The following is a 121,896-nucleotide window of genomic DNA, read 5'->3' as shown; positions in this document are numbered from 1 at the left end:
AATCTGTTTCTTGTTCTTTTGTCATTGATCTGCTATTTCTGTCTGGGAGCTTTCAGAATATTTCATTTTCTTAGATGCTCTTAATTCTCTTACTACAATGTTTATGGGATATTTTTCTTAATCATCCATAAGTTCCTTTATCTTTAATTCTCATCAACCTATTATTATTTCTCCAAATATTTCCTTGTCTTCTCAGACTCCCCTTTATTCAGAGATCAGCCCTTCTACTCTGCCATTGTACTGCTGTGTGTGTGTATCTATCTCCTCTAACCCCTTCCTGCTTCCATTTGGTAAAGGCCCTGAGATGACACTCCAGCTAATGGGTTTTGACCTGTATGTGTCTATCACATTCATTATATTTTCCATATTTAATATTTCCACTTGGTTCTTGTTCCTGCTTCATATTGCTAATATTTCCCTGTATATTTACTTTGCTTTATTTTCAATTCTTGGTTAATCAGTTTATGTAGTTTGCTGTCTATGCGGGCCAGGGTTGGTTATTTTTGGCCTGTGAGCTCATGTCCCTTCACAGCACTAGCTCTTCTGCCTGGTAGTATTTACTGGGGGACGGACAAGGCCAATTCTGTCCCTTCCAATTTTGAAGGGAAGGTAATGGCCTCTGGGTACCTCACGGTCACTGTCAACCACTCCACCAGCAACTGTTCTAAGATTCCTTTCAGAGCCTTGGGAAGAAGCAGCAATTCCTAATTGTCATTTCCCAATACTGAGGCTTTGGAGGGAAAAAAAGTTTTAATCCCAAGAGCAGCTGCCTAGACCACTCTCTTCACCCCAGCAGAGCTTTTGTGCTGACTCAACAGTGCGCCTCTTACACCAGTGACTTGGCTGCGTCTTGGGTTCACCAAGAGTAGACATCTCACTGATGTCCCACATCCTTTTACAGTTTCTGATGACCTTCGGTGTCCTGGGGGTTCTTACGGGATTTGGGGAGATTTCTTGGTTTGGTTTTTGGTGGTGGTCCCTCAGATTTATGCTCCTTTCTAATGTGTACTGTTTTTACCTCATTGTCTTCATACCAACCAAAGCCCCCAGTATTATTTTTGCTTTTATTTTCAATCTTTGTGTGACTCCACCTGCAATGTGGGAGACCTGGGTTTGATACCTTGGTTGGGAAGACCCCTAGAGAAGAGAAAGGCTCCCACCCCAGTCTTCTGGCCTGGAGAACTCCACAGACTGTATAGTCCATGGGGTCCCAAAGAGCTGGACACGACTGAGAGACTTTCACTTTCAAGCTATGTTTTAGGTGTGTTTTGTGACTATAGTTTTACAGTTATATCCAATCCGTTAACTTTTGTTTGGAGGTGGTAGTGGTGGTTCTTTTGACATCCAATCTGACTTCTGCGTATTAAATGATCAGACCTTTAATGCGCAGTTTTGCCTCTATTCTTGCTTTCTGCTTGGCTGACTGAAGTGTGGCTTTTTTTTTTCCTTTCCTCTTGTTTAGATGTTACATATTCTAGTTTTGAATTCTTAGTGGCTTTCTCAGTATTTTTAACATGAACAGATGACTTAAACTCTAAAGTTAATTGGCATTTTTACTGTCCTTCTATGAGAGGACCTTAGATTACTTTCAATTACCACCCTACCCCTATCTTAAATGTCATTCATTGTTCAGTAATTCCATATTTTTATTCTTCCCCCAAGTAATACTACCTAAGAGCTTATGAGGCCAGATTCCCCTGGAGTGTCAGCTCACCTCAGCAGTCACTAGATCCTCCTCCCCTCTTCAGCTGGAATTTTCTTTGAGAACCCACCCCTTCCACATCCCTGGCTTGGTTAGCCTGTGCTAATCTCTGTGTTCATCACAGGTACACTTTCAAGGGCACACCAGCCACTGTGCTAGGAACTAGAGATACGAGTGAGCAAGATGACACGGGTGCTTCTGGAGTGCTGAAGTGCACACTACTTTTTCAAATAAGAATATGGCATGTAATAGTTCCAAAGAGAACCATGTTTAAAAGTGATTCCTGCTTTTGGTAGAGACAGCTTGGGATTCTGGAGCTGTGGTAGGGACAGAGCGGGGGTGTGATTTCTCCACGGCTGCCCGTCGTTGGTGTTAGTCACTGATGAGCCCATGAAGGTCATGGGACTCTCTGAGGCACAGGTGATGGGAGACTTGTGTTCTCTCTCCATGTAACAGAATCAGCACGCGAAGAGTGTTATAAAACCTAAGGTGGCCCCGCAGCCTCACGAACTTCTGAGTGAGTGGGAGACAAATGCCTGAATGCTGTACCGTGTAAGCGGCACGTGGGTCCCTGCAGGCCCAGATGTAACCCCAGGTTTTAGAGGGAGAGAGATGTTAGGCTGCTTGGAGGCTGGAGGGCATTGCCTGGGGAAAAGCTTAAACTGCTCTAATGGGATGGCACTTTAAATCTGCTTTCATGCTTTAATTTCTGTAGCCAATGAATAAATGCCAAGAAAATCATGAGACTCAGGTATTCCCATGATTTGATTCCCCATTTTGGGCCCTACAGTTCAAACTGGAAGCCCAGGTCTGATTCCAAGTATATACTGACATTGTTTTTCCTACAGGTATTGGACTCCTTCAGAGATTCAGGGTGTGAGTGGTTACCTGCAGATTACAAAGATAACAACTTTCCTCCATATGGCCGTATTTCCAGTTGAATAGTAAAATGCTGTAGTCATTTCCAGCACAAAGTTTGAGTTAAATACTTTTTGCACTGGATTTGTCCTGGCTTTTCAAGTTTTTTTGATCACAGAAATAAGTGTTTGAAAATCTCTTCCATTTTCTGGGCTACAAGATATGGTTAACAACTGAGATACCTCTTGTCAACAGTCAGGTTGAAGTTCCCCCACATACAGATCTGGCATGCCCCCCAATTCCCAGACTACACACTACGGGAAATCGTACCTCTGACTCCAGATTGCGAAGCATGTTGCCCTTATCCTAGGGGAGGATCTGAGGTATTAGTGTCTGCTCGTCAGAAAACAACCAAACAAAAACCAGAGCATGTGACCTAGAACTGTATGGCCAAGACTGCGGCAGGCCTTAGCTCTCTCCAGCTGCCCCTCCTGCAGCCCACACAGCTGCCGCAGAGCCCCGGGCTGAGGCACCTCTGTCAACCCTAGTGGCTTACTCAGGCCCAGGGAGGCTTGTCACAGAGGAGAGCCCAGGCCCACAATCTTAACACCAGCCATCACTTAAAAAAAAAAAAAAAAAAAAATGCTTTGCCTAGCACAATACAGTTCATTTCTCTCAACACCATCCAATGTCCACTCTGGCAGAGCAGCTATCTGCTAGACAATGGTTCAGGAACCGGCTGCCTCCACCTTGGATGTCTCTACATGGCTGCAGAGTCCCCCGAGGGATCCTCTGCGTCCGGCCGGCAGGTGGCGGAAGGGAGTGAGAGTCACAGAGAAGTTTCTAATGGGTCAGGGTGGAAGACGGAACCTCTCTTCCGCCCATGCTGTGCAGAAGGCCGGAGATGGAGTGAGCTAATGTGCCACAGAAACGGAGTCTGGTGTGGCAAGCTGCTGACCTCTGCCACACACCACTTCAAGGGCTTCTCCCTGAGGTGATGAAGAGGAACTGGGTGTCTGGGTATTTTCCTTCTTTGTCACCAAATCCAACTGGTTTGCAAAGCTTTTAGAGCTCCACTGCTAAGGGCTGTTTGCCCCCTTGTCAAGGGTATGGTATGGATGCACAAATTATCTGAGGAATTAATAGAAGATCAATTAAGTCACAGTAGCTTGTGAAGTGTGGGTTCTAGGCATCGGTATGTTTGAGAAGTTGCCCAGGTTATTCTAATGTGCAGCCAGTGAGAACCACTTGTGTCGATACACAGGAATGTGATTGTTAGACGTGTGGGGATAAGGGGGACCTAGAGTGTAGCTCGGAAGGTTAGACTAGGGCACAGCTGTAACTTGCCAGCCAGAGTTTCGTATCTGTGCTGACAAATGGATAGAAGGCTGGCCTCCCCAGGAAAGGTAACTTTAGTTTTGTTCCTTGTGACCAAAAAGGCCTGATCAATTACCCTCCAGTGTCAAACCCGACAACTCAGAGAGGTCCCCAGGATGGAGTGGCGGGGGGTTTTACCTGTTTGGCAGCAGTTGGACACGGAGGCTCACACCCCACCTGGGCCTTTGTGGGAGGCCTGAGCGTGGACAGCCCCAGCTCTGGTACTGGAGATACTGGGTATTAAGTAGCCACCATCAGCAACAACCACAGTCTGTGGGGTGACGTAGGTGAAAGGGGTTACAGTGGTGGCATGGGTTTGACCAGAGGCTAAACAGGGACCCCTGAACCTCAACACAAATTCTGCAAAGGAGTCACGGGCCTGAGCCAGGCTCCCCAAATCCTCCTTCCCAAGGACTCATGGCTTTTGACGGCATACAACTTCTTTCCAGACCTATTTGTCTTCAGAGAGCAACTCTCGGTGTGTGTGACCACCTGTTCTGGCTCCTTTCACTGAGCAGATGGGCTGAAGGGAAGCTGGAAGAACCAGAGTTTCCCCACTTTCCTCCCTTAGAAGGCAGGCCAGCGCCACAGCCTTCCAGCCTGGCGGGGTTTTCTTGAGTGTTGCTTCCTGGTGACTAAGGATCCTTTCCACACACAGCACCTGTGGGCTTTGAGAAACACGAGGATGCCCTCTACTGGCCTCCCTTTGGCCATTCTAAATAGAAAATGTAAGATGAAGGTCTTTGAGGGTGGAGGAGTATTTAGTTTGGTCAAGGCCGGGGCTACCAGGCTCCTGAAATTCAGTTATTTCAGAAGGGTTTCTTTGGGGTGACAGGTTATGTGGAAGTAGCCTCGCTCTCCCTAAGCCAGCCCGAGGATCTCTTCCTCTTTCTTGAGTCAGGCAAGAATAGGGGAATGGCAATCTTCTCAACGCAAGACCCCAAGCCAGGAAAGCAGCGCTGGCTTCTCAGTTTTGTTCCCTTTTTTGGTGGGAGTAGGGAATGAAAAATTATTATATTCATCTCTGGAACAGAGATAAAAATATATCCTTCAATGAGCCATGGGTGAAATAAATAAGATGTAGCAAAGGAGGCCCAAACAAAACCAGAAAAAGCCAGTAAGTCATCAAGTCCTGTAGCTCTTTTGTGAATCCCTCAAAGCTCTTCTAATACAACATCCTCAGCAAGTCTTGACCGCCCGCCCACCAGCAGCTCCTGTGCAGTCGGCTCTGCACATCCCAGCCCCAGCACCCCCTGCAGATTCGAGGGCCCACTCCTCCGAGCTTCCTTCGCCCTCGCTCAGGACAGGTCAGCTACCGCCCCCTCTTCCAGCCCCAGAGTGTGCGATTCTAGACCAACGGTTCTCAAAGTGTGGTCCCCAGACGAGCAGCGGAGCACTCTGGGATCACATTAGAAAGGCAGATTCTCGTTTCCCCTCAGGCCCACTCAGTCAGAAATGCAGTGGTGGGGCCCAACAACCCGTGTTTTAAAGGTGATTCTGCTCTAGACCAAGCACAGCCTCTGCTGGGGCTCAGCTCCAATTCATTCACGGACAGTGTGTGGACTGAGTTACTTCTCAGATGCCTTGTCTCTGCTTCTGTAAAAACAGAACCAGTATCCTCAGCTGGCGTCACCAATACCCTCACCTGTGCACAGGGCCTCGGGGAGATAAAGAGCTCCCTGGTCCTTCTCTCCCCTCCCTTTCCTGGGACTCTCAGACTGGACAGCAGCCTCTGTCCTCCTGCCGAGCTCACCAAGCTGTCCCTCCAGCTCGGCACTGTCCTGGGGGCAGGGGCCGAGCCCTACTGCTTTGGAGACCCAAGCGGAAAACCAGAGCCCCTGAAGGCCCACCTGGGTGTCGGGACCCTGTGTGTCCCCAGCTGGTCCACGGGGTAGAGACAGGCAGGAGGTGGGGGGGTGTTTGTGTGTGTATATATATCAATTCTGTGTTCGCAAAAGGCTGAAGGAATGGCAGAAAACTCCCGTCCTGAAAGACAAAAGCAGCAGCTGGCCTGAGGGGCCAGGCTGCCACTGAGAAGCCCAGCACTGTGGCCACGGGCAGATGCCAGACCCCAACTGGCCCGGCAAGGGCATCAGGGACGCACGGTGGCTGGGCCCCGAGCACAAAGCGGCACCCCAGCAGGCAAGCACGCAATTGAACAGCAGGTTTAATCATCTCACAACAGACTGTAGCGCAGTAGTATAAACCGAAGTTTCTTTTTAAAAATCATGTCCCCAAAGCTCCCACATCTCAACACCCAGACGTCACAGTGGAGGGACCGGTTCCCCATGGTTTTGAGGAACAGGGCCAGAGGGATTCAGAGTCTCTGTTCCACCAAGCTCAAAGTCTTTCCAGGTCAAGGTTGCCTTGTGAGTAGCCAAAAGCCCTAGGAGGAGTTGATGCACACACACTCTCTCTAACACACACACACCCACACATGCAGGGACAGAGAGAAGACACTCGGACAGACGGACACGGAGCAGGCCGTGCTCGGGCAGCCACACGCGTGCGCTCTCTGGCTGCAGAGTCCAGTCTGTCTGTGGCTGCCTCCTTGGCACAGGGAGTGCGGGCCTGATTCTGGAAGCAGCCAAGGTGGCCAGGAGGAGGAAGGGCGGCAGCCTGTGTCCAGTCTGGCTACTGTGACCCAACAGCCCCGCGGCCTGGGCGCCTCTCCTTTCCGGAAGCAGCCAGCCCTCCCCTACTCGGCAGACTATTTCTGCACTACCAGCTCACCATCGGGGCTGAGGAGTGGGCGCCACTTCCTCCGGGCTGAGAGAGAGGGCGCACTCCATCCCAAAGCAGAGAACAAGGAACTTGCCCGCAGGCAGGCTTCTGCGGCCAGGAGCTGGCGGGGCTTGGTTCTGTCCCCAGGGGTAGGGAGCGCAGTCAGGCCTCGCTGTGCAGGTGCTCTGGTGGCAGCAGTCCTGCCAACAAGGAGCTGGAGAGGAAGCCAGGAGCTGCGGTGTCCACCCTGGGAACAGGAGAGGGGTGCAAAACAAAGGAGGCCCTGAGGTGAGGACGTTTTGAGGGACCTACCAGACGGGTTTAAAGAGGAAACCTCTTCGTTCACAGCTTCATTCAGGGGTTCCTGGAGAATGTCTCTGGATTCAAGTACCAGCGGCTCTGGTTGAGGGTTTTGGGATGGAGTGGCCAGCAGAGGTTGGGAGAACAGCTGCCCTCCGATGTGGGAGGTAGGAGAACCAGCCTGGCGATGCTCTGGACCCTGGCACTGCCAATCCCCACCCTGAGGAGACAGACCAGGCGGCTACAAGATCTCCTCGCGGGGGCTCCGGGCCTTCAGCGGAGTCTGCCCGTTGGGCACAGAGCCGTTCTGACCATGCAAGAGCTTGCCCTTCTCTCGGTCTGGCCACGTGAAGATGGCGTCGTCACTGTCCAGCTCGGACTCCGAGCGCATCAGGCTGCTGCTCAGCGCCGGGCCTTTCTGTTTGATGCCTGCGAGGGAGTTAAGGAGCCGGGTGTCAGGAGCCAGGAACCTCCCCCCACGTCCCCCACCCCAGCCCGAAGAGGAGCAGAGCAATGGGATGGTCCTCTCCTGTGGGCAGGAAGCTATCCGAGTCCTCCCAGGCCTGGCTAGACAGAGCAGGGAAGCCTCAGGGAATAGACTGCAGACCCACAGATCAGCGTCCACTGCAGATTCTCTGCCTCCAGCACCTATTAGCTTCGGTCAGTCCACCCAACAACATGCTCTTTTCTCTCTCCTAAATGTGGGGTGTTTTATCATGTCCCTTCATGCACAGGGCAGAGTTGTGTGGGAGGCAGGCAAACAAGGAACAAGCACTGATGCTCTAGAGACTGAGCTTCTTTGCGGACCCTGGTTCAGCGTGGATGGAAAGCGCCTGCAGAGCTGCTGGCGCCGAGGACACCACCATGCTCCGTGCAGACGTTTACTCTGGCTTCGTTGAGTGGCAACAAGCAGTGGGAGAGCAGGGGTGTGGCTTGGAGAGGCCTCTCCAAGCAGGGACAGGAGGACCAACTGTCCCAGGGCATCAGGTGGTCAGAGCACACAAATAAGGACCCGTAAGAAACACCTGAGGTCAGAAAAGATGCCTGAGGTTCTTTAAGTCACCATAGTTATCTTCTGTGCTCGTCCTTAAGGCTGCAGAGGCCAGACCATACCACGAGGTTGGGTAATAACTTCAGGGCGGACCCCACCCAGCAGCAAGATGGGTGCCCTCAGGCTGGTGCAAATACCACTCCAAGCAAACATGGGCTGAGATGGCAGAACTAGAGTACAAGTCACCAGCATCGAGAATGCAGCTTGGCAGTGCTCTGGGCCTGGCACAGTCCACCCCCAGGACCTAACCTACCTCCTTTCTTAAAAAGGTGACCAGTCAGGTGAGCCACGTTTGAACCTTCACTCCCCAGCAACCATGCTCCCTCCCCCAGTCCCACCCCCAGTAAACACTGAAAGAGGTTCCTGAGATGACCGTCAGCCACTCTGCCCCTTCCTGGTCAGATGGGCCGTAAGGCTGTGAATGATGAGGGCATGGAGACTCTGACCACGCCCGGCACTCAGGAACCTCATGCCTGCAGACCCTGCCCGCGTGCTGTCTGCCTGTGCAGTGTGCTCTGGGGCGCAGGCAAGCTTATGCAGCTTGTCCATCTTGGGGTACAGTTCTGACACATGACTGCAGACAGTCACGCCTTCTGCTGACTCTCAGGACGGCAGAGAAGCAGGGTCGGCTTTGTAGGCTTTTCCAGTGTGGTGGGGACAGTGCTGACCTAAGAACCAAGACCAGAGAGGGTCAAGGGTCTCACCACTTCTGCTTTGCCCTAAAGATGAAGTATCCCTTTGGGGGCTTTCTCCCCCCAGCACCCAAGCACTCGAAGCTTTTCTTCTTCCCCAAAGCCCTTCTGGGCCATAGGTGTGGAGGACAGGAGCCTGAGGTGGAGATGGGTTTCTGGGTCCGCAGTACACAGCACTCACCCCAGGCCCTCTCATGACGAGTGAGCTCTGCTCTGCTTGGGGAACTAAGTGGAATTCATCCACTAAGCAATACAAGCGAGAACACCGGTACTATCGACGGGTGCTGACCACTCACATCTCTGACTCTGCAATTCCATCCCCAGGTCTACACCTAACAGAAATACATGCATCTGTCCACCGAAGGACATGGGCCAGAAGGTTTACGGCAGCAGCCCCCAGGGCAGCCAAAAGGCCCAACCGCATGCCTGACAACTGTATTCCTACAAAGGAAATTATACAGCAACGGGAATGAGCGCGCTGTGGCTCTGCCTAAGGACACGGGTGAGTGTCCTAAACGCAGTGCTGAGTGAGAGGAGGCGCACACCAAGGTTCTGTTCGTATCAGCTACTCCAAGACACCAGATGTCAACCGCGGGGAGGCAGTGGCTGCAGAGAAGCACACAGTGGGTGCTGCTGGGGGGCTGATCACACGGGCACATTCACTTACACATCAGGCTGAGTCACCGGAAACTGCTGTCTTCTAGGTCAAAAGTCAAATTATCAGTAATTTTATATGGTTCGACCAAAAGCAATACAAAGTTGTGAAAAAACTCAACAGGAGAACAAAACCAAATCACACGCCACCCCACCGGTGCTGACCGTAGAGCACGCCCCGCGGCTGGGCTCCGAGCCTGGGCCCCGCACAGGCAGGGGCCCCTCCCGTCCTGCCACTCCTCCTCCGGCCTCACCGCGCCCTGGCATGGTGTCCACTTCAGCTCACTTCCACACACGCCAGGCTCCACAGACTGAGTCTTCCTCAAGCTGAACTTTAGGCCCTGAAGCCACTCGCCACGTCCCACTGGCGGCTCTGATCTGGCCTGCGACCACCCCCACGCCGCAGAGCCCAGAACAAGAGCCAGGCCTGCTGGCCTGGTCAGACCCACGCCAGACCCAAGGGCCTCTCACCTCAAGCCGCCTCCCTGGCTAGACACCGCCCCCGGGAGAAGGGCCTGCGACCCTCGTCTGTCCTCGCCTCTGGGTTACCCGGGAGTGGCTGGCCACCTGCATCCCCCCACCTCTCCCCACAAGTCTGCCTTTCCAAACTGCCTCTTCCTCCCGGTTGTCCCCGCCTCCTGCTCAGGAGAGGGATCTCAAGTCCTCTATGCCCACCGTCCCCCTCTGAAACCTCACCTCCATCTTCTGCTTCTCTGCCTGAAAACCTGCTCCCAAACCCCATCCACACAGTTCTGAATCTCCACTCACTATTACCCAGCTTCTGGAAGGACTTTCAACTCTTCAGGGCCTCCGTTTCCTCACCACCTACCTACTTCCTAAACAGACCGCGCTTCCACTTCAGCCATCTGTCCACTCACCGTCTACTCCAGCTCTTCAGGTGCCCAGAAACCTCTCCAGCACTGTCACCGCCATCACCGTCACCGAGTCTCACCTGGCCACTCTCTGGGGACACCGCTCCTCTCCTCAGCTCCTCCGCTCCTCAGCCTGGCGCTCTCCTTAGGCCCCTCACCGCTCTCCCCACTGCTCCTGGCCACTCTCTGGGGACACCACTCCTCCTTCTCCTCAGCCCCTTGCCTGGCGCTCTTCTATGGACCCTCACCCCTCTCCCCGCTGCTCCTGACTGCTCTCTGGGGACACCGCTCCTCTCCTCAGCCCCTCGCCTGGCGCTCTCCTCAGGCCCCTCACGGCTCTCCCCACTGCTCCTGGCCGCTCTCTGGGGACGCCTCTCCTTCTCCTCAGCCCCTCGCCTGGTGCTCTTCTATGGACCCTCCCCTCTCTCCCCACTGAGGGATGTGGCCCTCCTTAGCGGTGCCGGCCTCCAGTATATAGCAGATTCCTGCCCAATCCTGCGCTGCTGTGCTCCATCTTCCTCTTCTCTTACTGAAACTGCGCCAAATGTCCTAATTCTGTCCTCAGCGCTATCAGTCCGTCTCCTGGGTTGGAAGTCGGCCTGGACCTTTCCTGTCCCTCCAGTTCACTGACACCACGCTGTTCAAGCCATCATCATCCCCTCCTCAAAAACCTCCTTGCCGGCCTCCACCTGTAATCTCCTCAGTGAATGAAACGCCACAAAACTAATTTTCCTAAGCCAGCACTTTCGTCACCACCAGAAAAAATGCCTAAATCCTTAAGCTGACATTCAAAACTTCCCATAAACTCATCCCTACCCACCTTCTAGCCTCACTTCTCAACCCCATTCACAACCGTTCTAAACCAAACAACCTTCCCCTGCATTTCTTCTCCAGTCTTTCTCATTCAAAGAAGATGCTTGGGGACCATCCTTTGCGTCTTCTTTTCTCTCACACCCCTCTGAAAACATATCATGAACCTCAGCAAGTCTTCCCCTCAAGTGTATCTGGACTCCGCCTCTCTATCTCATCCTCTCTCCACCACAAGGGTGTTCTATCCAGTTTCCTCTCCAATTCCTTCACATGGCAGCCAGTTGTCTTTTTATAACGTAAATAAATCTAACTGCACCATTCACACCTCCTTAACTCTCCCGACTACTCCTAGAAGGAGCCCACAGCAGCGTCCCTGCTCACCTGTCCAGCCCTGTTCCACTCACCTCACACTCATAGTACCTTCCACAAATGCCCCGGGCTCCCTCCGGCAGCTGGGCCTTCAATCAACTGGCTTGGCCTGCAATCCTATTTCTCAGAGCCTCTATGTGCCTCACTCTCCTTCTCGTTGACACTGGGGTCTCAGTTTTAATGTTATTCTTTATAAATACCTTCCACTATCACATTTTGTATATTTGTGAATTTGTTTAATGTCTGCGTGATATAAGCTACACAAAAGCATCATCTATTGAGCACCGTAATATAACCAGTGTCTGGCTTATGCCTGGTACACAGTGGTATTGATTCATACGCACAGATGAATAAGATACAGTCCCTACCTTCTTCAAGGGTATTATTGACTAGTAAAGGGACAAACAATAAGATAACTGACATAATACAGAGAGAGAAATGCCAAAACAAACATGCGGGAGAAAGAAGAGCATGACTTTTAACTGGCAGGTTAAGGGCTGGATGAGAAAGTACTTTCTGGACAGAAACACGAACCAACGAATTTGGTTTAGAAAAGAGAGACTTCAGCAGGGAGGAGGATCTCAGAAACACACACTGACGCAGGCTCACCAAGGCCACCATCTAACAAACCTAAAGCCCCCGAAGGACTTCATGGCGGAGAGCAACCTTGCCACAGCGACAGACACCCTGGCGACCTCGTGGAGGGCGCTGTGCGGCGTTTTCCCCTCTGGCTACCGCCCTCAGGATCTCTGGGGCGCCCTGGCGGTACTTCTGCGGTTCGCCAGCCCCACCTCCGGACACTGTCCCACCGTGCTCCGGAACCGAGCTGCCCGGCTGCCCAGCCCGGACTGCCTACGCTCCTCTATTTTCATCTCGTGTCTCTCCTCCCTCACCACAGTGAGATTCCGAGGGCAGAGCCTGCGTCCAAGAACGCTACACAGTCCCTTACAGCCTTCCTAATATCAAGCATTAAGTATGAGAGATGTTAAACAAACATGTTGTAAAAAAAACCAGGTCTACGTTCAGAGTGTTTGGGAATTGCTCTACACAGAGTCCAGCTCCCATAAGGGGATGGCCTGTCCTGGGGCCACTATGGTAAAAGGGAACCTCACCAGTGACCGAGCTCAGACAGGAAGGAGAGCCCTGCGCCTGCCCTGGCCCTCCTAACCCCATCACCGAACGCTGTCTCCGTGCTTGTGCAGCTGGAAATGCTCTGACGGATGAGCCGAGTGCACCTGGAGCCAGCAGGGGAGCAGCCCTCCACGGGCTCTGAGACAGTCGCAGAGCCTGCGGATCGACCTGACAGACACGGGAGAGGAGAACGCAGGAGGGGAAGGCTGGCTGGAGAGGAGGGCCAGCAGGCAGACACTAGCTTTGACCTCTTCACAGCCTCACCCTGTCTGCTCAGAAAGGACAGACTGACCAGGAAAAAGAGACCAAGGTCCTTGAGCTCAACCTCAAGGGGCAGCTTGAAAAGCTGAACTCCAGGCAGAAACCCCAAGGGGAATGACCAGGCAAAGGAGAGCAAGAGGGTGAGCCCCCTCAGCACAGGGAAAGGGCGGCTGAGAAGTGAGCGCTGGAGCCCGAGCTTGTCCAACAGGCAGGTTCTGCCCCCACAGGGCAAAGCGGACCCTGGTCCTCATCAGGGAGGGGACAAGATGCTTTTCCAGCACAAAGAGCTGTTGGGAGGGAAGGGTGATGGTGGCGGCCCTTCATCTACTACAGGGTGGCCCCGGCACCCAATTCCCAAGGTTCCCGACATACCTGCTCGGGACGTTGGCTTCAGTTCCAGGCTTTCCTGATCCGTGGCATCCAGGATCTTGTACTTGCTTTTCCTCTTCGGTTTTCCTTTTTGCCTGAAAAACACAAGCCCTGTCTCTGCTCAGGAAAGAGGGTCTGTGTGAGGCTCAGGTTGCCACCCACAGGTGATAGCCAGACTCTGCACGTGGAGCCCGGATCCAGGGATGCTGCTTAAGGGAAGAGCTGCTTCTCCTTACTTCTCAGCTGGGAAAGGCAGCAACTGTGATTTGTTATTCAAATATTCCTCACCAACTTGGGAAAAGGTAAAGGAAACATTATCTTGGACAGATTGATTAAAAATGTAAATAAAACTAAACCCCTATCCTTGAAGGGTGGAAGGTAGAGGAAAGCTTAAACCAGCAATGTTGTTAACGGTGGTTGTCCTGGACTGGTGGGAATTTTTAAAAATTCTTTTATTTTGCTAAGTTTTATTGTAAGGTTATATCGCAGGTTGCATTTCAGCCCTGCAACTTACTAACTGTGTATCCTTGGATGGATGACATTATTTTCCTGAGAAAATGCTCTTTATGCCTATGAAAAAAGATATTACCTATAAAATGTCATCATGATACTTGGCACAGAGTAAACACAGAAGTGATACCTATTACTAATAATAAGAAACATAATAAATATTACTCTCAAATATTATAAGACTAGATAGGAAAACTAAATGAAAAAAACTCGAAAGACTTAATCATGGCTCACCTAAGTCTATAAGAACAAGAAAACACACGCACAAGAATCTCAAATCGAAGGGGAGGCAGAGAAATTAACAATCCACGGGAACAGTGGTGAGGCTGAGGTGTGGAGTAGCACTGCAGCTCACCCCCTAGAGAAAGATGCAAGCCAGGTCTATGTCCCAGGCCCTCCCAATGCCCACTCAGCCACAGCCACAGTTTCCAGGTTGCGAATCCCTGCAGTGACAGCCACTCACTCCTTCAGGAGCGTCAGAAGGTAAGGAGACCTTTTTTGGGCATGCTGTGGGTGGGCCATGTAACAGTGATGGTAAGGGGAAAATCCCAGGGCTCAGTGCCCCCACGTGGAAGGTGCCAGATACCTCTCTAATGAACAAATACGTAATTAGAAGCCTGAACAAATTTACAGGGCAAGTGCATCTTACCTCTTACAACAACAGATTACAGTCCAGGACAGGATCCCCAAGGCAACAACAATGAGAAAGGAAGCAATGATAACATATAACACGCTCCACTCTGCCAAGAAAAACAGAATAGTAAGGGCGGTGGAGAGAGAGGCTGAACAGAGGGCTGGGCTGCCCAGCTGGGGCAGGAAACACTCTGTGAACAAAGTGGTCCCCAGGGCTCCCCAGGGAAGGTGAGACCTTAGAGATAAAAGCAGCTGAAATCTGAGCTTGGCTCTGAGACCCTGCGGCAGTGGGGCAGGCTGTCATGAGCTTCAACAGAGGAAAAGAGGGGAATGGAAATCTACGGGCTTCCATGGGGCGAGAGCACACAGGCACTCCGAAAGGACAGGAGGCCATACAGCTGGTCTGATTTATGCTGCATTTTGTGGTTGGTCTGATTTAAGCCTGTTTCATTTTAAACAACTGCTTCAGGGGAATTCCCTGGCGGTCTGGCGGTTAGGACTTGCCACTTTCACTGCTGGGGCCTGGGTTCAATCCCTGGTCAGGGGACTAAGAAACAAAGATCTAACAAGCCACAAGGCATGGCCAAAAAACAACAGAAAAAGAAAACCACAAAAAACTGCCTCAGAGCTTCCCTCTAACCTTGAGCAAGTGCGGAGGAAGGAAGTATTAAGTCCTCGGCAAACAGCAAATACACAAAGTTCTTCTCCTTGCTTGCTCATCTGCCTTGGAAATACCAACACCCACCCACTCAACTCAGAGCCACAGTCAATGCCAAACCAGCTGGCACAGTCAAAGCAGGAAACTCACCACAGTTGCTGTCTCCATCCCTCAGCTGCACCTTGATGAAATTCTCCATCCAAAAAGGGTCACAGACACAGCGTTTGGTGAATGAATCACAGTGGCCGTGGTCAGAGCAGTTCAACTGGCACGCTGCAAGCAGCAGGAGAGGGACGCAGGTCCACAGGAGTCAGCACCGGAGGAGGACCACCTTCCGGGGTCCACGAGGACGGGATGGAACCCCCAGACCCACGCCTACGGGGACGTGTCCTCCAGACCTGCCCCCAAGGGCCTTTACAGCTGGCACCACTCCCGTTATCCCCAACATGGCTGGATACAACTGGAGCAGTCAGAGAGGCTCCAGACTGTTTTCCCTTGCTGTTTTCCGTATCAGCAGTTCTTAACCTTTCATGTCCCACAGACCTTCTTCTCAGAATAACTTAATTGCCAAGATAAACGATATAGTATTATAGAGGAAGGCAATTATACTAAACATGTTTTTGAAGAATTTAAGAATACAAAACTCTACAGATAACAGTATATGTCTTTATTAAAATATTAAGTCATAAGATTATAACAGTGTCTGACAACTGTTATAATTTTGAAGTAGTGATGAATAAAAATGCTATTTCATCAAGTGGTATGATACAAAACTATCTGAATTTCTATTGCTTTAAAGTCACATGTTCTGTTAAAACTACAGTACTTTGTGACTGAGGAAAAGAGCAAATTTCAGTCAGAGGCTCATGAAAACAAAGATGTGATTAATTTTTTTTTCCCATTTGAACTCACAGCTCCTCTGAACGCTGTCTCAGGGGCCCGGGGACCCAGGTGAAGAAGCTCTGCAGTGAGCTGGGACTCTTTCATGATAATGGTGGTGGAAGAAACCAGAAATGTAGCCCAAGGACAGCAGGGATGACAGGTGAGCTGTGGGCAAGGGGCAGGCTTTCATTCCCAACTCCCCACAATTACTCACTGACAGTATTGATTTCCAGGGCTCTGAATATCAGAAAGTCTGCCTTTTGCTTCTGCAGCTCACTCTTGAGCATCGCTGCCACTTCATGGCCTTTGAAGATCTGGTGAGGAGGCTCATTCTGAACAAAAAATACCATCTTGGTGCTGCGGAGACATGCAACAGTGTGGATAAGCTGACGCTGTCAACTGGATGGCAGGAGCTGCCATTGCTAGATGCCTTCTGTATGTGCCAGACACTGTGCTAAGTACTACCCACCTTCTCTCACAGCAAGTCAGTGAGAGAGGGGCTGCCCAGCACCATCTCCATTTTCCAGAGGACAACACTGGGGCTCAGAGGGGTTGAGTAGCTTGCCCAAGGTCACACAGGTAATTATGGCAGAGCCAGATCCCAACCCTGATATGCCTGACTCCAAAGCCTAGGCTTTTAGAAAAGCCCTAAGCTGCCCTAATTAACAAGAAGACCTATTCCAAAAGATAACCAGAGGTCAGAAACACAGGGATTTAGTTTTGGATACATTCTGCTCTCAGCCTTTTAACAGGTAAGAGTGTAGTGATGTTGGGTTTGTGCCTAGATTTTCTGTAAGACAAAGCACAGCGTTTTCTAAAATGTAAACTGTTGCACGGCATCAGAGCATCCGCAGGCCAAAACATGGCCAAAATGATAACTACCGTGGCAGCAACAAGAAAAGTCTGACACGATGGTACAAGATTATGGTATTCTCTGTCCAGATCCGTTTACTTTCTGACTGCCAACTTCTGTCCAAGGTTTGAGCTTACCTCTGGGTGGCATGGAATCTATTCACTAGCCCTTGGCCTCCATTTCTGGCAACCTGCTTTGTGATTCCATGTTAGTCTCAAAACTGAGCTCTCCCAACCAGTGGGTCACACTGGGTTCATAGGTACGCCCCCAGTAAGGATCCCCACTGCACACAGGGGCTGGCTGGGACCCAGGTATCCCAGAGGGCCTGGACCAGCTTCATTTAGTATAACTGTCTGTTTATCCCAACTGTGTGTGTATCTCAAAGTGTCATAGAAACAGTATCATCTTCTATGTGTGGACTGACATGAAAGTTTGGGAAGTGCTTTCCTAAAAGACTTTTAAAAGTTCACTGTGTAGTGAGGCTAAAAATGGGGTATTATAAACTCCAGAATCAAGAAACAAATCTTTTCCATAAGATTTGTGGTCATTTATCATACTACATGTAAAATAGATAACTAACGAGAACCTACTGTATAGCAAGGGAACTCCACTCCGTGCTCTCTGGTGACCTAAACAGGAAGGAAATCTAAACAGAGTTGACTGTGAGTGCCTAGAGGGGTGGGATGAGGTGGGAGGTGGGAGGGAGGGAACATCTGTATGCCTGTGGCTGATTCATGTTGATGTATGGCAGAAACCAAGACAATACTGTAAAACAATTATCCTCAAATTAAAAATGAATTCATTAAAAAAGAGAAAGAAGAGTGGATACAGGTTTATGCATAATTGATTCAATTTGCTGCATAGCAGAAACTTACACAACACTGCATGGCAACTATACTCCATAAAGATTAATTTAAAAAGATGTGGTCATTTCTCATATTTTCTCCTAGTTACCTAATAATTCACACTTATAGTTTCCATTTTCGTCTATACACAAATAACCCTCTAAGCTTTATCTCCTCTCCCCATGTCCCTCTTGAGTGACCAAATCTAGACCTACAAATGCTTGCTAGAGTATCTACACCAGACCTACCACAGACATCTCAAACCCAGCATGGTTCAAAACAGACTGATAATCATTAATTAACTCATTGTGTGTTAGGGACTACATAAACATTATCTTATGTAATCTTCACCAAGCCTTCAAAACGGCTGCCAGAATTTTTACAGGTGAAGAATGAGTTTGGAGAGATACAGTCACCTGCCCACTGTCACAAAGCTGTCACTGACAGAGGCCGGGCTGCCTGGTGAGAGGCCCATGCTCTTTCCCATCATAATAACACTCTCTCTCCCCCTCCAATCATATCCTCCTCCTGAATTCCTCAGCAAAGCCCATCAAGGCCAAACCAGAAACCCAGATGCTTCTCTCTCCCTTGTGCCTCAGATGCAGTGATGCAAGACTGCAAGCAACCCCTTCCACAACGCTCTCACCCGCACTCTCACTGGAGTCTTGCCACTGCTGCGTCCCAGCCAATCCCCACCAGCTTGATCGATCCAGCAGCCACCTTCCTATTCCTAGTCCCAGGCTGCTAAGCAGAGCTTAAAAAGAAAGTCCTAATCATCATGCCGTCTCCAATCCAGTGAACCCTGACTGTGTATTAGATTCATCTGGGGGGTTTGTAAATTTAGGTGCCCAGACCTTACTCCAGACCAACGGAACCATCATCTGTGGGGGTGAGGCTTGGGTAATGGTATGTTCATAAAAGCTCTAAGTGACACTACTGTGCAGCTGGAATCGCTGCTCTCACTTCCTGTCTCTAACCTTGGGTGAGACCCCCATACTGCTCAAAGCCAGCATCCTTTCCTGGAGTGGGTGTTCTCAACCTTCACCACTTTCCTCAGACTGTCCACCTCACGCTTACCTCCTCCAAGCAGACAGCCTTACCTCCAGCTTCAGAGAAACTGGACGTTGGTACTAGAGAAACTGGGTGCTTGTACTAACCCTTTCCAATGTCGTCCTTCTCTGCTTCTAAACTCACCTGTAAGAGCACATCTTCCCTCCTCTCCTTCCATCTCCAGAGGAAGTGGTGCTCCTGCTCTGTCCACAGCCGGTCCCCAAGAACTACCTCCCCTGCCAACCTCCACCATCTACTTCTCTTCTATATCTTTCCCTCAGTCTATAAAAATGTTCAAGTATTTCCTATCTTTAGAAGGCGTTTTTGTTTTCAATACCAGCCTCTTCAAAGAGGCATTATACCATCTCTGTATTCTCAAACCATGAAAAAGCTTTGCTCCCAGCATCTAAGAGAAATGATCTCACTAGAGTTCTGATGAGCTACTGATCACAAACTCAAAAGCCTGTTCTGCGTGCTCACCACACCTGTCTCTGCAGCACCTGAATCCTTTGGCAGCCCACCCCCTCACTGCCAGCCTGTCTCTTAACTTCCAGCAGGCGGCTCCCATCCGGCTCTCCTCCCACTTCTCTGACTGCTGTTTCTTAGTTTCCTTTGCTGGCCCTTCTTTCCTTGCCTTCCTCTTGAATACCGATGTTCTCCAGAGCTCTGTCCTCAGCCCTCTTGACACTCTCGCAGTGGGACTCGTCAATCCTCAGGGCTTTCACGCTGCCTGTCCAGTGACTCCTGATCTCTGGCCTTCCCTTCCACCTCAGGTTCCCACCTCTGCATTCTACTACTTGATGAAGCATCTCCCTATGTAACCCACGTGAAAGTGTTTTTCAGTCGCTCAATCATGTCCAACTCTTGGCAACACCGTGGACTGTAGCCCACTAGGCTCCTCTGTCCATGGGATTTCCCAAGCAAGAGTACTAGAGTGGGTAACCATTCCCTTCTCCAGGGGATCTTCCCAACCCAGGGATTGAACCCAGGTCTCCTGCATTGCAGGCAAGATTCTTTACCATCTGAGCCACCAGGGAAGCCCAAGACACCCCAAATTCAACAGTCAAAACTGAACTCATTATCTTTTCTTTGAAACTGGTTCTTTCTGTATCCCTAATCTCAGCACCCACCATCTATCCAGGCACGCAAACGAAAATTCTCATATTTGATGGTTCACTCAGTTTCATTCCAAAAGGGTCACCAAGCCCTACTGATTTACTCTGACGTTCTTTCAGTTTCCTCCTATCTTCTGCCATTTCCACAGCCACTACCTCATTCCGTGTTAGCACCCTTTTCCTAGACTAGTCCAAAAGCTTCCTGATTTGTCTACAAGTCTTTGGTCTCTTCCTATTTTAGTTTTAGCCTCCACACTACTAACTTCCCTTAAAAAAAAAAAAAAAAGAATATCCTTGTTTCAAAAATAAACAAGAACTTCACATACAAAACTAATTTCTGAGTCCTCCCACCCAAACTATTCAAACTGACCTGCCTGGCCTGCTTATGACTGTCCTAAGTCTACAGAGCCAGCCTACCATCCACCGTATCCTAGGGCCAGGTAAGTGCTCTGAACCCATGGGCTTCTTCCAGAGCAAACTCTACATTCATATCACAGGAATACTGTTTATGCTGTTCCCCTATACTGAATTTCCTCCTTGTCCTTCTATGCTTGATCAGTGTAAGTTTTACTTCTGGAAAATCTTTGAACTACCTCAATCCCAATTTTCCTGAAAAAATAATCACCCTCTTGCCTGTGTCTCCATGATAGTGTTACCCCAAAACTGGGTTCTCCTCTAGGTGGTATTGAGCCAAAAGACACAACCAAGCCAAAGGTGAGAAGAAGGAAGAATTTATCACTTGGGGCAAGTGAGGAGAACACCGGGGATCTTTCCCAAAGCAGTGTCTCCCTAGATGGCGAAAGTGGGGAAGTTTTAAGCTACGGGGACATGCACATTCATGGAGGGGCTTGAGCAGAGAACTCAGCACAGAACTGGGACATAGGTCAACAGAGTCCAAGCTTTAGCTGACTGAAATCATGAGGCTCAGAAAAGGTCCCTATCTCTTCTTAGGTTCCAGCTGATCTGGTGGATAAGGGCTTCAGGCTATCTTTACCACTGGAACAGAACTGGGAGTCTTTACAACTGATTTATTATTTTTGCTATTGTTACTTCTCTTACCTGAGAAAAATCACTGGGTCCTGAATTCTTTCTCCGCTTTGGTCACACTGCATGACTCGTGGGATCTGTTCCCCAACCAGGGACTGAACCTGGGCCACGGCGGAGAAAGCCTAGAATCCTAACCACTAGACCAGCAGGGAACTCCCCGTTCCTGCATTCTTTCTGCCCTTAAGGTCATTAATTAGTGAGACCTCAAGGGCAAGCATGGTAGCCAGGTTTAGATCACAAAATGGCTTAAGCCAAAAATGACTTAAGAAAAGCCTGATTCTTTTTTTTCTGGGGACCCCCTACCCTATCTGCTTCCAACTGGCCTTCTGTCAAAGCCACTGTGTATTGATGTTATATATTTACTTGATCATCTCCCCTCCTAGAACGTGGTCGTCAAACATCATGGCCCTCTTCTGACCTTGTAACCTGATGCAGTGTCTAGCACCGAGCACATGACCTGTCCTAAAAGAGTACATTTCTTCTTCGTTAAAGAAATGAACACCATGAGTGATTCCTGGTCAGAGGGCCCACTCTTCTCTATCTACCCACGCTACTTTATCAGCTCAGTCAAGAAGCCCGGGGACCCCTGGTCTTTCCTCGTCTCCCCCCATTCATGCCCAGCTACCTCTGCTCCGTGTACGGCTGAATCTTTTGCACAATGATGTCGGAGTCCAGCACCCCCAGGAGGACCCCAATCTGGCGGATGAACATCCCCTTCAGCCTCTCAGTTAGCTGACTGACGTTGACATCCAAGATGATCTCCACCAGGCTGTTTTTCCTGGGATCTGGAAAGCACGTGGATCAGTCATGGCTTCAGAAGCAGGAGAGTTAACAGACCTGCCACTGTGCCTGCGCTCTGGCCCAGGAGAGAACATGGTGAGAGCATTCGAAACGCAAGTGACCTCCTTCAAAATGGAAAGGCCCCGTGGTGAACTCCCCATTGCTTTGTCCTGAGCCCAGCAATCTGTGGCTGGCTTGGAGAGCTTCTGAAGCATTCCTGGTCTCTCCACTAACCTGAGAAATACCACACATGTGCTGGGACCCAGTCCAAATCAATGGGGTTTAGTGAAGGAAGTGGGGAAAAGAGAAACGCTTCAACGTTTGTTCTAAAAGTCTCTGCCCAACTGGCTTTCCTGAACTCTCCAGACCAAGTGGTGGGTGTCCAGCAATCTCTCCTGATCCAATCTGACTTTCAGTGACTGCTGTACTTTGTATGCAACAATGGGAAGGAAATTTTCCATGCCAACAATCTTACCAATGGGAATGCACTTGCCCTACAGGTTTGAAAACCATAAACACGAAGGAAATCCAGGCAGCCAAGAAACAAGGATTTCCTTAAAACAACATCACAGCAGGACAATGTTTTCACAGCTCTAGAACTGTGAGACCATTATGTCTTACTTTTGATTATGTCCTAAAGACTGTTCCATATGTGGAAGTTAAAAGTGACTATTCAGAATACCTTCTCCACACACTTGATGCGTCATTTGTCTGTCCTGATGTATCATTCACATAATCAGAGACTATCTGTGATGTGATTTTTAACACAGAGGAGACTTCACAGTGTCTTGGCTATTGTCCTTCAGAGAGGTAGGGCAAGGACTGAAAGACCTGCCAAGATCCCTTCCCTTCTAAGACATCTGTACATAAGCTCGGCCTTAATCCTAATAAAGAGTAGGTTCAAAGTTTATACCTTCTCACCAGATGCTCCGGAACTTATAACACTCTATCCCACCCTGTACTCATTTCCTCCCTAATACCAAATTAGCCTCAAAACAAAACAAAAGCATGGTTCTATTTAAGAAAGAAATTTTGTTTCTGCAAATCTGAAAAATGTAAAGGACAACAGTTACTTTACCTTCCCTGGGGGCTGTCAGATAAAGCCTGAGGCTCAACTTACAAAAATAAATTGTTTTCTGCAGCTGGGTGCTGATGAGACATCATGACTCAAGTTATTCCTGTGCTCAGATTCCCAAAGCACCCTGAGCCCTCTGTCGTCATTCACACAGAGAGGAGAAAGTGCTGGCACAGGGGCCCAAAGGCCTGGCTCTGACACAATGGCTGTGTGAAGCTGAGCAAGCCCTGCCCTCTCTGAGTTTCTGTTTCTCCATCTGAGTTAAGTAGGGGGAGGTCCATATTTCTGTGTGCGTAGGAGAGGTCTTGCTGGAACAGAGAGTCTCTACAGAGTTCTTAGCTTGGGGATTCTAGATTGTTTTAAAGCTGGATATGCCATCTGGCTCTGTCCATGCTGGGGGAAGGGTCTCAGGATCCAGGCCCTGCTGGGCTGATCCAGCAATTCCACTCTGGCTCCTCACTAAATGAACTCACCAGGTTTCACCTCCACCGTGGTCCGGTCTACGTCACTCTCACCCTTCGCGTCAGTCACCTTCAGGTGAAACGTGTAGGTTCCCTCGACCAGGTTGGAAAGAAAGAGGACAGGGTGGTGATCAGAGCGATTTAACACCTCCTGTGGGGTGGAACGACACGGCAGTGTTGCAGAGCAAAGCCACGCTGCTTTCACGGGAGCCAGCTGCCTCTGTCACAGCTCAGCCCCCTCCGGGTAGACGGCTTTGAGTTCTTGCTCTGTGACGGCATCACGACCCACAGTGATGAGGATCAGAGAACACAAGCTTGAGGGGAGCCCTAGGCAAGCCATTTAATCTCCCTGGATTTCAGAGCAATTCAGGTGCGACACAAGAGACTACCTGGTTAGAACAGGTCCTGGAGTGCTTGACTCAGACTCCTCTCCCCATCTCCCCGCCTGACCCGTGTAGCTCTCCACCTCCTGGCACACTTACCCCTGCTGCTGGGCTCCCCTCATCTCGAGTCCAGAGGTAGCTGACTATTCCCTTGTCATCTGAGGACTTGGAGCCGTCCAGCTCTGCTGTGTCCGTGGGCAAGGTAATCACCACGTTCCCAACTATCTTGGCTACAGGTGCTTTGTTCATTTCTAAACAAAGAGAAACCATTGAAAAAAATGTATGATTCAGAAAAAAAGAAATGTTTCTTCATGGTGCTTGTGAGGAAATTAAACATCAAACACATCCTAACTGAAGAAGCGTTGTAAGTGCTTCTCCACACCAGCAACTAACCGAGCAGAGTTACCACCACCAGTGCTACAGGGGCTGTCGCTCCAGTCCCGCCCAGAGAAATGCTCCCCGACACTGCACAGCAGCGGGGACAAGCGCAGTTTCCTCCCAAATTCTCACAGCAGCCTCCCTGGAAGGGATCCATTTCTCTGCTTTGGTGACATAAGATGATTGGAAACAAAGGCCTAAAGTGGTTAAAGCCCTGAAGTTCAGGTTTCATCAGCTGATACTACATATTATCTTCAAAATACGGCTTAAAATGTTATTCTCTGAACATCTTTTTTTGATTCCTTCCTTAGCACTTTAATAGAGGAAAAGGAGAGAGACACTTTTCTTACCCGGAGCCCTACCTGCAGCTTTGTGTACTCAGTGTGTGCTCTCTATTCACTGAGTTCAGGATGCTGTATTAGGGGGTCATCTGCATATCTGATAGTTTTTCCTACAATCAGCTTATGGGCCTCTCCCAAGACCATCACTGATCACCGTGCCTGCAAACCAGAGCAAGGCTAAGCCACTCCTGTTAAGCTGGCCTCAGTGTGCAGGCTCCCAGGAGGAGCATAGGAAGCGATAGCGCAGGGCAGTCATTCTAAGGTTGGACAGCAGGTGTCACTGTAGCTAGCAGGAGAGTTACAGAGACCCGGGGACTTAGCAGCAGAGATAAAATGAAAATGCAAAGGGAAAAGTCCTTAATTCTCTTCCTATTCAACTGAGGAGGGAAGAAGGGAGGGAGGGAAAACAATGAGCTAAAATTTACCTTAAAAGCCACTCAATCAAAGACTGTTTTAGAAAAGCAAATACCAGCTGCCCTTAACCCTAACTTTCTTCTCTAGCCTCTGTCTCTAATCAATTCTTCAAACAAACAAGAGATGATGGATTCTTTATCTGACCCAGAGGCAGCTGTACCAACCCAAGGCGGCAAGATATACCTTCTTTGACAATGACATTCACAGAGCTCTGGCTTTGCAGGTTCCTCTCATCTCTGACGGTCAAGGTGAACACGTAGGTCCCCACTTGCAGCCCAGTCACAGTGGCGACACTGCTGTTAGCATTCGCGAGCTGTACCCCGTCAGGTCCCCTAGACAAAGAGAAACCCGAGGGAGGAGTTGCACCTATCTACTGTTCTCCTGTCCCCAACTCAGCAGGAGCAGAGAATTACTGCCTCAGCTAAGACATGAACTATTGTTTCCTTCACCTCAAGAGGGCATGTTTAAAAATATTCCATTTGGACAGAGTGTCATCTGGCCCCCAAAATACAAGCTACCTGCTGATCAGAAAATTCCATTCACCCGCTTTCAGACACATTTAGCCTTATCCTTTATGAGAGCTTCTAGAACATCCAAACTTTGTGCTGTTCCAGTTTGCAAAAGGAAGAAAGTGCTCTGAGCAGGTCTCTGATCAAAAGAATGATTTAAGAGTCATCTTTCTGAAAAGCATCTCTGGCCCAGTAGTTGGTTCAGCTCGTGCCAGCAAAGAAGCAAAATGCATTTCTTAATCACATGCCAAGTTCCCTCCTGCTGAAAAGTCAGGGAGAGGAAATAGGCCAAGGCTGCAGAGAGTACTCAGGGAAAAACCATCCTCTTCTTAGCATAGCAGCTGCATAAGCAAAACTCCCTCCCGCTCCTAAACAAGGGCCACAGAGGACCCAGAAGCCCATATCGTCCTTGTCCCCATTGGCCTCACAAGGAGCCTGCAGCAGGGGAGTGAGCTCTGCACCAACATGCAGGCGCAACACGCACTGCACACAGCAGAGAGCCCTTCTGCTCCGGCGCCAAAAGCCTCAGCGCTCCCTGACACCGCGGGCAGCCAGGGAAAGCCGCACACTCGCAGGGTTTTGCTCTTTTAAATGTATAACCCTGACCCCCGCCACCCCTCTTAAAACAGATTCTCCTCCAAGAAGCCATGCTAAGCATTACTTCTGCTGTAAACACCAATAAAACTCAAATAAATGGTTTATCTGCTGTGTCTTCAACAGACAGTTATAATTAAAACATTCTAGGTTGAGGAAAATTAGGTTCTCTAAAATAAAGAAACAAAAGCTAAGCAAAATAATTTCTACACAACAAAAGCTAAGCAAAATAATTTCTAGACTCCAACTCACCAATCGTAAGTCAAGTGCTTTGCAAGTCAAATTACAGCCCTTACCCAACCATCTCTAACATCCCAGTCAAAACCAAAACCAAAAAACCCAGTCTCTCCTTTGGCTGCTATCTTTGGAAACGGAGAATGCTTTTAACTCTTTCTTGGAATTCTTTTGCTTCCTGTGGGATCTTGCATATAATCTCAGTTCCATTTGTTATGGCTTAAAGGAAATGAAAGAAACTGAGAACCAGGAATGGTTCGATTAGGAAATTCCAATTTAATTAGTAGTATTTTAGTTACTGCCTTTGGCCTCTGGCTAACTTAAGTGGTAACCGGTGTCTTCAAGGAAACAATAACAGAGTAATGCTTTCATTTTGTAGATGAATTTTCAGTTCTCCTTAATAGCTGCTCTGCCCCATCCCCCCTGCCAGCCTTACTCAGTTAATTTTGAGCAACAGTACTTTTCTGCTCCATTACCCCTTCCATCCTGCCTCTCAAGTGTAATTAAACTATGCATTTCAGCAGACGGATTGCACCTGTAAAAGCACCAGAACCACAAAGTACTACCTGGGGACAGTTGATGGTAAGCATTCTCTTTCTTTCTTATAAAAATTATATCATTTTCTTACAGTTGAAGTTTGGGACTGCAAACATTTCTTTCTCAGTAATCCCCCTTGGATAAGCTAATAAGAAAGTAAACTCTTAAAGGGAAGTAAAACCTAGCTCTTCTAAGGTATGGTGCCTTTGCAAACACAAGGGTTTCGTGTCAGTACTCACTGTGTTTTCTCCCAAAGATATGAGATAATTTTCTGGTCATCAGAGCTTTTGCTGCCATCCAGGGTTGTGCTATCTACAGGAAGAGTCAGCTCTTTATCTGGGCCTGCATCTGCCTGTGGAGGCTTGTTGTTTTCTAGAAGACACAGACTTGGAGGTCAAAAGCAGGCAGTCCAGCTGGGAAAACAGAGGAACCAACTGGGACATATGTTCTGGAAGCCTCAAGGACTCTGCCTCTCCAGCCACAGAACTTTCAGATACTGTAGGAGGTAAGGGTATGGTCAGGGAGCTCACGATGAAGAATAGAAGACCAAAACATATAAAACAATTCTGAAAGAACATGGCAGAACATAATGAAGTTCCGGTGCCATGCTAAATGTGAAGTATAATGCTACAGGAGTTTTAGGAAAGAGCCTGAGGGATAAGGCAGGGCTTGTTTGAGGAAGTGGGCTTTAAGCTGGCCCTTAACGGATATGGTAGGAGGAGTTCCTTAGTGGTCTAGGTCTGTTACGATTTCACTGCTGTGGCCTGGGTTCTATCCCTGGTCGAGGAACTGAGATCCTGCAAATTGTTAAGGTGGGTCAAAAAAAAAAAAGGATATGGTAGGACTGCGGATGGCAGAGACCATCTGCTAGCTCCCCATGAAGGAACAGTAACCAGCCAAGAGCAAGGGCACAAATGAGGCTGTGAAATGCTCTTTCTCTGTACCTGTGAAGAAGGCACCAGGGGAATGGACAGTCAAAGTTGCCAGGGGGATGGTAGATTGGTAACTCCCATTTCTACCCTCATATAGCTCAGAACCCAAGCCCTCTTCTCACCCAAGGGTCAAAGGACCAGCCAACAAAAGAGCCTGACGCAAGGTCAGAACTTACCAGGCTGCACAATAACGGTCACCTGAGCAGTGGCCTGCTGCCCTATTGTATCAGTCACCGTGAGCTGGTAAGTATAGTCTCCCTCTTGCATGGCAGAGAGCTGCAGGGTCGGTGTCCTAACCCCCTGAATGAATAAATATAGAGAAGTGGACTCTCAAAATCACATCATACAGTAAGTCCTTCTCTGGTCTACATCATCTACCCAGTTTTCTAAACCTAGGTTGGTACTGGGCCACCACCTCCCAATTAGTGAATACTCAACCAGACACTGTGAAAGTGCTGCACTCAATATGCCAGCAAATTTGGAAAACTCAGCACTGGCCACAGGACTGGAAAAGGTCAGTATTCATTCCAATCCCAAAGAAAGGCAATGCCAAAGAATGCTCAAACTACCGCACAATTGCACTCATCTCACATGCTAGTAAAGTAATGCTCAAAATTCTCCAAGCCAGGCTTCAGCAATATGTGAACCATAAACTTCCAGATGTTCAAGCTGGTTTTAGAAAAGGCAGAGGAACCAGAGATCAAATTGCCAACATCCGCTGGATCATCAAAAAAGAGAGTTCGAGAAAAACATCTATTTCTGTTTTATTGACTATGCCAAAGCCTTTGTGTGCATCACAATAAACTGTGGAAAATTCTAAAAGAGATGGGAATACCAGACCATCTGACCTGCCTCTTGAGAAATCTGTATACAGGTCAGGAAGCAACAGTTAGAACTGGACATGGAACAACAGGCTGGTTCCAAATAGGAAAAGGAGTGTGTCAAGGCTGTATATTGTCGCCCTACTTATTTAACTTCTATGCAGAGTACATCGTGAAAAACGCTGGACTGGAAGAAACACAAGCTGGAATCAAGACTGCCAGGAGAAATATCAATAACCTCAGATATGCAGATGATACCACCCTTATGGCAGAAAGTGAAGAGGAGCTAAAAAGCCTCTTGATGAAATGAAAGAGGAGAGTGAAAAAGTTGGCTTAAAGCTCAACATTCAGAAAACGAAGATCATGGCATCCGGTCCCATCACTTCCTGGGAAATAGATGGGGAAACAGTGGAAACAGTGTCAGACTTTATCTTTTTGGGCTCCAAAATCACTGCAGATGGTGACTGCAGCCATGAAATTAAAAGACATTTACTCCTTGGGAGAAAAGTTATGACCAACCTAGATAGTATATTCAAAAGCAGAGATATTACTTTGCCGACTAAGGTCCGTCTAGTCAAGGCTATGGTTTTTCCAGTGGTCATGTATGGATGTGAGAGTTGGACTGTGAAGAAGGCTGAGTGCCAAAGAATTGATGCTTTTGAACTGTGTTGTTGGAGAAGACTCTTGAGAGTCCCTTGGACTGCAAGGAGATCCAACCAGTCCATTCTGAAGGAGATCAACCCTGGGATTTCTTTGGAAGGAATGATGCTGAAGCTGAAGCTCCAGTACTTTGGCCTCCTCATGCAAAGAGTTGACTCACTGGAAAAGTCTCTGATGCTGGGAGGGATTGGGGGCAGGAGGAGAAAGGGACGACCGAAGATGAGATGGCTGGATGGCATCACGGACTCGATGGACGTGAGTCTGAGTGAACTCCGGGAGATGGTGATGAACAGGGAGGCCTGGCATGCTGCGATTCATGGGGTCACAAAGAGTTGGACACGACTGAGCGACTGAACTGAACTGAACCAGACACTTTGGAACATCTTGTTAAAAAGGCTTGACCCTTCAAGGGAATAAACCTCTGACACAGCAACAGTTTCAAATAAAGTCAGAGCGCTCACGAGGGAAGGGAGTACAGGAAAATGTGCAGAGATAACCAAGATCCGTTTCCATGACTCAAGCCAAAAAGAAGACCATGAACATGTAACAAAACAACACAATTTAGAAAACAATGTTCTAACAAAGTGTGATGCTTAACAAAGCTGCCTCAATAAAACATGGCAGCAACAACTCAAGATACTTTGTAATGCTGTGCTGTCCCCTTACAGGTCTGAACAGATTCTGCGACAGCAGAGAAACCTCATATAATACTTAAACTAAAGCTAGATGAAACATGAGCTTTAAGTCATGCCTCAAACATGAAAACGTAAGACTCCTGAGTGTCAGAAGGGATATTATAGATGATTTAGAGCCAACTGCCAATGCAGGAACTTCTAAAACAGTTGGCAAAACCTAGCAGCCTCTGGGCTGAATCCAGCTTGCAGGCATTTTATTTGGTCTTAGGGTCTTAAAAGTTGGAAAATTTCATGTAAAAGTCTAGACTTGTCTTCTCTTGAAAAGCTGGAGGATCTGACAACCCTGGGACCGTACCCCAAAGTGGCAGCAACCAGTCCAACGTGAGGGGCTGCTGAGCCCTTTAGTTGGGGCTCATGTTGTCCAGTTTGCCACATCCGCTTTTCTTCACTTAGTCACCTGCCTGTCGACTGACCTAGCCTCTTCTTCAGTATCTTCAGAGAGAAGATGCTCACAATCCAGTCAGGCAATCTACTCCAGTTTCTAACAGAGCTCACTAAGATGTGCTGTGCCATGCTTAGTCGCTCAGCCGTGTCTGACTCTTTGCGACCCCACGGGCTGTAGGCCACCAGGCTGTTCATGGGAATTGTCCAGGCAAGAATACGGGAATGGGTTGCCATGCCCTCCTCCAGGGGAACTTACCAATCCAGAGATCAAACCCAGGTCTCCCACAATGCAGGCATGCAGTGTGACCTGCAGGCAGACCTGGGTTCGACCCCTGGGTTGGGAAGATCCCCTGGAGAAAGGGCAAGGCTAACCACTCCAGCATTCTGGCCTGGAGAATTCTGTAGACTGTATAGTCCATGGGGTCGCAAAGAGTTGGACACGACTGAGCAACTTTTACTTTCGCTTTCAAAATGTGCACTCTTCAGCAGAAACTAACCCAACATTGTTAAGCAACTATACGCCAAAAAAAATTTGATTAAAAAAAAAAAAGGTTTGTACCCTTGTAGCTTCTAAAGAATTTGACTCCCTGAAATTATCCAAGAACAGCTATCAGTCTTTTCCTCTAATACTAAATATTTAAGATAAAAGTTTTTGCTAATGGGTTAACTGAAGGCCCTGTAACCTTTCTTAAAAAAAAAAAAAACAATGTTCTATGTACTAATCTGACTTTCGTTATTAAGACAGAGAAAAATAAGCCTTGGATGGGTGACCCAGTCCAGCAGCTCTAATTTCCCTGGGCAAGAAAAGACAGGTGCTCTTCCTTCCTACCTGCATCTCCATCACCTTCCCCTTGCTGTTTGGGCTGAGCGACCACTCATAACTGGTGATGCCATGATCATCAGTGCTCTGGTTCCCCAAGAGGGTGATGGAGTTCTGGGGGAGAGTGATCACTTGGTTGGGGCCTGCATTGGCCACAGGGGGGTAGTCCACAGCTTTGTTCACAGTCAGGCTTGCAGTGGTAGAGTTGGTAGCTCCATCAGAGTCTACTACAGTCAAGCTGTCAGGACAGAGAGAGAAGTACCGTCAGGGATGGGCTTAAAGAGAGGAATAAACATGGAAGAACTACAACTCAAGGCTAAAAAACTGCAATGTGGCAGGGTTACCAGGTGGCAATCAATTCTAACCCACTCTTTTTGGAGAGTTAAGAAAATGCTAGAAGCTAAGACTGACTGAGAGTTTACTGTGTGGCAGGCACTGTTCTAAGCACTTTGTATCTCACTTAATCCTCACAACAGCTCTATAAAGTACTGTCCTTATTTCACCCCTATACACATGAGGAGACCAAGGCAGAAAGAGGTAAAGTAACTTGCCCAAGCTTGAAAGCTTGATAGTAGTGGAGTCAGGATCTAAATCTAGACAATATATCTCTATACCGTTTCACTCTGCTGCCTACCTGTGTCCATGGCTGGGACCTTTCCAAGCACTGTCTGATCTGGCTCTCCCAACAACCATACAGAAAGAGGTATCATCAATCTCACAATTATACAAGTCTTTAAGAGGTTAAGAAACCTGCCCAGAGCTAAATAGTGAGTCAAGGTGCAAGCCCAGTGCTCTGACTCCAAAGCCCAGAACCAAGTCTTAAGAAACAGTAATTCCCAGCCCCTATCCCTATGAGGTTCAAAGACGCTACACCAAATAAAGCAAGATCTGACTGCAGCAGGCTCTCCTCCCATCATCCTGTTCTGGCTGTGTACACAGCGCGAGAATGGACTTCCTGGGCAGACAGCCTCTAGGATGGACCGGGAAGGCTGGCTCCAGTAAGACGGGAGCCTGAGATGGAAATGAATCTCCTACGCAACAGTCCCACAGTTTGTGCCAGTGTGAAAGAGAATTTGCAAGAGAAAAAAAAAATGTTCATTTATAAGAGAAGGCTTTTACCTAAATGATGCCTTCCAGCTGAACAGCCTAAAGCTTCTCTTGCCACCTCAAAATGTGAGCATAAGCAAGCAAGGAGGTTTGGGCTCCTTCCATTTTGCTGACAGAAAGAGGAAAAGCATATAAAAGACATGTCGTTTGTTTAAATCTCACCACCAGCCACAGAAAGAGCCAGACATCTGTGGGTTTTTAATCCCACAGTCTCACTTTTTACCTATGGTCTTAAGGGGATTTCTGATATTACAGCCTTGAGAAAAAGAGCACAAAAACATCACACACAAATAAGCAAATACTCGGAAAAGAAAAATCCACGTAAGCTATCCTCTTTTTCCAGTTTCCCTGTTTTCAGTTTTTTATTTTTTTTAAACATATCTTATTTGTCTTCTCTTTCAGAACAAAAGCAAGTTATAGACAGATGCAAAATGGCAAATGCCCATTACTCTGACTTTCACCTTAGACAGTCCCTGGCTTGTGTGTAAAAATCCTGGAATCAAACAGCAGCTGACCACAGGGCTGGGGAAAGAGGCCACCACCACATAAAAGCAGGGGACAAGAAAAGGCAAGTGGAATCAAACAAATTGGACCTTAATGCTAGTCAAACCCAATCCCATCATTTTACGGACTGAGGCTTGGAAAAACAGAATTGCACCCAGTAACCCGTTCTCCTGAAATGCTCCAGGTACACAGTGTTAAAACGCTGTGTAGCTTAGACTTGAGTCAGCAGCCTATGTGTCCTTGGGCAAGTTACTTAACCTCTTTGTGACTCTATTTCCTAATCTGTAAAATGAGAATAATTATATCAGTTACAAGGATTAAATGAGCTACTGCGTGCAAAGAGCTCCAAACAGTACTAAAGGCACAGTAAGTGTGCGAGAAGCAGTAGCTGTCTTTGTTACTATTTCAAAAAGGGTCACATGGCCCAGGCTAAACTCCATAAACATTAAAGTTTCTATATTAGAAATTCAAGGCAAAAACCAACTTATATTTCCATTTTAAGCCAATGAGAAGGTTCCTGTGTTGCTGTAATGGCAGCTACCCTTCATTCACTTGAAGTCTGGAGTCAGTGAGAGTGCTGCTAAGTCAGACTCGTTTAGTTATTTACATGGCAGGTGCTGTGCTAGGTCCTTGCTGCATCTCTGGTAGTGTCTCAAATGTGACTAATCTCAGGTCCAGCGGGGAGGACAGACACCTGTGAACAAGCTGCTGCACCATGGCAAGCACCACACCGAGACACTGAGTGTAACAGGGAATAGAGACTACTCCTCTCTGAAGGGATCTCTAAGAGCCTCGTTGAAAATGGAGGAGGTCCTTGAAGAGAGGCAGAACCCTGAAAGACTGAGAAGAGCACTCAAGGAAGCAGAGACAAAAAACATACAGGTCAAGCCAAGGAGCAGAGAGAACGAGCCCTGACCCTGGGGGTTAGAAAATCTGCATCTCAGCTCTAGCTGTGTGACCTCAGAGAAGTCAGTAGTTAGCCTCATTTTTCTCAGCGGTAAAATAAGGATAGTATAGTGTACATATGGTGTTTGTGCAACACTCAAGTACAAGTGCTTTGCAGAATACAAGGAATAATGTAAATACAAGGAAGATTACTCTAGAATCAGCCTCATACTCACTAACCACAATCTAGTATGTCAATGCTAGTTCCCAAAAGAACTGACTTTGAATCATATTCTCTGTAAAGTCCCCAATAGGGAAAGATCCTACAAATTATATTCAAATAAATAATTAGTCAAAAGTAAGGATTTTGAGATATCAGAAGCTGAGGAAGCATTTCCCAAAGGGAAGAGATGAGAGTAGATTCCTTATAGAATTTTCCTGAGAAAAGGCCATGGGTCCTTCTAGTTTATAACAGAAATTCCATAAAAAGGTTTGGATATATGCCAAGTATGACTCTGAGAAGGATTAGCTCTGTGGATCCTGATCTATTATGCAAGGACCATTGCCCTAAAAAGATCACTGTTTTGACCACAATTACCACATGGCTTAAAGAACGAATGGAACCAAAGGCTATATTATCAATCAACTCTATAGGGAATTTTGATATCTGTCAGAGTTACTCTTTTAATAATGTAAAACTCACAAGGGGGGAAAAACGGCCTATGGTAAGCTTGAAGGATCCAAATTTACCTGAAAGTGTAGTTCCCAGGAACAAGCTTACTTAATTTTAATATGGCGGTATCTTCAGAAATCTTCTTTTCTCTCAGAGGTCCCTTAAGTTCTTCCCAGTGGTACTGGACGATTTTATCATCATCAGTGCTTTCTTGGTCATAAAGAAATATCAGTTACATGAGAGCACTGGGTCTCAGCACTTATCCAGCTTACACAAACCAGGCCAACTATGAGGAAAACTTCATGAAATTACAGACTATCTCTCCAGAGTGTTTCTTTCCTAGGATTATTGGGTCATTCTCCCTCTCTATGAATATTCCACTGTGTAGTTTTCCAACGACTCCAACATAGGCAACCTCTGGTTAAAATGCTACTGTATAAAAAAGTAAAATCAAAAGTGATACTCAACCTACTTAAAATAAAAGAAAAGGAAATTTACACTTAGCACAGCACTTTTTAACCTATCTAATTGGTAACCACCAAAATTTCCTAACAGATTATATGGATAAAGGTGTGGGGGAAGAGGACTCCTCATAACGTTATGGTGGAAGTCATAAATTGAAACCTCTATAAACAGCAATTTGGGAAAATTTATCTTTGTCCCTGCAATACCTCTTCGAGGAACTTAATCCTGCACTTGTGTTATATATCTGTAGAACATTTAATATTTGTGTTAACTATCATGCTTATAAGATTATTCATGGTAATATTATTTTAAAAGCAAATCAAAAATAATTTAAATGGTCATCAATAAAGATTGACTGAAAACAAGTATATATTTATACAATGAAATTATACATTCATATAACGGAAGGTTACATAATCATTAAAAGAAAAAAAAGAATGAAGAAGTATTGCATGTATTAATTCAGAAAAATTCTCCAACATATAGAAACAAGCATTGTACATAACTGTGTGTGTAATGTGTTGTCACAGACCATATATTTTCTTATAAACACATAAAATATCTCTGGAAAGATGCATAAAATAATACCACTGGTTGTCTGAAGGAAAATGGACAGTTGGGAGAAAGGGATGATAATGATTCTTTTCACTGTGTACCTTTACATATTATTTAACTTTGACCTATTGAAAAATATAAAATAAATGGTACTCCGTGAACTCTTTCTACCACTCACACAAGTGTTTCACTCTGGTCTGTCTCTTCCTCTTGGCCTGCTACTCTTCCATCCTCCTCTGCTTGCCAGAAGCATCTACATGAAATGTTTAACCTTGCTAGAGACTCCTCTGCTAAGCAGGGACTGCCTCCACCAGAGACCACTGGTGATGCCAACACAGTCAGGATAACTGGGCCTTGATGGGTCTCAAAGAGCCAGGCGAAGACAGGCGAGATAACAGGCCTGAACCTCTTGTGTGCACACACAGCCAACCCAGAAATTCTCTCATGTCACCCATTAGGTGACACTACTCTGAAGGGTAAAATGTTAATAATGAGCCCAGGCAGAGGTTGGGGGAACAGTCTGAGTCCCTCCAGAAGGCTGACAAGGATCTTGTTAGGCAGTGATGGCTAAGTGAGAGCTCTTTGTCGAGACTCTCAGGTACTTATCTTGCCATGACGGATAGGAAGGAGCTTTGTTTTCATAACTAAGAATGGCAACTCCAGGCAAGCAAATTTGAAAATCAGCAAGCTTCAATGCTAAGTGCATGAATAACACTACTTTTTTACCATCTCAGAGAAGAACTATAACTTTAGTCGGGCCACATGGGGATTTTAAAAAGGGCCTGTCTAGTTTTTACTTCCTAATAGATTGCTTCAGATAGTTGGTCTTCCCTAGCATGGCCAAGAAGACTGGTCTGAACAGTATTCAGACACAGCTGGCTGCAAGAGTACACAGTGAATGCTCTTCCAAAACATCATGCTGAGACATGTACTCACGGCTGCCGTCAATGACTGTAGAAGTGGTCGGCAGAGAGATCTCCTGGTACTGTGGTGACACAATGGCAACAGGAGGCCGATTCTTACGGGGCTCTGCAAAAACATGACCCACAAGAAACTGGAAGAAGGGCTTCCTTAAGTTATATCATAGGAGAAGCAAGTCATATGAGTGCACTATATGTCAGTTTCCATTACATAACTGGATAGCTGAGCGTCGCCGAATGGGAAAGTCACACGATCAAGCTGACATTCTAACCTAAGACACCTGGGATTGTTAAAATCTCTTGGAAACCTGATGATGGCTAAGGCCACGCCCTGTGCATACTTTCAATGCTCATGCACTATCTAGTATATTGTAAGGACTATAGCAGCAACTGACTGCTTTCAGGCAAGCTGAATAGAGGCGGACAACAAACAAGCTTTGTGCAATAAAGGACTTGGCAAGCAAACCATCTCCTGGCACAGACTGTGTGAAAAAATAATGAGTGATTTCTTCACCATCCCTGAGCTGGCTGTGTGTGAGATTATTAGGCCTGAGTGCTGGGAAGGAACAAAACACTTCAGTCCACTCTCATGAATGTGAGCTACAAACCCAGCAGCCTCCTCTTTGAGAAATGACCAAACGGTCTTTATGCTTAACACATTTTTACGAAGGTGAAGGGATTACTTTGGCTACAAAGTTCAAGGAAGGAAAAGACACCCTTTACCTACAAAGATAGAAAACAGTATTAAGAATTTGTGCCCATGTATGTGTCACTTTCCAACTATCCCCAAATTTTTCTGAAAATGCGAAACAAGATACCTTGATAATGCACTGTAATCTACCAATGAAAGTAAAAGTCTCTCAGTCGTGTCCGACTCTTTGTAACCCCATGGACTATACAGTCCGTGGAATTCTCTAGGCCAGAATACTGGAGTGGGTAGCCTTTCCCTTTTCCAGGGGATCTTCCCAACGCAAGGATGGAACCCAGGTCTCCCGCACTGCAGGCGGATTCTTCACCTGCTGAGCCACGAGAGAAGCCCTAGTGGATCTCCTGAACAGAATGATGAGATCTGGCTTCCAAGATAAAAGAGGACTGGCAGGGTTTAAACGAGGAATTCTGTGTGCAAAGGCCCACATTTTTGGAAAGAGATCAGACAGAGCCTGCCACCTTATGCTTGCTTCTCCCAGGCCCCTGCCTTTCCTGTGTCTCTTAATTACCACACATGGTCCTCTCTCAGCATGACCTACTTGGAGAAATAATTCTCAAGTAGACAGGCCACACAACACTGTGGGCCACGTGACCAACTTTATCCTGCCCAGCGAGGTATGCCAATTAGAATCAAACTACATACACTTTGCCAGAACTAGCAATTGCCCAATACGTAAACATATTACCAAAAAGGAATGAGAATTTAAGACCCTTAAAGTTAAATCTCCATCTCCTTGAGAATCCTGCAGAGGGAGCAATGGAGACAGGGCTGGGGCTGGGAAACATACCTGGTTTCACTGTCACATTCACGTAGCCTTCCCCGTGAGCATTCTGACCATCTACAATCACTTTGAATTCATACAGGCCTGGAGTGAGCTGCAGAAGTGAGAGAAGATCTTTTAGAAAACCACAAACAGCAGCAATTATATTTAAAATAACACATATTTCTAAATTTTTCAATGCTGATTCTTGCATATTCCTGTTCTTGCACCATTTCCAAAATGGAGAAAGTAAACTAGCTAAAGAGATGAAACAATGAATTAGAAACTGAAAACCCATAGCTTTTAATGCGAATCTTATTACTAGCTGACTCTGAACAACAGAAGGGATTTCAGTATCTCTGTACTCCCATTTTCTTTTCAGAAGAACATTAAGAGCCCAACCATCCTATTTCAGTTATGAAATTAAAACAATCAACTCTGCAAAGAAAAACATTTTGTAAAAACACCAAATAGCTCTCAAATATCTGAATATTTTCCCCTCCTGATTTCTACTAACTGTATGAACATAACAGCAACAACAACAAAATCCCACAATCCCATTGTCCTAATACCCCAATTAATCATATTTTTCTTATATCCTTCTTTTACCACACACACACGAAAAAAGAGCTACAAACAGTTCACTTGTTCAGCAAACACTTATTGAGAACCATTGTATATGGTCACTGTTCTAGGCTTGGGGTTTGGAGATGAATAAGGCAAGGCCCCCACCTTCAAGGAGCTCACTATTCCAGCAGTATGTATCACACTTTTCGTTGTTCTTTCTCCAATTCATTTAGCATGAACACTATTCCCATTAGAACAGTCTCTTTAATAGTCATTTTAATGGCTGCAGAACAGTACATGACTAAATGTGCCATAATTCACATAAGCATTTCACATTGTTGGATAGTTGTTTCACAAATTTCACTATTATAACTAATGCTGTGATGAACATCTTTCAGGCAAAAGGATTTTTTTCTTTTGAATTGTCTCCTTTGGGCCCATGCTGATCGAGCGCACGTGGCCTTTCTGACCACCACCTTCTTCCTGTGAGGCTCCCCCTCCTTGACTTTCCCTACTATGCCTGCTCCTCATTTTCTCCCATTTCTCTTCCTTCTAGACCCTTAATGACTGTGTTCCCCAGGATCCCAACTGCAAGCCATTTACTTCTTTACTCTCTATAATCTCTGGATGATTATATCTATTACCATGGCTTTGGTTGCCACCTATTTGATGCTGGTGTACTATCTTTGTAGCCCAGACCTGCATCCTGATCTCTAGCCCCTTACCCTCAGCTGCTTACTGGTCACTTCCACTCAAATGTTTCACAGGTTCCTCAAACTCACTCTGTCCCAAAATGAATTAATCATCTGCAAACAAATCTCCTCCAAACCTGCTCCTCTTTCTATACTTCTCACTTCGGTGAATACTGTCACAAACGCACCAACATCCAGCCAGTCCCTAGGCCAAAAGGCTAAAATTATCCTAGATCTCTCTTCCCCAACACCTCCATCCAATTAACTGATCACCAGATTGACCTCCATAATATTTTTCAAATCCACCCACTTCTCTCTATTCATATTCATCACCTTAGTTTTTAACCATTCATCATAGCACAGTTGTTAAGAGCATGGGCTTCAGAGATGGAAAATTCCAGTTCAAATTTACCATTTAAGAGCCTTGTGCACTTAGACCAAACCACTTTATTTTTCTAATTTTTAGCTTCATCATTTGTAGAAGAGATATTAATATTTATGCCTTGGGGTTGTTAGGAAGATTAAATGAAATAATTGCATAAAACAATTAGCCCTGTATCTAGCACATGGAAAGCGCTCAATGGGTGGTTTTCAAGGCTTATGTTATTTGTTCTGCTTTTTTTTCACTCAGACTATTATCAACCTCATACCTACATGTCTCAACAGATTCCTCACCGTGTCCCTAGTGTCAGTCTTCTCTCCTCCAATCTGCAGTCAGGCTAAACTGAAAATCTGAACATGTCATTCACTTGCTTAAAACCTTTCAAAGGCTCCCTCTGGATAAGAATCAAAGTCCTTCTAGCACACAAGGCTCTGTGCAATCTGGCCCCTACATCTCTCCAACTCATTTGTGCCACTGCTCTTCTCACACCATGGGGTCCAGTCAGGATGAACCACATATAATTCCCTTTTCCCCATATTTCTCTCCATCATTTGGCCGAGTGGACACATTCCTTCCTCTGTTTGGGATATGACCACTCCACCCCTTATCCAGTAAGCCAGTCACATTTCATGACCCAAGTAGGCCAACTCTTTTAAGAAATCTACTCTAACTCTCTGGGGCTTCAATACCCCCTATACTGACCCAGTGTATCCCTGTTCTATTTACCTGCTTCAGTCAATAGCACCTACTAGACTCTATTTTCCATAAATGTTAATATTATGATTCAGTTCCGTTCAGTCACTCAGTCGTGTCCGACTCTTTGCGACCCCATGAATCACAGCACGCCAGGTCTCCCTGTCCATCACCAACTCCCGGAGTTCACCCAAACTCATGTGCATTGAGTCGGTGATGCCATCTAGCCATCTCATCCTCTGTCGTCCCCTTCTCCTCCTGTCCCAAATCCCTCCCAGCATCAGGGTCTTTTCCAATGAGTCAACTCTTCGCATGAGGTGGCCAAAGTTTTGGAGTTTCAGCCTCAGCATCAGTCCTTCTAATGAACACCCCGGACTGGTCTCCTTTAGGATGGACTGGTTGGATCTCCTTGCAGTCCAAGGGACTCTCAAGAGTCTTCTCCAACACCACAGTTCAAAAGCATCAATTCTTCGGCACTCAGCTTTCTTCACAGTCCAACTCTCACATTGGTAACTAGTAAATCCCCAATTCTTGCCACATAACTAATGTACAATGAACAGTTGTTAAAAGAAAGACATATAGAAGGAGAAATTGCTTGGCCAAAGAATATGAACATTTTTACGGCTCTTAATAACTATACAGAATCCCAAAAAAGACTGAGCCAATTTACACAGTCATACGGCCACAAATAACCTAGCTTATCTCCCAAATTCTAAGATCCTTATGTTACCCTTAAAAGCTGTTTAGTGTATATTTTCAGCTATCACCACTATGCTTATATTCTCACCATAAATGAGAAATTGAGAATCATACACTAACAAATACTGGATGTCAGCCAGCCAGACTTTTGGAGGATTCACTTCTAAAAGATTGTTCCTAACTTTAGTGTGGACAGAAAGTTCTATATTATACATTTTAGAAAATGGTCAAGACCTCTACCCCATCCCTACAAATGACATGAGGCAAACTCACCTTGGACAGCTTCAGGATCTTGGAATGTTCCCCTTCCATTTCTCCACTATAGTCTTTAGGATGAGTAATCAACTGCCAGTCGTAGGTGTAGGTTTCTCCTATGGAAGGGCAGTTACAAAAATCATGAAAACACAAACCTACACATGAAGAGGGTAGCCACACAGCCTGCCAATAACCCAATTTTTCTAGTCTTAACAAGATCTTAGTTTTCAAGATTTCACCCTAAAGCCAAAGGGAAACCAAACACTCTGTTGAAAGGAAGGACAGATTCTGCTGATGGCTCCAGTCAGGGCTTCTTCCACTCTCCCCATGGCCAAGCTCACCCCTGCCCCATACCTACCCTGCTGTGGACCAATCCAGAGCATCCCGTGTGATGTGGCATCCAGTGAAAATGCTGCCCTACCAAGCACTAAGGATGAACTCACTGGGATCAAAGGCCATTTTCTTGCAAAACTTCTTTTGCAACAAAGAACAGGAATGACTTCTAAATAACATGGTTCAAAAATAGCTTTTTACAGAGTGCTAACAATGCTCGTCTCACTGAGGTCATCACACCCTGGTGAGTTAGAAGAGCTACTTCATTCCTGCTGAGCTAAATAACACACTGCAGAAGGTGGTAGGGGATGGCCCATTTAAAACAGGTCCCACTGAAATTAATTAAGATCAAATGAAGCATTAAATGGTCCTCATTTGCAGCTTAGACTATCTGACTATCTAGAGTGACCATAGAATCCTGTGTCTAAGTGCAATTCCTCCCCAGTTCAAGTGGTCTTAAATATTTTGGGGAACAAAATGCATTTAATGGCTAGGAAAGGGTGAGATTTGGTAGGAAGGTTTAATTTAAGTTACTACCCAAAAAGGGAAAAATAAAAGGAAAGAGAAAAAGCCTCAAATGCTTAAAGAGAATGGTCATCTTATTTCATGAGTTCAAAAGTTAAAATTAACACATAGAACTTAATTCCAAACAGACTTAAGATGAGATTTTACTTTATAAGCCTGAGATACAAGATCTTCTCTTTCTTCCTCCAGAAAATACTGGCTTTGTTTTGGCCAACTGTCAGCCCCAGGCAGCTCTGATAAATGTAGATGTAAAAGTTAGGTGAGGTGAGAAGCAGGGAAGAAGTGGGAGAAGGAGGACTGGTGCTAAGAGATGACATCTCTTGAACTGTAGTTAGAAAAAATTTTTCCACACAGAAAACAGACTCACACTAGGAACTGACAATTTTCTCATATCTAAGGCTAGCAACACAGATTTCAAAATATGACAATATTCCTAGCACAGAAAAGCTCAGGGGGATGAATTATGCCTTACAGACAGGAATTTGCCCAAGGGTAGGAACAACGGAGTGTAGGTCTGTTGGACAGAATGCTGGTTTTAATGATTTAGGGCAGTGGTTTTCAACCCATGCCTCTGAACCCAGAGGGATCCTGAGAGGTGCTTCAGGGTTGCCAAAGAAGACGAGGGCGATGAAGAACAGGCAGAGCTGGTCCTGCCTCACTGTCCTCAACCTTTGAAAGCTTGAAACCATCCATCTCCTGTATCACCAGATAAAGGTTGAAGAAACTGGGAAAAGGAGAGATGAAAGAATCTGTTTTTGAACTGATGTGTTTTGGAAGACTGATACACAAGGTGATGTTAACTCACCCACATACAGGGCATATGCAAACAGGGGCAAGAAGAGAAAATACAGTAGAGCTGGGATATCTTTCAGAAAAGAGCGGAAGCAACTGTAGCTCAAAGCAGTTCTTGCCTCACTTGCATCTTCAAAGGCTACCAAATCCACTCACCTTATCACCAGAATAGGAAAGGAAGATGTTTCTCTATAGGAAGGTAGAACGAACTGATAAGGAAAACTCAACTGAGGGCAGAAATACAGAGAGGGAGGGCATTTAGGTTCTGGAAAAGTACTTTTTGCATAAATAGGCCCAGAAAGTAAGGATACTGTACCAGAAATGTGTTCCTAAAATGGAAGGACCCCATCCTGAATAGAGTATGGCATTCTGTTTTTAACTAGCTTTACAACTAGCTACTTGACCTACCCTATAATGAGTAACACAAACCCAATGCAATCATTTTCCATCAAAGTATGCTTCACTTCATGTCACAGTCTTGAGAAAATGTGTGTTTGTAAGTCAAACTTTGGTATACTAACATATACTTCAAAGGAGAAAGGATGCTCATATTACAAAAGTTTTCTTAAATAATAAGTTAATAATCCCCTAATTTATAAATTTTATAAATCTGAATATTGTATATTACATCGGGCTTGGTTTTTTTCTTTAAGTGACAAATCTATCTTAGCAGTAGTCTTGAATAACTTCTCTACAAGTTCTGTATCTGCTACTTACTAGTTGTTTGACCAAAATAAACAGGTTAACTGAGTCTCAGTTTATTCCTCTTTTAAATGGACATAATAAAATCTACATTTAAAGAGCATCCACTATGTGCTAGGCACTAAGGTATATAGGTACCTTATATACCACTTCATTTTACCCTTAAAGTAACCTTATGAAGTAGGGATTACTATCTTCATTCTACTGAGAAAGAAATGGAAACAGGGAAGTTAAATAATTGACTTAAAATCATCCAGCTAATGACTTAAAGAGACAGGAACACCAGACCATCTTACCTATCTCCTGAGAAACCTGTATGCAGGTCAAGAACAATAGTTAGAACCTTATATGGAACAACTGACTGATTCAAAACTGAGAAGAGTATGATAAAGCTGTTTACTGTCACCCTGTTTATTTAACTCACATCATGAGAAATGCCAGACTGGATGAGTTACAAGCTGGAATCAAGATTGCCGGGAGAAATATCAACAACCTGAGATATGCAGATGACACCACTCTAAAGGCAGAAAGTGAAAAGGAACTAAAGAGCCTTTGATGAGCATGAAAGGGGAGAGTGAAAAAGCCAGCTTAAAACTCAATATTCAAAAACTAAGATCATGGCATCCTGTCCCATCACTTCATGGCAAATAGAAAGTGAAGAGATGGAAGCAGTGACAGATTTTTTCTTCTTGGCCCCTAAAATCACTGCAAATGGTGACTGCAGCCATGAAATTAGAAGACGATTGCCTCTTGGCAGGAAAGCTATGACAAACTTAGTGTATTAAAAAGCAAAGACATCACTCTGCCAACAAAGGTCCATATAGTCAGGGCTATGTCTTTCCAGGAGTCATGTACAGATCTGAGTGTTGGACTGTAAAGAAGGCAGAAAGCCAAAGAATTGATGCTTTCGACCTGTGGTGCTGGAGAAGACTCTTGAGAGTCCCTTGGATAGCAAGGAGATCAAACTAGTCAATCATAAAGGAAATCAACCCTTAATACTCATTGGAAGGACTGATGCTGAAGCTCCAATACTTAGGCCACTTGATGCAAACAGCCGACTCCTTAGAAAGAGCCTGAAGCTAGGAAAGATTGAAGGCGGAAGAGGGCAACAGAGGATGAAATGGTTGGATGGCATCACCGATTCAATGGACATGAACTTAGGCAAACTTCAGGAGATGGTGAGGGACAGGGAGGCCTGGCATGTTGCAGTCCATGGGGTCGCAGAGACTCAGATGCAACCTGGAGACTGAACAACAATGACTGACTGAGCTATGACTTGAATCCAGCCTTAATATCAACGCTTATAATCTCACACATTACACTGCCTTGCATATCATATAAATATTTGTACATGTACAAGCTATATCCTAATCTCATAGGACTTTGAGAATAAATAAATGTATGTAGATATCATTATAAATTAAAACACTATACAAATTAAGTAGATGTTTTACCTGCATCTGGTTCTGGAAGAACAAATGCATTTAACTGAACTTCATTCTTAGGTAATGTGATCTGAACACTGTTTCCAGCAGACACCACTAGTTCCTTTATAACTGGAAAGGAAGTCAATACACATGAGATAAGAAATTAGGTCCAGACTATCTTATTTCTCTCCTTTCTTTTGTAGTCAAATTTCTTCTATAAACAATTTTCAGCTATTGTCTTCATTTCTTCATTATTTACCAACTCTCAAATCCCTTGAAATGTGACTCTGCCCCACTTTTTCACTGAAAAGAATCTTCAGAGGTCATCAACACAGTGCTTTTAGCAAATCTAATAGCTGTTTCTCAACCCTCAACCTTCACCTCTATAGCGTCTAATACTGCTGACTGCCTCCATCTTTAAAAACTCTTGGTTATTACGATACCATATTATTCCACTTTCTTCCTTTCTCTCTGAGTTTTTCTCCACTGTATTTTAACTATGGTCTTTCCCTAAGCCCTCCTTATATAGTATTTTTCACAGAATTCAATAAATAGAATTTAGCTCTGTTCCATCATCTTTATGTTGATAAAATACACAAAGTTCCTCAAAGAAATGTTGACCACAGGGCCAGCCTTAATTTTCTTTCCATTTCAACTGATATAACCACAGACTTAGATAATTCCAAGAATCTTAGTTGGTCTTTCCTCTGCTAGCTCTCCCTATTCTAATCCATTCTGTCTTCCTAAAACACCTATTGCCAAATTTTTCTAAAATACTCACCCACCATTTTACTCTTCTACTTAAGACCCCCCACTCACACTTCATGCTTCAGTCCAAACTCCTAACCTGGCATAAGAGATCCATCATCACTGGATTACATCGTCTCATCCTTCCTGCCCCTGATTCTGCCTCCTCTAGCTATATTCATTTTCCCTCTTGGGCTCCATGGAAACCATGGTCTATGCTAGGGGACTTTGCTAAAACTATAGGGGACTTTGCTAAAACTATTTTCTTCAACTGGGGTGTATTCTTATAAGCAAACAAAGTACAGTACTTTGTTTCTGGCTTAAAAGCCAGTCTTCTTTCCAAAAAAATCTTTCCAGACCATTTCAGTTCAAACTAATCTACTTCCTGAACTACTTCTGCATTTGGAACAGGCACATCAGCTAACAGTTAGATACTATCTTTCTGCTATTCACCAGCTACTTCATACACGTCAAAGTTTCTCAACTATGACATTCTGGACCAATTATCCGTGTGTGTGTTGAGGGTGAGGGGGTATCCTGCACCCTCTAAGATGTTTAGTACCACCGAACCCGGGTCTCCCGCAGTGTAGGCAGACGCTTTACCGTCTGAGCCCCAAGGGAAGCCCTAACAGTGTATCTAGTCACTACCAACTAACCAGATGTCAGTAGCACCCCTCCTCCACAGCTGTAACATTCAAATGTTTATAGGCTTTTGAGAACCACTGATTATAGAAATCCTATTTCTCTAACAATAATTGTTCATTTGGATGAGACCCAAGAACTAAAAGAGCTTAAAGCAAACAACTGGCTGGTTCATCCATATTCCAAGACTGGGAGGTGAAAAGGGTTTCCTACACAAATATGAAATTTGAGATTTATCTGTCTGCTTGGGAATACTGCACTAAGGGAGAAATGAAACCATCCATTATGGAAACTTCAGCATTTAGACACTCCAGGATGTGGAATAAGAACTGCTGAAGCAATTTTTCAAAAGAGGAAAAAAGAGAAGAAAGAAACCACTATACTCAGAGAAAGTATAATGGACAAAAATACAGCGCAGCCCAAATCTTTCACAATTATACCAAAAATCACAACCATCCTGCCTGAACACAAAAATTATTTTAATGCCGCAGGACTGAAACCCTAGATTTCACGTTATATTACCACCAAAGGAAACCTTAGGAAATCAAAAACTGGCCAAAAAAAAAGCATTTTCACTGGCTTTGCTTCACCCTGTTGACTTTTTCAGGAGATAAAGATCAACTTAGTTTCCTTGATTTACCATTTCCTCCAAATATCTCAGAATGGAATTTATGAAGCAGACCAGCTGCTAAAGGAACGCTCCATATAAATCTCCTCTCTATGAGCTGCTTTAAAAATAAAAATGCAGAAATTTCTGGCAGTCCACTGGTTAGGACTTAGCACTTTCACTGCTGAGGCCCAGGTATGATCCCTGGTCAGAGAACTAAGATCCCAGAAGCCACGTGGTACAGCCTAAATAAGCATTTTGATAGCATCAAAATCAGAGACACAAATGTTCTGACCTATGATCAGCCATTCAGAAGGCAAACAGTTGTACAGATCCAACTTTCTTCCCAGTGTGTCTCTGCTTGGTTCCCTGATCATTATTTAACTGAGTCTAGGCAGTGGAATTCTACTCTAGACAGAGCCTCATAAATTCCCATAGGTTGGAGCTTACCGATAAAAATGATTGAGAGACCATGTACTATAATTACAGGGATACTAATAGGATTATTTCTTTAATCTACAGTATTTATTAATAAAAGTCATGCCTCTGTCCTTTCTTCCCACTAAAAGGGAACACTTTGATCAAAATCTCTATCTCCCGATCATATCTCCAAGGAGAGAAGCAAAAGGCTCACCTGGGTGTGGTGTGGAGGTGCTCTGGAAAGAGGCCTGTGGGGTAGGGGTGGCATAGCTGTAGGAGGGAGCCACCGGCAGAGGGTGAGCCACCAGGCCTTTCTCAGGGCTTCTTACTTGCTGAATGCTAGGACTCGCACTGGAATCCTCAGATGCCTCTCGCTGAACCGATACATCTGACCAACCAGGAATCTTCACACTCAGGTCTGTGGTTAAAGGATTAAACATTGTGTCTGTGCTGTGGACCTAGAGAAATGCAAAAATTTATTTGAATAGGCAAAAGTTATACAGTCAGTTTTTAAGATAATGTCTCATGAAATAACTGCAAGTTAAATGCTTTTTTGAAAAATTCAAAACTGCCAAAAATACTAAAGAAATTAATCTTACCACCTAAATTGGTATTAAAAAATATTGATATAAATCTTCCCAGTATTTTTCTTTCTATGCAAAAAGTTTTGCTTAAAACAAAGCAGTAATAATCGCTCCATGTGTACTTTTACCTCCTTTTCTCACTTAACATTTATATTCAATCTTTCAACAAATATATATTAGGCACTTATTATAAAGCAGGCCTGTGGATCCAAAACATAAATTAAATATAATCACTGTGCTCAACAAGTACACAATCTAGTGGGACTAAAAACACAAGCCAAAATGGTAACTATACCTTTAAGAGCTATGACTGAACCAGAGAAACACCGTCAGAGTACTTCTCTTTCTTGGAGAGGAAGCATGTGAAGAAGGACAGTTTAATAAATAAATGAAGACTTTCCGGAGGCAGAGAGTCCTGATACGAGTTTTAAAGGGTAAACTAAACAAGAGGCTGAAGGGAGAGATGCGAATAGCCAAAAGAAATGAGATTAACATGGCTAGTGTTGGGAAACAAAGGTCATAAGGAAAGTGAGAGGCAGGGTGTTGAAACAGAAGGTAAGCTGGAAAGACAGTCAAGGGCCACACTATAGGAGACTGTGGGTGTGCTTAATCACTCAGTCACTGTGACCCCATGGACCACAGCCCCCCAGACTCCTCTGTCCATGGGGATTCTCCAGGTAAGAATACTAGAGTGGGTTGCCATGTCTTCCTCCAGGGAATCTTCCAAAACCAGGGATTAAACCCAGGTCTCCCTGAAACTAACACAGTTTTGTATCTCAACCAAATTTTTTTTAAAAAAGCTAGTTCATGCCCTTTGCAGTAAATTCCTGCCTCCATCTCTAGGCTCAGACAACCACAGATTTGTTTCTATCACCATTAACTAGTTTGGGCTTTTTTAGAATTTCATATAAAAGGAATCACATACAAACTATTTTTGTTTCTGGCTGCTTCCCCTCAACATAACATTTTTAAGATTCATATCATGTCATATCACTCTTTTTATTACCGAGTAACATACTTCCCAGGTGGCACAGTGGTAAAGAATGCCCCTGCTAGTAATGCAGGAGACGCAAGAGACAAGGGTTCAATCCCTGGGTCAGGAAGATCCCTTGGAACAGGAAATGGCAACCATTCCAGTATTCTTGCCTAGAAGATTTCATGGACGGAGGAGCCTGGCAGACTACAGTCCATAGCATCGCAAAGAGTCAGATTCGACTGAGCACACGCACGCGTGCACACGCGCACACACACACACACACACACACACACAGTCCACCATTACAGAGATAATACCAAAATTTGTACCCATTCATTACTGACAGAGATTTAAGTTGTTTTCAGTTCTCAGCTCTTATAAATAAAGCTGCTCTAAATGTTAGACTAGAGACCGCTTCAAGAAAATTAGAGATACCAAGGGAACATTTCATGCAAAGATGGGCTCGATAAAGGACAGAAATGGTATGGACCCAACAGAAGCAGAAGATATTAAGAAGAGGTGGCAAGAATACACAGAAGAGCTGTACAAAAAAGATCTTCACGACCAAGATAATCATGATAGTGTGATCACTCACCTAGAGCCAGACATCCTGGAGTATGAAGTCAAGTGGGCCTTAGAAAGCATAACTACAAACAAAGCTAGTGGAGGTGATGGAATACCAGTTTAGCTGTTTTGAATCCTGAAAGATGATGCTGTGAAAGTGCTGCATTCAATATGGCAGCAAATTTGGAAAACTCAGCACTGGCCACAGGACTGGAAAAGGTCAGTTTCCATTCCAATCTCAAAGAAAGGCAATGCCAAAGAATGCTCAAACTACCGCACAATTGCACTCATCTCACACGCTAGTAATGTTCAAAATTCTCCAAGCTAGGCTTCAGCAATACGTGACTGTGAACTTCCAGACGTTCAAGCTGGTTTTAGAAAAGGCAGAGGAACCAGAGATCAAATTGCCAACATCCACTGGATCATCAAAAAAGCAAGAGAGTTCCAGAAAAACATCTATTTCTCCTTTATTGACTATGCCAAAGCCTTTGACTGTGTGGATCACAATCAACTGTGGAAAATTCTGAAAGAGATGGGCATAGCAGACCACCTAACCTGCCTCTTAAGAAACCTGTATGCAGGTCAGAAAGCAACAGTTAGGAACTGGACATGGAACAACAGACTGGTTCCAAATAGGAAAGGAGTACATCAAGGCTGTATATTGTCACCCTGCTTATTTAACTTCTATGCAGAGTACATCATGAGAAACACTGGGCTGGAGGAAGCACAAGCTGGAATCAAGACTGACGGGAGAAATATCAATAATCTCAGATATGCAGATGACACCACCCTTATGGCAGAAAGTGAAGAGGAACTAAAAAGCCTCTTGATGAAAGTGAAAGAGGAGAGTGAAAAAGTTGGCTTAAAGCTCAACATTCAGAAAACGAAGATCATGGCATCTGCTCCCATCACTTCATGGGAAATAGATGGGGAAACAGTGGAAACAGTGTCAGACTTTATCTTTTTGGGCTCCAAAATCACTGCAGATGGTGACTGCAGCCATGAAATTAAAAGACGCTTACTCCCTGGAAGAAAAGTTATGACCAACCTAGACAGCATATTGAAAAGCAGAGACATTATTTTGCCAACAAAGGTCCGTCTAGTCAAGGCTATGGTTTTTGCAGTAGTCACGTATGGATGTGAGAGTTGAACTGTGAAGAAGGCTAAGCGTCAAAGAATTGATGCTTTTGAACTATGGTGTTGGAGAATACACTTGAGAGTCCCTTGGACTGCAAGGAGATCCAATCAGTCCATTCTAAAGGAGATCAGTCCTGGGTGTTCATTGGAAGGAATGATGCTAAAGCTGAAACTCCAATACTTTGGCCACCTCATGTGAAGAGTTGACTCACTGGAAAAGACTCTGATGCTAGGAGGGATTGGGGGCAGGAGGAGAAGGGGATGACAGAGGATGAGATGGCTGAATGGCATCACCGACTCAATGGACGTGAGTCTCAGTGCACTCCGGGTGATGGTGATGGACAGGGAGGCCTGGCGTGCTGCAATTCATGGGGTTGCAGAGAGTCAGACACGACTGAGCAACCGAATTCAACTGATAAATATTAGAATACAAATGTTTCCTAAACACATTTTAATTTACCTTGGGTAAATACTTAGAAACATTTATTGCTAATTATATATATGCTTAATTATAAGAATCCCTTAATGGTGTCACTCAGTCATGTCCACCTTTTGCAACCCATGGACTGTAGCCCGCCAGTTTCCTGTTGGGAGAGACTGACTGAGAGGGAAATTGGGTCTTCTTCCCATGGGTGGGGCCATACTCAGTAAATCTTTAATCCAATTTTCTGTTGATGGGTGGAGCTGTGTTCCCTCCCTTTTACTTACCTGGGGCCAAACTATGGTGGCAAGAATACAGGGAAGAACTGTACAAAAAGATCTTCATGACCCAGATAATCATGATGATGTGATCATTAATCTACAGCCAGACATCTTGGAAAGTGAAGTCAAGTGGGCCTTAGAAAACATCACTATGAACAAAGCTAGTGGAGGTGATGGAATTCCAGTGAGCTATTTCAAATCCTGGAAGATGATGCTATGAAAGTGCTGCACTCAATATGCCAGCAAATTTGGAAAACTCAGCACTGGCCACAGGACTGGAAAAGGTCAGTTTCCATTCCAATCCCAAAGAAAGGCAATGCAAAAGAATGCTCAAACTACCACACAATTGCACTCATCTCACATGCTACTAAAGTAATGCTCAAAATTCTCCAAGCCAGGCTTCAGCAATACATGAACCGTGAACTCCCTGATGTTCAAGCTGGTTTTAGAAAAGGCAGAGGAACCAGAGATCAAATTGCCAACATCCACTGGATCATCGAAAAAGCAAGAGAGTTCCAGAAAAACATTTATTTCTCCTTTATTGACTATGCCAAAGCCTTTGACTGTGTGGATCACAATCAACTGTGCAAAATTCTGAAAGAGATGGGAATACCAGACCTCCTGACCTGCCTCTTGAGAAATCTGTATGCAGGTCAGGAAACAACAGTTAGAACTGGACATGAACAACAGACTGGTTCCAAATAGAAAAAGGAGTACGTCAAGGCTGTATATTGTCACTCTGCTTATTTAACTTATATGCAGAGTACATCATGAGAAACGCTGGGCTGGAAGAAACACAAGCTGGAATCAAGATTGCCAGGAGAAATATCAATAATCTCAGATATGCAGATGACACCACCCTTATGGCAGAAAGTGAAGAGGAACTAAAAAGCCTCTTGATGAAAGTAAAAGAGGAGAGTGAAAAAGTTGGCTTAACGTTCAACATTCAGAAAACGAAGATCATGGCATCCAGTCCCATCACTTCATGGGAAATAGACGGGGAAACAGTGTCAGACTTTATCTTTTTGGGCTCCAAAATCACTGCAGATGGTGACTGCAGCCATGAAATTAAAAGACGCTTACTCCTTGGAAGAAAAGTTATGACCAACCTAGAGAGGATATTGAAAAGCAGAGACATTACTTTGCCAACAAAGGTCCGTCTAGTCAAGGCTATGGTTTTTCCAGTGGTCATGTATGGATGTGAGAGTTGCACTGTGAAGAAGGCTAAGCGCTGAAAAATTGATGCTTTTGAATTATGGTGTTGGAGAAGACTCTTGAGAGTCCCTTGGATGCAAGGAGATCCAACCAGTCCATTCTGAAGGAGATCAACTCTGGGATTTCTTTGGAAGGAATGATGCTAAAGCTGAAACTCCAGTACTTTGGCCACCTCATGCGAAGAGTTGACTCATTGGAAAAGACTCTGATGCTGGGAGGGATTGGGGGTAGGAGGAGAAGGGGACGACCAAAGATGAGATGGCTGGATGGCATCACAGACTCGATAGACGTGAGTCTGAGTGAACTCCGGGAGATGGTGATGGACAGGGAGGCCTGGCCTGCTGGGATTCACGGGGTCACAAAGAGTCGGACACAACTGAGCAACTGAACTGAACTGAAATGAAACTATGGTGGAAGCTTCCATAACCCTCTTATCTTCTCCATCAATAGGCAGTTCAGTTCAGTCACTCAGAGTGTCCGACTCTTTGCGACCCCATAAATTGCAGCATGCCAGGTCCCTGGCCATCACCAATTCCCGGAGTTCCTTCAAACTCATGTCCATCGAGTCAATGATGCTATCCAGCCATCTCATCCTCTGTTGTCCCCTTCTCCTCCTGCCCCCAATCCCTCCCAGCATCAGAGTCTTTTCCAATGATTCAATTCTTCACATGAGGTAGCCAAAGTATTGGAGTTTCAGCTTCAATATCAGTCCTTCCAAAGAATACCCAGGACTGATATCCTTTAGGATGGACTGGTTGGATCTCCTTGCAGTCCAAGGGACTCTCAAGAGTCTTCTCCAACACCACAGTTCAAAAGCATCAATTCTTCGGTGCTCAGCTTTCTTCAAAAAAAAGAAAGACTAGAGATCTCTTCAAGAAAATTAATGATACCAAAAAGGAACATTTCGTGCAAAGATGAGCACAGTAAAGGACAGAAATAGTAAGGACCTAACAGAAGCAGAAGATATTAAGGCAAGGTGGCAAGAATACACAGAAGAACTATACAAAAAAAAAAAGAGGAAAGAATACTAACAGAGATAAAGAGGATAAATGTTACCATGATAGGGGTCAGTTCATCAACAAGACATAATAATCCTAAACATTTATTTATCTATAACAGAACTTCAAAGTACAAGAAGCTAATCTAACACTAGGAGAAACAAATATATCTATAAAATAGTGTGATATTTCATTATCTCTCTAAATAATTTATAGAAATTAATAGAAAATAAGGATATAGAAGATCTGAACCACACTAACAATCTAATCTGACATTTATATAACAGTTGCCCAACAATAACAGCAGTATACATATTCATTTCAAGTGCACTTGAACATTTACCAAGATAGACTGTGTTCTCAGCACTGAAACAGAGTCTTAATAAATTTAAAAAGATTTAAGTCATACAGCATTCACTGGCTACAACAACACTAAATTACAAGCAACAGTACAACAATATCTGGAAAATCCCCCAAACATTTGGGAACTACATAATACTATTCTAGATAATCCAAAAGTGAAAGGAATAAGCAAAATGGAAATTTGAAAGTATTCTGCACTGAATGAAACTGTAAACACAAATACCAAAATCTGTAGAATGTGGCTAAAACTGTACTTATATGGAAATTTATAGCACGAAAATGCCCATATTAAAAAGAAACGAAAAAGAAACGAAACAAAGTCTTTCAGTCGTGTCCGACTCTTTGCCATAGCCCATGAGACTCCTCCATCCATGGAATTTTTTTAGGCAAGAGTACTGGAGTGGGTCGCCGTTTCCTTCTCCAGGAGATCTTCCCAACCCAGGGACCGAACCCGGGTCTCCCACATTGCAGGCAAACGCTTTACAGTCTGAGCCACCAGGGAATCCCTATTAAAAAGAGTGAGTGAGTGAGTGAAGTCACTCAGTCGTGTCCGACTCTTTGTGACCCCATGGACGGTAGCCTACCAGGCTCCTCTGTCCATAGGATTTTCCAGGCAAGAGTACTGGAGTGGGTTGCTATTTCCTTCTCCAGGAGATCTTCCCAACCCAGGGATCAAACCTGGGTCTCCCACATTGTAGGCAGATGCTTTACCATCTGAGCCACCAGGGAAGAGCCCTATTAAAAAGAAGCAAGTCTCAAACAAACAACTTCAGATTACACCTTAAAAAACTAGAAAAAAAGAGCAAATGAAATCCAAATTAAACAGCCATGAAATAGTAAAAAATTAGAACAAAATGAAATGAAATAATAAAAATTAGAACAAAAATCAGTAAGAGAGACAAGAGAAAGCAATAGAGAAAAAGAAATGAAACCAAGGATTGTCTTCAAGAAAATCTAGCCAGACTGATCAAAAGGAGGGAAGGAAACCATTTCCTATCCTTTTCCAGCCCTAAATTTAAAATCTAAAACTATAAAACTTTTGAAAGAAAACACAGGAGAAACCTTTCTTAGATAGAAGATCAAAAGCATGATCCATTGAAAAAATCGCTAGGCTCCTCAGTTCATGGATATTTCAATTTAAAAATTTTTTTAAAAACACTGCTTACAGAATGAAAAGCAAGCCAGAGACTGAGAAAATATTTGTAAAACACATATCTGATAAATTACTTATATGCAAAATATATATGTGTGTGTATATACACATATACATATGTGTGTATATATATACACATACATATGAAAACAATCCAATTTTTTAAACGGGGGAAAACATGAACACTTTACCAAAAACATATGGATAGCAAATAAGAAAAGATAAACATGAAAAGATGTCCAACACCATTAGTAATTAGGGAAATACAAACAAAACCATAATGAGAGACTATTACATATCTATTAAATGGCACCCCACTCCAGTATTCTTGCCTGGAAAATCCCATGGATGAAGGAGACTGGTAGGCTACAGTCCATGGGGTCGCAAAGAATCAGACATGACTGAGCGACTTCACTTTCTTTCACCATATCTAAAATGAAAAAGACTTATACCAAGTGATGGTGAGAATGCAGAGGAATGAGAACTTTCATACATTACTAGTAGGAATGTAAAATGGTACAACTATTTGGGAAATAATTTGGTAATTTTCTTAAAATACTAAATACAGAACCTATGATATGACCCAGCTACTCCACTCCCTGGTATTTACCCAAGAAAAATTTAAACGTATGTTCATACAAAGACCACACAAATGTTCCTAGCAGCTTTATCTATAGCCTAAAGCTGGAAAAATGTGCATCAACAAGTGGATAAAAACATTATGACATGTCCACACAGTGGGACACTATACAGTAACAGAAAGACTCCAACTCCTGACCCAAACAACAAGGATGGACATCGAGACATTGTGCCAAGGGAGACAGTGAGACGTGAAGGACCACGTGTCGCCTGGCCCCGTTCACATGGAAGCCCAGAAAAGGCAAAGTTACACAGACCATGGGTAGCCAGGGCTGGGAGAGGGAGCAGGGATGCACAAGGGAGTGTGGCTCGTTTGGGGCAAACGAGCACCAGGGAAGTTTGGGGGCCATGGAAATGTTAACTGGCTGTGGTGATGATACACAACTCTGTGTTGTTGTGGTTTAGTTGTTAAGTTATGTCCGACTCTCTGGGACCTCATGACTGTAGCCTCCAGGTTCCTCTGTCCGTGGGATTTCCCAGACACGAATACTGGACTGAGTTGCCATCTCCTTCTCCAGGCAATCTTTCCAACCCAGGAATCGAACCTGTGTCTCTTGCATTAGCAGGCAGATTCCTTACCACTGAGCCACTGAGCCACTGAGCCAGCTATACAACTCTCTTCATTTACTAAAATCACTGAATTGTACACCTAAAAGGAATAAGCTGCTGCTGCTGCTGCTAAATCACTTCAGTCGTGTCTGACTCTGTGCGACCCCATAGACGGCAGCCCACCAGGCTCCTCTGTCCCTGGGATTTTCCAGGCAAGAATACCAGAGTGGGTTGCCATTTCCTTCTCCAAGGAATGAGCTTTACGGTATGTAAATTATATCTCAATAAAATTGTAAATTATACCTCAATAAAAGAAGAGAATATAATGTATGATTCTATTTAAAAACTCTAGAAAATCTATAATAACCTAAAGCAGATCAGTGGTTGCCAAGAATAAGGGAGGGAATGGAAAAGAAAGACAGGAGTAAACTCTGGGGGTAACAGATATATTCATGACCTATTTTTATAGTGATGATTTTATGGGTATATATATATAATGTTAAAAATAATCAAATTATACAGTCTAACATGCACAGTTTAGGGAATTCCCTGTGGTCCAGTGGTTAGGACTCCATGCTTCCACTGCAGAGGGGCATAGGTTCAATCCCTGGTCAGGGAACTAAGACCCCACAAGTTGTGCAGCACAGCCAATAAATAAGTAAACAAACCACTAAAAGAATGTACAGTTTATCACGTGTCAATTATATGACAATAAAGCTGTTTTTTTAAAAAGTATGGTGTCGTGCTCGCTGCAGTAGCATGGTCTCCACAGAAGAGCAAAGACTCTAGTCAGTGTGGCTGGAGTGGAAAATAGAAGGCAGTACGAGAAGAGTCATTCATCTGGCCAAACATGTATTCCTATTTCCCCTCATGAGACTGCTTCCACTTTTTTATTAAATAAATACTATCTCACCGTTGAGTGTGAAGCTCTTTCTTTATCTAGGAATTACTGCTTTAGAATGGATTCCCAGAAGTAGAAGCATAGAAATATTTCTCAGTAAGGCAGGCAGATTTTTATTTTTAAAGAAGCAGTTTATTATCATTATTATTATTATTTATTTTTAAAGAAACAGAAAAAGGAGATATGGAACAAATTATTTTACTTCAGATACTATGAAGTAATACCAAAAGATTTTTAGGGATGATACAGGGTCAGGGAGACTTGGGTAGTTTCCTTGGGGCAATTTTTTCTGGTACTTGACAGAAATCATAGGAACTAACCCAACTGCATAAATCATGCCCCTGATGTCAACAGGTGTTTCTTCAAGGAAGCTTTATTTAGAATGATGAAAGGTTTCTATTCATACTCTTTTTCTCCATCCCTTCATTTCTCTCCTCCTTCTCCCTCTTCCTTCTTCCCTACACACACGGCAAGCCAGACCCACTGATTAATATCATAATTCAAAATGACAAAAAATATCCTCCATCACAAGCAAAACAGAATTGTTTTGAGCAGGAGCCTGCAGGGTATAGATGGCATGTTGATACTTATCCAGGTAGTATCACCACAGTCCAGGCAGGAGCTCTCCTTCATAAGACACATGCTACACCAATGTCTACTAAATATTAAAGAGTGAGTCACAAAAATTCAGCCCGCAACACATTTTTAGTTGAGACACAACCATATTAAAATAAAAACCACCATTGTTACTAACAAAAATCCTACCAGAGGAAAGATATCTCTCAGTAGCAAAGCCAGGGGGGCTGAATGACACATCCCAACCCAATTCTCAGCAAAAGCTGAGATCAGAACATGGCAGGGTTTATCTTTTTAACAGTCAGTTACAAAGTTATATCTCTCAAAATCTCCTTGAGAAACTAAGACCATCCATGAAAGGAGAAATGGGAAGGGATGATAGGAGTGTTAACTAAGATATGGCTGGTTTTGAGACTGTCTTCCCCATGGCTCAAGTTCTGCCAATCAGCAAAAGGCTGATAATGGAGCCACAACAAAACCCTCTTTACTTCTTGCTTCATAAGTTAACTCACAAAGTAGTCAACAAACACATTTTCAAATTTATTTCACACAGTAAAAAGCAGATAATCACATCAACCAAAGACAAAAACCACAGGATCATCTCAATAGATGCAGAAAAAGCATTTGATAAAACTCAACATCCATTCATGATAAAAGAAACTCTTACCAAAGAGGATATAAAGAAAATATATCTTAACATAATAAAAGCCACTTATGACAAACCCACAGCCAACCCAAATACTTAACAGTGAAAAGCTCAAAGCCTTCCCCAATAAATTCTGGAACAAGACAAGAACTTCTAATAGTATTGGAAGTTCTAGCCACAGCAATCAGACAAGAAAAAGAAAACGAGTCCAAATTATTAGGGAAGAAGTAAAATTATCACTGTATGCAGAGGACATGATACTCTCTCTATACACTGAGAAAACTATAAAGACTCCACACAAAAACTGTTAGAACTGATGAATGAATTCAGCAAGGTAGCAGGATATAAGATATATAGACTATGTAGAAATCTGTTACATTTCCTTATACTAATAATGAAATATCAGAAAATATAAAAAATTCCATTTAAAAATCACATCATGTAAGACCGGATACTATAAAACTCTCAAAGGGAAGCATAGGCAGAACACTCTAACATAAATCACAGCAAGATCTTTTGGGATCCACCTCCTAGAGTAAAAAACTACTACTAATTAAACTTAAAAGCTTTTGCACAGCAAAGGAAACCATAAACAAAACGAAAAGACAACCCACAGAATGGGAGAAAATACTTGCAAATGAAGCCACTGACAAGAGATTAATCTCCAAATTACATGAACAGTTTATATAGCTAAATATCAAAAAAAACAACCCAATCAAAAAACTGGACAGAAGACCTAAGTAGACGTTTTTCTAAAGAAGATACAGATGGCCAACAGACACATGAAAAGATGCTCCACAGAGTCAATTGTTAGAGAAATGCAAATCAAAACTACAATAAGGTACCACTTCACAACAGTCAAAACAGACATCATCAAAAAGTCTAAAATAATAAATCCTGGGAGGGTATGGAGAAAAGGAAGCCTTCCGACACTGCTGGTGAAAATGTAAACTGGTGCAGCAACCATGGAAAACAGATTCCTCAAAAAATTAAAAAGAGAGTTACCGTATGATCCAGGATCATATATCTAGAAATATATATATCTATATATATACCATATATCTAGAAAAGACAAAAGTGCTAATTGAAAAGATACATGTACCCCAACTGCTCACAGCAGCACTGTTCACAGCAGCCAAGACATGGAAGCAATAGATGAATGGATGAAGATGTGGTGCGTAAATCTGGTAGGCTACAGTACGTGGGGTCACAAAGAGTCGGACACGATGGAGCGACTTCACTTTCACTTTATAGACACGCACACAATGGAATACTGGATGCATACATGTGTGCTCAGTGATGTCCAACTCTTTGCGATCCCATGGATTATAGTCCACCAGGCTCCTCTGTCCATGGGATTATCCTGGCAAGAATATTGACATTGACAGTGAAGTCACTCAGTCGTGTCTGACTGTTTGCAACCCCATGGACTGCAGCCTACCAGGCCTCTCTGTCCATAGAATTTTCCAGGCAAGAGGACTGGAGTGGGTTGCCATTTGCTATTTCCTACTCCAAGGGATCTTCCCAACCCAGGGATTGAACCCATGTGTCTCCTGCAGCGCCTGCACTGAGAGGCGGATTCTTTACCACTGGGAAAGCAATGGAATATTACTCAGCCATAAAAAAGAATGAAACAATGCCATATGCAGCAACATGGATGAAACCTAGAGATTATTAGACTATGTAAAGTAAGTCAGACACAGAAAAACAAATATTATATCATTCATATGTGGAATCAAAAAAAAAAGTAAAAATGAACTTATTTACAAAATAGAAACAGACTCATAGACATAGAAAACAAATTTATGGTTACCAAAGAGGAAAGTGGCAAGGGGGTGGGGGAGGATAAATCGGGAGTATGGGATTAACAGAAGCACACTCAGTCCAGTTCAGTTCAGTTCAGTCGCTCAGTCGTGTCCGACTCTTTGTGACCCCATGAATCGCAGCACGCCAGGCCTCCCTGTTCATCACCATCTCCCGGAGTTCACTCAGACTCGCGTCCATCGAGTCCGTGATGCCATCCAGCCATCTCATCCTCGGTCGTCCCTTTCTCCTCCTGCCCCCAATCCCTCCCAGCACTGGAGTCTTTTCCAATCAGTCAACTCTTCACATGAGGTCGCCAAAGTACTGGAGCTTCAGCTTCAGCATCATTCCTTCCAAAGAAATCCCAGGGTTGATCTCCTTCAGAATGGACTGGTTGGATCTCCTTGCAGTCCAAGGGACTCTCAAGAGTCTTCTCCAACACCACAGTTCAAACGCATCAATTTTTCGGTGCTCAGCTTTCTTCACAGTCCAACTCTCACATCCATACATGACCACTGGAAAAACCATAGCCTTGACTAGACAGACCTTAGTTGGCAATGTCTCTGCTTTTGAATATACTAGGTTGGTCATAACTTTTCTTCCAAGGAGTAAGCGTCTTTTAATTTCATGGCTGCAGTCACAATCTGCAGGGATTTTGGAGCCCCAAAAAATAAAATCTGACACTGTTTCCACTGTTTCCCCATCTATTTCCCATGGAGTGATGGGACCAGATGCCATGATCTTCGTTTTCTGAATGTTGAGCTTTAAGCCAACTTTTTTACTCCCCTCTTTCACTTTCTTCAAGAGGCTTTTTAGTTCCTCTTCACTTTCTGCCATAAGGGTGGTGTCATCTGCATATCTGAGGTTATTGATATTTCTCCCGGCAATCTTGATTCCAGCTTGTGTTTCTTCCAGTCCTACGTTTCTCATGATGTACTCTGCATAGAAGTTAAATAAGCAGGGTGACAATATACAGCCTTGACGTACTCCTTTTCCTATTTGGAACCAGTCTGTTGTTCCATGTCCAGTTCTAACTGTTGCTTCCTGACCTGCATACAGATTTCTCAAGAGGCAGTGTAAAAGAGACAAACAACAAGGATTCACTGTATAACACAGGGAACTATATTCAATATCTTATAATAAACTATAATGGAAAAGAATTCTTTAAAGTATGTATCCATACACATGCATAACCAATTCACTTTGCTGTACACCTGAAGCTAACACAATAAATCAACCATACTTCAATTAAAAACAACAACAGATAATCAGATAAAAGAACCAGAACTTAGATTAGAGGAGAAAGGGTACAGTTATAGTGGAAAAAAGAATAAGGAAAAGGTATTATGGATCAGGCACTAATACCTTTAAAAAGGAAAATAACAGTAACAGGGATTTTTTTAAAATAGTTTAATGTATTTATCTTTGGCTTTGTGGGTCTTTGTTGCTGTGGGAGCTTTTCTCTGGTTGCAGCAAACGGGGGCTTCTCCTGTTGCGCAGCACAGGCTCTAGGAGGCACAGGCTTCGGGAGTCGCAGCACGTGGGCTCAGTAGCTGCTGCTCCTGGACTCTAGAGCACAGGTTCAACAGCTGTGGTGCTTGGGCTTAGCTGCTCCTCAACATGTGGGATCTTCCTGGACCAGGGATTGAATTGTGTCTCCTGCACAGATTCTTTACCACTGAGCCACCAGGGAGGTCCTAAGAGGGATTCTTGGATACTCATAACAAAGAAACAGGCTGCCCAGTTTTTCTCTGAATACAACAAGCCACTCAGGTAAGGTTAAAAAGGTGGAGGGTGGGGGGTGTTAAAGATGTGTTTAGTGAACATATACACACAGACAACACGGGAAGGGCCTAGGTCACTAAGATGTGAGAAACCCACAACCCTGGTTCAGGCCAAAGGGCTGGAAGGGCACCTGGGGCTAATAAAAATTTTGGTGTCTGCTGCTCAGATAACTGAGAATAAGGAGCTGGAGAAAACTAGATCCTCAGAGATTCCAAATGTGTCAGGAAATAATAACCAGAAGAATAAAAGAACCCTTGGCAAAAATTTCACAAGCCTAAAGGATTAAAGGAAAGATTTAAAAACAAAAACTAAGAGAAAGCAACCAAGTGGAAAACCCTGAGAAACAAACCAAACCAAACCAAAAGTATGGATGAGGGGAAACAAAACTGCTTGGGTTTCTGTCCTTGGTTATGCAAGGCTCTGCTGCTGCTGCCGCTCACACCCCACGCCTCTATCTTCTGCTAAGAGGTAAGTTCCGACTTTCTGTAGAGTCAGCACAAGCTTTCCTTGGTGATAAAAGACAGCAGAGAAGTGTCCAAGGGCTTGGCTCACTTATCCTTCTCAGACATGTGTTCTTCAGAAAGCCACTTGCTTGTAGGGGTTGAAAAGGTGTAATATTGACTACAAACGGGGGGATGGTGTTGGTAGAGAGAAAGGAGCACCTCAGATCTTCTGAAGTCAAAGCTTACATGTGGGGATACCTAATTGGGCCTTTATTTCCAGGGCTCAAAGAGAATACTCTCCTTTCAGAAAGCAGGATTGGCAGCAATTAATTGCCAATGACTGAACTCCTTGTACTGCAAATGTTCCTGTACCCAATCAACAAGCTTTCATGCTCCTCCCACCAACAATTCAGAGGTTTATTACATAGAAAGGATAAAGTACTTAAACCATCAGTACAAGCTTCTCCTTCTCTAAGCTGAAAAAGGGGAATAAATTCATGGCATTCCTTTCCACTTCTAGAATTGCTAAAAGTTCACAATACCTACTCTTGGATGCAATATGTACATATTTACAAAAGAATGAAAAAATGCTATTGACAACCCCAGGCCTTTGCAATTCTGTACGCATTCAGGCAAAGAGTAACTTACCATACAATTTCTTCCTCTTTTGGATGCAGACTTGCTTGACCTACCCTAGTGAAAACAGTACAAACTAAAAACGAATGCTGCTAGTCAGTCTTCCCTAATTAGAAGATCTGCAGTGCATACATTTCTCTTACTCTCTCTAGTATGTTAAACAGAAGTTTGAATTCCAAGTCCTCTTCTGAAAGAAAGGCCTAGCAGTTAACTATTCTGAATGCACAAGGTGATCAGACCACCCCACCAGTAGTCAATATTATACCAGAGCTATCCATGGCCTTCGGGATGAGAATGAAATTCCTAGCTAAGCATGGTGTAAGGTCAAATCTCATTGTCTGCATCTGAAGACTTCACTTTCCCCATTTTTTCGCAATGCTTTCAGTTCCCAACATGTAATGCCGAACTATGTAATGTCTCTGTGTAACACTGCACAAAGCCCACTTCCACTTCCAGGGTTTCAAAGTTCAAGCTCAATATTCTTCCCTCCAGGTCCACCCCCTCTCCACGTTAGACCATAAAGCTTGAGATCCTGTCTGTGCTTGCATGCATGCTAAGTGGCTTCAGCTGTGTCCGACTCTTTGCCACCCTATAACCCACAGCTCGCCAGGGTCCTCTGTCCATGGCATTCTCCAGGCAAGAATACTGGAGTGGGCTGCCGTGCCCTCCTCCAGGGGATCTTCCCAACACAGGGCCTGAACCTGTGTCTCTTATGTCTACCTGCACTGGCAGGTGGCTAGCAGCAATTTATTGCCACTGTCTATGATTGGTGAACAATAAGAAAAAGAACTCCCCAGCCAACACAACTTCAGGATCCTCCCCCGACCATATACCTGAATTCTGTAAGCCCTAAGTTTGAGCTTTCACCATTTTCCAGTAGACTGTCAGGCCTAAATCTACCGTAAGTCTAATTCTGCTTGTCTAATTTTACGGATCATAGTTATCCTGTAGTGTGCCGACTGAGTTCATCTCTGACAATGCTGTGTTCAGTGACTTCATGTTCTAGTTTGAAACTGGTCACGGTGGTAGCATTTACACCACACAAATTAGCAAAGTCTACAACTCAGGACTTGACTTTGTTTTATGGGGGAAGACCCAGTTGTTAAACACTAACCAGACCACGACTGTTACTGCTACAACAATCTACACTTCCTCTCCTTTAAAAACCAACTTTTCTCTTCAAAAATTCCACTGAATTCTCTGGAATTTCTATTCCACGATCAGAAAGTCACCAGCATGCTCAGTACCTTCATAGTTTGTTCCCTAACCTCTCGCAAGACAGGCTACATTTAAGTTTTCAGGATCTGGTACAAAATGAAAATGTGGCTTACTTGTTGAAAAATAAAAAATTTCATGATAACGAGAGCAAAACACTAAATCAAGAACAAGGCCTTTCTCAGTGCGAGGACTGCAGAGGCCGCATGCTCATAAAGTGATCCCTGACCTCCTTTTTTAAATGTTTAGTTTTCTCTAGTTGCAGCGAGTGGGGGTTATTCTTCCTTGCAGGGCGCAGGCTTTGCATTGCAGTGGTTTCTCTTGTTGTGGAGCACTGGATCAGTAGTTGTGGCACACAGGCTTAGAGACTCCGCAGCAAGCAGGATCTTCCCAGACCAGGGATCGAACTGGTGTCCCCTGAATTGCAAGACAGATTTCCTTCCTACCCCACTGGACCACCAGGGAAGCCCCCTCTGACTATTCTTAAGGGTAAGTCTGAATGCCTCTAAGGATGCAATGGCTACTTATTCTCCCATACTTCAAGATTAAAGGTGAGATGCTATTTTATTTGCTCCCCTTCTCAACACCCTTTGCAAATCATTACTCTTTCATCTTCTCTGTAAAAGCCTCTTCCCTCTGCTGTCTTGCTGCACTACACTTCAACTCTCATCACAGCTGTCATCTCTAAACTTACTCATTACTCCTACGTTACTGATGGCTTTGACATCTGGCTCTCAAAATTTCTCTTCACTGCAAGTCCTTGCCTCCAGAGTAAGAGTAAAAGGACAGACTCTGGAGAGAATGAGACCGCCTGTGTTCACGTTTTGGTACTACCACAGAGTAGCTATGCTGCCTTGGCCATGTTCCCTAACCTTTCTTTTCCCGAGTTTCCTCATTTATAAAATAAAAAATGGTAGCAGCAAGTCATAGGATTTGTTGTATAGATACAACGGTTAATTCATGTAAAAGGCTCAGAATAGTACCTGACAGTAAGTAAGTACTCAGTAAACATTAACTGTTGCTGTTATCATCATTCCCATCATCCTTACTAAAGGTCTCAAGGTCTACATGGATAACTCATTCAACATGTTCTCTGAGCTCCTTATCACGAATAAATTTCTTCTCTGCTCTATCCCAACAACTCTCTTCCATAGCTTCACCCTAGACCTTGTAATCACCATAACTTCTACACCTCTGAAATCTGAAATTCAAATAGCCCCCATTCTCAGGACTACCTCCTGTCCTTCCAGCACATGTACTTGTCCCCCGTATCTGTTTCCCATCACCAAAATCTCTGAATGCCAGACTCCTGTACTGAACCTCTGTCAACTCCTCCCAACTTTGCCTCTCTTCCTTTCTTCTTATATCTCTCTTCTATCCACTCTCTTGACAATGACCTCCATTTCCATGCCTCAATTTCCTTCCCTACAAAACTGGCAAAGTTCTAATCTTGGGTGAATCAAACCATCAACCTTTCCTTGACAGGGCTGCTGAGAGGTCCTGAGGAGAATCATACAACTATGACTGTAAATGCATGCTCTCTATCTTCAAGGCTACCCAGCCATCTTTCTATTTCCTTACCTTGTTTACCATCTCCTATCCCGATCAATGGTCATTTCAGACCTTTACCACTCTCTCCAGATCTCTCATTCTCCTGCCTACTACCCACCCATCCCCACTCCACTTACGTGATTCTACTTTCAATAAATGATTTATTCCACTTCAGGAAAAAACAAGAATGAGGTTAGAACTACCACAATTTCCTTCTCTCGAACCAACAGTCCGCCTCAGTCACACCTATGCCCACTCACTCCTTCCTCTTATCACAGGGAAGGAGACGTCTCTCCTCCTGCGTAAGGCTCATCTGGTCTTCTGTGCTCTGTATTCTAACCCCCTGCCCTATGAGGCTGTGCTGTGCTCAGTCGCTTCAGTCGTGTCCGACTCTTTATGACCCCACAGACCGCAGCCCACCAGGCTCCTCTGTCCACGGGATTCTCCAGGCAAGAATACTGGAGTGGGTTGCCATGCCCTCCTCCAGGGGATCTTCCCAACCTAGGGATCGAACCAAGGTCTCCCATAGTGCAGGTGGATTATTTACTATCTGAGGCACCAGGGAAGCTGTAGAAATGCAAATTCTCAGGCCCAACTTTAAACAAAGTGAATCAGAAGCTTTGGAGCTGGGACCCAGCAATCTGTTTTTAACAGGGCCTCCAAGTGATTCTGTTGAAGTTTGAGATCCTCAGCCCTGAGGGAGAACTGTCTTTGTCCTCTCCCATATCTTCAACTTCCTTTAGGACAATGGTTCCCTTGCCCAAAGAGCCACCTTCTTGACTGCTCCATGGACCTTCTTGCACTTCTCCATTCTATTCATCACACAGTAATATATCTGACCATTTCATTCCCTGTTAAGATAAAGACTAATATTTTAAGAAGGCCTGAAAGCTGGCTCTTCCAATCCCAAAGAAGGGCAATGCCAAAGAATGATCAAACTACCATACAACTGCGTTCATTTCACACACTAGTAAGGTTATGCTCAAAATCCTTCAAGCGAGACTTCAGCAGTATGTGAACCGAGAACTTCCAGCTGTACAAACTGGATTTAGAAAGGGCAGAGGAACCAGAGTTCAAATTGCCAACGTTCATTAGATCATAGAGAAAGCAAGGAAATTCTAGGAAAACATCACTTCTGCTTCACTGACTACACTAAAGACTTTGACTATGTGGATCACAACAAACTATGGAAAATTCTTCAAGAGATGGGAATACCAGACCACCTTACCTGTCTCCTGAAAAATGAGTATGCAGGTCAAGAAGCAACTGTTAGAACTGGCCATAGAGCAAAGGACTGGTACATAACTGGTAAAGGAGTGCGTCAAGGCGGTATATTGTCACCCTGCTTATTTAACTTATATACAGGGTACATCATGTGAAATGCTGGGCTAAATCACGAACTAGAATCAAGACTGCTGGGAGAAATAACAACAACCTCAGATACCCAGCTGACGCTACGCTAATGGCAGGAAGTGAAGAAGAACTAAAGAGCCTCTTGATGAGGGTGAAAGAGGAGACTGAAAAAGCTGGCTTAAAACTCAATATTCAAAAAACGAAGATCACGGCATCCAGTCCCATCACTTCATGTCAAACAGAAGTGGAAACAGTGACAGATTTTATTTTCTTGCTTCCCTTGTGGTTCAGTTGGTAAAGAATGAACCAGCTGGGTTCGATCTCTGGGTTGGGAAAATCCCCTGGAGAAGGGAAAGGCTACCCACTCCACTCTTCTGGCCCAGAGAAGTCCATGGACTGTATAGTTCATGGGGTCACAAAGAGTCAGACACAACTGAGCAACTTTCACTTTCACTTTATTTTCTTGAGCTCTAAAAATCACTGCTGACAATGACTGCAGCCATGAAACTGAAAGACGTTTATTCCTTGGAAGGGAAGCTATGACAAACCTAGACAGCATATTAAAAAGCACAGACATCACTTTGCCAACAAAGTTCCATACACTCAAAGCTATGGTTTTCACAGTAGTCATGTACAGATGTGAGAGCTGGACCATAAAGAAGGCTGAGCGCCAAAGAATTGATGCTTTTGAATTGTGCTGGTAGAGGAGACTCTTGAGAGTCTCTTGGACAGCAAGGAGATCAAACCAGTCAATCCTAAAAGAAATCAACCCTGAATATTCACTGGAAGGACTGACTGTGAAGCTCCAATACTTAGACCACCTGATGCAAAGAGCCAACTCACTGAAAAAGCTTTGGTGCTCGGTAAGACTGAAGGCAGGAGAAGAGGCAGCAGAGGATGAGATGGTTGGATGGCATCACTGACTCAACGGACGTGAATATGAGCGAACTCTAGGGGACAGTATAGGACAGGGAAGCCTGGTGTGCTGCAGTCCACGGGGTCACAAGAGCTGGACATGACTTAGCAACTGGACAACAACAAGGCTCTGAACACCTCTGAAGCCTCTTGTTTCTCTAAAGGTCTCTTGCTCTGTTTGCCAAACAAGACCAGTCTCTCTCAACTTTCTGATCTTGCCATCTTCTAAGGCATCTAACAAACTTTGAAACTGTTACTCTTTCTGCCTGAATTACTCTGCCTGTTTTTTTTTTCCCCTCTAACTCCTACTTCTACTTCAATCTCAGCTTCAACTTCCCTTACTTAGGGTGGCCTAACTTTACCCCTTAATCTTAAATAGGTCCCTGTTAGATGTTCTTACAGTACTCTACTTACCTTCTTATAATGTACATTAAGGTTATAAGTATTTAATAATCATAAACATCATGCCTATTTTCCTTGCCAGAGTGTAAGCTCTATTAGGGCAGGAATCAGGATCTTATTTGATATAATATTTGCACTGCCTTGCTTTTAGTACACCACCTTACAGACAGTGAATGTGCGGTAAATATGTGCTGACTAAACCTCTGCACACACCGGACCTCTCTCCAGAATTTTTTTTTTTAACCTTTAAACCCCAAGTGAAATTCTACACATCCATTAAGAAATAAGTTTAACATCTCTGTAAACTCTTCCCTGCACATACGCATCACTTGCCTGCTCAAGAGGGTCACTTCTTCGTTTGTGTTCCTATTGTGTAGTATTGGGTTAGCCAAAAGTTCATTTAGGTTTTTCCATAAGATGTTATAGAAAAACCCAAACAAACTTTTTGGTCAACCCAATACATAAATCTACTATGTAATAATTATACACTACTGGGGGACTTCCTGAGTGGTCCAGTGGTTAGGAATCCACCAGCCAATGCCAGGGACACAGGTTTGATCCCTGGTCTAGGACGATCCCACCTGCCACAGGGCAACGAGGCCTGTGGGCCACAGCTACTGAGCCAATGTGCCTTAGAACCCATGCTTCCGCAACAAGAGAAACCACTGCAATGAGAAGCCTGCACACCACAAAAACAGAGTAGCCCCACTCACCGCAACTAGAGAAAATCCATGCACAGCAATGAAGACCCAGCAGTCAAAAAAAAATAAAATAATAAAAAATAAAATTTTTAAAGTTGGTTCTTAAAAAAAAAAAAATTATACCTATTGTAAACACCATCTTCGTGCCTAAGTTACCACTAGACTATAAACTCCTGAGAGCACCGATCATGTCTTTACCTCTAGTGCTTAGCAAAGTACCTGACACTGATGATAAGTGAAAGTCGCTCAGTCGTGTCCGACTCTCTGTGACCCCATGGACTATACAGTTCGTGGCATTCTCTAGGCCAGAATACTAGAGTAGGTAGCCTTTCCCTTCTCCAGGGGATCTTCCCAAACCAGGGATCAAACCCAGGTCTCCCTCACTGAAGGTGGATTCTTTACCAGCTGAGCCACCAGGGAAGCCCAAGAATACTGGAGAGTATCCCTTCTCCAGAGGCTCTTCCAGACCCTGGAATCAAACCGGGGTCTCCTGCATTGCAGGCAGATTCTTTACCAACTGAGCTATGAGGGAAGCCTGACACCATAATAAAAGTCCATAAATGTTTATGAGCAAATTGAACCTAATACTGTAGCTCTAAAACCACACTGAAAGGCTCTGCTATTCATTAGCTGTATGATCAAATTGTTTAACCTATTTGGACCTCAGTTTCCTCACTAGGAAAACGGGGTTAATAACACATACTTGGAAATATTGCTATGAAAATTAAACAAAATGACATAACACAACGATTAGCACACAGTGTCTGGCATGTAGTAGCCTCCCCACTCTGGCTTTAACTTGATAGAGACAACCAGGACAAAACACAGACAAAAATAAGTCTCAGCAACTGAGGGAGAATGAGCACAGGGTGAGTCATTCCTCTTAATCATTTGCCCAGGAAGATCAACAATGAGGAAACATAATAAGCAGAATAAACTCTACTGGTAGTATCTCCCTTGGCATACAAAGCTTGGTAAGAATTCATCCGAGGCCTCTTGGCTAATGGCCACATCCGGCTCCCCAGACCAGCAGGTCCAGGTCTTATGCAGCACCAGGATGGTTACTTTAGAATGGAATAGAAATTACCTCATAGGGAAAGTGTTTACCAGCAGGAGATGGGAGAGGAGGAGGAGAACTTGACTGCAACCGCATCAATCAAGTGTTTTGCAATCTGGCAGAAAACACTGCAGAATCGCTGGTGGAGACTAACACCCACACAAACGCACTTACCTGTAGCCAAGAACCAGCTTAGACGAGATAATGAGCAGCTTTCTGCTTTAACCAAAACAATGGTCAGCCCTGCATGGAGTGCACATCTCTAAAGATCAAATTACCCTTGAACATCTGGGCAGCCCCTACTGAGATGACACTAAGCAGCTGTGTCCATACACTCCTCAGCCTATGAGTGCTGCCCACGAGCACAGCTTCAAAGCTCATCTGTGCCAAATGCAAGAGCAGATTAGACTAGTTCTCTAGTCACTCCTTATTCATGATATGCTTACCTCTGCAGAGCCAGTGCTGTTTACATCACCTAGTTCATTCGTTTTAGAAGGCTGCGTCACTGCAGCCACTTCTTCACTGGGATTCTCTCTCTTCCGAAGCTTCCTGATTAAGCTCCACTGGTCACTCGATAAAGTGGGTCTGAGTGGAGTTCTGGGTGGGCTCCACCTCCTCCAAGATGCCCTGCTCCAATCTAGCCCCAAAATACGTGGTACTTCATCCTCAGGTACAAAGTCCAAATCATCTTCAATTTGGAATTTTTGGAAAAACACCAGCATTGAGTTGGAAGAGTCTGTCCTAAAAGCCTGGCAGCTCTGGGGCCTGCTGCAGTCTGCCTGGATGCACATCCCCTCTAACCACCAAAAGGCCTGACAGGCAGAGTCCTGGCAGCAGGCAGCCCAACATGACTGGAGAGAGGGGGTTCCTTCTAGAAGCCGGAGGTGATTTTCTCCCCTGGATCTCAGGCCAACGCCAAACTGTGTCTTCACCCGCTGGCACCTGCTCTCCTTGGCATCTAAAAACAAAGAATGGAAACATTTTAAAATGAAATAAAACCAGAGACTCCAGCTCTGTAAAGAGTCCTGAATACCAACATTGGAGGCTATTTTGAAGACTGGTTTTTAAGAGGGTGGGAAAGCTGTCTGGTAAGTGGAAAAGAAGACACAAAAGAGAAAGGTTTTTTGGCTCAGGATATTTTAGCTGGTAGAAGTATTGCTCCACGCTCACTGCTGGCTCCCCTCCTCAGTAAGTCCTTGCATGTAGACCTTTTACACAGAACTCCAGTTCATGAAACAAAAAAACCACAGAGCTCTTCTGGTGACAGTGTGCTGAAGGACGGGGGCAGGGTCCCACTCACCCCCCCAAGGCCTTTCTCTGGGACAGTATGAAGATTAGGGGTCCAGAAGAGCAGGAAGCTGAAGAAGATGGAGTACTCCCCCTCCACTGAACCAGCAGCAACACAACTGAGTTCTCTTGACCTCTTGCAGGCTGCAGGTTCATCCATTTTCTAATCAGCAGTTGGTCATAGTCAGGTGGCTTTGCACATCACAGCATTAATCAGAGCAGTAGTAAAGTTTACCAAAAATTTTATTCTGCTAGATGAACTTCCTAATGAGAAGCTATGTCATAATAAGAAATAAGGGAATAGAAGTACAACAGTGGCCTACTATGGTTAACCTAGATAACATGGTCCAAAATTCTGGCTAACATTGCTAATGGATAAACTTTTGAGCCACTGAATTTTTTCAGGCATGATACTGGTTTTCCTGAAATATTACCTCACTTCTGTTTTCTTAGATAAAGTTAAAGCATGTTCTAAATTAAAGTTTTTACACAGAGTTCATTTTAAGGTCTTATATAGGTGTCTATAACCAACTATGGTCAGGGTAACGTGTGTGTTAGTCACTCAGTTGTGTTCGACTCTTTGCAATCCCATGGACTGTAGCCACCAGGCTTCTTTGTCCGTGGAATTTTCCAGGCAAGAATACTGGAGTGGGTAGCCATGCACTTTCCCAGGGGATCTTCCCAACACAGGGATCGAACCTGGGTCTCCTGCACTGGAGTACTCCTCGAGTACTCCTGCACTAGTCGAATCTGGTAAAGGCAGATTCTTTACCATCTGAGCCACCTCTAAGAAGTCAAGATTATACAGGGCCAGAACCAGGCGAGGCAAGGGAGATGCTTTGGGCACAAGTGTTAAGGAAGTGCTTAGTCTTAAGAGTCATGTAAGTGCAGGGCTGGCTTTTCCCCCCTTGAGACTGAACGTCTCCTTAAATTTCATACCTTAGGTACCTCTTTTTTCACCCTAGTCCCAGCCCGGGGTTATAACATAAAATGCAGAACTACATATAGAAAATGTGTAGTAGAATCAAACCACTGAAGCAATATACGGTCATGTCTGCAGGCACGCATAACTGAAAAAGGGCTATGACTGGCTAAAGCAACAACTGGATAATCCACCAAAGCCAAAGGAAACACTTACTAAATGTGGATACTAGTCAACTGAAAGACAAGAGAAAAATAGGAAGGCTTGTGGATTATGGAGTCAATCACTACGGAAGCCAATCGACCACTGTGCTTTTAAAAAAAGAAACCCAGGCACCAACCTAACGTCAGACAAGGCAACTTAGAGGCCAGAAAAAACAGAACTTCCTTAAGAAAAGATGAATAAGTAGAAACTATTTTAAAAATGAAGCTACCAAGAGCTACAGAAACGCCCCTCATTTCTTCAGCTACCTTCTCACACAATAACCAATGGTATGACTCAGTAACAGCTGAGTGCTCAGTTCATTGAAATCAGTAAATTGTTACATCAATAACTACTGTCAGTTACTTTTAGATCAACTTTCCATCATTCCTCTCACAAAAAGTCTCTTGTATTTAATACAGTGAAAAGATCCACAAAAATGAAAATAACTTGCACTTTTCTATAAGCCAGTATTTTTTTAATGTGCCGTGACCTCCACTTCTGTCCTTGAAGGAGAAACTGCCACAGAATTTGCCTTCCCACTGTTGAGAAACTAGAAAACTAGACAAAAAATATATATAAAAAACAATTGGTTTGGGGCACTGAACAAAAATGTGGTCTGAGAGAAAGAAAATAAGGAAATAAACAAGGGTGAGCCCTGTGATCACTTTGGCTTTCTGTTTACAGACCAGGCATGCTGCAGACTGTGAAACAGTGAAGAACCTAAGCGGAGCACGGTAGCCTTGCTCAGTTGAGGAAACAAGAGTTGAAGGTGACTGTGGTAGCAAGAAACTACCAGAAAGAAGGAGCTACATGGAGAATGAGCTCCAGACATCTGGATGGTGGTTCCCCTTGGTGTAATACTAATTTACACCAAGTGTAGGTTGAAACCATGAAAGTTTAGAAAGCATTTTGAACTGAATAAAACTGAAAACACAACATACTAAAATGTGTGGGATACAGTTAAAGCAATGTTTAGAGGGACATTTATAGCTTTACATGCTTATTTTAGAAAAGAAGAAAAGTCTAAAATCAATGATCTAGAAAGACACATATGGAGAATGCATTGTGATGATAGAAGCAGAGATTGAAACGATACAGCTGCAAGCCAAGAAAAGTCAAGGACAGACAGTGACCACCAAAAGCTAGGAGGAGTTACAGGAGGATCCTGTAGGATCTGAAGGAACCAGCCCAGCCAACACCTTGACTGAGGACTTCTAACCTCCAGAACTATTAGCCTAAGCACAACTGTCTCCCCTTGCCTGGAAGAGTGTTTCAGAAGCCAGATGGCTCCAAGACTACCAAGGGCCTAGATCCAGGGGCCACTGATATTTGGAGATGTGGTTGTGGCCTTTACTTAGATTGAATGAAGATACCCAGATGCTATTCAATGAACATGGACAGGGATATATGATGCTGGAAAACTACAGGAATTTGTTGTTATGGGGCTTCTCTCTCTCTCAAGTCAAAATTAATAGCCCAACTGGAGCAAGGGGTAAAGCCCTGGATGGAAGTATGAGAAGCTCCACCAGGTACTCATGCAGTACAAGTGCAATGGTTTGAAACAAAGATGTCAGACCTAAAGCAGAATAAACACTTCCGAAGGGTCCGCTCTGAAAGGGCAGACAAAAGTGTCACAATTGATACAGGTCTGAAGTAGAAGCACAGAAGTTCCACAGAGAAAGAGTACTATAATGTAGGAAAGTCTTCAAATATAAATTCTCCTTTATTAAACACCAGAGATATTATACTGACAGAAAAATCTCATAAAGAATGTGTGATAGACATTATGAGCAGTTCATTTCTTTTAATTACCATAAAATTCATGTAAGAAAACAACCTTATAGACGTACTGGATGCGGGAAATTCCTAAAGATGTACTCAACATGATCAATCACTAGGGAACTCATTATAGAGAGAAGCCCTATAAAGGCAACGAACGTGGAAAAGCTTCAGAAAGAACTCTGTTCTTTTAAGTCATCAGAGAATTCAGACCAGTCAGAAACCCTTACTAATTTAAGACTGTGAGAAAGTCTATGCTCAGAAGGTAGCCCTTACTCATCATGACAGAATACATTGTGGAGAAAGACCTTTTATATGTAATGAAGGTGGTAAAGTTTTCAGGGATAACTTAACTGTGCTGGAACATAAGAAAATCCATACTGAAGAGAAACCATACTGGTATAATCAATGTGCAAAAGTCTTTAGGAAGAACTCAACTCTTGTTAATCATCAAAGAATGCATAAAATAGAGAAACCCCATCACTGTAGTAAATGTGAAAAATCTTTCAGATATACAACCTTTGCTGGACATCAGAAGACTCACAGTGAAAACAAAACTTCCTGATGCAATGACTGTGGAAAATTCCATAGGAAGAGCTCAATTCTTACTGGACATCAGAGAACAATACCAGAGAAACAAAATTAATGTGGAAAGACTTTTCCCCCAAAGTTCAGCACTTAAACAACATAAGAAAATTTATAACAAAGAAAGAATCATGAAATGTAGTTAACATGGTAAATCACACAGAAGTAGTTTATTCCTTCTGAGCGTTAAGAGAAGACATTCAATAAATTATACATCTAACAAAAGTATTCTGTGTACTTCTATCCTGGAGAATTTCCCACTTGTGAGTATTTCAGTGTAGTCTGTACTGGTGAAATATTTGAAGAACCTAAACATCTATCAATATAGAAATAGTTACTGCAGAATACTAAAGAGCAAGTGAAAAGAATTAGGTCAAGTTCCTTATGTAGCCAAAGAAATATCCCCATGATACCTTGTTAAGTTAAAATAGCAAGGTGCAGAAAACCTATGTGTTATGGTCTTATATTCTTCAGAATGAAGCTTTCTTGTTTGTAGATAAATGCATTCAAAAAGATCTGGAAAAGTAAAGGCCAAACTTTAACAGGGAGAAAAATAATGATCTTATGCTTTCAGCATAAAAGACAGAAAAAAAAAGAGTAAATTATATCCAAAATAAGCAGAGAAAGGAAAAGATAAAGAGTAACCAATGAAACAGAAAACAAACAAAAAACAACAGAGAAAAATCAATGAAACACAAATCTAGTTGTCTGAAAGGTCAATAAAACTGGTAAAGCTTTAGTGTGACTGATGACAAAAAAAAAAAGAGAGAAGTCACAAATTGACAACATCAGGAATGAAAGAAGGGTTATCATTACTGATTCATTAAATGAGTGGTGCCAACTATGGTCCAAGGGCCAACTCTAGCTGCTGCCTATTATTGTAAATAAACTTTCACTGGAACATAGTCACTCATACTCACTTATTTATCTATTATCTATGGCTGCTTTTGTTCTAATGGCAGAGTTAAGTAGCTGCAACAGAGTTATCTCAATATTAATAAAGCCTAAAATATTTACTATTTGGTCCTTTAAGAAAGTTTGCCAACACCAGGTGTATGAGAATACACTTTTTTTGAATTACTATTTATTACTGAAAGACACTTACTCCTTGGAAGAAAAGTTATGACCAACCTAGATAGCATATTGAAAAGCAGAGACATTACTTTGCCAACAAAGGTCCGTCTCGTCAAGGCTATGGTTTTTCCTGTGGTCATCTATGGATGTGAGAGTTGGACTGTGAAGAAAGCTGAGCGCCGAAGAATTGATGCTTTTGAACTGTGGTGTTGGAGAAGACTCTTGAGAGACCCTTGGACTGCAAGGAGATCCAACCAGTCCATTCTAAAGGAGATCAGCCCTGGGATTTCTTTGGAAGGAATGATGCTAAAGCTGAAACTCCAGTACTTTGGCCACCTCATGTGAAGAGTTGACTCACTGGAAAAGACCCTGATGCTGGGAGGGATTGGGGGCGGGAGGAAGAGGGGACGACAGAGGATGAGATGGCTGGATGGCATCACATACTCGATGGACGTGCGTCTGAGTGAACTCCAGGAGTTGGTGATGGACAGGGAGGCTTGGCGTGCTGCGATTCATGGGGTCGCAAAGAGTCAGACACGACTGAGTGACTGAACTGAACTGAACTGAGAGCCTAAATTTGGATGTTAACTAATAGGAGACTGATAAGTTTCAAATGACTCTGATTTTTAGAGAGATGCAAATTATTTCTGTCTGGTATAAAAGGTTTAACTAAAAAAGCACACTTACTTCCCATCTAGCTGTTATCCTTACCTCCTTATTCCTTCATCTCTTCAACAATTTTTTTTTTTTGCCACATTGCACAGTATATGGGATCTTAGTTCCCTGACCAGGGATTGAACCTGCACCCCCTGTAGTGGAAGCTCAGAGTCTTAACCACTGGACCACCAGGAAGTCCTCAACAAATATTATTGAGCGTCCATTTCATGCTAGGCATTTCTTTGATGGAGCTTATAATTTAGATGGGGGAGACAGTGATTAAATAGACATAATAAAAAATGCAGAACTGCAAACTAATATAAGTGCTATGAAGGAAAGAAATTCAGTCTCTACAGAATAAAGGTAGCTAACTTTAGAACTTACTTATCAGAAATATTATCAAATATGTGATATCAAAATAGTCACTGTATGATGTCTGGAATGAAAAACACTGGAATAACTTACATCCCTCAACAGAGAACTGGTTAAGTAAACTGAGGAAGATTTATGCAGTTGCTGGGATAAGGCCACTCTCCATAGTCATGATATGAAATGATATCCAGGAAACATTAAAACATTATGTGGAGAAAGAAAGGTGTAGAGCAGTGTGTATAGTATGCCACAATCTGTGTGTGTGGGGAAAAAAAAAGTTTATATGTGTGTGTATATATATACACACATATATATGCATAGACTATTTTTGCAAGAATATTCAAGAAACTGGCATGGTGGCTTTTAGGAGGGGAAACTAGGTACCTGAGAAACTTGTTTGTTCACTAAATATGGTTATATACCTTTAGGATTTCTACAATGTATATGTACTACATTTGGGAAAATAAAATTTAAAAATAGTAAATAAAATTTTCAGTGGCTGCACTCCCTTTGAATGAACCAAAATCCTTAACATAACCTAAAAATATCTCATATGATCTGAACCCTGCCTACCTTTTAGCCCACCTTGCATCATGCTCTCCCTCCCCTTCATCATGTTCCACAATCATCCTTCATTCACTCCTCAAATGGACCACACTCCCTCTCCTAACTTGGCTTTGTACATGCTGCCACCTCTATTCAGAATTTCCTTGCCTCCCTTCTTTAACCAGTTAACTCCTCATATGAGGATGCAGTTCAACCATCATTTCCTCAGAGACACGCCCATGCTAAGACAAGTCTCTCTAGTACACCCTTTGGACCCTGTAGCCTCTTTGCCTCAAAGTAATTATAAAACTTATAAAGTTATATTTATTTGTGTCTTCATCTGTTCAGTGTCTTTCCCCCACAACTTCTCTGTAAGCTCCAGAATGAGAGGACCATGTCTGGCTTCTTCCCACCCCCCACCGCTCCACCCCCAACCACTGTATCTCCAATTCTAGCATAGGACTCAGAAAATTACTTTGTAGGTAAAAAAACTGTGAAAAATTCTTAGATGGGAATACCAGACCACCTTACCTGCCTCCTGAGAAACTTGTATGCAGGTCAGGAAGCAAGAGTTAGAACTGGACGTGGAACAACAGACTGGTTCCAAATTGGGAAAGGAGTGTGTCAAGACTGTATGTTGTCACCCTGTTTATTTAACTTATAGGCAGAGTACATCATGCAAAATGCTGGGCTGGATGAATCACAAACTAGAATCAATTTTGCCAGGAGAAATAGCAATAACCTCAGATATGCAGATGACATCACCCTTATGGCAGAAAGCAAAGAGGAATTAAAGAGCCTCTTGATGAAGATGAAAGAGGAGAGTGAAAAAGCTGGCTTAAAGCTCAACATTCAAAAAACTAAGATCGTGGCATCTGGTCCCATCACTTCATGACATACAGATGGGGAAACAATGGAAACAGTGAAAAATTTTATGTTCCTGGGCTCCAAAATCACTGGGACAGTGACTGCAGCCATGAAATTAAAAGACGCTTGTTCCTTGGAAGAAAAGCTACGACAAACCTAGATAGTATATTAAAAAGCAGACATTACTTTGCCTCCAAAGGTCCATATAGTCAAAGCTATGGTTTTTCCAGTAGTCTTGTACAGATGTGAGAGCTGGACAATAAAAAAGGCTAAGTGCCAAAGAACTGATGCTTTCAAACTGTGGTGTCAGAGAAGACTCTTAAGACTTCCTTGGACTGCAAGGAGACCAAACCAGTCAATCCTAAAGGAAATCAACCCTGACTATTCACTGGAAGGACTGATGCTGAAGCTACAGGAAGCTCCAATACTTTGGCCACCTGATGCAAAGAGCCGACTCAATGGAAAAGACCATGATGCTAGGAAAGATTGAGGGCAGGAGGAGAAGGGAACCAGAGAGGACAAGATGGTTGGAAGGCATCACCAACTCAATGGACATGAGTTTGGGCATGCTCTGGGAGATGGTGAAGGACAGGGAAGCCTGGCGTGGTGCAGTCCACGGGGTCGCAAAGAGTCGGACACAACTCAGCAACTGAACAGCAACAACAACAGGTGATCAAAGACCCTTTTTGAATGAATGCATAAACAAATGCATGTATGCATGAAGGAAATATTGAAATAATGAACAAATAAATGAACTGTCAAGTGGCCAGGTTAAGAAACCAGGTAATCAGGTACTGAGAGGGTCATACTGAAGACATCCAGGCTGATGGCAAGACTTTGAAAAGAGATGAGGCCCATATGCCGCAATAAATGAAAGAGGGTGAATGACAGGTGGTACAGATGAGTAATGATTAGGGGTAAGAAGTGTTATAAATCTCAAAGAGAAGAAGTTTTTACATGAAAGTGGAGGAGTAATGTTCAAGAAGTGACAGTGAGGAGTCAGCTCCACCTCCTAACTCAGAGGTACATGGGATATGGGAGAATAAGCAACCACTGCCTGCAGGGTAGAGGGAGAAATATGTATTTCTCCAAGAGAAAGCCAGATCTCAGAACATCCTCTCTATCCGATATCCTGACTAACAAGCTAGAGTATAGACAGGGTTTGGTAACTCAATGGTTTCTTGTCACAGTTAAAAAGTTAGGAAGGGAGGGGTGGTTAAGTGCCAGTGAGTTGAAAAGCATGAATTTATGTGGGAATGTCAAGTCAGATTCACACAAATCATAATAGTTAAGGCACTTCATAGTGAGAAAAAAAGAAGATGGAAAAATACGATAAGAAACTGATGATGATGACAGGATGGCTGCCTATCCATCTTTAGGATAAAATAGTGCAAGCTTGGAGGCGAGTAACAGAGGGCATCTTACCAATGGAAGGTGGGGGAGACAGAAACGCACTGAGACTCCAGGGAAACGGTCAAGAGGATTTATGGAGGTTACAAGGTAGAAGAGAAGGTAGCAAAAATTCTAATTCCCTGGTTGTCACTCGTAGCTCTGGTTAAATTGAGATCTTAAAAGAGGAGGAGATAAAAGCAGGGGGTAAGGGGGATACAAAACTGGTTTGTCCTACAAAGGTCTTCTTTTGCTTCCATGGGTTCCCAAAGAATGTCATATAAGCTATATAATGCTATCTGGTAGAATAAAAGTGAAATGTTTCATAATCCAAACACTCCCCCTGCTTTGTGAGGTGACCGGAAGCCTCAGTTAGAGATCTCATCCACTATCCTGGGCTAGAGAGGACATGTCCAATGAGGGAAGCGCAACCTGGTGCAGGATCGTAGAGGATGTTCCAGACTCTCCCTACTTCACTTACACCCCTTGATTTCTGTGCTCTTAAAAGTATTACTAAAACTTAGTAATGGGTCTGGTCTCTGATTCTTGTGAGTCTTATCTGACAAACTGATCCCCTGTATTAGCTCAAAGGAACAGAACCTGGGAGAGACCAGATGGTCAGAAGCACTTACATCTTCAATGGTGACCAGGAGAAACTGCCGACAGGTGAGGTCTGGGAGAAGTGAGCTGGCTGCAGTGTTGCTAAAACAATTAATCCCAATAGCTCCCAGAAAGAAGAGGAGGTACTCTGATTTGTTAGTTCATATGTTCACTTACTGGGAATTTGAGGGTCTTTTTTTTTTTTATTAAATGTTATTCAACCTCGATCTATTATGGGCTCAGTAACAAACATGAAGGATGGAGAATGATTCTTTTTCACTCATTCAGTGGATCATAATTCTTCCTCTTAGATGGTTAAAAGATGGTCAATCATCTTACACGGTTAAAAGGCAAGGGTTCTAGTTTCGGCTCTAGATTCATCATTTATTAATTTTCATTAACCTCTGAAATGTAACTTAACCTCTCCGAGATTTAATTTTCATTGTTTTCATTATTGTTACTCTTGAGATAAAGGATTCATCAGGGGAGGAAGCAGGGAAGCATTGGTAGTGTCAATATTGGATTCTAGAAGTAACTTGGATAAAAGGTAAGATGAAAATAAGCTCCTATTTTAGATCAGTTCCTCTCCTGCCCACGCCACCATAGCCTGGCTCTGCTCCCAGGGCCTAAACAAAAGTAATATTAAATCCTTACAGAAAAGGGCTTACAGTTGGTAGAACCTTAGGCTGAAAACCCTTTGGGAAAGTCTAGAACTCACTGTTGGCAGGAGTACATAGAAAGCCTACCCAAGGTGAAAACAGAGCCATCACTTTATTCTTTCTAAGGTTATGACAAAGTAGAAGACTGCAGAGCTCTCACGTGAATTACCCGGAGGGTCCCCGAAAGAGCTCTGGAACTAACAATGCTTACTTACCATTACCACCTCTCAAAAGACAGAATTCTAATAAATTTGGCAGAAAATCTAGACCAGGTTTCATAACTCCAAGCCAGCAGAGCAGAAAAGCCTACAGAATATAAGAATTATTGCCACAAGGAAATTCATCAAATACTTTTAGAAAACTGTGAACAACTCTGGAAATATTTAGAGACAGTGCTGTTGCCTCTGGAATTCTTAAGTCCCAGGTAATGAGCTTGACTTCGCCAGCTAACATGGAAACTGCTGGCTGGCAACCAAGAAGGGAAGTAAAGACAGAATACTGGTATCTCAGGAACCATACTGTTAAGGTCATTTGGAAGTTCATACTTTAACCAAATTCACGAAATAGTATCCCAATGGAAGGGCTGAGATGGTAGGAATGGGAGTAAAGAGAATGCCCCACTGGTTTTATTTGAGGAAAAAAAAAAAAAGCAGCTGATAAATTCTCCTGGGAACTAAGGGGGCTACCTTTGTGGCTCAGCTGGTAAAGAATCCGCCTGCAATGCGGGAGACACGGGTTTGATTCTTGGGTTGGGAAGATCCTCTGGAGAAGGGAAAGGCTACCCACTCCAGTACTCTAGCCTGGAGAATTCCATGGACTATATAGTCGTCCAAGGGGCTGCAAAAAAGACAGAATTAAGGGGTGGGGGGGAATTAAGGGGGAATCAAGTTTCTGTGGAAAAGTGTATATAATTAGCATATTTTATAGATAAAATTTGCACTTACTTTTAACATCCTTTGAGACTAAAATTCTTTTCTTGAAATCACACAATTTTATAATATGGTCAAGAATCCATTCGATGCTTTCCTTTGATAACTATACCTACAGTGAACTATTACCAAGCAGCAAGGTAAAAGCTTTAACCCTGGGGCTTCAGGCAGTGACTGAGCTCTGGCTTCACACCATCTGTCTTCCTGAAGCTATCCCCAAAAGCAGTTGGTCTCAGCCAATATGGCTGCCACGTGAAAAACGAGACAAGCAGGCATATTATCAATCCCCAAAACAACTCACAGGAACTGTTCAAAGCAAACCACCGCAGGGGGCAGCCCCCACTTTCCTCTTGACTGCCAGCATGTCTGTCACCTGCGCACCCACTAATAAACAAACACAAAAATGGTTCCGTGTCACTCTCCACACCAGTTCTCTCCTGCGGGGGGTTACCTTATTCAGAAAGCACGGCAGAGGAGGTAACTGAATCCTTTGAAGGGCGCAATCAGGTATTGTGAAGTTTGGAAAAAGCCAGGGTAATAACCATTGCCCTCTCTCTTCCTTTTCAAAAGGACCGATACTTTTTTCCTCAATTCATACCAGTTAGATTGAAAGGTAGCAGTAGCTTCACAAAGCAGTCCTTAGAAAAGAAAAATAATTACTATTCATTGCCTTTGCTGTGTGCCTAGCTTTGTTAAGAGCACAGTTTGTTAATGTCATGGTTTAGGTGATTTGCTGGAACTAAACTACTGCTAAAGAAGAATCAATAGGCTTTGTGTCTCTATTCTGACTCCCTTCCCTTAACTGGAACGTTTCCATTTTTCCCAAAGACCATTCTAATCAAAAACAAACTCTCCGTGGAGTTAGCTGCCCACCAGGTACCTTTCAGCCACTGTTCACATTAATTCTAGACAGTCTGCTAGAAGGAAAAACAAGCTTCCAAGGACTCAATCACAAAACCGGAGCCTTTCAGCACTACCCTAGTTAAGAATACTTAGAAGAGTAAATTCCCTTTTATAAGGCTGTCAATAAAGAAGGCTCAAAGGTACCAGATTGTGGCAAACTGCTGAAGAGAAAAACAGTACCATAACATCTCCTTAGAAGAGGGAAAATTTACAGGCAAAAGAGGGGAGAAATGTTCTTTTAACCTATTATTATTCTTTCCAGGCTAAAAGAATTATGAAAATCTGCCTCATTCAATCTTGGTTTAATAAAATACATCCAGTCTCCAAGGTGAGGCTGGATGTTCACACAGAAACCTCAGAAAATTATGTTAAAAATTGTATGACCAGAAGAATATCCTATTATCAAGATCAATACCCTTGTTCCATCTAACCCATATTCTTACCCCCACCCCAATTCTTCTTAAGGTTTTGGTCTCTGAAATAAGACTGCTTGAGTTTTAATACCAAACCAGTCAACTTACTAGCTGTGTCAACTTGGGTCAAGTTTCTTGGTTTCATGTGTAAAAACAGAAATGGTAACACGGCTATAATATGGATATAAAAGCAGATAAGCTATGCAAAATACTTAACACAATGCCTGGCATGTAATTAAAGCTCAGTAATGATCAGTTGCCATTACTTCTGTTGTTATTACACTTCATTTCAGCTCAGGCACCACTTCTTCCAGAAAGTCTTCCTTGAAATCTTCACCAAAGATTCCTCTCTTCTGCATAGCCTGCATATATCTCTACCATTGCATTTCTCTCACTGGATCATATTCGTTTGTCTGCCTCGACATTCTGCCCTCTTGAAGAGCTGGGATTTTCACCTTTACCTCTGTATTTCTTATCCAGTCTCTCAGTCATGCCTGACTCTGCGACCCCATGGACAGCAGCACACCAGGCTCCCCGTCCTTCACCACTTCCTGGAGTCCGCTCGAACTCATGTCCACTGAGTAGGTGCTGCCATCCCACCATCTCATCCTCGGTCGTCCCCGTCTCCTCCTGCCCTCAATCTCTTCTAGCATCAGGGTCTTCATCAATGAGTCGGCTCTTCCCATCAGGTGGCCAAAGTATTGGAATTTCAGCTTCAGCATCAGTCCTTCCAATGAATATTCGGGGCTAATTTCCTTTAGGATTGACTGGTATGACCTCCTTGCAGACCAAGGGACTCTCAAGAGACTTCCCCAGAACCACAGTTCAAAGGCATCAATTCTTTGGCACTCAGCCTTTTTTATTGTCCAGCTCTTACATTGTACACAACTACTGGAAAAACCATAGCTTTGACTATATGGACCTTTGGAGGCAAAGTAATGTCTGTTTTTTAATATGCTGTCTAGGTTTGTCATAGCTTTTCTTCCAAGGAACAAGCGTCTTTTAATTTCATGGCTGCAGTCACTGTCCCCAATGATTTTGGGGCCCAGGAACATAAAGTCTGTCACTGTTTCCATTGTTTCCCCATCTATTTGCCATGAAGTGATGGGACTGGATGCCATGATCTTAGTTTCTTGAATGTTGAGTCTTAAGCCAGCTTTTTCACTCTCCTCTTTCACCTTCATCAAGAGGCTCTTTAATTCCTCTTCGCTTTCTGCCATAAGGGTGATGTCATCTGCATATCTGAAGTTATTGATATTCCTCCTCCAATCTTGATTCCAGCTTGTGCTTCATCCAGTCCAGCATTTCACGAGGTACCCCGCATTTAAGTTAAACAAGCAGGGTGACAATACACGTACTCCTTTCCCAATTTTGAACCAAGCTCTTGCTCCATGTCTGGTTCTATTGTTGCTTCTTGACCTGCATACAGGTTTCTCATGAGGCCGGTAAGATGGTCTGGTAATTCCCATCTCTTGAAGAATTTTCCACAGTGTGTTGTGATCCACACAGTCAAAGACTTTACTGTAATCAATGAAGCAGAAGTAGATGTTTCTCTGTAATTCTCTAGCTTTATCTATGATCCAAAGGATGTTGGCATTTTGATCTCTGGTTATTCTGCCTTTTCTAAATCCAGCTTGTACATCTGGAAGCTCTCCATTCACATACTACTGAAGCCTACTTTGAAGGATTTTGAGCATTACTTTACTAGCATGTGAGATGAGTGCAACTGTGCAGTAGTTTGAGCACTCTTTGGCATTGCCTTTCTTTGGGATTGCAATGAAAACTCACCTTTTCTAGTCCTGTGGCCAATGCTGAGTTTTTCAAATTTGCTGGCATGTTGAGTGCAGCACTTTAACAGCATCTTTTAGGATTTGACAGCTCAGCTGGAATTCCATCACCTCCACTAGCTTGTTAGTGATGCTTCCTAAGGCCCACTTGACTTCATATTCCATGATGCCTGGCTCTAGGTGAGTGATCACACCATCATGGTTATCTGGGTCATTAATATCTTTTTTGTATAGTTCTGTGTATTCTTACCACCTCTTCTTAATATCTTCCGCTCTGTTAGGTTCATACCGTTTCTGTCCTTTATTGTACCCATCTTTGCATAAAATGTTCCCTTTGTATCTCTAATTTTCTTGAAGAGATCTCTAGCCTTTCCCATTCTATTGTTTTCCTACATTTCTTTGTATAGTTCACTTAAAAAGGCTTTCCTATCTCTCCTTGCTATTCTCTGGAACTCTGCATTCAGATGCATACATCTTTCCTTTTCTCCTTTGCCTTTAACTTCTTTCTTCTCAGCTATTCGTAAGGCCTACTCAGACAACCATTTTGCCTTTTTGCATTTCTTTTTCTTGGGGATGGTTTTGATCACCACCTCCTGTACAATGTTATAAACCTCTGTCCACAGTTCTCCAGGCATTCTATCAGATCTAATCCATTGAATCTATTTGACACTTCCACTGTATAATCGTAAGGGATTTGATTTAGATCATACCTGAATGGCCTAGTGGTTTTCCCAACGTTCTTCAATTTAAGTCTGAATTTTGCAGTAAGGAGTTCATGATCTGAGCCACAGTCAGCTCCTGGTCTTGTTCTGCTGACTGTATAGAGCCTCTCCATCTTTGGTTACAAAGAATATAATCTGATTTCAGTATTGACCATCTGGTGATGTCCATGTGTAGTCTTCTCTTGTGTTGTTAGAAGAGGGTGTTTGCTATGACCAGCGTGTTCTCTTGCAGAACATTCTCTGTATTTGTAGCGTGTTCTAGGTATTTGTTGACAGAGCAAAATGCTTGGCACATAGTAGGCATTCAAAGAATTATCTTTAAATTTATTTAAATACTGGGTAAACTTTTAAAATTATGTTATTTTCTTAACTAACAATATCTGTCAAAAGATGTCAGTTCTAATATGGAATTACTTAAGTTTTAGTCAGATTCTTAATGTTATTTCATTTCCTTAGCTAAAAGAAGGGAGGGATAGGAGAGAAAACCAACGTTCTCAGTTCACTAAGAAATAAGAAAGAGCTTTTTGAATTAAATTGGGGAGAGCAATGAATGGCAGGTATGATGAGAGATGTGCAAAGTGAGAAACTAAAGAAAAGCCAAATGGATTAAAAAAGAGATAATGGAATCTAACATAACCAGCTAGGAATACAGCCTTTCCTGCCTAAACAGTGAACTGAAAAATCTTTTCAAATCACAAAGCAATCTTTCCTCATGAAAGGACCAACCGATTTCCAGTTCCCTGAGTTATCTATTTCAGACCACTCCACTTCACTTAAAGGCAAGATAGGCTTTCACCATGGAACTTTCAGAACAAAGCATCGGTGGAGAATAGCTTCCCAGTTCAACTAGGCAAATAGTCATCCATCACCGATGACATTTAGATCCATTCAATTTCCCTTCACCTGAGTAATGATAAAAAGAAAAAGAAAAGGACACATTTAAGTTCTGGTCACCTAGATGAATGGAAACCAGTCTACCACAATTTCTATCACTTTTAGTTTCTACCTGATACTTATTAATAAATCAAAAGTTTGCGTTAATTGGATAAGGTTGCTATAAAGTTTCAAAAGATGTATCTGTTAAGATTTAGTTGAAAGCCATTTTCACAACCAAGTCATAAGTGAGAGTAAGAATCGAAATGCTGGGATAGCTGAAAATAGCTCTCCTACCATAAAGTCACCTGCTTAGAAAAGAGCCAGTCATCAGGAGCTTTATAATATTTAAAGGCAGATTGAAGGCAAATGATTAAACCATGTATTTAAGAAAAACTGTAACTGGGGGTTACACTGCTGCGTATCATACACTCAGAATCTCCTGCTTTGCTTTTTCTCCCACCACCTTATGACTAAAAGACTCTGGAGAACGCTGTCAGCAAGGAGAGCACGCCTCCAAGCCACAGCGGGAAGGAGCCCACATCTCTCTGTGTCACATTGTCTTCATATTCAAAAAGCACAGGTATCAAATGATAATAGACAAACTTCGGCCTGTGAATAAAAGTGGTCTTAAGAAGAAACACTTTTTTTTCCCAAAGAGAAAAGCTGCAGGGTATGACGCCAAGAATCAAGCAGTCCTCCTTCCAGCCCACTTGGAGATGTCATCTTTACGGACCTGCAGCTGACTGCTGCCTCTGACTGCAGGGCTGATCAACTATTTGCATGCACAATCACACCGATCTTCTTTGGAGACCCACACAATGAACCTTGAATCAGAGCACTGTTTTGTTTCAGGGGAAGGTTTTTTTTGGTTTTGGTGGGTCTGGGATTTTTTTTTTCTTTTTTTTTTTTTTTGCTTTGCTTTTCTTTTTTTCCCCTTTTTCTCTTTTTTTGCTGGCTGGTTTTGTTGTTTCTAAAGAGGTCATTTAGAGGGTTGCAGCAGAGATATGTAAATTAAATAAAACAGCAGTAAGCGTGAGAAGAAATAAGGAAATAATATAGCAAACCATGAAGTGTTACTTCAGCAGATATGGCCAATAGAGGAAAATTTTATGTCAATTTATCTATTAAAAAAATCTCTCTTTTTGGAGTATTATGTAAGTCTCATAAAAAAAAAAAAAAAAACTGCAGTGGGCTGAACTGGGACATGCGAGGACTCAATACTACCAAGTTTCAGATTCTTAACAATCTCAAACCACTTTTTGCTTATAGCAAATAAAATGCAAAGCTACAGATGCTTTCTCATCGGTGTGTAAATGAAAGCAAAACTGTATGAGTTTTTAAGAGCCAGTTTATTTAAATTAAACCAAAGCTTATCTGTACAGAAATAAAAATAATCTTCTTAGGGCTCTTATTCTCTAGACTTTACAGAGCTGTACATATTCTTCCCTTTACCTTTCCCTCTGCAACAGAGAAGTGAAAGAGCTCTGTAGGTTAAAAGCCACGTCAAATGAATCTGAGAGAAGTTCAAAGGGATTAGAATATCACTTCTCTCACCAGCCCGCTACAGAGCAGGGTCCAGCTCTTCCCCGCTCTGCTCTTTGTGCTCCCACAACACATCCTGGAATTTATCATGCTTTTTTATGTCTCTGCATCTACCTTTGCCTTCATAGTGTGAACACTCCGATGGCAGGGAAGTGGGTTTTATTTAGCCAGGGACAGGGCTTGTTGACATGAATTATATGTATCTATAGTATATACTTACCATCTAGATATTAATTATCATTAATTACTTGAATTAAGCATCCTAGAGAAGTATTAAAAATGCAGTAAGCGTATGACAATATATATAAAGCACCAGACATCACAAATATTAGAAAAGTATATTAGAACAGTGTAATCTAGTTAGAGTCATTAACATTATGTAGTACTGACATTCAGATATTGTTCGGTATTGTTTGGTTTTTATTTACTGCAGATGTGTGGCTCTCAATAACTTCATTTTTATGATACCTTCATACATACACACATAAATAAATATATATATATAAAAACGTGTGTGTGTGTGTGTGTATAGGTATTTTTCTCCTATACTTCCATTTTCAAGTTGATTATAATTCTCACATTCAACAGACAGAAATAAAAATTGGGGCAAAATGGTCAACATTCCTCCCTACCCAATTATCTAGCACAGACTCTGTCTAGCCACAGAGAAACTAGCCTTTCCTTATGCTCATCTGTAAAATGGCAATATTTCTCTGTGGCTTCGAAGTGACACTAATTCTAGGCAGGGCAATAAAGATATCCAAATGTCCCTTGGCCTCCTGCTCTCTCTCTCTCATACACACTCTCCCCACAGACACACAGAAAGCCCTTGAAAACACACTGTGGAGGCCCTTCACGCTTCTACTCTTCCTCCCTAATGACAGAGGCAGCCATGCTGCCAAGGCAGCAACCCCCACACGAAATATGAAAGAGTGGGGGCGAAACAGCTCAATCAAACAGCTTGGGGAAGGAAAGGAGGGTATGCTTGTCAGCGAAACTCTCCATGAAAAGGCCAGAAAACTTTTCCTTCTGCCATGACTATCCTGGGCAAATCAGCCTGCTCTAGATCTACCTACCTGCACTTAGAGATCAAGCCCTCCCTCTAACCTTTCACAGAAGAGGTCATAGGAAAACTCACCCCATTATCTGAAAAGTGCATCATGAGAAACGTCAGGGTGCAGCTTATGAGCATACTCTGGAGAGCACAGCTGAGAGCAATTCTGAAAACTGAGGAGGAAAGGAAGAGCCGGAAGCTTCTGTCAGGCTGGGGCAGGGCCTCCACAAGGGCAGAAAATCTCCCTCCGTCAGGTCCAGAGGTGGCTGGGGCCACGGGGGCCTCCAGTAAGTGGGGACTGGGCAGGGCGAACAAGGCCCTCACAGACAGAACTTCCTCTGCGACATCCCTGAAACTACATCTGCAGGTTCACGATGGGGTTCACAGGTAGTAGTTATTTCTATCTGGAATAATAATTTCCTAAACTTTCTACATTAAGCATGCATGACTTTTAGAACCAAAAAAGAAACAGGTAAAGAAATCAAACAAAAACCAAGCAGCTAGAGAGACTAAGGGGAATGCACGGCTAGAAGAGCAGGTTGGTGGTGCTTCAGCACAGGGGGCTATTTTGCTTCAGGCCAAAAGCCAGACTGACCCAGCAGGATGCAACTTTCTGAAGTGGAACCCGGCTCTTTACCATCTCTCTACAAGGTTGCTTCATTTATTCTGATTAACACTCACTCATTCTACCAGGCCAACTTCCATAAGCTTCCAGCTGACTCAGGTTGCCCTCAGTTAAGGACAATAAGCACTGAATTGTATCAAAAAAAAGAAGAAGAAACAGAGTTCTTTCTCAATAGGCAGAATGGCTGTCCCTTCAATGTTTTAAGCCTAAATCTGAAATTAGAGTACAGAAGTAAAATCCAATCAGTATAAGCTCCTCATCTTCCAGGACTGGTAATTCCCCTTATTACCTAAAAGTGAAAGAATCCATAAGCATTTATTTTAAATTGCTGCTGGATCAGAATCAAGGTATAACGTTAAGCCAGTTGGAAGAAAGCAAGCATTCCTAAACTCCTGTCATTTGCCAGGAGAGTGTTAAAAGAGGAAATGGGATGAGCCACACAGCGCATCCATCTTTAGGGGCAGAGTTTGCAGCTGGTGGAGTTGGATAGGCCTTGGCTAGCATTCCTCTCTGCTTCTGTTTCTGCTAGAACAAGGCCTGTTAATTCATCATTCAGGGACATTCATAATTCCTTATCATCCCTGGGTATTTTACAGTTTTCTTTTGTGATTGACCAGACAAGTTTAGGATTAATAAGATGTGGTGTTTCCCTTGCACAGGGACTGTTCACCTGAAAGCCTAGTAACAAACCTGATGCAAAAAGGATTTTCAAGAGCTGAATGGTTGGGTATATCTAATACCCATGAAATCACCAGAAGACACACATATACTTCCAAATTGGAGCAAGGGCTGCAGCTGTCACACTTTTTCCTAATCTCCAGATAACTACCCTCACTGCTTATTCAGGGATGTGGGTTATAGGTGCATAGAGTGGGCTGGGTTGAAAGGAAAGCTGGATATACTGTATTAATAGACAGGGGCTTCACCTACATAATTCTCAGCAGAAGGTTCCTCTACTAAGACCAGCCTGAGACATCACATTCTCTAGTCTCTTGGGATTCTGCAAGTAAAACTGGGTCTCTCTTGTCATTGAATTACCTTGAGACCCTAGGGAGACCTCAGCCTCTTTGAAGGAAACCTTGATAGCAGTGTCGAAGAGAATTTCTTTTCCCTAGTAATGGCCAAGGAATCACTAGCCTGCAAACTCCAAGAGGGCAGAGACCATGTCTGCCTTCCTCACCAGTGCATTTCTAATGTCTAGGATGGCAGGCACCCAATAAATACGTTTTGAAGGAAGGAACTAACTCTGCAAGCTACTTCTGACATAAAATCCAAAAATGCTATTGGAGTAGCCCCAGGCAAAACACTGCCCTGACTACAAGAACCAACCTGGCCTAGCACAAGAGTTTGCCAAATATGGGCAGATCATCAGTGTTGGGGGAAGTGAACCAGGGCTGAGGACCAGCAGAGCAGAGCCCTCTTCCAGAGGAAAAGGATCCCTGACTGAAGGACCAAACAAGTAGCCAGTCTTGCTCCTTAGGGGTATGTTATAGGAAATACAAACAGAGTTCACCTTGTCACGGGCTTCAGCGAACCTCAGACCTGAATGGAGGCCTACTTTTCCTGACAATGCAGAAAGGCCAGCTGCCTACAGTATACTTCAAAAAATGTGGGGACTGATGTCCCACTAGAGGTTTAAGAAGCCAACAGAGACCTCAAATCCACCGCCTACTGGGTCATCTAGGGATGAGACAAGAATCCAACTAGTCAGGGTTTATTATGTCATTATATCATAATGACTACTGCTAACATTTGCTAAATTGTTATTTATGTACCTGGGAGAAGGCTAAGCACTTTGCACGAACATTTCAGTTAATCTTCTTAACAACCATATCAGAGGTACTGTCATTCTTGTTTTGTAGATGAAGAACCTGATGAAAGGTGAGTTTCAGTAATACCACCCAGTATATAAGAGAAGCAGGACTCAGATTCAGGCTTGTCTGACTCCCAAGTCCATGCTCCAGGGTCTTGACCACTCTGCCTCCTGTTTCTTACTCAGCAGATGAACTAGGTAGGTGGTCAAGACCAATTCTTACAACTTCTCTCTAAAACATATCCAGCACTATCTGGAATCAAAAGTGGCTAGAAGATCTTAACAACATGGGCTGACTTTTCTCAAGGCAGTTCCTGGATGGAGGATGAGAAAGAAAGTTCAAAGGGCAGGCCCTCAAACCAAGAGCTGTGCATTTTAACCTAAACCCTTCACTACTGTCAGCTACAGCTGGCACCTGCCAAGAGCATGTGCCAGAGGCTGAACAGCAGCATCTGCCATCTGCCTCTGTGGAGAAGGAGTCCTATTGCTGCTGCAGCTGCTGACTTCCAGCAACCCCTGAGAGGAATTCAGGGTGGAGAGGGAAGCACTCTGCTCCAGGGAAACTGGTAGAACAGGTCTTTAGATAATTAGATATTTTCAGGAACTGATTTATGATCCCAATCCTTCCATCTCTTCATATCTAGAAAAGCACCCTTCATGGTGACATAAGCTCCTCCTGACCAGCAGAAAACCTTTTGTAAAGTTAAGTGCATGATTGCATTGAACTCCCCCTTCACCAAAATCTTATATATTATTGATTCTCCCCTCAATGCCTCTTTGGAGCAATCTCTCAGACCTATCTGACGTGCTGCCTCCCAGGCTGCAGTCTTCATTTTACCCCAAATAAAACAACTCACAATTCTCACACTGGGCATCTTTTTTAGTCAACACTACTCACCGAAGTATAGATGTCCGAAGAGTAACCACACACACAGTCTTGATCACGTTCCTGCTCATTCCACACAGTGCCTTGAACTGCAAGCTGTTCCAATTAGTAAGACTTTTATACAACCTCCAAAATAAGCCAAAAGACCATATTTTGGTCCTGTATTTGTTATTCTGTTTTTATAAATTCCTCCACTATTTTATTATTTCCTCCCTGAGGAATTTTAGGAGAGTCAATTTAAAACAGTTTTTAAATTGAAGTGGATTTACTGCCTAATTATACCACTTTCTTAACCCTCTTTGTCACACAAGTTTGGAAATAAGTTTGTGTCTGCACAAAGCGCAAACAGAACCCACCAGGTTTACACTTTTCTGAGTGAGAGAGAAGGACTTAAGATGATTATCTTTTGTTCACCTGAAACTATCACAGCATTGTTAATTGGCTATACCCCAATACAAAATAAAAGGTTAAAAAGACAAAAAAGATGATTATCTTTTACTGGGGAGTACTTAAGCAAGAGACAATTACTTCATTTCATGGGGAGAGAGGCTAACTTAAGATATTTCTGACTGGTCTTACTTAGGTCAATTAAATTGTGATGTAAAAAGATGCCACAGCCTTGTTCAATGCTGGCTGAATTTTAGAATCCAAGAGCTTGTCTGGTTTCTGTCAACAGCCAGAAAACCCTACCTTCCCCCAGCTACCGGGTACTCAAGCCATTATCACAATCTGAGGAGACAGATTTAGGATGAATAATTTACGATCTTCCTGTACTGCAATGTAGTTACGAATACAGGACACTTTGGCTGGAAAAAGTTGCTGCTGAAGGCTCATTGCAATGAGGTATATAGTCCATTAGTCATTCACCTTAAATTAGGTGCCCAGTAGATACAAGAAGAGCAGCGATATAGTGCCACCTAAAAAGTCTCCTGAAAATGCTTTTCTCTAATATAAAAAAGAGAAATATATTATTCTCTTAAAGGAAAAAAGCACCACTTGGTCTGACTGGCACACCAGGGGCTACAGCTCTCAAAGCACAGCACAATGAACACGTGGGGGCAGAGAAGAAGTGAGCTCAGGCGCCTTCTGTCCGCTGAGGGCAAATGCAAGCAGGTATGAGAGCAAAATGGGGATGGCAACTGGTGGGAGAAGGCCTCTCGCTAAGCCAGAAGCTGCCTGAGTCCCATCTGCAGCCTCTGTGGGGGCTGAGGGTCATAATTAATCTCTGCCACCCAGAGTTTAGGACTAACTGAAAAAATAAAACATGGCAGTTAGAGGTACATGGAGAACAAAATATCTTTATAAGGGATAAGGTGCCTGGAGAACACAGCTTAGATGTACAATCACAAATGCGTTTCCTAATACTTTCCTACACTGAATTAAAACTTATCAACTGGACAAATATAGGCTGCCCTGCCATAGGCAGACCAGTTAGAGCATGGCAGGGAGAGAACACATGAAAATTCTGAAGATTAGCCATTCCCTACAACAGAATTCTTTTCCAGTATCACTAATCAGAAAAATCACTTTTCCACTCCTGGAGAGAATCAGAAAAGGTTGGGGGGAAAGAACAAAAATAATCTTCCTGGGAAGTAAAGTGTCCACTTAACGGACCAAGACTGAAAAAACAGCATAGGAAAAGATTGATTCTCCTTAACATATATATTCCAAAGTGGTCCTATCTCAAACATTACCTTTAGGCTAACCCAACAAACCTTTATTGCTACCTACTACGTGCTATATGTCAAGTAAGTAATTATAAGTAAGACAGCTTCATGAAGTAGACGCATAAGTACATATAGTAGACTTCTGCTCCCGGCTATGATGGAGCATGCCGGTACAAGACTCATCATCTATATAAATAACTATAAAACTGGACAGAGTACTTAAGACAATCGCTTTCCATCAGGAGATAAGAGTGTAAGGTTGCAATCCCTGGGAGAAGGGCAAGTGAGCCCCAAAGTTGCCCAGTTCTCTTTTAAGGAACAGTTTCTCAACCACAGCACAGAAAACTGGGACCCAAACCGTATAGAGTATCATCAAGGCCCAGCGGCAGAGCTCTGAGTGTGGCCAGGATCTGAGTGGTGGGACACTGGACAGGGAGCTGCGAAAACAGGGAAATCCCAAAGGCTGAGGGCTGGGACATAAAGGCCCACAAAGGTCTGCATATAGTAGATGCTGCAGCGATGAGAAGCAAACAGAAACACTAGCGGTCACACAGTGCTGGGGTAGGAATGAGGAGCGTTGTAGACCTCCGGCTCTGCCAAAGTGAAGAAATCACACTAGCAACACATACCAGTTGGCACTAGAAAGGCCTTTAGGAGTAAGGATCACATTCAAGGGCAAGACCTACTCTGAACGTCTCCTCTCAAAGCCTAAAACCACACAGTACAATACAGCATAAAGACAGAGCAATGTATAGATAACATGAGAACACTAAAGAAAAAGCTCAAATCAGAGGCTTCAGGGAAAGCACCAGAGAGGACTTTATGTTTACCTGAATCTGAACACATCAGGCAGAATGGTAACAGCACAGGCAGAGGAACAGAGCACTCTATGTGGAAACGTGAGATGGCACTCTGCAAACAACGGGTTGAAAGTGGAGGAGAAAAGGAAGTACAGAATGGCTCAGGGGCGCAGACACCTCAGAGAATGCGCTGAGGTGGTCTCTGCACTGGGGGTTTCCCTGGTGGCTCAGGGGTAAAGAGCCCACCTGCAAGGCAGGAGATGCAGGAGACAGATCTGATCCCTGGGTGGGGAAGACACCCTGCAGGGGGAAACGGCAACCAACTCCAGGGTTCTCGCCAGGAAAATCTCATGGAGGGGCCTCATGGCATACACGGGCTTTGTACTGCTACAAGGAATAAAGGAGGAAGAGGGGTGAAAGATAAGGAGTTCAGTCTTGATACATTAAGTTGGAGATATGTGACATACAGGTGGCTATATGGTCTGCGGTCCAGCAGAGAAGTGAATGAACACATATAGATTTGGGAGCAGTGAGCAAAGAGGTTACAACTAAGGAAAAATGAGATTGTCCAGGGTGGGCACACAAGAAAGAGTAGAAACAGAACTCTGAAGAACAAAACATTTAAGGGACAAGCTGAGAAGAGACTGAGGGAAGAATAATTAGAAAGAGCGATCCATCGGCTAAAAGGAGAACAAAGAAAAGGATGGTTGCAACATAAGGCAACTGAGGAGAGGGCATCAAGAAAGCAGCCAAAGGTGCCAAATGCAGCAGGGGTGTTAAGTAAAAAGTAAAGGTGTCAAACTAGGGAGCTCATGGTTACCTCGGTAAAAGCCAGGCTTTAGGCAGAAGCCAGACCTCACTGGTTCAGAAGCAGACAGAGGTGGGAAAACAGACAACAAATGTGGTGTGCTTGTTCAGAAAGCTTCCCTGGATGGGAAAGATGAAGCCAGGAACCTGGCCAGAGATCCCTCACAAAGAACAATGCTTGGCTCAATAAATATCTGTGCAATGAATAAGCAATCATTAAAAAAATAAAACAAATAAATGATCTGCACCCATCTGGTTGTTTGACTAGCCCTTGTTTGTTACCGTGTCGGTCTGTTGGCAAACTGGATACATATTAGGCCCAAGCCAAGTTCCATTTCCTCCACAAAGCCTTCCCTGATTTTTCTCACCTTCAACAACCTCCACTACGACAAACAAAAAAACAGAGAATAACAAGTGTTGGTGAGCACATGGAGAAACCTTCTGGAACCCTCATACACTGCTGGTGGAAATGTAAAACGATGCAGCTGCTGCAGTAAACAAAAGAAGTTAAACAGTTAGCATATGATTCAGCAACTCTACTACATAAAACAAAATCTATACCTGAAATACTATTCAGCCATGAAAAGGAAAGCGGTACCAAAACATGTAGTTACAACATGAATCTTGAAAACATGGCCCTAAGTGAAGGAAGCTAGACATAAAAGGCCACTTACTGTATGAATCCAATTAATTAAATGTCCAGAAAAGGCAAACTCCTAGAGTCGGAGAGTAGACTAGTGGCCTCCAGAAGCTAGAGGAGGGGGGATAGGGAATGGCTGCTAATAGGTGTGAGGTTTCTTTTAGGAGGTAAACGCCTCTGGAACTAAATAATGGTATTAGACCTCAATTTAAAAATACCTCTAATCTCTCACTACAGAACTCCTAAATTTTACCTATCTATTTAGCCCAATATCTACTGATTTGTACTGAGTAAAACTGCTCTTTCCAGTGAGAGAGAGGTTCCTTGAACACAGACAGTCTTCTCCTAGACTATTTTATTAGCTTCCTAACAGATATCCTTACCTCTAGCCCTCATCTTCCTCCCCTTGCCATCTTTCTCCCATCCGCACCATTACCATTCTTCTACATTTTAGCAAAAATGTTCCAGGAATGTACCAGTACTACTCTTCTGCTCAAAGTTTTAATAGCTCCCAATTTTCTAAGGCAATGTTCTCCAAACTAGAGTTTTTGCTTTCCATAGGTACACAAGACAAATTATGGAATTATGAAAAGAAAATATTAAAACTATTAATATTTGTTTTTAGTTGATCTTATTAAGGTTTTGCTTTTGGAATCTCTTATAAACATAAGACTTTAGCACAATGGTGCTTGTTTACAATGTATAAACAAAAATTGGAGCACATCCTCAACTTTTTTTGGATATGACTGCATAATCAAAAAAATTTGTAGACCACCTGCCTTAAACAATTAAAATCAAAGCTGCTTTCTATGGTATATAAGATCCTTCATCACCTGGCCACCATCTACTTCTTCAGAAGTCACCATTCCAGCTTTGCTCTTTTTATTTCAGCAACACTAATCTGCGTAGAGAGTTTCCTTTATTTACCAAGCTGTTTCATATTTTGGGGCTTTTGCTCTTTCAATCCCATTGCCTGGGAATCGCCTTCAAATTCAACCTTCAACATTCTGTCAGGCATCAGCTTCCCTGGAAAGAAGGCTTCAGTTCTGCCGCTCTTCTCTAAGCTGAACACGTCTCCGCTTGCAGCAGCACTCTGGGCCCTACACCCCTCCGTCGTTTCACTTGCCACATCATAGTATTTATACATCTATCCCCCTCGTTAAACGAGCAGTTCTTCCGGGGCAGGAACTGCACCATACTCATCTTTATTAACCTCGTGCTTCATCCAGGACCATAATCCTACTAAGTTCTTAAAAACTGGTTCTGAATTGAATCTTTTTTCTCTGTACGCTAAATACTTACTAACTCTGTAGTCTATTTCCCAGAAGCAAGGGAACAACAGTAAACATTTTCACAGTCAATTGTTAGCTTCAGGTGTACATTAGCCTCAATGACTCATCTTGGTTTAGCTTTCCAAGGCTGGTTCTGGCCCTTTAAATGTTAACATATTTTTGAATTGTTATTATATATGTCAAAAGGTTAACACGTTTGTCAACTGAAATGCCAACCATTAGGTATGCTTGGAAAGAACTTAAAGAGCAACTGGGTGAGGATATTGATTTCAAAGTGAAGGGAACGGTCTTTCTCAAAGAAAAGCAGGGTGTTTGCTTTGATGTCCCTACTGCACCAGTAACAGAGGTACAGGAAGAGTGGCAAGATTCAGGACACTGGCAGTTTTCGGAGGCCACAGAGCAACCAGAGCTAGAAGCACCACGGGAAGGATACTGCAACTTCCGAGGACAATGAGAAGGCAACAGAGGCTTCAGGGAACATCGCAAGGGCAACCGAGGTATCAGGGGACAATGGGAAAGTAGAAGCTTCAGAGGACAGCAATCGGGAGGTGGCAACAAAAGTAACAGATTCCAAAACAAAACCCAGAAGCAGAGTTTTAATAAAGCATTCGGGCAGTAATGTGAAGTAGAGGATTTATTTGGCAAAAACAGCAACATGAAACTGAACATTATTTTTCACACAAAGTTAAAAGCACATTGTATTTCCATTCTGACCACTTGGCCAGTTCCCATCTCTTTGAGAGAGATAAGCTTCAGTTAAATTATTTCATCTGATTGATGACTGTCATTTACAATTGTACCGCTACTTCTGTCTCAGGTATTCCTTTGGAAAAGGTGTATGGATTCATTACATACTCTAATGTATTGTCTATAGATTATAAGACAAAGTCAAGCATGCATCTGCTGATACTTTTTAAGTTGACCCATCTTTATATTTAGAAATGTCTCTTAATAGTAGGCTTAGCTCAGACGGTAAAGAATGGTGGCTCAGATGGTTAAGAATCTGCCTGCAATGCAGGAAACCCGTGTTCAATCCCTGGGTGGGAAAGATCCCCTGGAGAGGGAAATGGCAACCAACTCCAGTATTCTTGCTTGGACAATTCCACACAAAAGAGTCTGGCAGGCTATAGTCCATGGGGTCGCAAAGAGTCAGACACAACTAAGCAACTATCACTCACTCACACTATTTGTCAATATCTTAATCAGATCATGATGTTCTCAAAGGCATTACGTCTCCTTAAAGCGCCTTCACATATCTCTGCTCTGATTGTGTTCATTCTAAGCTTTCACTCTCCAATGATAGACTTTGATTTTAATGTTTAATGATTTTATGTTTAATGTTTAATGATTTTAATGTTTAATTTTCAAGGGACAATTCCCTTATTGCTAATTTATTATTCAGTCAACAAATATTTTTATGGTGCGTCTACGATATGCCAAGCCCTTGGTACTTGCTAGGAATAGCTGGCATAAGCAACACAGGCAAAATCTCAGCTCTCAAGAAGCTGACAACCTATCGCAGGACTTTCCAAATACTTGGGGTCACTTCACATTTGTCTCCAGATATTGATAATCCCCGGGTCCAAAATGCTATTTTAAGCCATTTAACAATAACATTAGAAAAATAGTGATTCAATGGCTCACAAGGAAAACACAGGGCATCTTTTATCAAACTGTTATCACTGCTTCCTAGCAGTAGGTTCCGGCACTGAACCCAAAAAGGAAAGAGAAAAGAAGCCCATTATACGTAAGTCAATGCACACCTAGGGTTCTCCCAGAGACAAAGGAACTGCTAAGTGATAAACAGGAACGGGGATGAGTAACTGCAGAGCTGCTTTCTTTTGGTTAGTTTTCCAAGAATAATTTCTATAATCCATGAACTAAAGACAACAACAAACCATCAGGAATGTATTTTATCAGGGAAAACTTAATAGCTCAGGTAAAAACCAAACAAATTCATAAGTAGATAAATACTGATTCAGGCTACCAACAACAGGACTTTGCTGCTATTGTTTCGTTGTTGCTTTTTCAAATAGGGTCTACCCCCCGCCTTATAAGAAGAGGTAACATGCACCCTGGAAAACACAGAAAACAATCAACATACAGAGTAATAACCAGTGGGGAGGGCTATGCTGTGCATCCCTTCACTCTCACTGCAGGGAGATGGCTCAGCAGCTTCTCCTACAGAGGCTCCTGACCTCTGTCATCTCCGGGAAGCCCTCTGAGGGTGGGTGGGCAGCCCTCGCCTCCAGAGCACTGTAGACCCCAACAGCACAGTCCTAGTAACCTGACAGTAACACCCAGCTACACCTGGTCGATAGACACCACCAGTGTCTGTACAAACTCTTAACATCCAGGATGGACCTGACCTTCAAGACCAAGTTGTCAACACGGAGACAACAGTGGTTGTGGACTGCCATGCACCGTGGTGTGGTCCCTGCAAGATCCAGGGGCCAAGGTTAGAGAAAGTGGTGACCAAGCAGCAGGGGAAGGAGGTGATGGCCTAGGTGGATACTGATGACCACACAGACCTCGCTGGAGGGTAGGCTAACACGGTGGGCAGTGTCAGCTGTGCCCACTGTGCTGGCCAGGAAGAATGGGGATGTGGTGGACAAGTTCATGGACATCAAATGATGAGAACGAGCTGGAGACCTTCCTGAAGAAGCTGACCAGCTGACAAGCGGGAAGCATCCTGACTGCCCCTGCCCACCTGGGCCCCATGGTCCCAGGGGAACCCTGATAAAACTCACAGCCTTTCTTTGCTGGCCCTTTCCACCTCCTCCCTCTGTCTGGTCCCAAGCTTTGGAGACCAAGCCTCCAAACACAGAGGCCAGGGTGGCCACCTGAGGGACAGGGCTACTGCCCAGCTGAGAGCGCCGTCTACCCCCTGCCCCCCAACCCTGGCTCTGTTTGCTCCCTCCAGGGCTTCTGGCCCTGCGCTAAGGATGCTGGGACAGAGCCCTGGGGCCAGCCGGCAATAACCGTTTAGTCCTGTCTCCCTGTTCCCTTCTGATCTGAACACTGGTGCCTGGCTCATTTGCCTCCTGCATTTCCCTTTCCTGCTGCTGTTTTGTGAAAAGACAAAGAAGGAAAAAGAAACCCAAACAAGTGAGAATAAAATATATAATTCTCTCATTTTTCATAGATCTGTAATAAAGAACTTTATGTGATCCTTCTATCACCCACTGAGAAGAACAGACCCTGGGCCCTGTACTACATGACCCTGAACCCACACCCCCACCTCTCCTGCAGAGAGCCACCTCCCTCTTTTTTCCCAGGTGCCAGGGCAGCGAACATGTGTTGGGCTGAGGGTATCCTGCAAACCCTTGACTCTGCAAGGCTCAAGACTCTACTCTCCCTCACCATTAGCTGGCCCTTTGGTTCTCTAAGGCTTCACTGTGAAAAACTGGACCAACAAAGCTAGGGTTTACACTGTCAAAAAAAAAAAAAAAGAGAGAGAGAGAGATAATAACTCCACTACTCAAATATACATATATATATATCATTTCAGACTTTCTGTTATACAAAAATATTTTTCTTTTCACAAAACTGACAGCAATTTTGAACATGAATATGCAATTGTGTATCATGTTTTTTCATGCTTAACATCGGGAGCATTTTCCATGTACTCGTTCTTTTAAAATGTGAATTTTTAAGTGAGATAATATTTCACCACGTGGACAGGCCATAATTTCACCACACTCCCATTGTGGGCCAGGTAGCAGTAATGTTTTCCAACACAGAATAAATGAGTATGGATAAATGCTCTCATTCACAACCATCTAAATATGTCCTTGAGGTAAATTCCTAAAAGGGGAATTACTAAGTCAAAGAACATGAACTTTTTAAGGATCCTGATTTATGCCAAAAAGTTCTCTATTCAAAAGCACAACAGGAGAGCAACCACATCACCCCTTGGCAGCACCAGATATTTCTACTTTGATCTTCATCAATATGATAGGTTAAAAAGGATTTCTCATTTTACTTTGCAGCTCTTTGGTCAGTAATGAGAATGAACATTTTTTAATGTTATAAATCATTTTAATTTCTTATTTGTGATACTCTGTTTATGTCTATTATTCACTTTTGCTATTAGGACATTGTGCTTTTTAAAAAAATTGATCTAAAAGAGCTCTGATAAATTAAAACACACAACAAACCTGTCTGTCAGGTATTGCCTGCACGTTCATTCAGTTTGAACACACATGGGTCTTGGTTCTTCCATGGTAAGAGCTCCAAACTTTTCTAAAATGGAACTGGTACAATCTAATTCCCATCAGAGCCACTCCTACCAAGTACCACCTCTTTACCTTTATACTCAATGTGTTCCTTAGGGTGCTGTTTTTAAGCACCAGACTCACCAGGGATACTAAAGACTAGCCCAATGAACCCACAGCGCTCTGTTGAACTGACTAGCTTGGAAAATACAGAAAACACTCAGAAAAGCTTCTTCCTCTCCTATACTCAGAATCCCTCACATAACAAGCTGTTCATTCTGGTTCAGGGCAAAAAAAGCTGCCTTTGGGCCTCTAAAAGATCACCTGTGGTTGGAAGGCAGCAAAGCAGAAGAAAAAGAGTATAAGCTCTAGAGCAGAAAAACCTGCATTTAGATTCCTGGCTCTGCTGTGCTCTTGCCATGTGACCTTAGTCAAGTCATTTTGCTTCCCTGGGCCTCAATTTCCTAATTTCAAAAATAAATCTGTTTTAGGGTTATCGTAAAGATTAAATACATAATGTCTATAACCTGGGATCTGGTATACAGTAGGTGCATTTCAAAAAATGTGACTTTCCTACTCTGATGATGGTAAATCAGTTACTTATTTAATTCAGATAATCTTACATAAAATGTTGACCTCAAATAGCTAGCTGTCCCAGCAAAGCATCATCTGGGTAAAAAATATTTAGGTCAGCTTTCTGTCAAATGCAATTTCCACTGCTATAATTATGCAATCAACCATCACTTCAAGAAAACAAAACCCCCAAATTTGATGTCACTAAAATTGCTAAACACAGTAATTATTTGAGTCTCAAGATCATGGCCACCAACTCCTTTCGGAAAACAATAGAAATCTTGGTAATTATAGGATCAAAAGACTGATTAGTTGCCCCAGACAGTGGTTTCTACAACAGTTTTGGTCATTGCCCAGAACAGCAGCATACGCAGAAGTCATTCTCACTTCCATGCTCTAAAAGGAACAATGTCAATAAAGAACCAAAGGAAAAAAGACAGGGAAAAAAGGGCTACTTTTTGAAATTTAGCCTTTTGGGCACTTTTTCCTGGCAAGAGGTAGAAGACTGGTGAAATAATCTCTAGAAGGAAACCATACTTTAAAAATCGATCAGTGTAACCCCTTTCTATGGAAAAAGGTACATTCTCCTTCTAAGTATAGAGGGTAGATTCTGTCAGAAAAGGAAAGAAAGCAAAGTATCACTTATGTTCATAGCACTGTACTACACGCTTTAATTACTTTATCTTTTAAATCAAGTTGTGAGGTAGGTCTTATCCTTTCTTACAGACAATAGGTAACTTGCTCAAGGTTTTGTAGTTATTAAGTGGAAAGAAACATCCAGCTCTCAGACCCAGGTCTAACTTTGAAACCTTTATCTTTTCATTACATCTTCATGAAATCTCAAAATGACCATGCCGATTCTCTTTTATGAGAAAGAACCCAGGGACTTCCCTGGCGGTGCAGTGGCTAAGACTCTGCGCTTCCACGGCAGGTGGCGCAGGTTCCATCCTCAGTCGGGGAACTAAGAATCCTGAATGCCACGTGGCAACAAGGCAAAAAAAAAAATTTTTTTTTTTTTTTTTTTTTTTTTCAAAAAATGAAAAAAAAGAGAAAGAACCCAATTTAAATTTTGGTCTAAAACAAAACAGACAAACAAATAAACCCAACAAACTAAGAGTTCACCAAAAGGGCGACCATTTCTATCAATTAGCTCTTCTGGCTCTTACTAGTCTTTAAAATGAACTGACAGACTCACACAAAGTACCCTTTTTAAAAAACCTTAAATATTAAAGAAAATGGTACCTGTTGACAACCACAGAGCACTGAAGCAGAAGCAAATATAAAACAGGTACAAGCTTTTCAACTGCTTCACAAACGTCTGCCAACAGAATCTTGATAAAATCCAGGAAGCACGGCTTGGCTCGATTCCCAGCTTCTCCATGGCCTTCCAGACAGGCAGAACCAGTCCACTAGAAAGATAGAAAAAGAAGAAATTATATGCCAAGTAATTAATAATTGATTCCTCGAAATGCAGAGTGCTAGACAGTATGACAGATTAGGGAGAAGAGAAATTTCAAGTTTGTCTTTCACTGTTCATACCTGTCTATAAATCTCAAACCTGAGCTTTGACATAGCCTGTAATTACCAGGATAAAAACATAGCAAGGGATATGAAATGAATCCACTGTAAAGCTGAAACACTTTATATTCCATTATTTTCTAATCTAACAGTTAATCATCTATGTGGAAGAGTGGAAAGTGCACCCGACTGAAAAAAAAGATCTGAGTTTCAGTTCTAGCTCTGCTAACAGCTTTGTGACTTTATCCAAATACTGCTTTTTCATCTGTGAAGAGGAGAGTTCGGAGCATCACAGGTGAACTGATCTGGAGGGTTTCTAGCTATGTGTTTAGAAAGCTTCCGTGCAACTGTCATTAGCTAAGGCGTGCATTCTCCAGTTTGCTATTGTCCCCAGCACTCTTATCTCTAAAATCTATCCACTTTACACTTTGATGTCACCTCCAAGATCCTTAGAATCATTAGCAATTCCTGACTTAAATTCATATATCCACTCAGCAAGTATTTACACAACCCCTATTTTGCACTAGACATCCAGAATCTATGGGTTGAATGACAGGTCCCTTTCAGAAGGAAAAAAAATGACTTTCCATCAGTTTCTTCTTACACAACTTCCCCATATTGTATCAATTATTATATAAATGTCGGCAGCATTATGAGGGTTGACTGGGTTCTGAAGAAGCAATTCAAAAATCTTCTGTACTAAATATGCACCTGTCATCCACATCTAGAAAATGGCACAGACTGACAACCCCCAATCCTAGCCCAGCACTGTCTAGGTCGGATATCAATATCAGGAAATAGACAAACACGCACACAGAACTGCAAAACTAAGGTACAGCCCACCCAAGAAAAAGTGTTCACTGAGCCTTAAGCATCCGAAGGACATCCTCTTTCTCATTCACTTCCATCCATTCCTATTTCCAGTGGTTTGTCATTGTACGTTAGGGGGAAGGGGACAGAAAGGTGTGCAGGCCAGACACATGCTCAAGGGATTATGAAATGGAGCCTAGGTTAGAAAGTATATCCAGGAACCTAGCCTGCCAAGATGGAAAGACTGAATGTGCATGTGCGTGTGTGTCTATGAGTCTTACCCAACACATTACTGCCTACCACAAAAGGATTTTAAATTCAAGGTGACTCAATACCTGTCATCAATAGCGTGGCAGGTGGGCGATAGAAGCATAAAAGAAATGAATAGGTTTTGCAAATGGGAGTAATAAACACCACTGGATTGGCAAGCTGATTAGAGAAGGGCAAGGTCTCACAAACCGTGCAGGAGACAGAGGCGGTTATTTTCTTGTGAACTCCCAATCAGTCTTTCCTCTGAAACCTACAATTGCTTAAGGGCACAAATCACTGCTAGGGTCCAGTCAAAGCCTTGCTGACCAGAGGCAGGAACAACAACACAACAACAAGATCCAAATGGCTTGTTACAGAATCAAAGGGAAACAGCCCAGGGAGAGAACACACACCCCCATAATACTTGACAAATGAAAATCTAGAAAAGCAAGCTAGAGTTCTGGCATTTAGGGCGTTACAAGTACACCCGAAATAAAAGCACTCTCTGTTGCAGCAGCTGTTCAGAGAGAGCAGGGGGTGATGTTTACTTAATACTTCAGGTTGATGGGGGATGTATCATAGTTCAGTCTGTCAGCTACATACGTGGAACTCCATTTATGTACCCAGCGATAAGATGTTTGAACAACGACAGAGCACGTCTGAAACAGCCTATTCAGCTAGTATGAGTAATCAAGAATAAAGCTCTTTAAAAAAAAAAAGTCTCAGATATTTAGGAAAGTTACAGAACAGACTGCCATGAATAGCTTTGCTTATATTTGCAGACATTGTTTCCCAAATAGCTGGAAAAATGAACAGATTGTTCTGGGAGGTCGTCCTTCCAACTTGTTCCTTAGCTTCCAGTCTGTTAATCAGATCAGAAAGCACAAGGAGAGTCAGTTAATACTCTTCACTAACTGCTGCTGCTGCTAAGTCACTTCAGTCGTGTCCGACTCTGTGCGACCCCAGAGGCGGCAGCCCAAAAGGCTCCCCCGTCCCTGGGATTCCCCAGGCAAGAACACTGGAGTGGGTTGCCATTTCCTTCTCCAATGCATGAAAGTGAAAAGTGAAAGTGAAGTCGCTCAGTCGTGTCCGACCCTCGGCGACCCCATGGACTGCAGCCTACCAGGCTCCTCCGTCCATAGGATTTTCCAGGCAAGAGTACTGGAGTGGGGTGCCAGTGCATCTGTCGTCAGTTGGGCACAAGCACTGTGAGGTGAACGGAGGCAAAGCTTTCCTGGAATCTCGCCCGAGGTCTTTTCTCTCGACTTCCTTCATTTCACCTTTGTGCTCACGGCAACCACCATAGGACCCCTCTGGGGGGCAAAATTATCCGTGTCCTGAATAAGGCAGGTTTCACAACGTAACGTACAAGCAGTGCTCAGCCCCGCCCCCCTCATTCAGCATCAACGTGCTGTCTTGGTGGGGAGAACACACACCAGAGACAGTAACTAGTGGCGAGGAAGGAAGGAGACCAGTAGCGTCTCGGGGCCGGTCAGTCTGTCTGTCTGTCAGGGGATGGAGGGAATAGCAGGACCAGGCCCGGGCCCCCCAAAAAATGGGCTTAGCCTGGGACTCCAGCTCGGCACCTGCAAAGCCAGAAGCAGCTGGCTGTCCTAGCCGGGCCAGGAGCGCCACCTCCGGGTCCCAACACCCGGCCAGCGCACCCCCAGAAATAGCCCGTCCCGCTCGCCCCTCCCATGGGCTCGTGGTCCTCGGCCCGGCAGCCAGCCGCCCCCGGCCACCTACCGGGGCTCAGGGCCACACAGCGGGACCCCGGCTCTCGGCGGCCTCCGCCTCCTCCCGGTCCATGGGGTCGGGGCCCCAACCTCCGCTCCCCTCACCCGGAGGAGGAGGAAAAGGAAGAAGCGAACGCGGGCTTCCCACCCGGACAGCTCGCTCTCGCCTCAGCTGCCCTGGACCGCGACGATAGCCGGAAATGCCGCCCCCTCCCACCTCCCAGTCTCAACCCGGAAACACACTCTCCATGCTAAACAAGCCCTCCTGACCGCCCCCCCCCCGGAAGCTCAATTCTAGCCGCGAGCCCGCGTGGGAGGAGGGGCAGTGCTGGAGGGTAGAACTACGCACGAGCGAAGGAACCTGGGTCCCCAGGCTGTCGCCTCCCGCTCTCCAGAGGCGGTGTGCACCTTCGCCCGCCCGGCGCGAGCCCCAGGCCCCAGACTCGGGCAATACCCACAAGCAAGATGGCGGCAGCGGCAGCACCCCCTACGGCTTAGCGCCCAGCCGTGCTATTGGCTGGAGCCTGGAGTGAGGCCGTCACGGATTGGTCGAGAGCGCTGCGGGGGTGGGGGTGGAGCTGCAGCACCCCGGCGCCTGGAGTGGGCAACGCGGCGTGAGCAGCGGCCCCAGGCTTCCGGAGCACCGCGCTCGGAGAAGACTTCGCCGCTCGGGGCCGCAGCCTGGTGAGCTCAGCCCCCTTCAGGCCCTCCCCTCCATCCCAGCCGGGGCCGCTCCGAGCCGGCGCGGATCGATGCCGACACACCCCGGGGACCCTATCGCGACATCACCGTGCCCTGTCGAGACTCCATTTTGTCACAGCCCTTCTCAACATATAGCTATATCTTTTTTTAAAAAAAATTTGCCCTGTCATCTTTGGGGGCTGTCCCATGTCGTGGTATTGCCGTGATCTCTCCGTGACATCACCGCGCCATCGTGAAGTGTGATCTCATCGCCGCCCTGTCGTGACTTCATCAATGTCGTGTTGTGACCTGGCTGCGGCGGGACAGGTGGTGACCGCCAGAAACCCTCCTCCCCTTCTCATCTCCCCATCTCAGTGGCCCCGCTTCGATTATCCGGCTTTTGGATTATCCGTTGTCCTGGGAGCTATCCGGGACCCCTTCTTGCTTCTCCAGCCCCTGGAGGCATCCAGAGGCTGGTAGCCGGATGGGGAGGGTGAGGAGAGGGAGCGCAAGGGGTTAATTCTGCTGCTGCTGCTGCTGCTGCTGCTGCTGCTTCTGCCCGAGGGAGGGAAAGGAGAGGAGGCACAGAGCCTGCGGGGGCGACTGAGAGCCCTGGCTGGAGGGGTGGCGTCCCCAGAGGGGCCTCTGAGCCTTCCCTGGGTCAGCGCCTTGCGCCCTCACTTCTACTGAAGCGTGTGTCCTGTGTCTTCTGAAGAAGGGAGGGGAAAGGAGACCTAGCATGCCCTTTTCCCTCATGTCAGCCTGAGTCCGGATAATCGAACTTCACCATGTATGTTTCCATTCCTCCCTGTCCGTCCTCACCACTCCTTCCTTGTACGCCTGGTGGAGGGAAACAAAACCTGGCCTTTGGTGCAGGGGGCAGCGGAGCAGTGGGGCCAGCCCTTTCCCGCCCCCAGGAGACTGTTGAGGAGAGCTGTCCAACTGAGCAGCAGGATGCATGGTCCTTCTCTCCCACTTTCTGGAGGTGACCTTGGACCAGGGTCCTTTCTTCATCCCTAAGGACTTGAGGGTCCAGCCCCTTAAAGGGGCTTCCCCACGGGAGGTCAGTCCTGAGGAGTCCATCCCTCCTGAACTTCCCCTCCCTCTGTGCTAATCCCTCCCTCCCTCCTCCACTCCCACCCCCACCCCTCCTCTGCAGAGGGATGCTCAGTCCCTCTTGTGTTCACAGTTGGGCAAGGCGGGCATCATGGCCTCGGATTGCGAGCCAGCTCTGAACCAGGCAGAGAGCCGAAACCCCACCCTGGAGCGCTACCTGGGAGCCCTCCGAGAGGCCAAGAATGACAGCGAGCAGTTTGCAGCCCTGCTGCTAGTAAGGAACTGACTGACAGCTGGGAGGTGGGAAGGGCTGGGTGGTTGGGCCCTCTAGGAATGGGGTCAACAAGTCCCCAGGGATATGTAGGTGCCGCTGGTAAACCTGGCCGCACCAAAGAAGGTCCAAGGCACGTACCTGTGGACTCATTTTTGCTCCCGCTGCATGTGAGAGCAAAGGGGGAAGTAAGGGTGAATAAAGCTTGCAGCCCTTAGGAGCCTTGGAGGAGGCTGCCTGGGGCTGCCCTTTGGGGCATCCCAGAGCAGATGGGAGCTGACTCATAGGGTAACAGCAGCAGGTAGTAACTAGTGCAGAATACTTGATGGCTGGGGATGCATGTTCTGGAGGTGGAGAGAGTCGCAGGACTGGAAGTGACTGGGAAAGGGTCCCTGGGGATGGCCAGAATGGGTTTGTAGGTTGAGGATGAAGGAGCTGGTTTGGGGCTCAGCCCTCTTGGAAGAACCCAAGCTGGGGACAGCAGAACAGGAGCTGCAGTGCTGGGAAGGGGGGGCTGGTGTGTGGGGGGTGAAGGGAGGAGGGAGTACAGCCTGCTTGTTTGCCATGGCAACAGGGAGACGGCTCCAGAGTCAAGGGCTCACACTGCAGCAGAGGAGGTGTTTAGGTGAGATGTAAGGGGAAATGTTTTGACAGGCAGAGCGGCGAGACACAGGAGCCATTTCCCCTGAGAAGGTGGCGGGAATGGATGAGAGACTTCTCGAGGGAGTGATTAGAGAGGGACCCCAAGTCCGTGGAGAATTTTAAACACTGAGTTCCAACCTCTTGCAACTCAGATGTTGGGCCTCTAGCTCAGACATCAAGAACTTTCCAGCTAACAGGGTAACGACATGGCAGAAAGCACAGTTGAGGAGGACTGGACCTTCCTTCTGCAAGGATCCTAGAGGAGGGATCCCAGAGGCCACACTTGTGTGCCTCAGGGGAGAAGGAAGGAGCTGGATAAGGTGATCTCTGGGAGGCTTCCTGACCCCAGAGTGAATCCTGTTACATAACCTAGTTCTGCTGATGGTCCACCCCCAGAGTGCAGGGCAGAGTCTTTGCCAGCCCTTCCTTCCATCCTGCTGATCGCACATACCTCCCTCAGGTGACCAAGGCAGTCAAAGCAGGTGACATCGATGCCAAAACTCGGCGGCGGATCTTTGATGCCGTCGGTTTCACCTTCCCCAATCGACTCCTGACCACCAAGGAGGCGCCGGATGGCTGCCCCGACCACGTTCTCCGGGCCCTGGGCGTGGCCCTGCTGGCCTGCTTCTGCAGTGACCCTGAACTAGCCGCCCATCCCCAGGTCCTGAACAAGATCCCCATCCTTAGCACCTTCCTCACAGCCCGGGGGGACCCTGACGATGCTGCCCGCCGTTCCATGGTCGATGACACCTACCAGTGCCTGACAGCCGTGGCAGGCACCCCCCGTGGGCCCCGACACCTCATTGCCGGAGGCACCGTGTCTGCCCTGTGTCAGGCATACCTAGGGCATGGCTACGGCTTTGACCAGGCCCTGGCACTCCTGGTGGGGCTGCTGGCTGCTGCTGAGACACAGTGCTGGAAGGAGGCGGAGCCCGACCTGCTGGCTGTTTTGCGGGGCCTCAGTGAAGATTTCCAGAAAGCTGAGGATGCCAGCAAGTTTGAGCTCTGCCAGCTGCTGCCCCTCTTTCTGCCCCCGACAACCGTGCCCTCTGAGTGCCTCCGAGATCTGCAGGCCGGGCTGGCACGCATCCTGGGCAGCAAGCTGAGCTCCTGGCAGCGCAACCCCGCACTGAAGCTGGCCGCCCGCCTGGCACACGCCTGCGGCTCCGACTGGATCCCAGCGGGCAGCTCCGGGAGCAAGTTCCTGGCCCTGCTGGTGAACCTGGCATGCGTGGAGGTGCGGCTGGCACTGGAGGAGACGGGCACAGAGGTGAAAGAGGATGTGGTGACCGCCTGCTATGCCCTCATGGAGCTGGGGATCCAGGAATGCACCCGCTGTGAGCAGTCGCTGCTTAAGGAGCCTCAGAAAGTGCAGCTTGTGAGCATCATGAAGGAGGCCATCGGGGCTGTCATCCACTACCTGCAGCAGGTGAGGGCGGGGGTGGGGGGCCATGGAGGGGGGCCTTGTGCAGCGGGGAGCCAGAGCGAGGAAGAGGGAGAGCGGGAGGTGAACCCCGGCCCTGGGTGTGTGGCTGATCCCACAGCACTCCAGGGAGTAGTGTGTGGCGAGCCTCCCTCTCCCTTCTCCCTCCTTCCCTCCTTCCCTCCCTGAGCCTCCACACAAGCACCACACCACACACCATATGTGCACTCACATCACAGTACACACACGCACACACAACACAGAAGCCTCCCACTCACAACCCTCCCCCCCGATCCACACACACTCAAGTGAAGCAGCCTGTCCTGCTCAGGCTGCAGCGTTGTCTTACACACGTACACATACAAACGGGAGTCCGGCTGCCAGTTCTTGACCTCCCTGCCAGACTCCCATTTGATCACCTCCCTCAACACCTCTCCCCGCTCCTACCCGAGAGTCCAGCCCCCCGACCTCCTAGCTACCACGCCAAGCTCTCTCATGGTCCCATTCTTTCTGACTTAGCCCAAAGCGGGGCTTCTCTCCCACCACTCGCACCACTGCCACCAGTGGGGGTGTTTCCACAGTAGCCGGGGCCTGGCTTCCCCCCCATACCTCCCACTTCACGAGGTATGTTCCATCACCCCTGGTCAGAGTGGGGTGTTGACTGGGAGGGAGTGTTTATCTAGCCGTGGACTGGTGGGTGTCCTCGCCTTGAGAGGCTTTAGAGGTTGAGTGCCAGCGAGTGCAGGGTCGTGTCCTCTGGAGTCCAGTTGGCTCAGCAGGCCTGCGCGGGGGGCCTGCTCTGTGCCAGGCCCCTGTTGAGTGAACGTGTCCCAACCGTGTGCTGTGTTCTGGGCCCATAGGGCCAGGCTTTGCAGGGCTTGCAGGCCAGAATTTCCTTCTAGCTGTGTTATTCCCGGGCTGGCCAGCATGCTGGCCAGGCGGGGAGGGTCTCTGGCTCTGCTCTACCTCAGGGGGGCCCTTTGGTGACAGGTGGGGCCAGAGAAGCAGAAGGAGCCCTTCGTGTTTGCCTCCGTGCGGATCCTGGGTGCCTGGCTGGCCGAGGAGACCTCGTCCCTGCGCAAGGAGGTCTGCCAGCTGCTGCCCTTCCTCGTCCGCTATGCCAAGACCCTCTACGAGGAGGCCGAGGAAGCCAGTGACCTTTCCCAGCAGGTGGCCACCCTGGCCATCTCCCCTACCACTCCTGGGCCCACCTGGCCCGGGGATGCGCTCCGGTGAGTTTGTGCTTACGGTCTGTTGAGCCAGATGTTCTAAAGGAAGGGTTGTAACAGGGACACCTCCTCTCTCCCCAAACTCGGCTGTACTGGGCTTCCTGACTGGGGCATGGGGTTTGGTATTATTGCTTTTGGGGAGAGTAGAGGGGGATTGTTCCCACAGGACACCTGGGCTTCCTAAGTCTCACTTGCCAAGCCCAGATTGTTCTGTAGAGAGAGAATTACAGCTTATTAAGCATCCGCTGCCTGCCAGACATTTTATTTCACCCTTTACCAAAACTTGGTCCTCCCAGCACACCTCGGCCAGGAGTCTCATCCGCGTCTTCAGGGTGAGGAAACAGATTCCCGGAGGCTAAAGTCACTTGCCCACACTCACAGCCCAGGTTTGAGCCCAGGCCTGTGCAACTCCAAAGTCTGTGTTCTTTCTACAGTGCCTACAAGGACGTGTTCTCCTTCTCCCCGACTTCTGTTCGTCTTTGATGGGGTGCCCCCCCGAAGGGAACCCTGGTGCCTTCATCTCACCCCCCACATTTCTGTCCCTTCTGCACCCCCAGGCTCCTCTTGCCCGGCTGGTGCCACCTGACCGTCGAGGATGGGCCCCGGGAGATCCTGATCAAGGAGGGGGCCCCCTCCCTTCTGTGCAAGTACTTCCTGCAGCAGTGGGAACTCACCTCCCCCGGCCACGACACCTCAGTGCTGCCTGACAGTGTGGAGATCGGCCTGCAGACCTGCTGCCACATTTTCCTCAACCTTGTGGTCACTGCACCAGGGCTGATCAAGTGAGGCTGGGGAGGAGGTTGGAGGCAGCAGGGACCCTGCCCAGGCTTGCCTGCAGTCTCAGTCTCCTCCTCTGCTTCCCTGGACCCATGGGTTCCTGTTAACGTTAGAATGAAAGGGCCTCAGAATAGAGAGAGCCACCCCACACTGGGATTTGGCACGTGTGGAACTCCCCCTGGGCGTGCATGTCTACCTGCTCCGGCCATAACCCAGTCTCTGCTCCCCAGATGCTGCAGAAAGGGGCCCACAGTTAACTGTTCACCATGCTGCCTAATTCCTTGCCAAACCCTGGCCTGGTGAAACTGGGAGCCCAGGTTGCCCCAGGGCTTGGTCTGGGTCCACTCATCCCCTGCCTTCCATCTTTGCCTCCCTTTCTCCCCAGGCGGGATGCCTGCTTCACTTCTCTGATGAACACCCTGATGGCGTCGCTGCCTTCACTAGTTCAGCAGCAGGGGAGGCTGCTTCTGGCTGCCAACGTGGCTACCCTGGGCCTCCTCATGGCCCGGCTCCTGAGCACCTCTCCAGGTAAGCCCCTAGGGACCCAGTCCGAATAGATGGAAGGCCTGGGTGGACGCAGAAGACCAGGCTGTATTCTGGGCGCAAGTCGTCATTTTCCTGAAAATGGTTTTACAGAATTTTCCAATCAATCTCTGAAGTGCACCTCCATCCCCCGCCCTGCCCCACCCTTCTTCCCCGAATGATAATAACATCTTCTTCCTTCTAAAGACTTTGAAGGCAAGGCCTGGTGGGTGTAAGTACAGGGCTGCTCTCAGGCAAAGGCATAAGCACCTGGAACCCCCAGCAGCCTGAGGAATCTGAATTCTGTGTTTTCAAGGTGGAGCCGCCCCCACCCAGGCCCTGAGTCAGTAACACGACTTCTCTCCATTGAGGTTTTTCTCTGCTCAGCGCCTCACCTCCCTCATGACAGGCTTCAGTGCTCTTTCAGCACGTCCCTCCCTCCCCACCCGCACCTCACTCTGGCTGTGTGCGGGTCAGGGAGGCGTCCGCCCCAGGCCCCTCCCAGCCCTCTGTGTCTCCCACTTTGGCCGTGGGTGTCTGCTTGGGTCCCTCTGTCCCCGCCTGTTCCCTTTTCCCCATCTGTCGGGGTGGAGGAGCTGCACAGATGCCTGGGAACAGAGTGTAACGAGTCCATACCCTCAGCAGCCTCTGTTCCCTGTAGGGGTGGGACCCCAGTAGGGTGCCTGGCAGCTGGAAGAGGGGCATTTCCCAGTGCATCAGGAGCCTTGCCCCAACCCACCCGACCCTCTCGCCTGGAGCTCCCTCAGATCCAGGCTGCGTCTCCACAGCCCCTGAGTAGAGACCCAGTGCTGGTTAGCCCAACAGCCTCGGGAGAGCACCTGCAGTACCAGGGGCATAGTAGCCCTGTGGGCCAGCGAGCCAAGCCCGTGGTCCCCTCTGGCACCTTTTTCTGGCCTAAGAATCAAATTGCTGCACCCCCCTCATTTGCTGACAGGCTAGGCCCAGCAGAAGCTCCCATCACCACTCAGACTGTAGCAGGGTCCGACCACGAGGTAGAGTCCCAAGATTATTACATTTCATTCTCATGACAAGAGTTCTAAGATTAGCACGATTGGCCCCGTTTTACTCATGGGAAGAAACCAGACCCAGAAAGTGAATTACCTGAGGTCCCACCGTGAAGGTAGGGTTTGAACCCAGGCAGCCTGACTCCAAGCTGCGCCTCGGAGGTTCCTGAGTGTGCCCACCGGGAAGGGGGGAAGGGCAGGGGGTTGGGTGAGGCCACCAGCCCCTCTGGTTCATGCCCCTCTCCCTGCTTGCCTTCCAGCTCTGCAGGGGACGCCCGCGTCCCGAGGTTTCTTCGCGGCCGCCATCCTCTTCCTGTCGCAATCCCACGTGGCCCGGGCCACGCCTGGCTCAGAGCAGGCAGTGCTGGCCCTGTCCCCCGACTACGAGGGCGTCTGGGCGGATCTGCAAGAGCTCTGGTTCCTGGGCATGCAGGCCTTCACAGGCTGTGTGCCTCTGCTTCCCTGGCTGGCCCCTGCCGCCCTGCGCTCCCGCTGGCCCCAGGAGCTGCTGCAGCTGCTGGGCAGCGTCAGCCCCAACTCTGTCAAGCCTGAGATGGTGGCCGCCTATCAGGGAGTCCTGGTTGAGCTGGCACGGGCCAACCGGCTGTGCCGGGAGGCCATGAGGCTGCAGGCCGGCGAGGAGACTGCCAGCCACTACCGCATGGCCGCCCTGGAGCAGTGCCTGGCTGAGCCCTGAGGGGGCATCCACTGGGGACAGACCTGGGGGTGGGCAGCGAGGGAAGGAGGGAGGAGGCATCTCCCCTGAAGCCCCCCAATTAGACCCCCCTCCCCAAACTTCCCCCCCAAACACCCCAGCTTTCTGGCTTTTCCGAGGGGTGAGGGCATGGCGCCCACCCTCCAAGTGTAAGGAACCTGCGTCACGCCCCCTGGGCCCACTCCGGGGCAGGGATTGACTTGGAAATCAGCGTGGCTGTCCCCGCCAGGTCGGGGGAGGTTGGAGCAGCCCCCAGAGTGGGGGGGCACTTGGTGTCATTTTGCCCGATGTCTGGCTCCCTCGCAGGAGAGAGACCCCCAAATGGGACAGGGCTGGCAGGAGCTGGCTGCCTCAGCCCATGCGCCCTGCCGGCCAGGGCGTGGGCTCCCCAAGACTGTGGTGCCCCTCTGGCCTCCCAGGTCCACGTCCTTCAAATTGGCCATTTGGTTCTTGCCCTTGGCCCCCTTGGGCAGAGAGCAGGCTCAGGCCGTTGACATCACAGTTCTTCCTGTCAACTTCAGTGACCCAGGGTCTGAACTGCCCCAACCTTCCGGGGGAACCTGGGGCAGACAGGCCTGGTGGGGGGGCCGGGAAACCACCTTCCACATGAGCTTCCTTCAGGGGACCCAGGGGACCCAAGGGCCCTGGTCTCTAAGCTTTCATGTCGTGTTGCAGCAGAGTGACAGTGGGGGCTGGGGAGTTATTTATTTTGCCTGTCCTTATCCCTGCTTGGACTCCCGAGCACCTGATCCCTGTCCCCTCGGTGCCATCTGGCCTGGCTGGAGCCAGGAGCCGGAAGGATGCTTTCCCAGAATGAGCATGTTCCCCTAGTGACTGCACCCCATCGCCATCGTGGTGCCTGGCTTCCACTCCCACCCCTGCTGATGATTGCTCTCTGCCGAGAGACGCGACTGGCGGCTCCAGCAGGGACTACCTTTCTTACGAACCCAGGGGACCCCCACCCCAGCCTGACCCCTTGCTTCCCTCTTCCCTCCCCCAGTGAGTTCTGTGATCACCAGTTCAAAGCTGTGCAATGTGGACACAATAAATGTTCATTGGTGACAAGACGGCTCCTGTGTGGTCTGTCCCGCACCTTCTTCCCTCTGGGCCCCAGCAGCTCACAACACACATGCCCTGCTAATCACAGTTCATAAGTGTCCTCTCATTCCGTTCCCCCAAGAATCCAATGAAGCAAGTGTCATCCCGATTCTGAGGAAACAGGTGCCCGGGAGGTGATTTGCTCAAAGTGTTGCAGCCAGTAAGTCCCAGAGCCAAGGCTCCATCCAGGCCATCCAACTTCTCAGCCTGCACCCTTCAGTGGCAGAGCAGGTGGCAAACTCATGTTGATGTGGCGAGGCCTGGATGGGCGAGGGGAAACTTGTGCTCTTTTGTCCAAATGAAGTGCTGCCCCTCCAGGCCAGCATGTTGCTGCCAAGTTAGCCGTCACCTCCTCCAGTGTTTAAAAAGAAATCAAAAATCTGTTTTTTATGTGAAATCTGATTTTGAATATTGATATTTTTAATTAAATCATCACTACCCACAACAGAACATCTGCAGGCCAAATGTGACTTTCAGGCAGCCAGCTGTTCATTTCCATTGTATGCCAAGTGAGAAGGGGAAAGATCTGAGAGGTTCACTGGGGACTGGACTGGAGCACCCACTGCCTCCCCAGGCCCGAACCAAAGCTGTAAGGCTGGAGCCAGACCAGTCCCAGGTCCACACTCTACAGACCCTTCTCCACCTAGGCCCTCAAGCCTACAAGCATTCGTTGAGTATTTTCTAAGTACCTACCTGTGGTTGGCTGTGCATAGGTAACAAAATTGATTTATCTATTGGATGTACTCAAAGTCATGTCCTTGGCATGGAGTCCCTGAAATCCCTGAAAAGTATGAAGTCAGACCCTGTCCGCCAAGCAGCTTAAAGTCTAGAGGGGAAACAGCGAAGGCAAAGGGCAACTCCTAAAGACGTAAGCAGTTGCTTCTATGAGGGGGTCTGTATAGTGTGGCTGGAATATGAGATCCCCTCAGCCTGGCTGAATGAGTCCAGAAAAATTCAGAGGAGCTATCTGTGGCGAGACCTGAGGGGAGAAGGAGCTTGCCAGATGCACAAACAAGAACAGGAGCTTGGGAACTGCAAGTGGGTCATTACTGCTACAGTGGGGAGTGGTGGATGATGAGGTTGGACCCATGGGCAAGGGCCAGATCTTACAAATTCTGGTGTACCATGTCAAGGAGCTTAGATGTGGGATCATGCTGAGGTTGTAGATTTTTTAGCAGATTGAGTGTGATTCTGTTTGTGTTGTAGACTTTGGCTGCAAGAGGAACGACTGAGGCAGAGAACTTGGAGAGGAGGTAGTAAGCCTGAATTAAGCTAGTGGCCATGAGGGTGGAGAAAGTAAGGTTGGTCAGCGTTAGTTAATTGGTTTGGTTATTAACTGGAAGTGAAGAGGGATGAAGAGAAATGATGACTCCCAGGTTCCTGTTCTGGGCCAGTGAGTGACTAATGGGGCCATTCACTGTCATGGGGAGAAAAACAGGTTTGTGCAAAATGTAAGCTCATCTTTGTAAATGGTGAATTTGCACTGCTGATATCCAGAGGGAAGTGTCTCTCTGCAGTCTGGAGCTTGGCGAGAGGCCTGGGCAAGTGACAGATTCAGGAGTTGTCAGGATCAGCAGTCCTTAAAGTGACGGAAGTGACAGATCATCTGGGGAGGTGAAAAGAGAAGGGAAGGGCACCCCAAAGCCAAGGGCAACTGCCCCTGGTCCCTGCTCTCCAACTACTCTCCCTCGTGTGGTGGAGAAGACAAACCCTGAAGAAATCTTCAAAATGTAAGGCAGACTGGAGTCTGTACTTTGGTGAGGGTTGGTCAGAGAGTTCTTAACTCTGGAATGCGAGGAGGGCTAGGCTGCCAAGTAACACCAAGTTTGCTCCTGGTAATCAATTCAGCAGCAAGGGAGAAGGGGGCACGTGAGCTGCAGTTGTGAGATCTGACCACCAGGTGGAGCCTGAGTATCTCCTTGTGCCTGATTTCCCCCACCGGGCAAACCACCAGGCCAAGAGCAGAAGGCTGTCAAAGGTGGGCAGGAGGGTAGCTGTGTTAACAATAAAGGAGGCAGGCCTGAGTCCTTTCTTAACATAAACTCCTATTGCAAACTCACTTTTTGAAAAGAGAGGGAAAGATTTGAGCCTGGGAGAAGAGCAATAGGGCTAGTATGCCAAATGTGAGTCTGTGTATGTTTGAACATGTGTACCTACGTGTCAGTATACGTCCTGTGTCCCCACGTGTATGTTTCTCATAAGTGTCTCCCATGCTGTGTGCCCTGTGTGTCCAGGAGCGTCTGCATATGGACCCTGTGCACATTCCAGGCCCCCACATGTGTGCATGTGTTGCAGAGAGTGGGCAATTGGCAATGCCCACCTCCATGCCTCAGAAAGTGAGGAGGTCCCGGACAAGAAAGGGGATAGAGTCTGCAACCAGGAAACTTTGAGGAGCCCCCAAAGAGCAAACCATGAAGAACATCCCTCTCCTCAGAAGCCATAAGCAAAATCACTCACTGATCATGTGACTTCTCCACATTTCACCTGGGCTCTGTGTCTAGTTACCCCGAGTCATGTTCACACGTGTGCATGCTCAGTTGTGTACTCTCCTGCGACCCCACAGACTGCAGCCCGCCAGGCTCCTCGGTCCATGGAATTTTCCAGGTAAGGATACTGAGCGGGTTGCCATTTCCTACTCCAGGGGATCTTCCCGACCCAGGGATTGAACCGTGTCTTTTGTGTGTCCTGCATTGGCAGGAGGATTCTTTACCACTGAGCCACCTGGGAAGACATATTCATTTAGAAGTCTTCCTAAAGGAGCTTAGGAATAGGCTGAGGAATTCATAAACTCATTCATTCATCATTTATTTAATAAGCCTTTACTGACCACCTGCTATGTACCAAACCCAGCGCTAGACTAGACATATTTTCTGTTTCACCTTTCTTCTTCTTGTAAACTGGTTCATGAGGCAGAAAAGGAAAATTAGTTGCAGCTGCAAAGAGCCTAAAATGCCAATTACGGTGTTTCAATTTTTTTGTTCTCTGAAGATGGGCCATGAGGAGCCCCAGGAGAGTTTTCAGCCAGGAGGTAACATGGTCCAGTCACTTTTGTTGAAGAAGAGACATGAAAGAAGACAGGAGACCAGTTTGAGGTAGGGGGTTGTTGCAATGGTCCAGGCAGTGGTTCCCAGGCTTTATTGTACTGCTGAGTCACCTCACAGGCTTATGGCTAGGCCCCTTGCCCAGAGTTCCTGATTCAGGAGGTCTGGGTGGGGTCTAAGAACTGACACTTCTAACAAGTTTCAGAAGTTGTAGGTGATGCTGGGTCAGAGACCACACTTTGAGAACAACTGGTCTAAAAGGAAGAGTATGGCAGCTTAAGATGCTGACAGAGGATGAAAAGAGATGTTTAAGAATTAGAAATGATGATCCTTTATGAGGATTAGGGGATCCCTTGTGGCTCAGCTCTTAAAGAATCTGCCTGCAATGCGGGAGACCTCGGTTTGATCCCTGGGTTGGGAAGATCCCCTGGAGAAGGGAAAGGCTACCGACTCCAGTAGCTTATGGAGGTGAGGCAAAGGACAGAGCCTGGCATGGCTCTTTTTAATTTGAAGGATGGCAGTGCCATTTACGGAACTCTAGAGCATGGGAGGAGAAGCAAGTTGGAGTTGGTGGTGGTGGTAGAGGAGATGTTTGACTTCAGTTTGGGGTTTGGAAGGTCTCAGCTGCAACAAGTTGTCTGGAGGGACTATCCAGTAGGCAATCACACCTGTGGGTCTGGATTTCTAGTGAGAGATACAGACTGGAGATAACAAGGTTGGGAGATAACAATGGGCCAGGAGTCATTATAGTCTTGAAAGGGGATGAACTCACTAGTGAAGAGTGTAGCTAGGAAGAAAAGGTAGAAGCTACAACTCAGGATGAGTAGGTGACCTTAAGGGTGTGGATGAAAAGAGGGGAGATAGAAGAGAAGATTGAGAAAGGGTCAGAAAAGAGGAGAAATAAGCAAGAAGGAGTTGTCTTAAACTGCAAGGAAGTAGGGTGAGGAAAGCCACTGGGCAGGCAGCTTTTCTGGTCATTCTGACCTTCCTAAGCCTACTGGGGAGAGCGGGAGATGCCCAGAGCTGGCACAGGCATCATAAGTCTCACTTCTCCTGGACGTTTCCCAAAGGCGTCCACCGACCTGCATGCACACGCTGTCACACATACACCTGTCTTGGAGCCTGATGTCTAATATCCTGTGGGGAAGAGGGGTCTCACCACAGACCCCCACATCCATGTAGATATACACACACATACTCCTGACATCTGCCCTTGGCACAAGTTGCAAAGCTGCCCAATTTTGCTTTCTCTACCACCTTAGCTGGTGGTTTCAGCTTCTGGAAAGTTCCTAGTGATGAAACTTTGGCTGTTTCTAGCCTCCTCCTTCCCCTAAAGCCTCCCAGACTGAGATGACCCAGACCTGAGCTCTGCACCCGAGGTGTGCCTTTTGCAAAACACCGCTCAAGTCTCCTCCACACACCTCCCATTATCTATCTCCCTTTCTCCTCTAATTTAGCTCACTATTTTAATCTTTACTTTCTCATCCTCCACTTCATTAGAAAGGGGTCTAAGAAAACATCTAGTCCACTCTTCCCTCCCATATTGTTGTTGAAGATGCAGAAACTGAGATCAGAGAGGAAGGGGGTTTGCTCGGAATCACACAGTTCATCAGAGTCAGGACTAAATTTTAGGCACCTGAGTCTGAGGCAGTACAGAATAGTGATTCTGAACACAGAAAGAGTAGAGGCAGACTGCTCCAGCTTTGCCACTTAACTAGCTCCTTGACCTTGAGCAAGTCATGTCGCTTCTATGTATCTCACTTATCTTACCTGAGAATAGGGGTGATAAGGATTTCTATCTCATAGGGTTGTTGTGAGCATTAAATAACTCAATATAGAGTCTGACATAGTATGTAATAAGTTGTGATTACTTCTATTCAAACCTAGACAGCATATTAAAAAGCAGAGACATCACTTTGCCTACAAAGGTCCAAATAGTCAAAGCTATGGTTTTTCCTGTAGTCATGTACAGATATGAGAGTTGGACCATAAAGAAGGCTGAGCACTGAAGATTAAAGCTTTCAAACAGCAGTGCTGGAGAATACTCTTGAGAGTCCCTTAGACAGCAAGGAGATCCAGTTAATCCTAAAGGAAATCAACCCTGAATATTCACTGGGAGGACTGATGCTGAAGCCCCAGTACTTTGGCCTCCTGATGTGAAGAGCCGACTAACTGAAAAAGACCCTGATGCTGGGAAAGATTGAGGGCAGGAGGAAAAGGGGGCAACAGAGGATGAGATGGTTGGATGGAATCATCCACGCAATGGACATGAGTTTGAGCAAATTCCAGGAGATAGTGAAAGACAGGGAAATCTGGTGTGCTACAGTTCATGCGGCTGGGGAGTCGGACATGAGTTAGCAACTGAACAACATTTCTACTCTGCCCTGGTTGGAGTATCTTCTTGCCATTTTTTTTTCTTTTTTAAAGAAAATTTTTGGCAGTGCCACATGTCATGTGGGATTTAAGTTCCCCAACCAGGGATCTAACCCACACCCCCTGCCATGGAAGCACAAAGTCCTAACCACTGGACTGCCAGGGAAGATCCCAACTTATTTTTTTTTAACACCTTCCATCTGCTTTCTTAATTCTCATCCCCCTTACTATTCCTCTCATTTTGTTGTTCAGTCACTAAGTCATGTCTGACTCTGTGACCCCATGGACTGTAGCACACCAAGATTCCCTGCCCTTCGTTATCTCCTGGAGTTTGCTCACACTCACGTTCATGGACTCGGTGATGGTATCTAACCATCTCATCGTTTGCTGCCCCCTCTCATTTCCCCTTCTTTAATTCTTGCCCCTGTTCCTCAGGAAGGAAAGGCTGGGATTTGAAGTAAAGCAAAAGTGACTGCAGAGACTGGAACATGCCTGACAGCCAGCCGGTGCCTGTCCTGGTAGTACGCACACAGCCTG

The 121,896-nt window shown here is 45.2% G+C and overlaps 2 protein-coding genes and 1 pseudogene across 9 annotated transcripts; 2 read left to right on the top strand and 1 right to left on the bottom strand.

Moving 5' to 3' along the window:
- Positions 1 to 6,086: 6,086 nt before the first annotated feature.
- KIAA0319L (KIAA0319 like) lies at positions 6,087 to 106,965 on the bottom strand. Of its 2 annotated transcripts, none has more exons than XM_040231721.1 (21): positions 106,856 to 106,965; positions 103,436 to 103,602; positions 70,153 to 70,664; positions 47,057 to 47,300; positions 44,454 to 44,555; positions 40,666 to 40,763; positions 37,387 to 37,474; positions 35,907 to 35,999; positions 34,028 to 34,160; positions 30,791 to 31,019; positions 27,578 to 27,701; positions 26,709 to 26,841; positions 24,779 to 24,927; positions 23,562 to 23,713; positions 23,092 to 23,230; positions 21,389 to 21,548; positions 16,068 to 16,210; positions 15,122 to 15,244; positions 14,330 to 14,420; positions 13,174 to 13,265; positions 6,087 to 7,390 (listed from the first exon to the last, which is right to left on the bottom strand). In XM_040231721.1, the coding sequence occupies exons 2-21, from the start codon at positions 103,572 to 103,574 to the stop codon at positions 7,203 to 7,205; spliced, it is 3,132 nt and encodes a 1,043-aa protein (XP_040087655.1). In that variant the 5' UTR covers positions 103,575 to 103,602; positions 106,856 to 106,965; the 3' UTR covers positions 6,087 to 7,202. The 2 variants fall into 2 exon arrangements, with proteins under 2 accessions (XP_040087655.1, XP_040087654.1); XM_040231720.1 differs by lacking the exon at positions 106,856 to 106,965 and adding an exon at positions 106,517 to 106,738.
- On the top strand, positions 99,567 to 100,611 carry LOC120856434 (annotated as a pseudogene).
- Positions 106,966 to 107,075: 110 nt separating the features above from the next.
- On the top strand, positions 107,076 to 115,912 carry NCDN (neurochondrin). Of its 7 annotated transcripts, none has more exons than XM_040231715.1 (8): positions 107,108 to 107,190; positions 107,447 to 107,514; positions 108,347 to 108,517; positions 109,617 to 110,585; positions 111,570 to 111,811; positions 112,366 to 112,590; positions 112,971 to 113,113; positions 114,393 to 115,912. In XM_040231715.1, the coding sequence occupies exons 2-8, from the start codon at positions 107,482 to 107,484 to the stop codon at positions 114,827 to 114,829; spliced, it is 2,220 nt and encodes a 739-aa protein (XP_040087649.1). In that variant the 5' UTR covers positions 107,108 to 107,190; positions 107,447 to 107,481; the 3' UTR covers positions 114,830 to 115,912. The 7 variants fall into 7 exon arrangements, with proteins under 7 accessions (XP_040087652.1, XP_040087653.1, XP_040087650.1 ...); XM_040231717.1 differs by having other exon boundaries at positions 107,109 to 107,190; positions 108,377 to 108,517; XM_040231718.1 differs by lacking the exon at positions 107,447 to 107,514 and having other exon boundaries at positions 107,076 to 107,190; positions 108,377 to 108,517.
- The last annotated feature ends 5,984 nt before the right edge of the window (positions 115,913 to 121,896 follow it).

Source organism: Oryx dammah, unplaced genomic scaffold (assembly GCF_014754425.2).
Source record: "Oryx dammah isolate SB20612 unplaced genomic scaffold, SCBI_Odam_1.1 HiC_scaffold_28, whole genome shotgun sequence".
NCBI lineage: Eukaryota > Metazoa > Chordata > Mammalia > Artiodactyla > Bovidae > Oryx > Oryx dammah.
The sequence above is the reverse complement of the archived record's forward strand: the minus strand, read 5'-3'. Positions and strand labels throughout refer to the sequence as shown.

Bases quoted from the DNA above. Each gene is read 5' to 3' on its own strand.
- KIAA0319L (XM_040231721.1), bottom strand. From the start codon at position 103,574: ATGGAGAAGCTGGGAATCGAGCCAAGCCGTGCTTCCTGGATTTTATCA. The intron at 44,556-47,056 runs GTGAGCCTTTTG...CTTCCTTTCCAG, and splicing joins CACCTCCACACCACACCCAG to TTATAAAGGAACTAGTGGTG. The intron at 15,245-16,067 runs GTGAGTAATTGT...TGCTGCTTGCAG, and splicing joins CCTGGAAATCAATACTGTCA to CGTGCCAGTTGAACTGCTCT.
- NCDN (XM_040231713.1), top strand. From the start codon at position 108,146: ATGGTCCTTCTCTCCCACTTTCTGGAGGTGACCTTGGACCAGGGTCCT. The intron at 108,518-109,616 runs GTAAGGAACTGA...TACCTCCCTCAG, and splicing joins AGTTTGCAGCCCTGCTGCTA to GTGACCAAGGCAGTCAAAGC. The intron at 113,114-114,392 runs GTAAGCCCCTAG...CTTGCCTTCCAG, and splicing joins GCTCCTGAGCACCTCTCCAG to CTCTGCAGGGGACGCCCGCG.